The following is a 144179-nucleotide window of genomic DNA, read 5'->3' on the forward strand; positions in this document are numbered from 1 at the left end:
TTTTCAAGGAAGTTCTAAATAACACAATTTATCATTCTGGGCAGTGGAATCTCAATCTCTCTGCTTTGGCAACACTGAAGAAAAATGTGCTGTGCCACTTACCCTATTTGCTCTTTTCCTTGGGCATCTCAAAAGGGCTTAAAAATACATGTCTCAGTGCCATCCTGTGTGGCCAAGTTCTGTTCTTTCAAAGAGAAAAAAAGGAAAAGCAAAAGAGGAGAAGGACCATTTATTACCTAACTCAAGGATTATATCCAAGCTAAAGTTCCACTCCAAAAGTTGAAATCTCAAATCCAGAGTTGTCCAGGGACATCACTGACCACAGGTCAATTTTAACTATCAGGCTAAGAACACCTACAGCAGTAACATATTTTACCATGCAATCTGTACTGTATTTGTAGTCTGCAACATTTAAGAGGCCAAATTAATAAATTGAAAGTTATTTTCTATATAATTGAATGAACTTGCAACATTATGTAAAAGACTATCACAAAATTCCATGTACTTCAGCAAAATAGTCCAGGGCAGGCATAGTGTTAAATGGACCATATTTATGTCTTAATTACTAAGACATAGAAGATTGAAAAAATATGCTTAATATACAGAGAAGAGCAGCAGCAAAACCAACCAATTAAGCATAAGCTGCAATAAATAAAAAAATTTCTGAGGATTTCTCCCTAAATGAGTGAGACTGCATAAAAAGACACTATTTGCATGTCTTCTTTGTTTTAGGCATATCATAGGAAATCTTTGAAAGTTTTCCTGGACAGCCTATTCAGCTGTTTTCTGTACATCCTATTCAGAAGTGCCTTAATGTATTGTTCTGCAACTCATAAAAATCTCTGAAGCTGGGGCATAGAAATTCAGAAATTGCATAGGGAGTTTATGACCATACAAGCAACCCTTACCTATCATCTCCTCCTAGAAAGTCCCCACCCTGTGCTCTTTAGGGATTCCAGCCAACCCTTCTCTTCAATTTAAATAAATGAAAGCCCTTATTACTACCATTCCCAAAGCATTTCCATCATTGCTTTACATTGATTTAGCAAGAAAAATCCTGAAGCTATTTAATTTGGAGAGATTTCTAGGTTCCCCTGACACAAGTAGCTGCGTTTGCAATCTGACTTGGGGAATCACTGACTGTCTGGCAAAATGTTACTCTCTTGATTTACAACCCTTGGAATGTCAACAGTGTGACAGATTTTAATACAAGTTCTAGACAGAGAGGAATTAATATTTACCAATATAAAGAATTTGATTAGAACTTGATAGTATTACATTGGTTTGACAATCCATTGCAGTTCATAGCATAAGCTGTCAGTCAATAAATCCATGATGATGTATTTCAGATAGAAACTATGCTGTATAATAACAAAATTGAGACACAGACTTTGTGTAATTTTAGTAAGAAGATTAAGAAAAAAAATTTCAGAACTGAAAAATTCCTGATATAAAGACAGTAGATACTAGAAGCTTTCATCTAACCCCACTACAGCACAAAGCATCTTAGCAGAGCTGGTGAAATACTAAATTGTCGACAGTGCAAAGATCTTTGATATGGAAGGGATGAGCAAGTAATAGCTATTTGTATTTTCTGACCATTTAGAAGGGAAATGCAAAAGGACATCTGTTTGCTTTTCAGCTGGGTTAAACTAAGCTCTATTACATGAGCATTTGATTAGGAATGGAAAAATTGCTTACCCTTTTGGGCATTCCACTTGGACAGTGTTGAGTTAAAGCCATTATTAGCATGCCTTAAAATGGAGTTACCTATGCTGATAATTACAGACAGCTGAACTGGTGATAAAAAACAAAATCTCCCTAATTTTCTGCTCAGAACTTCTCTTAAATTCTGTAATATCATGCATTCTACATGAATGCCTTGATCCTTCCCTTCATGACAGTCACAAGTGACATACTTTTCATATGCTGAAATGCTGAGTCCTGTTGCCCATTTAGCTTCAAGGTGGCCCAGACCATCCTCACTCCCTTCGCATGACTGGTGTTCTCCTGCCTCCAGCGTTCACCACACGACTTCCCTATGGCTCACACCCATGGGTAGCAGTAAGTCTTATTTTCATGAGCACTCTCAACCTATTTATACCATGTTTTTCTTTTGTAATACACCCTTCAACTGAGAACCACAATGCTTGATTTCTAAATTACAAATGAAGGGACAGAAAATACTGTGAAGCATGTTTTAATTTCATTCTGTTGAGATGAGAACACTGCTCAAGTTTGGCTACCTAAAATACTTTTTGCAGTATGAATTCCTATTGCAAATACCACTGTAGAATATGAGTGTTTCTGATGCTTTATTAGGATGTATCTTCTTTTCCTTGAATTACTTTTCCCATTTAGGAGGGAGGGTTTCTGTGTTTTGAAAGGGCCGTTTAATGGAAGCTGACACTGACTAAGCACTGTGTCTCTGACACAGAGACTCTTTTGTCCTTAGACCAAATCAAAGAATGTCAGAGAACTGTTTGAGCACAAGGCAACAGACATTTTTTCCTCACAGTTGCTGTGACAAGAGGCATGCATACACAGCATTCCCCAAAATACCTTAAACTGGGTTCTTTCATTGATACAAAGGCATTCAGCCTGAAAGCTGACGTCTCTTGCAGTGGAAAATCCAAGTAGAGCAGCAATGAGATTTTATTGCTGCTTTTCCTCAGCTTTCCTTTGGTGCCTCTCTTTCTCCAGATATGTTTTACAACACCAGATCGATCTTTGCAAACAGCAAATACTGCATGCCATAAAAGATACTATATTGCTACAGCAGGAAGAAAAATGTCTGTGCGTTGGTTTTGCCTGGGGTAGAGTTGATTTCCTTGACAATGGTTAGTACATGGATGTGTGTTTGGATTTGTGCTAAACACAGGGTTGATAATTTAGAGCTGGCTTTATTTTTTTTTTATTGCTGAGCAGGGCTTAGACAGAGCCAAGGCCTTTTCTGCTTCTCATACTGCCAGGCTGGTGAGGAGACTGGGGGTGGGTGGGAGGCTGGGAGGAGACACAGCTGGGACAGGTGACCCCAAGTGACCACAGGGACATTCCAGACCACGTGATATCAGACTCAGCATATAAATCCAGGGGAAGAAGGAGGAGGTGGGGACATTTGGAGCGATGGTGTATTAATTCCTTGTCTTGCTTTGCTTGTGTGCGTGGTTTTTCCTTATCTATTAAACTGTCTCTATCTCAACCCACTCTTTTCTAACTTTTACTGTTCAGATTCTCTCCCAATCTCACTGGAGGAGGATTGAGTGGCTGCATAGTGCTTGGTTGCTAAGAGGGGTTAAAGCAAGACAGTGAAGCATATTTTGTATGATTTTTTTAACAAACCAAGAAACTAGAAGTATTTCCATTATAATCCTGACATTTTTTTATTAGGACTGGAGAAACTGGGGCTTATATTCTCAGATTTCAATTCTACCCTGGTCCATTAATTTACTGTAAATTATTTACTTCCAGGACTAATTTTACTTCTATATGAAAGAAATTTGATACTTCTCTTTGAATTCTTGTAGGGTGAAACCCCCTATGTTTAAGATAATACCTTGTATTATTTACTACAGCTTCATCACAGACTTTTGGAATACTTCAGTCGTGATCTAGCACTCTGCATTTCTGGCTGCGAAATCTTATCCTAAATATTTTCAGACATGCTGAAGCACCTTCACTACAAATTTGCCCTTGTGAAGTGAAATATCCTCATTTCGTGTGCAGTACATGCCTACATCTTCTTCTACAAACAGCAACAATTTGCAGTTAATAAATAATGAAAGAGGAGCTATTCAAACCCCAAAGAGCAAACACTAAAGATTGTACTTCATGTTGGCCTTAAAAATCCTGATAGTTCAGCTGTGGAGCCACCCCTTACATTGAGATACTTTCAAGTGAGCAATATGACAAAAACACAACACTGAAGACTACACAAAAGCAGGAACTAGGAAGAACAGTTGAGATATTAAAGGAAACCATAGATAACCTTGCACATGTACAGTGATAGAGAGGAACAGATTCTATGAAGCCTACCCAGCCAATGAATGTAAGTACATAAGCTTTCTTCCCACCTCCCTTTCCTCCTTCAGTGCCATTGCAGAGATTGCCATCTAGAATAGACTTGAGAAAAAAAAAGGGATTTTAATCTAACATCTTCTAAGTTGAGGTGATTAGCAAACAGCTAACCATTAATGATGCTTTTGACAAGAATGGATGCCAAAAGTTATTAAACCTTGCCTGGTAGATAAATGGTACCTTTCTCAGCCATCTGTCTTACAAATGATCCTATATATACAGCTATTATTTCACTCAGACACTGGCAGCTCTGCAATTGTTCATGGCCTCAGTGAAGAATAATACCTGTCAAGCAGTTTCATTGCTCTGACTTTTAACAGACCTGTTTTCAGCTTGTCTCAAATGCTGCACAACTGCACATAGGGAAGCACCAGAAAAGGTATGATAAAAGACCAAGGGCACTCACATTTCTCTCTGTATAGGTTTAAAACACCCCACAACTGTCCTGGTGAAATTTTGCTAGAACATGCTGCTAAAATTGTGAAATTTTGTGTAAGTTTGTTGTCTATCCATTTATGGAGAAACACTAAACAGTCTGCAGCTTTTTGGCTGGTGTAATTTTCTTCATAGTAGCAAGTAAGGAGCTGTGTTTTAAATCTGTGCTGGAAACAGCGCTGTTTCAGTTATTGCTGAGCAGTCCTTGCACACCATCAAGGCCTTTTCTGCTTCTTGTACCACCCTCAAAGGGGTTGAGGTCAAACAATGAACTGGGAGGGGGACACAAGCAGCACACCTGATTCCAGCTGACCAGAGGGATAATCCTGTACTGTACAGCTTTGACTCAGAACATAAAGCTGTGGGGCAAGAAGGTAGTGGGGGGAAGACACACACTGGGAGTGATGGCAGTGTCTTCCCAAGTAATAGGTACATTTCTCCTCTTCCCTGGGACTCTCTCAGAAGGTGCCCCATCACCTCCTCTGACTTGCTTACCTGGTGATGCAGACGTCTCCAATCTGCCCCCTTATCCTGCACACCCTCTCCCTCAGGTTCAGCCACTGTTGATCAGCAGCATGAACAGTGCTTACACTTCCTTATTCCTAAAAAGTAATAGTGTAATGCTTTTGACTAGTCTCTTACAATCCTCAAATGGATGCAGTAATCTACTGTTAAATCTAACAGCCTTCTCTTTTATATGTCCTTATTCTATGTCTTCTCAGAGAAACAAATAAATGTCTCCAAATGGTGTTTCTCATAAAACCTGTGAAAATTTTGGAAAGGACTCACATTAAAATCTTAATACTTCTGACAAGTAAAGGCATTCTTGCAGAAGTCCTAGTTCTAGGATCATGCCAAAGCAAAGAAAGCTTTCCTATGTCTATTCTATCTGAAATAGGGAAAAAAACCCAACTGGTTTGGCTGCAAACCAGCATGATGATTATTGTTAGTTGCACATATTGAAGAATTCCTTTTCAATACAGTATGAACCACCATCAACATTTTCTCATTTATTTTTTACTCCATTTTCTTTCTCTCCAGGAAAAAACTACTTAACACAGATGAAAACCGTTTCCCCCTCTTTAGCAGCAACAGGATTTCAACACAATATAGGCTTCAAGTCCTCTCTAAGTTATCACCCTTTTAGCTACCAGAAACCTCTGAAACAGTTTAAAATGTCAATTAGTATTTTGTTAGATATCTATTTTCTACACTTCTAAAGCCACCTGACTTGCCTAGTTAACAAGGTTATTTTTCAACTCTGGATTCTTGGCATGAACACTGAAGATCTAACATAATACTATGCCTCCACGTAACAGACCTTCACACCCAGTTAGTTTACTTTTGTTTAGTCATTGGAAAAATAAATAGTGAAATACTTTTTGGGCCTGTAACCCCTGCTAAAGCTAGCCACCATCAATAAAAAAATGTTGCCACAATTCAGATTGCATGAGGTGACAGCAGACAAAAAGACAGCAACAGCTCAAATAGGAAAAATATAAATGAAACAGACATTAAGTACCATCCTGCACTTCCAAATGATGCATAAGACAGGTTGTAATGATGTGCTACAAAGCAGAAGTCAGTGCTTTGGAATTACTGTGCAAGTTACAGTTTATATAAATTCATGTCATTACCCCAGTGGCAGCTGACCACTTCCATGAGGGACTAACTTTGAAATAGGAGAAAGCCATTTTTAATGTGAGACACTGCAATCCTTTGGGAGTACTGCTCACTTCCTGAAGTAGTGTGTATCTGTATCTTCACAGATGCCATGACCTGCAGCTGAAGAACAATATTTTCAGTCAAATATTATCATTCACTTAGCACACCTAACATACTGAATCAGCAAACATCCATGCTTGAGCTTCTTCCATGACTCAAAGGTGACAAACAAAACCCTATCATCTTTTCCTTAATTTATACACAACAACAAATAAGGTTGATGATTTATGAAAGTCGTAACATCAATAAAAAGATGACATGATTAAGTTGATCAAAAAGAATGTTCAGAAATGAACTAAACATTTTGTCCTTCTATCTTCTAGGATAAACACACATTAACAACAGAAAAGAACTGACAAATAGTTATGTCCAATCTACAACAAAACACTGTCCAGATCAAATTAGCATCTGATCCACCAGAGATCTATTTCTTTTACTAAGAGGTTCATACAGGTTGAGCACTGGAGATGTATGGCATTCAGCATCCACGGATAACATGAATTCTAGCAAAACTTACTGAGTAACTACAGTAATTGAACAGTTAACAGTATTTGCCAACATGATATTTTTGAGATTACAATCAAAGGGATCACATTTCTGCCTGAAGAGAGACAGCAGCCAAGTCAGTTCCTGTTGGATATGGTTCTTGCAACAGCACACCTCATTTGAACCTAAGGGATTGCTTCTCTCTGTGTAGAAGAATTCTACCTTTATATTTTATTCTTACAGGGTAACTAAAATTGCATGTGTTTTGATAAAAATTATCAATAAAATTAGATAGCCAAAAGAAGATATTAACAACTTGAGAATAAGCATTTCATAGGAATGGAAAGTAAATGATCAAAATTCTTTTTAACCTACATAGCCTTTAGGCAGGGTGCTAACTTCAACCTATGGTAATTATTTTCTGGAATCTGCTAAGACAGGAAATGGTTTAACCTAGTTTCCACTACTTCTCTTTTAATTACAGTACTCTAGAGAAAATTTTTACCACTATAGCAGAAAATATTTTTTATTCAGTTTTACTAGAATTCAATATAATTTTGCTAGAGTGAAATACAAAAACCTAACTCAAAAATAACTGATATTTTTAATAGAGAACTCAAATAATCCAAAGACAATTTTCATCACAGTAAAGTATTTAATGACAAAAATCAGGGATTCCAGTAGTGAGTCAAGAGAGCAGGTCCCATTCTTTTTTTTTTTTTTTCTCCCCAGAATGGCACAAAATAATTTCTACATCTTTGAGAACTTCCAAGGAATTGGTTACAATAGATATCAGCAAGTATTACAATTCTGGCAAATCATAGCAAAACCTACCTACCTTTAAGATCAGTTTTAAGAGCGCACATTTTTGTTAATACTTCACATAATACACAACTTTTGCTAGACACAAAAGTAGCCTTTTAAGACAGAGTTTGCAGTAAAGCAGTCAAGTCTAACAATACATTATTTTTATTCTGTTCAGAACTTTAAAAAGATAAAGAAACTATTAATATTGTTACAATTTACAAATACATTCTTTCATATGAAACATTAACCTGAATCATAGTATATGTTATGTACATGACTATCTAATAATACTAGGTTGTATACACTACAAGCTGTTCCAGAAGGAAACTGCAATGCTCTAAGATTTACCTTTGGATAAACATTTATACACCTTGATTTTTATTTTTTTTTTCTAAAAACTACCAAACCTTGTAGTTTAATGAACAACAAGAACAAAGTAAACAGACAAACCACTCTTCCTTCATTCAGAAGACTTAGGTTACTTAGAGTTCCCATAGTAAATGGCTTTTGATGGTTGGATTAAAGTCCTGAGTTATGACAAAAAACAATACACTTAACTTTGAAGATACAAAACAATCCAAAATGCTGAAAAATTCAGGTGGGATTAAAGCAATGTAGTACAACTCAACTCACAAGAGGTCTGGAACTTAGCAGTGCAACTATGATGTTGTCCTGTCCAGCTGACATTTTTGTAAACACTTGAAAATATACGCCTTTTTATCTAAATTTAGACAACCAATTCTTTTCATGTTTATCTGACCTGGGTTTTAGACATTTCTTCTAATTATCAGCAAACTTAGAGGACTGGCCAGATGGCAGCAGTTCAGAATCTACTTCTTTCTCTTGACAGAAAGACTTGTGAGGTTAGCAGCAGAATATAGTTTTAAAAGAGTAGAAAATATGAAACGATAGCTATGTGGTCAAAAATATACTCCCTGACTGATTTATAATCCATCTTTAAAAAACAAAAATAGCCTAACATTTTGTATCTAGCAGAAGTTTAATTTCTGTTTTAAAAATGGACACTGTTTTCCTGGTTAACTGCAGAAATACCCAGTCATTACAGTAGCATTCAGACATTTCCAGGGCAAGCATTAATTACACATAGCTCAACGGAGTGCTCAGAACTTGTGTTGCTAATGAACCTGTTCTGATTTATAACAGAAGTGGCCAACTTCCATTTCAGTAGGTGCTAGATTTGGTAACTGCTGAAGCTGGCGCTAAATAGAGCTAAATGATCATATGGTACTACACAAATGACCCATTCTCTCAATTCCCAATGTGTAATTAAATAAAAATTCATACAAAACTGTTTAAATTAAAGGAAAAAAACCAAACCGAAACAAAAAAACCCAAAACAAAACAAAACATGGACATTTTGAATGCAATCAGCTAACTAGACAAGGTCCTTAGTTCAAATGAGAATACTTTCCTAAAGACAAGCATTTTTTTACGAAATGGGCATTTCCATGAGGTTTTCAGTTATTTCAGCTTGCAGTAAGTAAAATATTCTCAATTACTACAGCAGCTTTTATCTCTCTTACAAGCACTGCTCTGAGGATTTTAGACTGTTGTGTCATTAATAATGCAAACATCACATTCTACAATGAATACAGTACATTCACATAATGCCAGCTTTTCTATGGTAAGATGAGGGCAAAAATGAAGAGCAGGCATTTTCAGAAGATGAAGGCTGTATCTCCTGCAAGGATTTCTTTTCTAGCTGACTGGTTAAAAAAAAAAAAGCAACATCTTTTTATTTTTTGGGGTTTTTTTTCATTCTTGAAGCATGAGACCATCTTAAAAATGTTAACAGCTGTGAAGGAAGAAGGTAACCTACTTATTTTTTGTAATAGAAATACTGTGCATAAATTGCATATAGTGAATACAAATGAAGTAGAGTCACCCTTCCAGTGATAACATATTGAAAGCTGAGACACAAACTAGAAGTTGATTCTAGTGTACCAAGACATGCTTTTTTGAAAGCCTCTGTATTAAAAATCAGACAACTTGCAAATCAGACAACTTGCTAACACAAAAGTCATTAAAATCAGACAAATTTCTGAAGTGTTCAAAAAAACTCATACTGTAGAATTTATGAAAAACAGATGTCTTGAAAACAGTGCACTCTCATGTCCCCAGGCCTTTGCATTCTCATTTTCATGGGCTTTTAGCCACACAATCACAGGTAAGAAGAAATGTTATTTTATTATCAAGACTGCTAAATTGTAGATTGTGCTTGAGGGACAGCTATGTGCGTACAGATGTAAAAATGACTTTTTTCCTCATTTTGAAACCTCAAGCATACATTCTCTCTAGGTTTCAGCGTACTATTCCAATAATCAGTCTGAAAGTGAAAATAGGAACATATAAAATGCTGATATGAATGAAATTCAGATACGCACTTCTGAATGCTGGTGCACATGCAGTGTGTCCTACATTAGTTACAAGAAACCATTTTTTCTGTTTCCCAGGACAAAGCAGTTTGTCCTCCACTATAGCCAGATGTTTAATTCTAACATTCATTCACATTCTGCTGATGCTACATTAAATGAAGAAAATTATACCCCTTTCTTTGGATTTTATTTCCACACATGTCCATAATTAGTTCAATCTGTTTTTTGTACAACCATGGAAGAATATTACTATTTTAATCCTGATCAGCTTGTCATTTGGTCCTTTTTCAATGTTTGCTTTCACTCCTGTAACAACTGAAATACAGGTAGAAAGTACCGCAGGACTGTGTAGCAATATTAAAAAAGAGGAACAAAATTAAGTCAGAAAAGTAGAAATGCAACACTTTTTCCTGCACAGAAACTGAAATAATGCATCTCCACTGAACGGGAAGGAAAAAGCACACAGAAGACTGAATCTCCTGTAAAAGTTGCTGATTGTAGCCTTTTCAGCTTCTCTTGAGAAGATTTCAACTTTGGGCAGTATCTCAGCATTTGTGCTTCATGGCAAGCTGAAAAAGAAAGAAAAAAATTAGAGATATCACTGAGAAAAACAACAGCTGTATGAGCCTAATGTGGCTAGTCTGGATAAGCAGAGTTTGTAAGACAGATTGTTCAAAAGATGTCTGAAATCCATGAACTTCTTTGCATACAGATATCTAGCCATTCCCTTTCCTGGGATACACAGGAAAATCCTCTCTTTGCCATTCCAAAGAGGCAGGACTTATCTGCTTTCCCAGCTCTGTTTCCAATATTTTGCTATCTGTGAGGAAGGCTAGAGCAAGACATCAGAAACAAAGACATGCTTAGGAGAACAGTAATTTTGACCCAATGATTTTGATTGTTAACTACAATCAGAAATTCTAGACAAGTAATTTGAAACACCTGTTCAGGAGCTCTGCCACTACATAATGATGAAAAATAAAAGTCTGATTGCCTTTCCACCTCTGTGATTACCAATTATTTTCATTTCAAATAATTCAAAAATGGACTTAACTTGGAATGAGAGGGAGAAGAAGGAGATGAAGTGAGTTAAAACCTGTATAAAATGTGTAGACAGACTGACTTTGCAAACCAAGCAAAGAGCTTAGGGTGAGGTTCGATACAATGAAAAATTGCTATCTGTAGCAAAGCTGAGATGAGTGAACCCTCTGGGAAATTCCCTAGAAAACAGAACTGGTATGGGCAATTAAAATTCACTCATTTGCTAGCAGTGAAATGATGACCAATAAATGACTCAAACTAAACTGACATAAACCTTTGGTACTCAAGAATATGGTTACAAATATGCTTATTAATATCTGTAGTGATATACGTGAAATGCATTTCAGCAGGAAAGAACTTAAACCAACACATTTCTTTCCTCAAACAAACAATTTTTTTAAAATGTATCTTTGGCAGGCAACTCTGAGAAGTTTTTATTATACAGAATTTATGACTTTGAAAACCTGTGCAGTCACCAACAAATGGAAGGGATTTTTTAGGGGCAAAGAGGTGAAGAAGGTGTCACAAGGATTTGATACATACCCTGAGATAAGTTCAAGCTTTATACAGCTAAGTATAGATACATACTTGCATTCCACAAACTGTGACAGCCAAATGTCTGACTTTAACCTACTGAGTCTTATCCTGCTGAAATCTTACCTTATGTGCAGTTTCTGCGAACTGCTGAGCACTGTTTTTCAGCTCCTCTGTCTTTTCTTCTGCACGACCTAGCCTTTCACCACGCTCATTCAAGGCCTGGCTTGCCTTCTGTACTGCACTTGTCACACTGTCTGCTGCTGAATGGAGTATGCTGTTTCCTGCAACACCAAAAGAAGCCATTAGAGCACTCAAGCATATATATGCATTGTATTAAATACAATTAATTTATAATGTTCTAGAGCTGTTGTGCTGTCTGGACTGGCCTCACTTCACAACAACCTCTCCTGAGGTGGTTGTAGAGAGTGATGAGATCCCACCTGATCCCCCTCAAGACTACACAAACCCAACTCCCTCAGCTGTTCCTCAAAAGACAAGTTCTCTAGACCTCTCATGGGCCTTGTTGCCCTTCACAGGATGCACCACAGTATTTCAATGCCCTCTTTAAAGTGAGGGGCCCAAAACTGAACATGGTTCTCAAGGTGTGGCCTCACCAGTGCTAAGAACAGAGGGCTGGTCACCTCCCCAGTCCTGCTGGCCACACCATTGCTGATACAGGCCAAGATGCCACTGGCCTTCTTGGCCACCCAGGCCCAGCACTGGCTCTCCCTGAGCCCGCTGCTGACCAGCACCCCCAGCCCCTTTCTGCTGGACAGCCACTCCTGCCCAGCCTGTAGCACTGCCTGGGATTGCTGTGACCCAAGGACCCGGCTCTTTGCCTTAGTGAACCTCGTGCTGCTGTCCTTAGCCCACTGATTTGTCCAGATCCCTCTGCAGAGCCCTCCTTCCCTTGAGAGATCAACACTCCCACCCATCTTAGTGTCATCTGCAAATCTGCTGAGGGTGCCCTCAATCCTCACATCCATAAAGATGTCAAACTGGATTGACCCCAAAACTGAGTCCTGGAGAACACTGCTAGCAACAGGTTGCCAACTGGATTTAGTTCCGTTCACCACATCTCTCTGGGCCTGGACATCCAGGCAGATTTTTATCCGTCAAAGAGTCCATCCATCCAAGCTGCAAGCAACCAGCTGATCCAGGAGGGTGCTGTGGGAGATGGTGTCAAGCACTTTACCGAAGTCTAGATAAATGTCCACAGCCTTCCCCTCATCTACTGAACAGGTCACTTTGTCATACAAGGACATCAGGGGAGTCAAGCAGCACCTTCCTCTCATAAATCCGTGCTGGCTGGGCTTGATCCCCTGATGTCCTGGCTGTCCTCATTTTTTGCCATAGCATTAAAACCAGAGATATAATACTCTTATAAGAATTATTCTGGTAAAGGTATGAAACAAATTCAACACAGCTAAAGCAAGCACAACAGCAAATCTGCTGTTAAAGTCTGTTGTTCTTACCGACATACAAAGAAAGTGAAAATAGACACAAACACACTGCTTTTATCATTAACCTGAGAAGCATACCTACTTCAAAAATATTCTTGGGTTAAGAAAAATCAAACACAAACATTAATTAAAAGGGCTATTTTGCTACTAGCTTGTTGTAGTTTAGCCTCAGCCAGTTACCAAGCAGCCCCTTGCTCACTCTCCCACCAGCAGGAATGGGGAGAGAACTAGAAAGGTAAAAGTTAGAAAACCAATGGGGTGAGATACAGACAGTTTAACAGGGAAAGCAAAAGCTATGCACAAAAGTAAAGTAGAACAAGGCATTAATTCACAGCTTCCTGTGGGCAGGCAGGGGTTCAGACATCTCCAGGAGAGCAGGCACCCATCACACATTAACAGCACCTCATGAAAACAAATGTCATTACACCGAATTTCCTCCCCTTCCTCCTTCTTCATCTCACTTTATGTACTGAGCATGATGTCATATGGTCTGGAATATCCCTCTGGTCCATTGTCCAAGCTGTGTCTCCTCCTACCAACCTCCCATGCAGGCACAATTTCCTTGCCAGCACGGCCAGTATGAAAAGCAGAAAAGGCCTTGGTTCTGTGCAAGCCCAGTTCAGCAATAACAAAAAGATCTTATAAAGATCATATTATCAACCCCATGTTCAGCACAGATCTATCACATTGCCCTGTACCAGCCACTGTGAAAAAAACTAACACAGCTGAAACTAGCACACAGTTTCATTAGAAAAAGAAGAACAAACAACTCTTTCAGACCCAGTTTTCAAATACTAATCCTTTCCTTAGGCCAAACAAACAATGACTAGTGAAACTAAAGGCTGCCCTGATTAGCCTGTGGAGCACAATACAAGCTGCATATGCAGGAATTCCTGAGATAAAGAAAACTGCCTCACAATTTTATTAAACTAAAACTCAATTAGTACTAAACCATGGAAGTGAGGGAGAGACTTAAGAACCTACACACAGTGACTCACAGATAATGAGTCAATATGAGAAACAGCAGTAAAAGAACACTCTGGCATCCTATATACCAATATTGTTACATTTTGCACATCAGGAGTTAAAATAAAGTAGATGTAGAACTGCTCTTTTTCTATTGTTGCATTTAGAAAAGGAATACAACAGCTAGCATTCTTGTTGAAGAGGTTAGTATCTAACAATATCGTGAGCTGGAATTTGCAGAGATAGAAATTAATTTTTTGAAGTGGTCCCCCTTCAGACAGTGAGGGGTTCGACTGTAAAAGCAAACAAATCTACGTACTGCATACTTCCTTACTTTAAAATTTTTCAGTCAATTGCTATTTTAGTCATAATTTTTAAAGCAGATTATTATTTTGGCTTCTGTTCAGGCAGCTTTTCCAATAAACACATGTACTGAGCAACCCTGCACTGGAAATAGTTTTCCTTTTTTGGTGCTGTCATCTAATGGCTTGGGCCTCCTGTATAGTGTTAGTTTTCTAGGATAAGTTTTAAAAGCTCCCAACACTGAATTAAATCTGTTTTTTACAAGATCACAAAGCCTCTGCTGAATTCAAGGAAAGCAGGCTACATGGATAACCCTATAAAACTAAGAATCTTCGGAAGTCTTAAAATATGTTGGGGGTCAAAATTTAATATATTGCTGACCTTCTGCCTGTCAATAGGAAACTACAGAACAAAAATATTTTTCATTTTCTATACTCCTAAAACTATTTGTACATTTGTGGCCAAAGATAGGTATCTATTTCTCCACATTATTTTCAGCAAAGAAGAATGAACTTGAAAGTTTGGCACAATGATAGTAACTGTTTTTCCCTCTAGCTAACAAAATATTGTGTTCTCTCCAGGTAAGATCTGCTGTATTTTCTCATGGGCAGTGACTTGCAGAGAAGCTGCTATTCTGACGACTGTTCTGAAGAACTACTTTTGGAGTATCTTTACCAATGGAATGTCAGTAAAACAATAAAAACCTGCTCTCATCTATGAGCAACTCAGAAACCCACATGTCAGTAGTCTATGGAATTTCATCAGTATATTTCTAGAGCATGTGTAGGTGGCTGCTGGTATGACTGACTATGCCTCATCCCTGTATTAGTATCACTGCAGAAATAGCAACACTTGCACTGGACATACTGGAAAATGATTCCTATGAATAAATCATCTACAACCTGCAAAACTTATAAGCTGCTCTTCAGGAGGTAACTACTCTGATTCAAAATATCCTGAGAAATGTTTTCCATGTTGATGGAATCCTTAAGGACTTCAGTAAATCTTCTCATATTGTCTTCCACAGGACCCTTCTGGACAAAATGTCCAGCACAGAGTAGGATAAACACATTATGGCAGGGTGAACAATGGATCATGGCTCAGGGAAAAAGGGTGACAGTGAATGGGGTGACATCAGACTGGGAACCTGTCTCTAGCAGGGGTTTTGCAGGACCCAATTTTCAACACCTTCAAAAAGGACTTGGATGCAGGACTCAAATGTATACTGTGTAAATTTTCAGACAATACTAAATTGGGAGAAGCTGTTGAGTCCCTGAAAGACAGAGAGGCTCTGAAGAAAGGCCTTGACAAATTAGAGGGTCACACAATCACCTACCATATGAAGTTCAGCAAAGTGCTGCATTCTGCACCTGGGATGGGGCAGCCCTGGATTTAGGTATAGACTGAGGAATAAGATGCTGGAGAGCAGTGCCATGGAAAGATCCAGGTCAATGTCAAAATGAACATGAGCCAGCAGTGCCCTGGCAGCCAGAAAGGCCAGCCCTGTCCTGGGGGACATGGGGCACAGCATCGCCAGGTGGGTGAGGGAGGGGATTGTCCTGCTCTGCTCACCTTGAGTCCTGTGTGCAGTTTTGGGCACCACAACACTCAAAGAATATAAGGCTATTTGAGAGTGTCCAAAGAAGGACCACAAAGATGGTAGAAGAAGCCGTATGAGGAGTGGTTGAGATCACCTGGCCTGTTCAGCCAGAAGGAGACTGAGGGTAGACCTCATAGGAGTCTACAACTTCCTCATGAGTGGAAGAGGAGGGGGCAGGCACTGATCTCTTCAGTTTATTTTGGATATTAGAAAAAGGTTTTTTAAGCAGAGGGTGGTTGGGCACTGGAGAGGGCTCCCCAGGACAGTGGTCACAGCACCACCCTGACAGAGTCCAATCAGCATTTAGAAAATGCCCTCAGGCACATGATGTGACTCTTGGGCTGTTCTGTGCAGAGACAGAAGCTGAACTTAGATGGTCCTTGCAGGTCCCTTCCAACCCAGAATATTCTACAATTCAAGCTGTATCAGAGGCTCTTACACCTTGTGAAGCCAACTTTAGGATTTTTATCAGGCACAATGGGAAATACATCCTTTAGCCACCATAGCCAATATCTGAAAGATACAGAAACATTGGCATAATCAAGGATGTGAAGAAACTAATTGGTCTCTAGAGATACCATTATTTAGATTGCATCACTTGTTTTATCACACATTCATAGATGGTTCATCGCATTCTCTATTAGCCATATCAAATAGATTTCAGCTCAATGCAGATTAATCTTTACATTAGTGATAACTCTACAGTGACTGATTTGCAAGCACAAGCATTCAATTTTAATTGTACATGTATTAATAAAACATTTAGCAACTACCTACTTCTGAGAAGGAAATAAATGCATTTAGCTTTGATTATTTGTTACTAGTATTCTTACTGTTAATTTTCTTATTGTTGTTTTCAGTAAGTTTTTCTTATCTCAACCCATAATCTTTGCCTTTTGTGCTTGCTGCTGGAGGAGGATGGGAAGCGAATGCTGATGCAGTTTTGGTTGGAGCACCAGAGAAGGGAATATCATACCTAAACCACAACGTTGCTATAAAAGCTACACTACATACATTTTGCACTGATCTGATTTGAATGTTCATTATGTTTCAAGAAAATGTCTGAAGATGTTAACAAAAATCAATGGACAATTATGAAAATTACAAAAATGCAAGAATCAGCAGACATTTTCAATACAGTTTTAGAGCAAAACAAATATATCATAATACTTATCCAGTATATTTTCTAAGTCTACGCCTATTTGTGGCTTTGGGGTTTTCTTGAGTCAGAGAATATCCTTGTATGCATCCTGACTAAATTATTTACATAAACTCTAAAAATTGAACTACCCCTACTTTTAGCTCAAACAGTATTCTCCCCAACAGATCAAATACATCTGGACGATTTCTACTGTTTTAACTCCTGTATTTCAATATATGCAAACCAGAAACACAGAAATGAAAGAAAAATCAACATAGCAGACAATTAGCTGACAAAAAGCTGAAAGCAGCACATGAACAGAATGATTTCTGCAGACCAGAGGAAATAAATTTTAATTAAGTCGTGAAGATGAGGTCTCAAAGAAAACAAAAGAAAAAAAAAAAAACCCACAAAACCATGAAAAAATAAATTACCTTAATAACCTTAAGGGTTCAACAGTTCAGTATTTTTATTCTTTAGCAAACACAGTGTATTCACATTTCTCAGTGTGTCTTGCAAAATCTTAGATCTAGGAACAGCTGTGTTACAAAAAGACCAACCCTTGTTACAGTATTGCAAGGCACTACAAAAATTTCTTCTATGGGCAGTTTAGTAGGACAAGTTTTCTTGGTACAGTCATAAGAAAAAAGTTTTATTTCTGATGCTAGTGTCCTTTTATTTTAAATAGTGATATTAAATAATATAGGGGCCATTAGAGTAAAACAAGAAAGATTATTTTCTTTGATGAGGTATCTTGATAACAAAAATACTTCCTGCTCCACTGAGATTTTCTTTTATTCAGTACTGCACAGCAATGATACCATGTAAATTATTCATACTTTTGAACAGCTTAACTAATTACAGAGTCAAATTTCAAGCAGCAGAATCAGAAAAAATGCTTTAGCATATTTTTGTGTCATTCTATTATAGGAATTTGTCTCTGATCATTACTCTGGTCAAAATGTTGTTAATCTTCGGGTGGGGGTGAGGGCTGTGGATTATGCTGTTACTTTTACTGCATTTTCAGCAAATTTGTTCTTTTTAAGCAAATTTCTTCTTATAGATAAATCATGACAAATTAAAATCAGAATTAAATTACATTGAGTCAAGATGGTTAATATTAAATGGGGGGATTGGGCTAGATGATCTCCAAAGGTCCCTTCCAACCCTAACAATTCTGTGATTAGTGCTTATATTAATGACAAACCATTACAGTCAAGATTATTAAATTCACATAAATTTGCACCTTTGGGAAAAACTTCATCTCTGAAAATCCAAATGGGGGAAAAAAAACCAACTTTGTAGGCAGTAACTTTGAAAACCCTGCAGGAAGAAATCGTGATTTGTTCTCTAGAAAGGGTAATTTACTTGGGGAGGATAAAACTAATAATGTCCAAAAAATCTTACTGTGCAGTGACATTTACCTATTATGACAACTTTGAGTTAAAAAGGCTTACTCTGGGAAAGTTCTGGAATTCAGCAGGATCTCAAGCAATACCACTATTACAGCCAACCTGACAAGAAGCAGAACATATAATTAAAACAAAGAACAGCAGCTATGCACCATGGCAAGCTTCTGTTTGAGAATGAGCTGACAAATTTAAATATTAATCTTAATTGCTGCTCCCCTGGGGTGACGAGTGAGAGCTATGAGACATGTGAACACTGAAAAACTTGCAAGCTTTCCTGATTTTGATTGGCTCACAGGTAAAATAACTGGAAATGGGAAAACTCCCACATCAATTTTTATTGATATTGATGCCATCCTATAAGGAAAAAGTATGATGTGTTTTTTGGTTAAATCCCTTCAGCCATTTCTGCCAGTAGCAAAATGCTGCCATTATTACATTTCTTCATGACCAGAAGCTGAAATATTCAAACAAAATCAGAATATTTTACGCTAGGGAATATTAAGAATAATGAAACAGATTTCATATAGGATAAGAAGATCTCCCAACCAGTGACTACTATGCAGAGCTATACTTAATATTTAAATGAAAAATAATCTATTTTTAATGAAAGCCTGTGGTACAAATGATACAAAAAGAATCAGTCACCACCCAACACTCACCACTGGCCTAATGCTCAGCTAGTCCCTGAACAATGTCTCCCTTGGGAAAAGGCTGTTTTCCCTCCAGTTTTATTACTGAGAATGCTGTTACACGGCATGGAGCATGTCCTTGGTCAGTTTTGGTCGGTTTCTCTGTGTCCCCTCGGAGGCCATTTGCTGGGGGCAGGCAGACAGAGGAGACCATGAAGGTGTCTTGACACTGTGTAAGCACACCTCACCTGGTGTGTTACCAACACAGTTTTGGTCACAAGTCTAAAATACAACACTGTACACTGGCTGTTATGAAGAAAAATACGCTCCATCCCAGCCAAAACCAATACAAAGCCTAATACAATTTTGCCTGTCAAGGCAGTCCAAAGTGTAAACACGTCTCCTGATGCAATTTTGTTGCTTTGTTTCAAATTAAATTCACCAAAGTACTGACATTTCTTTAATGGGTGGGAGATTTAGACAGCAACACGCCCCAAAGATGAACCACAGACGTTTCTGAAACAAAGGTATTTCTTGCAGACATTGTGCCAATACTATTGATTGAGCTTCAGCTTAAGTAGTGTTAATTATTACTAAGAAACATAAGGCATTAACCTGCTACAATGGAGGCATGGAACAAAGTGTACTTGTCAACAGATTCCTATTTCTTCACCAGGTAAATTACTTAGAAAACTCTGTGTTTGCTATTTAAGCAGCATATTCAAAATCACCAACTTCTATTACCACATAAACTGAAAATAAATTTATGGCTCACAGCTGAGAATGAACACTGAGTAAGAACTGGTCAAGGTCAGGATGAAATCAGTAAAGACCAATGGTTGGAAAACATCAGATGAAAAATGCAGCATCTGACCCAAGAATGACTGGCTGTTCCAGCCCTGTCCTCAGGATAATCCAGGAGCTATACATTTAAGGACAATATTTTAGCACCATCTCGATCACCTAAGATTGGTATGTCTGACATATGTTTATGCCTGAATAGTTTTTTCTGCTAATTATGCACCTTACTCTCATCTGCTTTAATCAGCCACTGTCAGTAAGAAACAGCTTGAATGTTGCTCTTATAGACATCATTCTACAAAAACCCCATCCCTTCTTCCACCCTCCAAACTGTACTGAATCACTGAAAACAACATTTTAGAATGAAACAAGTGACCAGAGAGAGCTCAAGAAGTAGTTACAAGTTTTGCTAATCTGAAAGTTTCTCCTAGCCTGTCAAGGTTCAGGTGACTCCCACATATTAGTTATATTCACCAATCAAAATCATACATTTTGTTGGAAGAAAGAATTATGCCACAAAAAAATAAGTTAGGAGCTGCTCATTACTGCAACATGGCACTGAAGACATGACAGCAAATCTCTTCCACTGCTAAGACTGTCATGAAACTGCTCACAATAAGGAACAACATAGTCTGGAAAGATACTTAAAGAACACCTCAATAATTATAAAGGATTAAGTGAACTAGGCATGTAACTCAGGAAGCTACAGTATTCCAAAATCAACATATTTAGACTGATGAAGTTTCAGCCGATGGTGGCACTTCACACATTCACTAGCTGCCTCTCCTTGCTGAGCACATTCCTTTTGCTGAAACCATCACCACCAGAGAGTTACATTTCCTAGACTAACATTAACCCAAGGACTTCCATCACATCTGTAACACAACAGCTCATTATAGAGGTTCACAAACATGTTCCCTCCTTCTTCATCCCTGTCATCTCCCTCCCAACTGCTACACATCCTTTCATGTATATTATATTGGTGCTGTGCTGACAGCCTGGGTTAAGAGCTCTCTTGAAAAAAAGAGGGAACAGCTACTAAAAATACCCAAACAAAAAGAAACACCTTGAGATAATACACAGAAGATTATAGAAACAGTACTTCTGTGATTGTAATCTTGTAAGATAACATGCTTACAACTTAATGAATTCCTGTATCACACAAATGAAATGTTCTCTAGATAATTTCAATATTTTAATTCTCATCCAGAAAGGACAACTAAGTGATCTGAAAGACAAAACATTCATAATAAGTTGAATCTTTACTAGATTTCCAGCTTTGAAAACATGAATCTGAACTTACATCTGAACATCAACTTCTGAATTTATCTTTCAAAGATAACTTACTTCCCAACTTACATTTGATCCATAATATCTAGAAGTCTCACAGCCTGGACAGGAGGATTGCCATGGACTTTCACCTTCTTTTTACCAATCATGCAACATTAAGTGTCATTGTACTCCCAAGGGACACAATTAATGGTTCCACCTTTATAAAATCTTATTCTGCCCTGAAAAGTAATACAGGTTTCCGAGTAAGAAGCGATCTCAAATTTAAACTGGTTACAGTACTTTCCCTGGTTCTCAGGTGGGCTAGGCAATTTCTTCTGACACATCTGGATCTTTTAATATCCATCAATACAAAAAATGGCCAGGAAAAGATGTAAATACAAAAAGGCAGACAAATATTGCACATTATGTTGATGCAAAGAGACTTCTACGTTAAAAATTCATCTAATCTGGCATTTTGTCCAAAGCACGTAAGACAGAAAAAGGAAAATACCCCAGTACATTATAACCGCTCTTCAAACCTCAATAAAACTATTCAGATTTGACCCCATACTTTTCAGTCTTCCTAATTTGCAACATATAAGCCCATAATATCAGTCATAGTAACATAGAATATTTTATATTGTAGCATGTTCTAATATAACCCTAGTTTGACACTTCATTGCTTCTGAACATTATTTACATCTGCACACAATTTTTGTGTGACTGAAATCTTGTACTTTTAAGGCCAAAAGAGGGAAAATTTATCTCAACTCTCATATGAAGAAAAAGCATATTTTGTTCCTTCTAGTAGTTAAATAATACCTATAAGCCTGGGAGTTAAACAGATGCTTGCAAGTTATTTCAACAATAACAAAGAACACCTTGTGCATCATAACATTATACTTTAAAAAAGATCCTACCAATTACAGAGGATGTAGGAGGTAAAATGATCATCCTGACTGTTCAGCATCTTCATTAGCAAGGAACAAAACAAAATAAGCAACAAAGATAAATGTCTTCCTCTGCTCTCATCAGCCATGTCAGCTCCTTAGATTTGCTAGGTACGTTATAGGATGGGAAAAAAGTAAAAATCAACCTAGTAGGTAAAACCTCAGTTCTTGTTTTAGCCTTGAGTTTAACCTATTTTCCAACAAAAAAGCTAAAAAAGAAAGGTACACACTTTTCCTGGATTGACTGACTGAAGAATGTGTGTGTATTTCAGATCCCTGCAATGATTACAGCCTATGTAGCCATTCCAGAGGTGCACTGCTGGCTATCCAGGGTCTTGCAAACAAGACTGTCACAGCTGCACCCCTAAGAGGCTGTGAAGTCTACCTGCAGACCTGAGTAAATTCTCCAGACTGTTGTAACTAGATGAAGGATAGTACTCTACTCACTAGCTGATTATGCTTGACATATTTGCATGAGCTTTACTAATCACAATTTGTGAAAATCTTCTTAGAAACTGATGGAATAAAGTTTCTTCACTTTTGCATCACTATCAAGTATGAACCTTGTAGAGCAATCACAGTATCCAGGTACTCAACTGCCAACTAACCGTGAGCTGAAGTTCATAGTGAATGAAGTCCTATGGTTCTGGAAGGGGGATAAGGGAATCTGAAAGACCTTAATTTGTCTAAAGTGAAGCTAATAAAAACCTGTCCAGGCCAGCAATGATTCTCCAAACTGGCTGCCCTAAGTCAACACTGTAGAGAACTTTACAACTTTTTTTTGAAACTTTTTTTTGCCCAAATCTATAACCAGTTTTAAAGCTTCAAATTAGCACGAGCCTTTAGAGGAGAAGGAAGGAGGGGACAAAGTAACAGAAAGAATAGTGTTTATATAGGTGTGCAAACTGAGGGTATGTACTGATAAGCAAAAACAGCACCTGACCAATGTAGCGATTTTGTATCTTTGCCAAATGTAAATAAAAGCAAACACGGAAAAAAAACATTTGGTGTTAGTGGTGTGGAAGTAGAGAGGGAACAGAAAATGTTATACAGATCCATCAACTATGTATCATTTTAATGAAGAAAAATATGCAATGCAATAAAGTCTACCATGAGTGAAGCTGATGTACATTCAATCTGTTTTGCATTTTATGAGTGAGTTTAAATACTGTGAAGAGAGAGACAGAAAATCAATAAATTACCTACTTAGAAAATTGCTGTTGTGCCACAGTGGGCATTCTGAAACAATCCTTTAATAAGTAATTCTGAAAAATCCAACACTTTGACCTAAGACATCACCAAGACTACACACTGTGTTCTATTTCTTAATATTTTATATTAAACAATAATGCTAACCCATAAATATCAAAATATCAAGTAATTGCAACTAAATTTTGAGAGTTATTTTTCAAATGGCTTAAGTAGCCTGGAAGACATTTTTATCTTTATCTGCTATCTAGACAGGTGATTTACAGTTCTGTATTTTAAATTTACCTCTTCAATATCAGAAGTCTAAAGAGCTTACAAACCTAGGTTAGGAGCAAGCTTTCATACATGTGTTCACTTAGAGACCAAATGAAAGATCCTAGATGCCTAAAAACTAGCTTTTTGTTTGAAGTCAAAGAAGAAAACTTTTTATCAATATCATTATTTTATGAGTCCAAGCAGTTGTATTTTATCTTAACTGCAAGCTGGAGGATGTGATCCCTAGCGTTCATTCTCTGCAATGCAACATGGGAGCCAGCCTACTTTTCCTTGTCGTAGGTAGGATAGGTAGGATTTTCATAGCTAAGGGTTTTTTTTGTTCTCTTTATATTTAATTTTTTTTTTTTCGGTCATGATCTGATCTTAGTGCCAATAAATGTTAAAATTAAAAAAACAAAAAACAAAAGTAAAAGCAGGCTGTTATTTATAGTTTTCCAAGCCAACTACATTCACACACTTTGGGATTCTTCTAGGGTTCAACAGCACCATAGAATTTGATGTCTCCACCTTCCTACATCAACACAATTTATAAGTTTAGTCAAAGTACTGAAATTAGGAATTAATTTTCCCTTTTACAGATTTCATTTGCCTGTCACCTAGGACTGCTTTTTTTTCTTTCTTTAAAAGAAAGAAAAAAAGCAGTTCTGTTTTACATTTCTAGCAGTTCTAGAAAATATACAGAAGAAGGATTAAGAGCTGAATGGACAGGTCACAAATGCCTTACAGAAAATCTTATCTTCTTCTCCCATTAATGTTCTTAATTACTGGCATTGATGCCAGGACAGGTTGTTACTGTATAATGTGTATTAGTTATAGATTAAGAAAATACCTAACTAGGATCAATTTCATATTAACACAACCTTTACCTGCCTTCCAAACTGAAAAATGTATTTAAACATGTAAAATTTTAAATTCTAATCGAACATATTTGTAAAATTAATGCTAACTTAAGTAAGCAATATTTTCAATAATAATTAAGATTTCATGACAGTCTAACCAACCAGAAACTTTCAGAATCAATAACTATAACAAAGCACAGAACTATAGTCTGGCTCTGTAAACATCAAAACCTAACAATTCAGTACAAAAAAAAAAAAAAAAAGAATCCCATTTCTATGGCAAACAGCAATGTTCTGCATCTTGAAGATAACACCTCGCTTAGACCTTCAATCTTCAGAAAGCCAAGCAAATACATTGCTTAATGCTTTCTACATTGCCCTGTCTCAGAGTTATACAGATCAGAAAAAGGAACCAACCTTTATAATGATGAATGCCCCTTCTCAAGCTATGTATCTCTACAGATTTTGCAAGAACATAATGTACCTTTTTTTTTTTTTACAAGGTTCCCCTTTTAGAAGTTAATTTAGAGCACTGATTATATGCCAAATTTCTATGGAAAAAGATCTCAACTATTCTTATCCATTCTAATCTCACTAATCTCAATACATGGCATTTATGTTTAAGATTACTAAAATACATATAGTTAAGTAAAACTGCAAAGCAGAATTAATCTTGACATGAATAGCAGGGCATAAAAGAAAGCACCTGAAATGGTCTTTGGCAGAAGAAAATTAGTTTCTAATATTTTAATCTCTAGAATGACAATAACAGTATTTGGTATACTCTGGCAAGAAATACCTAAATGAACTGCAAAACCTGTATGGGAACATGGCTAAATTTGATTGGTCATTTCAAATCAGCAAAACGCCACCAAAATAACAGATATTGCAGATAATTCATATTTGTTGTTGAATTTTTTGGGGATCAAATTCATTTCCATCAGAGTTAATTTACAAGCAAATGTCTGCAAGAGTAGTATATTCAAATACACACTTTTTTCAATGTCTATCAAGTAAGAACTGAAACGAACAACCAGCTACCAGGTTTTTGACAGCAGAGGGCAACAATTGCTTTTTTTCCCATCCTAATTGACAGAATCATAAAATGGCCTGGGTTAGAAGGGACAAAGATGATTTATTTCCAAACCCCCACCATGGACAGGGATGCCACCCACTAGATCAGGATGCTCAGGGCAATTCCAAACACAAATTTTCCTTCATCTCCTTTAGTCAGTCATTAATCTTGCTCAGTACAGTAAACACCGCTATGTGCTTAGCAGGTCTCAAATGTAGTAAGCCAAGATAAGTAATAGGGTATGGGAAAAGTACTCATTACCATTTTTGCACTGGCATTTTCTTCTTGGAGGAAAAAAAAAGTGATTTATTAATAACTCCTGCAGGGTGCCCTACAAAAAAGGTTACAAAGGTAAAGATGTCATCATTTTAGGTTTCCAAGAATATTTTGATTAATTCAGCAGAACAATTGTTAAATACCAATGACTATAGGTAGGACAAAGCTTAAAACCAAATGCATTTCTAATATGCATCTAAAGGTGGCAGCAAATGTTTGCTCTTTATTGCAAGCCCAGAGTTAATCTCTGAAGAACTTCAAATGCTGTATCTCAAAGTTCTATCCAGAAACGAGGCAAATGCATCCTCAATGTTAGTTTAATGGTATGAGAAGAAGAATTTCACTCTTCTAATGAACACAACCGCTGAGTGATGCAATTTCTGCACACCAGCCACCCCCAACTTTCCTTTTTATATTAACTGATGTAAAAGCAATACAATGAGACTTACATGGCCACCAAATAACGTAACACAAAGCTACTCCAAATGAGACTCATTCCAGAATCAGAACCTGTATGTTATATAGGTACATAATGGGAAAATATTTCCTACCTCAGTCAAAAAAGTCCTCTAGCCCCAAAGTCTGCCTTTCTTCTCCACCATAACATCCAGAATGCATGTAAGTTATGGAGAGGGCTCACCTAAATTCTAAACACAAGACTAACTTGAAACATTTAGTATAAGACACCAGAAGGAGGAATCTTGCTACAGTCTGCCTAAAATTGAATTTGTTCTCTGAATTAGCACCCACACCTTCACAGTCAGTTCTTATACTGCTGCATGTACTGATGTCATTGATCAAGTTACAGAAAACAGTCTAGACTATTTAACTCTGCAGACTATACTTTCACAAAACATGAATAAAAATAAGGCAAAAAATGATTCTGAAGAAGGAGACTCAGTGGCAGGGCTGTGGTCTTTAGGGGGTAACTGTGTGTGTGTGTGTGTGTGTGTGTGTGTGTGTGTCTGTGTGTGTGTGTGTGTGTCTGTGTGTGTGTCTGTGTGAGAAAGAAAGGAGGTAAAAGGAGGAAGGCCATGAAGAGGGTCTGGAGTTCCACAGGAACACCCTTATTTATTTGAAGCTAAGCTCCTAAGCACTTCCTGCAGAAACAGGAGCAGCATGAATTTTACTTTCTTCACTCTTATCCTTTAGGAAGGAATAAGGTGTAGTAAGATAAGTAGGCTTCTAAACAAGCCCTTCAAGTTCTTTCATCTTCAGTTTCACTTAGGAAAAAGTGCTCTTTGATGGCAATTTATTTTATTTTTGAAAATATGCATGAGCTACAAGATATACATTACATATCTGTATACGGGCATATCTGTATAATGACTTAAAAAACCATATGGACCATAGTATGCTTTTAAAAATTTTTGTAGAGTGTTAGAAGTTAAACTGGCTAACCATCCAAAAGAAAAAGTATTACTTTTCACATCCCCAGAAAGTTCACAAGAACATCACTTAAAATGTTATGTTACCTTGGTTGAGGGGATGAAGTGGCAAGCCCCATCTTAAAATGTGACCACACTAAGATTTAAGTATGATTTGAATATACTGCTTTGACTAGTTAGCAAAATACTCTAACCTAACAGTAACAACAAAAAAAATCCAAGTTGTAAATTATCAATTGGATATAATGCATTTCAATCTATATTCTCAGGTGTATGTTCTTTGGTTTGCTTAGCTACATCTTACTTTCTGTAGTCAGAATGAATTTGAGCTTGACAACACATTTCAACATATTTTCCAGAAAATACCTCTTGATATTTCAGGTTTTGGACTAAACGGGTTTTGATACAAACAGCTGTCTCAGTGATGCTGATACAGCAAGTCACTTAAATTTAGGGTCAACTATTACTTGGCTTACAGTTCTTGCAGTTCCTGTCAAATTTAAACCTACCCACAGGGAGTGTATCACACAGTGTGAGGAAAAGGTTGATAGTGTGAAGAACAGCAGAAGCACTGTACCCATGAGGAGATTTTTTAGTTCCTATACAATGTCTCGATGCAGCACTGCATGTGTATGCACAGACACAGACTGGACCTGTGCCCACTCAGAATGACATGCAAGGAATATGGAAATGGTCACCAGCTGCTATCAGAGGATTACAGAATATTCCCACTTTATCTACAAAGTTGTCACAAGGAGAATGTGGGTGTGATTCATGGGACATGGTAGGGTCTAGTGCTTGTTGAAAAAGTAGAAGTTAAGCATATATTTATGAATCTCAGTGGCAATTTTTTTTCCACTGTGACAACACTTATTTAGGATAAAGTAAATAACTGGGACAATTGAACCAGGAGCTAAATTTTGGACAGGTCAAGCTTAGGAGAACAATACAAGTTCAAAGGCAAAATGTATTGTATCTTGTTAATAACAACTTACTTGCAGGAAGGATTGAAGTGAGAAACATTAGCAAACAGATAACCAACATGAGACTTCACATATGAAATAGAAAAATTGTAGAGTGTATCTTCACACATTAATGCAGTTCCCTCCTCACCACCACACCAAAAAGAAAACTAAGGAAATCTTATAAATGTGGAAAAGGAAAGAATAACAGAAGACAAGGAATTCTGCACATTTTTTCTTAGTTTGTGAAGACACTAAGAGAAAACGATTGACTGGCAAAGCTATCAGTTTCACTATCTGTTATAGGTTTCAGTAGCTAAAATGAAATGAATGAAAAGGTAACAGAAGACTGAGAAGTGGTGCTTGTTGGAGAAATGCTGAAAAGCCTAGAAGTTTACTGCTAAGTTAGCACATTCAGACCCATGATTTCAAGATATTGTTAGGCTGCAAGCCTATCTGAACACTGAATAAATCACATGCAAATCATTTAATGTCCAACTGCAAAGTATTAAGCTTTGATTCACTTACCTCCCATAATTTTAGATTGGCAGTTAATAAATTCTGGCTTCTTGTCTGTAAGGTATCTCTGACAAGTGTGATGTAGAATCTGAAAGAATGTGCATTTTTCTGAAGCTGTGTTTGCTACCCATTGGTCAAATGCATTTTCAAACAGTAAATCAAATTCTGGGGAATCCTAGAAGAAAAAAGAACAAAAACCAGACTGTTATTCAAGTTCTAAAAATGATTTGGAGAAAGGTATTTTTTAAAATGCATTGTGTTGCAAAAAGCAGAAAGTTTATGCAACTAATAACCATCCTGGTATTACTGCATATTTTTGAATGAAAAAGACCAAACAGGCAGGAAGTTTTTTTTCCTATTGTTATTTTTAATGAGGAATAGTCAGCTATAACAAAAATATCTGAAAACAAAAAATTTATATCAAAACATTAAAAGTCAAATTCTCCTAAGAAACCCTATCTTCAGATATATATTTGTGTCTTCCATATTATGCAAGCATTCATGCCTCTCAACACAAAATCTATGGACACATTATGTTATAGAAGATGTTGCTCTGCTCTCCATGCTCAACCAAACAAATAAGCAAAGTCCTAAGTAAATAACAAATCTTAGTTATTGCATTTAGGGCATTTTCACAAAGTGTTGCAAAAGACACAGGATAATGTGAACAAAAGGCCACTCCCAGAACAAATCACAGTGCAGCTTTATAGCAGATTTGGCTGTCAAAATAAAAGGATTTTATACAAGAAGTTGTGCTATATATTTAGTATTTTTGAAACACTGTTTTTCACTCTAATCTGGTAAATGTTCTTCTCTAACTGATGACACTAGGAATTCACAGAGAGATGAGTTTAAAAGAAACATTTCTAAGCTTAAGAGCTTGGTAGGACTTTCAATCTGTTAGGTATACATAGCTGCATAGCAGATGCTGTTAAAGGGTCTAAAACTCTTATGCCTTACCTGTTTGTCATTTTGCTTGTTTTCATAGCTCCTTTACCCACAGAAAATATAATTCCACTCCTCGCATTTCACAGGGCAGTGGCCAAGGGCTTCTTTTTTGTACCAAGTCTTTAGGTAGTAACTAGACTTGGCACTTGGGTGCTAACCAAGACTTGGGTAGTGACAGAATTTGGTGCACCATAGTTAAGACACTTAGGTCAGAGCACAACTTTGAAGGAACCAAGGAAGTTATTCACAAAAATATTTTGCTATAAAAAGAACACTAAATCACTTTGTGAGCACATAGTATGAGCCACATTTTCAACTTCTAATTATGCTGTTTTAGTTCTGGAGAACTGTATTCATAAGCCTAACACATTTTGGTACAACTTTATCTTGAGATAGCATAAGGTGGGCTGTATTGTCCAAATTAAAGGAATAATTCCACTGGTATTTAATATAGGGTTGATCTGTTTTATTTTAGGTAGTTTTTTGTTTAAATCCATGTTCACTCGCCATTTGAAGATAAAAGACTATATTTTCTAGCATAAGATGAGAAATGCTGAAATATCTGAGGAGAGGACTGTCCTAGAAAAAATGCAGGATTCACAAGATTTCACAAACTTGAATCTCAGCAACCTCTTCTGTACTTGCTTCTACCTATTGCTCTATCTCACAGCACAGCTGCATGCCAAAGTAGACCCCAAGAGGCTTAAAGCTGAAGCAAACAAGGCTCATACTTTGCTCTTTACAAAGAAAAGAGAAAAAAGTAAGAGAAGTATGGAAAGACAAGAAGAAAAAACCCATATGAATGAGTTTTAGCCTCCTCCCATTAAAACTTACTTCACATATTCCACTTAGTTATTTTTTGAGAATTTGAACTTAAACCTGTATCTTAGATTTTCAGATGCCTTTTGAATAGAAGGAACACCTGGTTCACAAATCAATGACCTAAGAGCTCAATTTTCACCTTCTAGAAAACTGTTCAAACTCACCCGATTAGGGTCTATACCATTGACCTGGCGAAGCTGCTCGAGCATCCACTGTGTTCTCCTGACAAATGACGTGGAGCCTTCAAATTGCTTCACCTTCGTAATAGATGCTTGAGCTGGTTTCTTGTTCGTCACTGAACATACAGAAAAACATATAACTGAAATGGGCTTTGTGATTCAGGAACATGCTGTTTACTTCACTTAGCAGTAGCTGTTTTGTTGGTGTATTTTCTACAGTGTCCCACGAAGCAAATACATGTCACCGATTCTGACAGCAGAATGCTTTCTCTTTCCAGGACAACCTACACTGAAAAGCATATTCCCTATTGTCAGAATGGTGGTAAGATGCCAAACAAGCTGTCCAAATTGGATATACTTCAGCCATTATCAACTTAAGTTACCAACATCCTGTAAAAAAACCCAGAATGACAACAAACGTCTTTCCATTCCATTCTTACAATCACAGAATCACAGAACACCCTGGGTTTGAAGGGACCTTAAAGATCATCCAGTTCCTATCTCCCTGCCATGGTCAGGGTCACCTGTCACTAGACCAGGTTGCTCCATCCAGTCTGTCCTAAACACCTCCAGTGACAGGGCATCAGCCACCTCTCCAGGCAATCTGCCCCACCACCCTCCCAGTAAAGATTTTTTTTTCTAATATCTAACCTAAATCTACTTTCTTCCACTGTGAAGCCATTTCCCTTTGTCCTATCACTACATGCTCTTGTAAAAAGTCCCCCTCCAGATCTCTTGTAGGCTCTCAGGTACTGGAAGGCTGCAATTAGGTCATTCCAAAGCATTCTCTTCTTCAGGCTGAACAAACCCAGTTCTCTCAGACTTTCCTCACAGGAGAGGTGCGCCATCAATTCCCCTACTGTTCTTTTTTCCCCATTTTCCTCCATAAGCAAATTTCACTATTTTGCTTGTGTTTCTCATATTCAGCACTGAGTATTAATAATTTCTTTCTCATCATCTCAATTTAGGAAACAGAAGGGAAAAAAAACCCAAACATATGACCATGTAAGTATAATCACATTATTAAATAAACCTGTTACTTTAGACTGAATTTCATCTTGCTTATTGAAAAAAATAAAATGTTTTTCCAGTCTTTTCACAACATGGCACATCTAGGTCATGCTTGTGTAACACCAACATTTGTGACATTTGGTTGCCAGTCAAGAGACACAGGTCTCATATACAGGTAGTATATGCACCTACTCCACTGTAAATCCATCAATCCATCCATCAGACAATAATAGTCTGTGAAAAACACAGGTATAAGAATTAAGGAAAAGAGTTTGCTTGACACCACCCCTTCCAAATATTAAGGTATCACAAACAACAACCATGGATAAGAATGATATTACTTATTAGAAACAAAAGGTATGTTAAAAACCACAAAGAAGATGACTTCTCTGATTTTGGAAAAAATTAAAAAAGGCAATATAATGCTCAAATTAGTGTATCATTAAGTCCAAATTGGGTTTTCAAAGAGTACTTAATAAGGGAAACTTTTCAACAGCAGGAAAACTGACTTTGTGCACTACATGTTTCCTCTAATATTCTTTTAATCAGTATAACTCCATGGAAGTTCGATAAGCACCTTTTACACTTCCTGTAGTCAAATGTGTATTTTATTTACATGTTACTTATCTGTTGCTGCACGTTAAGTCACTCCCAAACACATTTCCACTTTCTGTGAAGAAATAATTTGTATAATCATTGTATTGCATAATCTACTAAAGCTGATGTGTCATCTTTTTCTTTTTTTTTTTTCTACTTAAACTCTTTCCAAAAATAATTTTACCCATATGGTTTGCCAAATAAGAGTATTATTGGAAAAGTTGCTTTTCTCTGCTTTTACATGCTGGCAGTTAAAGAAAGCTTCTAAAATAATCAAGACTTAAACAGCAAGCTTGCTTATTTTTGTGCACTTCATTTGCCCAAATAACTAGGAAAAGTAAGAGGCTTCCCATTCTGAAAATGCATGCTGCGTGCACTTCTGTGCCCAGGGACTCAGTTAAACTGTAAGTAAATACTGATGTAATACCTTATCATTCCATGAAGTTATAAAGTTAATATTGGTTATCTGGATGAAAATTTAAAAATGCACAGATCAGTGTCTTGATGTTAAAGGTACTTTAGAATAGATTAACAAAAGCAGATTAATATGAAAAGCTCTTTTCAATATCTCAGATTTAGATGTTTTCAGTTCTGTGAAAGTCCAAATACCCTTATGAGAACTAAACTTAATAAACAGAAAATTAATTCCAAGGAAATTTTAGTAGGGGAAAAAAAGAAAAAAAAGAGATACTAGCATTCCACAAGGCAGATAATTGTTTTTAAGAAGCTGTCTTGGAATGGAAAGCACAGATGGACTCAGTATATTGATCAGCCTATTGACAAGAATGTAGGAAACAGATTGCCAGAAATCTCACTGACCATGGAAGCACTGAGAGCCAAACTGGTGCAGGTGAAGTAATGATTTAGAATCTTACATCAAATGGTACAGAACACAGAAGATCAATGTAGTATCAGAAAGGCAGCAGCAAAATTAGACCTAAATGACTACTGAAATGCAAAGGCTGCTATTACTAAGAAGTGAGATTAGTATTAAATATTCATTGCTTACTCCATGGCCTAGGCATGCAAATGTAACACTCCCAATAAGCAGGGGTGTCACAAACCCCAGCTATACCTAAAGGGTATACCAGGTTCTGCTTCTACTTCAAATCCACACAGTACTGAGTGAGAAACAAACTCAAAAGCTGTACAGGTTTATGTGCCTATCTTCTCTAAATTTAATCTTTGTATGTATTCATGTCTTTTTTGTCAACTCCAGTGATCGCTTTGAAACTATTTACAGCAATCTACTAGACCAAGTTTCATATCTTCTACAAAGCAGTACTAATCAAAAGCTATTCAACAGTGGCTCAACTTTTATGGCCTGTGGATTATTCTCTTTCCATGCAAAATGGGCAATGATCTGCTAAATGAGTTATGCATTAAAAAGAAAAAATTGTGCATACTATATGTAAGTCACACATAAAAATAACACTAGTGGCTCTGCAAAACAAAGGGTTTGACACCAGGAAGCACTAGACAGATTGTGTGATCGAACACTTGTTTTCCCCCTCCGAGTCTCATGGATAACCAATCACGAAATTTATAGTCTTAAACTTTAATACAGCAAGCTTCTTATTGTTCTGAACACTTCTACATGACATACATTCAAGTGCTCCTGAAAACAGGGGGCATTACATCTGTCAAGGTGAGAACACAAATTTTACAGATGATCCTTACACACTAAATGTCTAATCTCAGCATCTCCATAAACTGGGTCATTTGACATAACCAAAATCTACTTCTCCTAATTTCTCCATCCAGCACTTTTAATAATCAATGAACAGCAGCTTTGTCTTCATTTGGAACCATTAGTGCTCTGCACTACAGTGAAAGGTTCACATTACATTTCCAAACTTCATCAACTCCTGAAAATGCCTATTAGTGATGAACTATAAAAGGCATCTTGATTAGATGACTGTTCCTGTATCATCAACCACATAATTCTGGGAGAGGCCAAGAGGGCTACTCTTCTATGAAGGAACCTACAAGGATCTTTGGTATGTCATCACCTTAGGCAGAAATTCAGTCTTAAGCTAAATGATGCAATTCTCTTGGGAAAACAGCAGTTCCTCCTTTACATCACACACTCATGATTACTGTGCACAGCCAAAGAGATCTTAGTTGCATTTCACCTTTTGTGTCTCAGTATTTTAGGAAACAGCTAACATTTCTATAGCATTCAAAAACCCAGCCACTCATGAACCCACCAAACACGCTTTAAAAGCATCACTTATCCATGACAGCTCGACAGTGATATGGCAGCCACCGCAACTCTGAGAAATCCTTTGGCAGCCCAGAAAACCATCCTCGCTAGCTGCTCATTATGTTGCTTAAAAAGCTAAAGCACTTCCCCAGCCACTGAGTGGGAGTTATCTTGCAAACATGTAAAAAGTGTTTTCTAAAAAAATGTGAAAGCAATTGCATACATCTAGAGACACTTCCTCATTGACAAATCATTTATGTATTTTTGCTAAGATCTTACATAATCATTATCTATCTTAATAAAAGCCAATGTAAGTTATACCTCAATTTTAAGTGGGTTTTTTGCTTGCTTTGCATTTTTTTAAAACTGTAACACCGTGCCTTCAAAATAAGAAGCTGTAGCAGTGTGGACAAAATACGTGAGATAAATGATGACAAAATGATTTTTAATTTAAAATGATACATGAGATAAAAGATGATCTATTTCTATTCCTCCAACATAATAAGCTTTTCACATTTCAAAATCTTACCCTCCCTGTTTTTTTCCCAAAGGAAATGAAGACTAGGCAGAGGAAAGGACACTAAATAACACATCCCCATAACCCTTATGATAGTAGAAGTTTGTATTACTCTATTCTACAAGGTTGCAAGGTAGTTCAAGCTACTACTGGTCAGGTGACATGGTCCTCAAACATGGTCCTGGCAGGCAACTTCCAGATTTTCCTACAGTAACTTTCCTACAACCAGAAAAATTGTAGAAGCTGAGAACTAAGATGGAACAAACAGGTGCATTCTGACTTAGGAGGAATAAGACCCAGATACATGAAACTCAGCATATCATATGAATTTTAGGAATCTGAGCTTTGAGTTTGAGCACCAAAACTTGTAGTGTTTCATGTTTTCTCGGAACAGTTTCAACTAATACTGATTTAATGTGAAGCCTGAATTAATTCTAGAACTTTGAGCCTTCCCACTGCGATTGTCCAACTATTACCTCCTGCACACCTGCCACACTTCTTAGACCTCTATTTTCTATATTACAAAGGATGCTCTGAAAAGACGGTGGTAAAGCAAACTCAAGACTTATGTTGCCACTTGCAGGATTAATTTTTTTTTAGGTACAGAGAGAAGAAAGGATACATTTGCAGAGAAAGACAGCTAGCTTCACTGAAAATATACAAGACCAGCTAAAACTGGGGCAGGTTTAAATTCCCGCTTGCTGGTCAAGTCTTGCCGGGTGTCAAAATGTTCATAAGTCGAGGCCTGACTTCTCAGAATGACATCTCCTATTTTTTGCCCATATTTCCTCTTTCCTTCATTTGACAGTGCTGCTTTCTCACCATCTGGAATGTAAAGAGCTGAAAGCGGGGACAAGCAGCACAGTCCCACCTTCTTCACTTGCCAAATAGGACATGAGGATGTAAGTGGCCCTAAATACACAGCAGTGTAACCAAACATTAATTCCTTCTGTTTCTTTAGGCACAGCATAATGTTTTGACATCAATTTGGAAAAAAGAGAAGCTTTCAGATACAAAAGAGGCAAACTACTCCTAAGTCTAAACACATAGTGGTTTTCCCACAGCCCTTCCCAACAGTTCAGATAACAATATGCATCATCTCTCTGCTTAAATCAGCTCCACTCCATCACTGCCCATAACAAATTGCCAGCCTCATGCTTCAGGACAAAAATGTATGGAAATGCTGCTCTCTTAGTTAACATATATTCATACAATGTTCAAAATGTAGTTTTATACAAGTAATAAATTTTCTTTCTACATGCAAGTTATCTTTATCTGTTGAACAGTAAAAGCAAAATCAAGTATTAAAAAAATTGGTTAACCTGGAAATTCAGGTTGAGATATGTATTGTATCTTCCCAAGATAAAGGACTAGACAAAAAAGTGTTCTGGTGACTTTAAATGTGACAAAACAACACAACCAGACAAAAAAACAAACAAAAAAATTAATAGTGCTTTGAGTTGCAATGAAAAAGTACATTTTTTTTATTCATGCGTATGACACCATATGAAGTGTTACATGCCTGAAGTGAGCGCCTGTTTGCCTTCCAACATAACTGTATTAACAAAAAAATGCTACTTAGAAGCAGAATATCTTGCTTTGTTTTTTTCCCCAGAGATATTTCTTTTTCACAGAACCATGTAAATATTTATCCTCAAAACCAGATTTTGGCTATTCAAGCACCTGAAGCCCACATCATCCACATCCATTACAGAAGCCTCATCTTTCTTTTCTATCAAAATTTTAAAGATAGAAATATATAAAATTTTCAGTTTTAAATTGATATCTTGCTTAAATTATTCTTCAAATACAACAGCCATATAGTTTAAGTTACTGATATCAAGCCAACTGCTTTTCCTAGTGGCAGTTATATACACAAATGTAGGCAACAGTGGCAAGAATGGCAGACTTCATTTTGTCACCAGAGAGAGAGCTTCTGCTTAACTGCAAATATCTGGAAAGGAATCTTATTAAACACATTTTCACTTCCAGAATGATGACTGAACTTCCAGGTTTTGTTTGAATTGCCTTTTACTACTTTATACTGCAACGCAGCCAACTTTCAAAACTTTTCCCACCTCCTTTTTCCTGCACACAGTCACATTTGAGGACACAAGATCTTTCTAGTCAAAACCAGCAGATCTATTGTGTGTATGTTTTTAGTTAAAACCTAGTTGAGAGAACAGGATGGTGCTCAGGCAGATCTGCTGAGGCAGGGTTACTGTAAGGAAAGGTAACAGATATTCCAGCCAGGTCCCAGGGAAGAATGACAAATTTCTCACAACCCAGACACCAAAATCTTCATTAGGGACCTCTCAATTAGAATAGAGCTCGTGCTGATCCTGACCTAGAGCATTTTATATTAGTAGTTCACCTTGTCCTGGCACAATAGAGGTTTGTCTCTTAATTGGAGAATATTTAGTGATTGAGAATTTCAATTCACTCTATTTGTCTGGATCATTCATACCTTCAATCTTTTTTGCTCTCTTTTCCTTAAAAGGAAGGCAGCATCCTACAGAGACTTTGCTGAACATGATACTTCAAAATCACCTTGTAAGCATTTATGCTCACTGCAGAAAATCTCACTTCAATTTAGCTTAAAAATCCAGGCTCAAGATACAGACCATAGTGAATATGTGTGTGGGTTGTCCTTTTATCACATTCTGGTCACTTCAGCACCTGAAACTGTGAGGAACCAATTAAAATCAGTTCCACAAAAGTACTTGTGAACTTAAGTGGAATTTGGCATAATTCCCATACAAGTTAACAGATGTGCATCTGCAGCAGAGAGTACACTAGGAATTACCTCACCAGCCTGAAAACAATGTTTGAACTTCACAGCAAGTGTCCTGAGAGGCAGGAAGAGGCTCTGGAAAATGAAAGACTGAATTTGTTACTCAGTAACTCATACAAAGAACATGGTATTTAACAAATAGTGCTCCATTTCTATGCTTGCTGAGGTAACTTGAGAGGCTTCAGGTTCTGAAACAAACTGGTCAGTGACTTTTAAGATCCTATATTGTAAGAGAATCCTCTTGTGACAGGGTAGAGGGTTTACTGAAGCTTTTGAAGTTACTTAGCAAAATGTGTTTTTCTTGGTTTTGCACTGAATCAATGATGACCTAAAATACAGCAGATGAGACTGCTACTAAAAAATAATATTTTCTATGAGCAGATGCAAGAAAGAACTATTACAGCTATTCAAGACAAAATCTCCAGCATTTGCTATACAATGGCCTAAGTCTGAACAGCAGTGGGCAAATTATTCCATACACTTACAACTCAGATTGCTGGAGTGAGTTCTAGAGAACCCTTCACATACACATGTGGTATGAAAACACTTAAATCTCAATATAAACAACTAAAAAAGTCTGTCAAGACTTCGACCACTTAAGGCTATGAAGAAATTGAAATGCACACAAAGACACAGCCTCAAGCCAATAAATACCCCAGAAATATATCAGTATTTATATATCAGTATTTTATATCAGTACCTAAAGGTACGGCTGAAATGTGGTATGAAGCCAAAAGAGAAAATAAATTCCAGTTTGGAACAATTTTAAAGTTTTAGTTTGGGTTCCAGGTCAATACTGAAGCGTTATTTAACAAGTCTGTGCAGACTAAACTAATTTTGTCCACTATCAGATGGCAGCAATAGAGGCTACTACTACAGATGTACATTCCAATTTCACTTTACCAAGTACCAATTATCAAAAAAAAAGAAACAATCTGAAACAAAAAACTTCCAGAAAGCCAGAAATAAACCCATGCCTGTTTTTTTGTTTTAAAGTACTCAAACAATAGAATTTTATCTGCACGAGTACGTATTTGAAATTACGAATTATTTGAAAGTGTGTATTTTGCCTGACTGTATTGGACCAATTTCCTACCAGAAAACAGCCAGTGAAAGTATAAATGAGTTGACAGTACACAAAGGATAATGTAAAGGAAACTTACACGGAGGGAAGAATACTTTTTTTAAAGCAATATCCATAGTGTTCCTAGACACAGTACACTAATAACAGCCCTTCAGAGGCAAAAAACCACTTAATTTCTTTTGCAAATTTTGTGTATTAGTAATACATTTATATTTATAGCCAAATTAAAACCAGGTGGAAGTAAAAAAAAAAAAAAAAAAAAAAAAAAGAGCTGTTCCTCAGATCCGGATTTCTCCTACATTCGAAAGGTTAAGACTAAAGATATTCTGAAGCAGACAAATGCAACAGTCTGAAAGACTGTGAAAGGAGAAAAAACCCACCCAGAGTACAGGCATAAAATATATAGCAAGTCTGGATCAGAGAGATCTATAATCTCAAATACTTAAAGCAGTTTCACTGTCTAGGACACCCAGCAGTTTGAACCTGAGACACCAGACTTGCCCCTTAGCTTCCAGCCATGATGTGAATGCTGGTACAAGATCTATAGTGGATGGAGCTGCCTGCTGTCGTGGTGGGCAGTTCCACAGGGAACATTAGTACTACTGCAGTCAAATTTAAAAAAAGCTCTTCCATATATCCGGAGAGGAAAAATACAATGTTGCAATAGTGAAAAAAAATAAAAATCCCTAAACCATATTAGCATCTGGAGAACAGATAATCCTCCAAACTGGGAGAAATACAGCAGAATCACTTTAAAGGGGGGAGGGGTGAAAAAAAATAAAAAAAGGCCCTAAGAACAGTCTGGGTACAAAGAAATGCTGAAAAATTGCCAACAATCTGAGCACAGAGAGAACTGATACTACAAGCAGCACTGTAACACCTTGAAGGTTTGTTCCTACTACTGTCACTATGTACTCATTGCAAAATGCAATCAGAGGGGTGAATTTTACACTGGATGAACTGATCATTACATCTGTACTTAACCCTTCTAACTAATTTTCAGCTTTCCTCCAGTAGAAACTGAGGTGCAGACCAGCATACAATAAGGCAAATTCACTATCTGGCAAGACACTTAAAATGTGAAAAAGCCCACCAAAAATATCAACAGGTTTTCTAAAACTATATATTTAAATTAATGAACTCTAAACACAAGCAGATCTAAAGGCATGCACGACCTGAAAAATGAAATCTGACATTGCAGCTTTTTTGTCTCATGACAATGTACTGTTTTGTGACTGACTTTTCTCAGTCCTTTGCAGTGCATTGGAGGTAACAGGGTGGATAACATATACCATGCAACATGTTTTACAAGAAATTCTGGAAACACACTTGATATGGAAAATGCATTTGATTTCTTCCAGCCAGACACTAGAAGGTTTAAACAAGACCAGATGAAAATAATTATTCTGATTTGTTTAAAATGGAAGACCTTAAACAGCTTCTTGTATCTACCTAAGGTTGCTTCTTGTATGTACCACAATCTCTTGAGAAGGCTCAGCATACTTGCTGCCTAAATCATGAGAAAAAAGAGGTAATTTGTGTTCACTTTCATATGTCTGTTGCCACATTTAACCTAAAGCAGAACACATCAGGTCCACCCATTCTACAGCAGGATACAGAAACTAGCCAAATAAAACCATGTCCATCCAACTGTTCCAGAACTAATGTGTGACATCCACCACTGAAAAGTGAAGTAATATTCAAATACCAAGTTTAATAATTAAGACTTGACTGTGAGATTTCCTCATGGAAATTACTCTGGAAAGTTAAAATCAAATGCAATTTCTCTCACAGCATAATAGTGTTCCAATCTTGCCATACTACACTGCTAAATTTTGGAAAAGATAACCAACTAATTTATGATTGAGCAGAGATACTTTTGGCAATACTTATCTGGAGCAAGTATAAAACCAAGTTAGTTTTTTTTTGGGTTTTTTTTTGATAGAACCTTTCATCTCTCAGTAAATGCCTTGCATTTGTCAGCATCCTAGTTCTTATGTATTGTACTTGTCATTCAGAGCAAAGTCAATTCAGGACTAAGAGAGATATCCAAACTCAATCTTCAGGAAAAAAATGTCCACTAGTATTTGTGACAGTCTTTGAAAGCACCCAGCTTGTTGACAGAGATTTAATCTGAATCTAATATTCTGCTCTTTCTCTAGGAAAGGTTTTGCTGCTTGTACCAATTCCATCATGAAGCTTTAAAGAAGCCTGTGCACAGTACTCAGATAACCAAAACATTCCCGATTTCATGACAGACTGGAATTACTTTGTCAAAACATGCCAGAGTTCTTCCATAGCTGCCTGCTCATTTATACAATTCAGAATCACAGAAGTGAATCTGACCTCTAGAGGTCACCTAGTCAAACCCCTGCTCAAAGTGGGGCAAACATTATCATTCAGTCAGGTTGCTTAATTGCAAAAGATAGTAAACCAAATTAAGAACTTCACTTTTCTGTGGTGATTTTTTTCCCTGTCCTCTCCAGACTCGACAGGCAGCTCTCCACCCCAAGCAGTGGATTAGTCCAGCCCAGATGCAAGATTTCACACAGGTTGTCTTGGCCAAACAACATAAAGTCCCTTCCTGTTGCCCCATTCCCACATCTAGAGCCATCTTATTAAAATCCTACATCCCTCCCCACCAATTTGGTCACCAATCACTCGCAAACCCGAGGGACACAGCACATTCTGCTATCCTAGTAATGATAAGGGACATGAACTGGACTGGCTCCAGAATCAGCAGCTATCCCATTAAGACAATGAGCAGACACAAAATCACACCTTTGAGCCCTGTGCTCCTCTCAGCTCCTCCCCTCACCTCGTAGTCCACCTGTCCTATACAAATTACCCCATCTGCCTACAAGGACAGTGAAAGCAGTGCTACACGACTCTCTTCCCATGCAAGTGAGTGATATTAGAACTACTCAGGTATTCATAAATTCTTTTACAAGCCAATTTACTGCTGTAATGCAGAATAGTGAGCTACAGACATTCTGTCTTTTAGTGTTTTACATAATTTTTACCATTGCCAATTTTTACTTCAGCATTACTTAATTATTGAAAGCTCATGGTCTAACACTTAAAATCACACCAATTATGTAATGCCAAACATAGTGTTTAAGGGCCTAGCACTGAGCAGATTTTCAAATTAAATTTGATTTACAATTTTCAATTTAAGTAATTTTTCCATAAGCTTATAATGAGAGCTTGAATGGACTCTAAAAATACATAGAAATTACATGCTACTCAGAAATAATTCTGTTACTCAACTTAACTGCACTTTTACTTGGTGTCAGCATTTACTTCTGATCAAATTCTATTTCCTTAACATTTATGCCCGTCATTTTTACTGTGCTGACCACTCTGTAAAAACTGCAAACGCATTAAGGTACATGAATAAAGTAAAAAAAAACCCAGTATTTCTACCAGAATGTGCATTTTTTCTCTTCCCCCAATTCAATATTAAGCTTTATATAAAGAAACAGAAGAATCTCCAAACACTAGGACTAACAACTGGATTTTCAACGTATACAAAACAATTGCTATTTTTCTTGTATGAAATTTATTACTATGCAAGTTACATGCATTTTTGTATTTGCAGTTGCCTTTGTAAACAGTGGGTTTTTGTCAGCTGGTTATGACTTCTTGGGAGTATTTTTCTTATTCTCTGCTTTATATACCTCTAATACAGAAAATGCCCATTCTGAAAGAAAAGTTCCTCCGTCTCTTTTGATGTTTTATGTATAGTAGAGAATTTGCTTGATTTTTCTGTCCTTTAATACACAGTATTAATAAAATCTATTACTCTAAGCCTCCTAGCTTGTAAATTTGCTGCTAATAGCTTTCTCCCACTGCACAGTTACAGCCAAGAATCACCATGACTGTTGGCTTGTCTGCTGCCTAGTCCATGAAGGCTGTCCTGTAATTAACCTGTTAAGAGTAATCCATAAATACTCATTGATAAAACCAGATAAATGGCACAGCCAAGAAGAAAATCTGTCATCTTGACTGTAAATTGCTTAGTTTAAATATAACAGTGTGTTTTTCAAGGACTTGGATCTACATTAAAATTTGCTGCTTAAGACCTGAACAGAAAGGCTTTAACTTGAGCTACAGTAGTGGCAGTAATACCTCCATAGGATTTTCAGTTTCCTTAAGCCTTTACCCTTTGTGAAATAAAAGTCTTTAAGCTTGCCAAAAGTCTTGAACAAATAAAACCTTTATAGTGGTAGCTACAGAGATAAGCAGGTAGCCACGCTCTCCTCAAAAGAGAGTAACTGGCCTTTTCAAAATAAATAAATAAATTAATGAAAATACAGTTGCATTACTTAAATTATTAATAGCTGCAGACAAAAAAAATGTTACAGTGTCCTGAGTAATACCTTTTCAAAATCAGTATCACTGCAACACATGCACTCATACTCAGCTATGGCAATTCATAAAGTAAATTCTGAACACTGATCAGAACTTACATCAAAGCACTTCCCCTAAGATATTCCATTAACTATTTCTGCATATTCTACATGAATTAAGGATATATTTTAGAAGATACTTACAGATTTTACCACATTATATGCCTCTTTGCTGTCAATCTCTATACTAGAGCAATATTTTCAAGTGTACAAATGTATGAAGTTAATTATTGCCACAGATTTTTATATTCTTTCAATAGCCTAAAAATAGCCTTTCCAATGACACCATCATAAAGTAAACTGACACTACTTTCTTCACCTCCCATTAGTAATGCTATGGATTGCCACTGCAGATTAGTAAATTCCTGGTAAATCAATTAATGATACAGATGTTAAGTCGATGTAAGAAAAAAAGTTTACTGACTAACATCCTCTGAAATTACATTTGCCATGTGATCAAACAATGAACTAAGAACTGAAGTCATAAAATTCAGAATGTAATTAACATATATTGACTTCTGAGCTCAAAAGCATTATGAAAGAAAAAGGTATACTTATAGATCAATGGCACACATAGCTACTGTTTTAACTTAACATTCAAAAATCATGGGATGAGAGCTGACCAACAAATAAGCGTCAAAACTTCTTGAAGAAAATACCTTTCCTTGAAAGTTGCAGGTTTTGTCAATTAGGTTAATCTTCAACAACTTTGTCCAGTGATTTCCACTACAAAATTAATCCCTCAAAACCCATTTTAGTGAATAACACTTTTATAATTCCACAGAGAAAATATGACTCAGATTTTAAAAAAAAATTAAATACAGTGAAATTTTATGTTTCAGAAGTATCACTATTAATAGATGAAAAGCAAAACTGACTTAAGTGAAGATATCCTATTTTACTGAGACCTCTCCCATTTATTGAAGATAGAAGACATGAAGTCCCTCTCCACAGACTATGATATATTTTGCAATCTGTCCAGCCTGGCTGACAGGCTGTCAAGAGGTGTAAGTCCCAGCCCAATCTGAATTTACACATATGGCCTTTATACCCACTTTATACTCATCAACTGATGCAATCAACACCAAGCCTTTTATGACTGTCTATACTGAGGACTTAAGATTGGATGTTTTATGGGTTTAAGAAGCAAAAGGACAACAAAGTTCAGCCAAAGCATGAAGAGAAGTAACTTCAGCATCATTAGCAGTTCCAGTAAATGTTAAGATTCATTAAGAATCCTCAAATTTATAAAAAAATAAGTCCTGGAGAGCAGTGTAACAGGACAGTTAGTAAATAAATGTAAGCATTATAAGTAATCTTTTTCTAGTTTTTAATGCCTAAATGCCACTTGAAGAGGTGAACCGGGACTTCACAGAATAGTGACTTATGTAGAAGCCAAAGAATGGCTATTTCTAGTAAGGAGTTTGATTATTTTGCATTTTTAACCAGGATATTTATTTTTGAAGTTATGCCTAAAATTAGGAAAAATGCATGTCTTATCTTAAAACACATCATCTTCTATATTCTAACACCCTTTTACATTCATTCTCAATATAGAGAATTTAACACTGAATTATCTGTGCTTCCTTCGCCCCCTGCTCCTCTCCTCCCCTTGCCATGGTTAAAGAACTTACAGGACTGCATAGCCACAATCAGAGGATTCTTTTCTCAGTGCAATCCTATTAAGACCACTCCCATCTAGAGAAGAAAAAAACCCCTTTAACCAATATTCTTGTGTAATACCTTTTTCTCATGCAGAGAATTTGACAGACTCAAGAGTGACTATTCTAGCCTGGAAGGTAACTATACTGCTGAATCTTTTATGAACAAGGCATTATTGGTACCACAGCAACAAATCCGTACAGCTCTGCTTAAAAAGTTCAAGCTTAGAAGCAAAACCAGAAATACTAAACCAAATAAATTAATCAAAAGGTTTGTGAAGATTGTGCTATCATCAATTTTAAAAGGAATCACTGACCATTTCAACAGAATATATTATGCAATACTAAAAAGGAAAGAAACCTGAAATTGAGAGATTAAATAATCATTATTTGACAAAGATTGACTCAACGTGGCTAAAGGAAAATGCTGAGCAGTGAAAAGAACACTGTACAAGTCTAAAGCACAACTGGTAAGAGCAAGTGGAAGTCTCATTTCAAATCAAAGGTTATTTACTGTACTAAGTTCAGCTCTACGAGGTTTCAGGAAGTGGGGCTGGGAGATGCAGGGCTGCAGCCCATCTATCACCGTTTCTCCATGCTTAGAGCCGCACATTTGTATTACACACCACACACCGCTACTGTCTGCACCGCTCAGATGTGTAACATTTCCCTTTCCTATCAGAGCACTGAGACAACGGTATGACAATCTTCTTAAGTCAAGATAAAACGAGAACAGACAAGGAGCTTTGTCACAATCTATTTTCTCCTAATAGTTCTCTTCCGCACCATTTCCCAGCCGGCCAGGCCCGACATCAAGAGATAACTGGATCAGAGCTTCATGTCTCTGCCCAATGTTGCAGGAGAAAGCAGCTCCAGGCCACTGTCTTATCCACATGGCCTAAGGCTAATATTTTTTGTTTGTATAAATTGAGGACAATTTCATCCATGCAGTATCAAGCTGTGTCCTGCTTCAGTAATAAATAGCTGCTTTGATTTGTTCAGACTGGCAGAGCTAACCATGTTGCATCAAGACCTATTTTATTATTAAGTTTTATATTTTGTGGTTGGCTCTCTCAATGCTAGGAATCAATTTTTCATACAAATAAGCTATAAACAATGAATCATTTAATGTTTTCTTTCAGATAAGCATACATCTTTAGGAGACACAGGTAATTCAAAGCAAGCCAAATGTGGTGCTTTTATAGCCAGTTTCTCTGTTCTCTACCCACCAAGAAAATACAGTGCACTTCCAGACATTTTCCTTCTAGAAAACACATACTATTTACTGAATTCCTTAGAAACAAAAAAATTTAACCAGAACGGTTGCTGAAGAATTTCTGTTAGAGAGGAGGAAAAGCATTTTTTCTTTTTCCATAGGAGCAAAAAAAAAAATTTCAAAAAAATCAAAAATTAGTCCCTGCAAAGACAAACCTATTCAACAACCCTTTATTTTGCTTCCTTTTGCATCCTAGAACCTTACTGAATAAATAAATTTCAGATTAGAGTTATAAGCTGGGAACACAATCAAAATTTTTAATTGCTTGAAACAAAAATGCTAAAATCTGTGTGCTTAAAAAAAACACACAGGATTTGCTTCACACTCTGAAGACTTGCTTTCACAGCTTTGAAGAATTTACAATAAGAGCATATTGTCGACAGCTATAATAATTTCTGCAGGTCTAACCCTGTCTCCCAATGAAGGTCGGAAAATCAGTTGGATATTTCCAAATCCCAAGACTGTTGCAATAAAACTATCACATCACATAAGTCGGTCTTACATGAGTGAAATTTAAGAGAAATTTCCTAGAAACACACATTTAAAAAAATTATGTGTAAAATATTCTTGAGCTTACTTATTTAAGTATACATTAATAACAGCAGTTAGACCTTAAAAAGAGGGGGTGGGGGAAGGGAGAAAAAAAACCCCCACAGCCAACCCTACAGGCTAATTCTCCTAATGAGAAACCTTCACTGTTTCAAAAATACTGATTTCCACTACCTTCTCCATCTGGTAGCTATTCCCAGTTAGTGACCCATGGCAAATACAGCCGTTTCAGCTTACACTCACTCAGACCAGCATGCTGCTGCTAGGTAAGATGCCCTACTAAAACCAAAGTTGTTGTGCTTCACCCCGAAATACACAAATAAAAGATGAAGAATAGGACCCCTTGCTTTAAGAGGTTTAATTCTTCATTCCATCTTTTCACACAATCATTTGGGAATTCAAAAAAATTAATTAAAATTACATACTGAAATCATTACACCATCCTTCTTGAGTTCTTCCTTATTTGGCATTTTTTCTGTCACTTGTTTTTCAAGAAGCAACAACTTATCTTTCAAAACTTAAGTCCCTGTTAAGGAAACAGCAAATGGGACATGAGATTACCTGAGAACCACTGGGACACAGTAATGAGTACCTATCATTTGGTTTGTCTATTGCAAGAGCTGTTCATAATGCTTCCTGCAAAATCTCCTGTGGCATCAGCAAGAGATGCTCACTGAACCCTCCTGTCCTCCCAAGCTTGAGAAAATTGAAATGGTTTTCTCTTACATGAACTAAAATCTTAAATCCACAAGATTACCTACGAACCTAAAAAAGGTTTTGTCTGTTAGAGACAGCTATGTACAAGCAGTACATTGCAGCATCAGCTGGTTTAACAGTTCTTAAGCAAACCCATCTGCATCCCAGTTCTTGTTTTCCACAAACTGACTCTATCACAGCTATATAGATTATGCTATTTGATATTAAAAGAAATGAGCACTACTCTAGAAAATTTAGATGCTATAGGGACAGGTATTCAAGTACTTAATAATTTGGCAGTGCTAGAAGTGAAGGGGTGTGTCCCTATTAGCATGTCAGGACAAAAAATAATGGTAATGAGGCCTTCAAAAGGCTCTTTAGAAGTCAATTTAGCCTTTTCAGAGATTTACTGAATGTGGTATAATTGCAAAGACACAAGAAGTTGAATGTGATCCAGAATATAGCTATAGAAACTACATCATGGAAAGAAAGCAAAGGCTTTTGGACTAAAAGGATACAAGGACTAAAATTACAGGGGAAGGGAGCAGAGCAGCCTTATCCCATTTGAAGGTTTTCGTCTTAATGTCTTGCTCTCCCTAGTCAAACTCAGCAGCATGATGCACAAGAAATACAGTAATGATGAACAGACTTTTAAAAGAAGCATCTCAGTAGTTTACAAATGCTCTAAGATTACTGGACAATACCATAGAAATAGTAAGGTCTCCAGGTTTTAATTATATTTTAAAGGGATGTCTGCTTCAGATGTATTTTATGTGCCAAGTTAGTCTGGAACATTCTCTGATTAACAGGTATTGAATATGACTACCAAATATATAATAATACAACCATGATCAGATTACTTTAAAGCAAATAATTAAACCACATCCATTTCTCTTAAGGAGAGCTGAAATGCATCATCAGTCTAATGATGTTTCACAGCTACAACACTCCTACATACCAGGCATTTAAGAAAGGATCTTAAAAAGAGGCAGAAACATTTCCAGACATCTGTGTTGGTCAAATTATCCAGATATAAGAGTTATTAATTTCATTTTAAAAAGATCTTGCAGGAAGGTCACCTGTGCATCTTCCCACCCACGGGAACACACATATTAGTATCATACTTCCATGAAAAAGGATGCTACCTGAGGCAGTACTTCTGCTCTAGGAAGAAGCAGTCCTTTACCATAAGATACTCACAAGGATTAGAATATGATAACAAAAAAAAAAATGATTCCGTATGTTCTCCCCAACTCACTTGTTGCTGCCAATCAGAAACAACATTTCCCCTTAGAAAGACAAGCATATATTATACATCTATTTTTGCAATACGTGACATATGTTAATTGCAACACATATAAAAATGAAGATTTGGGACTATCAGCAATGTTGATACTTAGTAAGTCTTTGTTCATTGGTAAATAAAATACAATAGTTTGAGGAAATAAATCACACATTTTACATAAATCTGGTATAAATAAATGCCTTAAGTCAGATATCCTCTTTACAATGGGCTAGCCATCTCCGTGGCTTGGGTGACTGAACTAGAACATTTATTTGGGTTGCAAGCTGTTAATTATGCTGCTGAGAGCACTGTGCTGCTTGTGAACATATCCTTCATGTAATGGGCTGTGACGGCACTCAGCTTCCTCTGAGAGTATATCCTAGTATATGTAACTGATTCATCAAGGGGAGCCTATGGAAATTACTATTTTGGTATAAGGGGGGAAGCACATTTGAAGCAGTAAGTTAACACCAGTAGTTGCTGCTCAGGAAAGCGCTTGCACAGTACATCAGCCTCACGAATTTCACTTTGTTCCTGTTTTGATTATTAACACACAGTATTTTCTTTTACTTTTAATAAATGCATAATTTCTTTATAAAGACACCATTTGGTGTCAATAAATTTAAATACAGCTTTGCATGGAATCAATTTGTTCAGGATTTGTACAGGATTTGTACAAGCAGCAAACAAGAATGACAGTGCAGAGGCAGCAGAGGTCATGGTCAGAAGTTTGGTACCTCTATGGCATAAATCAGATACTGCTGTCAGGTGCCTCTTCCCATTGCCTTGGCTTTCACTCCGTCCCATGCCATGGCTTTCACAGGCAGAACAAGACTTCAGAGTGAGCAGGATGAAAATGAACACAGGAAAAGAAAAATATTTTTCAGCTGAATCAGTTCCTGACTAGGGTCAGTAATATGACTGCACAAACTGTAGTGCCATTGGAGAGGGAGAGAATGTCAACTCCCTAAAGAGCCACCGAAGAAATAAAAGTAGACTTATGCTGAAGAACTTGCTTTGCAGATTCCTTCCAAACCTGTATTTCTTGTTTTTACTTTGTGTTGCTTTTGTTTCTGCTTTGTTCTGTTTATTTTTTCATTCTGACACATTCCTTAGTACATTACTGAGCTAATTCCTTGTCCTTCATGACTTGGACTATGTCAGTCCCCACTATTCCAGGTAAGAGCTGACTAAATACCAGTTGAACATGCATTTGGTGGACAGACTTTCTTCTAATCTAATGCTTTGTAAATTCTGGTTCAATCTGTGGTCTACCTGTTGATTTAACATTCACCTAGAACTATTCCAAGAAAGAAAAAGCTGTAAAAACAACTTTTTCTTTTACAACCAAAGTTTTTGGTTGTAAAAACAACCAATACTTAGCAACTTAAGTGAAAAGCTAGGAACTTGTCAAAAGTTATACCACAGTAATAAAGAAAACAGACCATACTACTTTAAAACAGTTTCTTGGCCTGTGCTTCTTGTAATACTTTTCAACATACTATATATGACTTAAACTCTATCTTCTGACATTTAATTAATTTAACTATTTTACCAAATGACTTTTACTGAAATTATGACAGGTTAATATACGAGATTAAAAGAAGGGGTCTGTAACTTTCAGCAAACAGTTAAATATGAAGCTATCATCAAGCAACTCAATTCCTTAATTTTCATAAATGCAATTGCAGAACAACTCTCCTTGCCTCAGGACCCTATCCACTTTCCAATTCACCAAAAAATGTAGCACAATGTGATACCATTAAAATAAACAGCATGTCAATGTTCATGTTTTACATCTAACCTATCTTTTACTGCTGGATTAGCCAGACACTTCTCTCCTTAACAAAACCACTGACGGTAGAGCGCTAAGTATACTTTCCCATAGCAGCACCGCCAATTAGAACTTGGCTGAAACAGTTACCAAAAAAGTGCACAAAATAGATAATTGAAACCTTACAACTACTAGTACAGTAAGCACCACTGGATATATTACTAAATTCACCCAATGTACCTATATTAATGCTGAGGCAAGTTGTCTGGGTTATTGTTAGAGATACTGCTGTTTAGATAGGAACGTGAACACATGGCTTTATAAGGCTAGTTAAGATACTGTATTTCCTATATGCCTAAAGGGGATCCAGCAGATGCATTTAATTACAAATCAGGATAAGAAGATAAAGCATTCTAATCTGGAAAATCAAATTAAAACACAAATCCATTCACACTTAGTTAACAGAATTTTAGAATGGCTTGGATCGTAAGAGACCATGAAGATCATCTAGTTCCATCTCCCTCTGCTATGGGCAGGCTAGATCAGATCGCCCAAAGTCCCATCCAGCCTGATCTAGGAACACTTCCAGGGATGGGGCATCCACAACTTCTCGGAATACCCGAATCCTAACACACAATATATGAGTATACTTTAAAAAAATTCAACTTAAGTATCTGTGATCCATTGCAGATCAATTTTAACATTATCAAATAAGACTATGATTTCAGGATTTTCTTCATAAACCAAGTCAATTGCCAGAAAGATGAAAATAAATCTAAGCAACAGACCTGCCTGTGTTCAGGTTTCCTCAGATACATCCTTCCCTTTTTCCCACCTGGATGTCTTTCCTACTCATAAGATCAAGACTTTTAACACTTGCAGGTCCCCCCACAGCATTTGTTGCACTGGTAAGACTAGGAATTTCAGCTACATAGCAGGATCCTGAGAAACACCAATGTGTGCTCTTTCACAGGTATCGGTCTAGAAATTTCCATGTATAAACACACAAATTCTGTTTAAGAATGCCTGGAGTCCTCCTCAATACTACAAAAATCTCACTCAAGTACTACTTCACTGAGAAAGATAAAGAGCTATCAGAGTTGCATGTACTTCTCTCAATGAAGCAAGTAAACATGGATTCAAAAGCCCATGGCCTGGAATAACAACATTAGCTAGTTCAAGTACTCGAAGTAGCAACATACTGAGACTTGGCTGAGTTATTTTCCATCCCTGCTTGTAGCTGTTTGAGAAAAATCAGCCATCTCAACATCTACTTCAAGTTCCTGTAATTCCTTATCCCTCCACATACACAGTTCAGACCAACTTATGTGTTGAACAAGTCGCAGAAGGGGTTGTATCTTGAGAAACTATAAAATGTACAGTATTTTAGGCGGTGTTTTGCAGGAGGGGTAGCTCTTGTATTTTTAACATCTTCCATGAACAAGCAAGAAATCCTTAAACCCTAAGTATTAAAGATAATTAAATTTTTTAACATATTATTTTCAAACCAGAATCTTAGACTGTATATACTACCACTCCTCTCAGATTAGTATCTCTTTCAGGGCTTTCCTTTACCAATACAGTATACTAATCAGTTAGGAATCCCAGACTTCACTCATTCTTTCATCCTATGAAGGCCAGCGATAAATTTAATTTAATAAACTATACAGCAATTTCATAGCAGATTCTTGGTGTATTAATGATTATGAGCTTTAGAACTGAACACAAAATGAAGCACAAAACTATACAAATTGCATCTGTAATATCCCAGACTGCAGTAGATTTCTCTTACCATTGTCATTAAACCTATTTTTATTTATCTTTCTGTAATGAATATATAATGAAAAGGATTCAATAACATAAGCAGCAGCTGCATCTTGAAAGGTTACACAAATGCTACCCCACAGAGATCCTATAGAATATATAATATAAACAAGACACAGCCAAGACTGATTACCATATGAATGACCCTGTAGAGTTAAAAAACCACCAACAATGCATAAACAGAAAACCATTAAACTTTATTACTGCATTATGACAATGCCAATCCATAGACTGAGGTTTTGCAAATTACACAAGTATAATAAGTTGTACATCCAGCTTTTGCTGCTACAACCCAAAAGACGGGGAAGACAAAGTAATTTTGAAACATTCTCTGCACTTTAGAGCAACAAAACAATCCCAAAGGTGCACACATGAAAAGGGCTAACACAACATCACTCTGCGTTTCCTTTCAAAGTACACACAATTCTTTAGAGATGTCCATAAGAAAAACCTTTTCCCACTCAAATATTATGACCCCTTCCACATTCTATGCCTTACCAACACATGGTTTGCATCTATTGATAAACATCAGTTTAGTACATCAACCTCCTTTTTTACATGCCTCAATTTGCTTGTTCAATTCATTAGTGTCAGCATTGAAAGGAACACAAGCTCATTTATTACTGCCACTATTTCTACTGTTCATTCTTTTCATACTGTATTATGCTGGTGAAGAAACTCCTGAGGATCCTCATGGCATTTGAAATATCCAGAAATAGTATCTTGACACCTTGCTTAATCACATTTTGGATGTCTGCAGTCATCATCATTTCCAGTGAATGATTTTCTTTGTGGCACATATTAATTTACACTGGTTAGTCCTTTAATCCAGATTCCATTTCAATACAATGACTACCAAAAGCTAAAATACCTAATCTATGAACATGTGCCCCAGAGGTTCTGAGCCTCACTCACCTGTGGCTGATGATTCTATGCTTAAAAATATGTGGCCAGAGAGGAGGTGTGAGCAGAGAGAATTACACAGCTGCCCCCTTATGATGCAGGCTGCACACTGTACTGAGCACACCTTGCACAGTATGGCATCAGCTGTCCCTGACACTTCCAGACATCTGTACCTCATAAAGATCCTGCTTCCACTTGCTTTAAAAAATAAAATTAAGCACTAGCCTACATTTAGGGCAATAAGGAAGTACCACACCTTGTGGAAGGGCAACCCTACAATCAACTACATTGTGACTTGAGGCTTTTTGTAACCTATCTTTTGGTACTCACAATTCAGCAAGATAAAACTAAATTCTGTACAAATCACAGCCACATTGGTGTCAAAGAATGAACTTGAGAAGTTAGACAAGAATTCTTAGATTTATACTGGAAACGTCACAAGTGGGCAGCCTACCACCCCCTTTTCTTTATAATACTAATTATACCTTATGCAAGCTTATAGACACTTAGCAACTTGGTGGTAACTGTCTTTGTTTCAAGAATATTGATAACTAGATTATGAAACTACTGGTTCAGTAAAAATAACACCTTAAAATAAAGGACATGTCAGTCAAGTTATTCCTATTCTAGGAAATTCTATGTGTACTCTGAGTCAGATTGCTTTGACAGATAAAGCACATAGTCACGAAATAGCTTGACAAAGCTGCATGTGCCTATATTAAGTTCTCAGAATTTTCTGAATATCCATTCCATCCAATTCTTGAGATGTTTGTAATGTGCTCAAAATGAAATAAACCCCATGCTTTAAAAAAACATTTCTATAGTTAGTAAAACAATTTTAATATCAAGCCACAAACTGATTTATACCTGTTATGATTTAAATTATATTGTCTGCTTAGGCAGCATTTTACAGCTCAAAGGATTTTCATTTCTTCTATTGTATTTTCTATATACATACAGATGTTTGACAAACTGTGTTATTAACATGTCACACTACTCGGGCTAAAGTATCATGAAAAAAAATGAAGTCACCATATTACTGAATTTTTAACTGTATTGTCAAGAAATGCTGTGAGAAAACTTACAGCAAATAGAAAAACTAGATCCAAAGCTAATTTCAAAACATATGAAGGTATATGTGTTGAAATCAATTGTATTCCTCCCCCCCATGTTTACTTAAGTCTCAACACATGGACAATGTAATAGATTATTTGTTTTATGTGACAGTATTTGTGGAGAACAAAAAAAGCTGAAGAGGCTGTAAATTCTCTTTTCATTGAGATTAATAGGCAAAAAAGAATGAAGCATGAACAGTAAAGCCAAAAAACTTTCCTAGAGGGAAGGAGTAAAACACTTGAGCAGGTGGAAAGGAAGCAGAGCACAATTAGCTATCACAGGAGTTTACCGATGAATACCAAACATTTTAAAGAAGGGAACACAGTTTTTTCCAGTGTTCCATCCCTACAAATGTGTCCTAATGAACATTCATTAACAGACAAAAATACAGCTCTACAAGGCTGCTCTAGTAATCATTATTTCTTCACTATTCTGTGAGCTTCTTACTTTTTTCAAACAGCTCTAAAACCTAGTTCTGTGGCCAAAAAAAAATCTAACTATTTTTTAGGAACAGTTCCTCTGCCCTTCTGTTAGATGTGGAAGCTTCCTGCACAGAGATACAAGCAACCCCTAGGACTGCTTTAATCAATTATTACACAAATCAACTGAATACCTTTTGATCTCCTATTAGAGAATGACTAACAAAGCATGGAGTTCACAAAACCTGCCAGAAACATCAAACATCCAACTGAAGTGCAGACAAAGTGTTCAGGGAAAATAAGAAATAGGAATTATGTACTCCAAGTGATTCCTCCTAAACCTGGAATGAAGCCAAGTGATAGCATATCAAATTTTCACGGAAATGGCAGAGCGGAAGCCTGGGTTTACAGCTGCAGCAGGATTCTAGAAACAAAAGGAAAAACAAAGAAAAACAAAAATATGGTCTGAAAGAGCAGATGAGGTATTGAAAATTAAGAGCTTGACTGCAAGATGGAAAAGCCAGAAAGTGGATTCTTTAAAAAGAGCAGGAAGATAAAAGGGGATGAATTAATCACGTGCGGCGAACAATCAGCAACATTACTAGTGTGTGTTAGGAACTGAAGAAGTTGGCATAAGCAAAGGAGGATTAGTGTTATGTTTTGCTTCAATAAAGGATAGATTCTTGCACAGAGCTGGACAGCTGGAGATTGAGTTAAGCAGAAATAGTGCCAAGTGGACAATGGCTTGTTACTAGCGAATATTCACATTCAGGAAGGAAGTGCGCAAAATTAAAACAAGAATTAACTTGAAGTGAAGCAACTATGTTTAGTGACTGAAACTTCTCCAAGAAGCAATAGCCATAGTTAAATAATACAATTAATTAATCATAAAGAAAAGGGAATATTAGAAGTAGAAGCAACAAACAGAAACCTGGCCAAAGTAAAACTTCCACAAATCCGAAGACTAAAATAAGTTGTCCACAACTGATTTGTTTTATAATAGGAGCTACTCACAGAAAAAGGGTATTTCAAACATTTTTCCCATCTTATAAAGACATTACAGATATGCAAAAAGGGGAAAGACATCATAAAACCAAGCTGATTGCCCTAAATTATACAGGTGTTTTTTTAAAGAGAGAAAAAAAGCAAATGGATAAAAAGAAATACTGTTTGATCAGGTCCATATTAAGCAGAACCTGAGAACCATATGAAATCCTTTAAGGAAGTGACTGAGCTGAAACAGTGAGAAACCATGGGTTATGGATAAACAAAATAGAAAAAGCAGAGCAGTAGCTTGTCACAGATATATGTAATTTTTACAAGATCTTCTACACATCATTAAATTTTGAATCCAAAGCAGTAGTACACCTCTGGTCATTCACTCTGAGACTGTGCTACCTACCAAAATGAATGGTTAAAACTATTATACTATAACTATACTTGACACCATTTCTACTTGTTTGGGCTGCTGCTCTGGATAATTCCAGCAGACTGTCTAAACAACACCAATGCCTCACTACAGACTGGGGGTTTTTTTAGTTTATTATTTAACATATAAAGCTGCACCAGATGATTATTTTAAGGCTCCTTTCAACTTGGGCTGTTCTGCCATTCTCTGATTAGTGTAACATAAGGACTGAAATACAATTAAACAAGGAAACATTTTTATTATATTTAAAAGGCAATTGGAGCCTTTAATGAAACGTTGTTTCTCATCACATGGATCACAAACGCTCATAACCATTACGTATTTTAGTCCTCACAGTATCTCAGTACAGACTGAAAGCCCTAACTTGCAAAATGGCAACATCATGCTCCAATATGTCATTAGAGGCAAGAGGAGTGTATGGTTCAACCAGCTTGTGTAGTTGCACATGCTGATTCTTTGTGTTCTGCTCTTCCCCTCCTGACCCTTCTCCCTGGCCAGAACAAAAGCTATTTGAACTATGAACAAAATTATTTTAGGCTACATCAGGTTCTATCTAGAACACAAACCTCACTTTTGGTTAAAAATGATACGAACACAGATGACAGAACATATCCCTGGGGGTGTGAAAAAATGACTGGACATGGTACTTAGTACTACAGTTTAGCTACGAGGTGATGACTGGACAAAGTGGGACTCAATGATCTTAGAGATCTTTTCCAGCCTGAATGATTATGTGATTCAATACTTCCAAGTACAACACAGGGGTCAGGGGAAAACGGGAGATGACAGGAAAACATATTTTAAAATTTAAATTTTTTAAAAAAAATTGATTTAGGAGTCAAAATGAATAAAACATGAATGGTTTTATCAGTCAATACATACAGTGGTTTATCAATTTAGACTCTTCCTAATGCCACTGTAAAAACACTCCCTTTTCTCAGTTCCTAAAAAATTTCAAAGCATCTCCTCAACCCATTTTATGTTCCCTACAGTTAAAGACAATTTTTGTTCTTTTGTTTCCCAACTACCTTTTATTACAGATTGAACACTGGGCAAAAAAGCAGCATTCCCTCAAATGGTACAGCAAATTGGATGGCAAACTTATGTGTGCTAAACCTAACAAAACTATTCTTAAAAAAAATCATGATATGTCTGTCAGTACAAAAATAAAGCAGAAGAGAAATTATTCCAGAACTTAGAAGAGTTCTCTACCTGGATGTTTTCTTTTGAAGCAAATTCAAGAAATTTCAGCTGCCTAAAATCTTTCCAGACAGTATTTTAGACAACTTTAGATATTCCCAGATACTTAAAAGCCAAGTTTTCTTTAGCAATCATAGCAATTGTCATTAATGCAATTGAATAAATATAATGATTGGAGGTTGAAAGCTTCAATTTTTTTGCCTCACTAAATGCATATTTGTGTAAATGCTTTAAATACATGTTGTAAACACTTCTCTTGCTAGAAGTCAGAGAATGTTCTTTTAACAGTTCTGTTTTCTTCCAAGTCATTGATCCACTCACAGAAAACTGCTCTTGCCATTACTACTGTGTTTCACAGTGACATAAGGCACAGATTTAAGAAAACTAACACAGCAGGGGCTGATATATTATCCACGAAAAGCATTTACTAGTTATTTCATCCAGCAAGACGTTTATGTTGCAGCTTCCCTTCCAGCTGAGCCTGTCCTCTGAAGACAGGTCTAAGTAGACAATATGAAAGGAGAAGGAAATGCTCAAAGTAATTTTCCAATAACTATTTAGAATTAGGGGCTAAAGATGCTTCACTGCCTGACAAGTATGTTCCACAATGTTATAAAGTTTTCTCAGACTCAGCCCCTCAAAGTTTCACCCAAATGAAGTTTTCTTTAAAACAGTAACATTAGAGAATTTGTAGGGTTTTAACTTTGTCATTCCCTGAGGCTACTGAGAGTTACTGTGTGCTGCTGAGCTCCAATGAACAGAAAAGCAGCTGACTGGGTGTGCCAGACTTTCTCTATGAAGTTGTTCCAGCTAAACAGTTACTAGAGATTGTTTTAACTTGGGCTAATGGGTAGGCTCCTCCCTGATACAAGGCCAACAAAACTTTGCAGAGTTTATATTCTCTCAGCCTCCCCACCCTTCGTATGTTGTTTTTTCCTTCTTGTTAGGATATGCATAATCAGAGTACAAAAGCAAGTTACTAAAAATCTAAATGTAAGTAGGCTGAAGGAAAAACAATGCCTGCTGTAAATGCAGAGCACTTGTTCATAGTAGCACACATACACACATACATGAGAATATGAGCTTGTTTTTATTGCAATAGCCTGAAACGTTCAGATACTGCACCGGTGATGGAAGACCAGACTGACTTTATTAATTAATTCCCTCCCTGCTGTGTTTTTCAGGTGTATCTTGCTACTTGATTGGCATATGAGCTCCTGTGGCAGCAGTTTGCATAAACTGAGGGAAATACAGGCAAAACACACCAGAAAATCAAGCATCAGTTCTGATCTGTCGTTTTTCAATTTAACTTGCTTTAAAAGGATTATTTACAGATTAAAGCCCCAAACAGAAAACATTTAGAAATCAGAACAGCATTATTCATCTTTTTCTTTGTCAAGGCAACAATAAAATCTACGTAATGATAGAGAAGCTTGATGTAGTATTCTAATCAGCTTAGCAGTTCCTTTGCTAAGTACTTCTTATGTGCTTCTCTGCAGTGAAAATTATTTGATAGTACAGTATTTAAAGGCCAGATATATGGTGAAAACTTACAGGATTTGACTCATACAGCTTGGAGTACTATAAAAGGATAAGATTTTAATCTGATGTTTATCTACTAAAGGAGTTTGTAATACAGTAAGCACTGGTCAGGGAGAAAGAGAACCTCTGGTTTTGTTCACAAGATGATATTACTTCTAAGAGCAGAACTATACAGCAATCAGTAGAAATGCTTTCTGAAATGTAATGTCAAGGGAACATTCCAGATGTTTTCTGCCCAGTACGATTCAAGTTCAACAATGCATAATGCAGTGAGTCAGGGTATTATACATACTATGCTCAAGCAATAGAAAAACTGAGAAAACTGTTCAGATTGAATCCTGCTGCAAAGCAAGGCACAGCAGTTTTATCTGTTTTGGTACCACAAGAATAGCTTCTGCCAGAGCTAGAAATTAGGGGATATTCACATACGTCTTATGTGCATGGTACTCCAACCTAAAGGGAGAGCTACCATGGAATTTTGTTAAGTAGAGCCTTACTTCACAGTTCTGCATTTTTATCACATACAAGATAGCAACAAACCCTGCCAAAAGCCTCACTTGGACAAAGAATGAACAAACTGTTTCCAAAGACATCATGACATTCAAACATTTTAACCTGGCACTAAACTTGATGCAAGCATCTGCCATGTTCTGGGCAAAACATGGCACTGAAATACATCATTGCCACTGAAGTAAGGTACTGCCAGCTCCTGAGGAATATAAATCTATCCAGCACAAGTAATTACAATAAACGGATAAAGCTCTACAGAGCCCCTGTTCTCTTCTGAACATGGAGGGGAGTGAGGGGGTCTGCAACATAACTACTTTGTGTAGTAATTTTTGCATGCCCCCATGAAAAAGACCACTAAATCCAACTACTAATCTCCTTGAGCTGCCTTTATGAATGGGGCAACAAGCAGCTCCCAGTGTCAGTGTACAACTTCCAGTCTACAGTTTTACAACCAATTTGCTTCATGCATAGAAACTTGCTGCATCAAACCTGGCTTTGTATTTATGAATACTGAATTTATTCCTTTAATTACTGCAAATTTACATATGACTGAATAAACAGATCTTATGCCTCACATTTCCCCTAAGTTTTCAATGTCTTTGTTTTGCTCATGTTTTTTCCTTTCTCATTTTTCCAAGATATCTCATTTGACATTTTGGAAATCTTTCCAAGCAGTTTGTGCCTGGTTGAGGTGGAAGGAAAAGCAATTTCAAGAGATCAAGTCTGAATAGAATTGAAAGCAACATCAGTAACAGAAACTCTGTGTACTGACGCATCATTTTAAAAAGCTGGAAGTGCTCACAGAGTCACAGAATCATTTAGTCTGGAGAGCACCCCATATCATTAAGTCCAGCCTTTGACTGAACATCACCATGTCAGCTATGTCATGGCACTAAGCACCACATCCAGTCATTTCTCTTGAACACCACCAGGGATGGTAACTCCACCACCACCCTGAGCAGTCCATTCCAGTGTTTAAGAACCCACTCTGTGAAGATGTTCCTCCTGATGTCCAGCCTGAACCTCCCTGGCACAGCTTGAGGTCATTTTCTTGTCTTACCACTGGTTGTCTGGGAGAAGTGGCTGACCCCCCCCTTGTAACCACCTCCTTTCAGGCAGTTGTAGACAGCGGTAACAACTGCCCTCAGTATCCTTTTCTCCCAGTTAAAAACACCAATTCCCTCAGCTGCTTCTCGTAGGAATTACCCTCTAGAGCTTTCACCAGCTTTGCTACCCTCCTCTGGACATGGTCCAGCATGGTCCTCAGTGTCTTACTGGCAGTGACGGGCCCAGAACTGAACACAGGACTTGAGGTGCGACCTCACCAATGTGGAGTACAGGGGACAGTCACTGCCCTGGTCCTGCTGCCCACACTATTGCTGATACAGACCTGGATGGCACTGATCATCTTGGCCACCTGGGCATACACTGGAACATGCTCATCCAGCTGTTGGCCAGCACTCCTAGATCCTTCTCCACCCAGCATCTTCCCAGCGCGCTGTCTCCAGCCTCTAGTGCTGCCTGGGGTTCCTGTGCTCCAAGTGCAGGACCTAGCACTTTGTTGAATCTCGTACCACTGGCCTTGGCCCATCGATCCAGTCTGCTCAGATCCCTCTGCAGAGCCTTCCAGCCCTCTAGATGATCAACATTCCCACCCAACCTGGTGCTGCTGTAATCTGTCTGAGGATGCACCTGATCCCCTCATCCAGATCTTAAATAAAGATATTAATCAGGACTGGGTGCAATGCTGAGCTCTGGGGAACACCACTGATGCACAGTAAACTGTTATGCTTTATCAATCTGCTACAATTCTATTCTGAAGGATTTGAAAAAAAAAGAGAAAGAAAAAAGCGCTGAACAGCAGACGTAACTGCACATCTTCAGCTTGCAATTTGGAAAATACTTCCTGCACGTGAATAAGATCAAGTAGGGTACTGGGAGGATGCACAGAAGCACACACATTCCTCCTCCACCCAAAGAAGAGGGAAAAAAACCCAAAACCAAAACAAAAAACAAAAAAAAAACCCAACCAAAACACACCAATCTTAAGACTAAATGCTTTCAAATACATAATTCTGTAGCTTTGCTGTAACAAGATGCCCTCCTACACAAAATTCTTGTGGAAAAGGACTGGTTACATTATGTTGGACAACTCAAAATCAGGAGAGATCAGAGCACCAAGATATATTAAGAATACAATCAATGCATGCATCCTACCCTCCAAAGCAGCTCATCATTTTCCCTCTTCCATTTCAATAAATACAGAAAGATCAATAATGAAGAAGAAAAGGTTAATCTCACTTCCACTCAAAATGCACCAGTTTTGTTTTTCAAAGACCCTTAACATAAGATTTTAAAATTTCTTCTATAAAATGGAATTTGAAATTTATTATCATTATAAGCAACTGATATTTGACCTTGTAAAACTCCATATGGGAACCCTGGAGTTAAAATACCAGAAGTATGTTCTGACAAAGAAATGGGAAAGAGTCTTGGTTAAGAACTACATTCAGTATCACAGTAATTTATTTTAAGTAGATGAAGGCAATTTTGACAGCTTAACATTAGCACTAGAAGCTATATGCAGTATGTGTACATTTAATAAATATTTATTTAGACACATAATACAGTACATGAATGCAACCATGCTGTGCGTCAATTTGAAAAACATCAGTGCTTTCCATTATCCAACTTATGGCCAGTTTAAAGCAGTAAATATAGGTCATTGAGCACACAGCAAGACAAGCTAGACATTATTTGCCCTACAGATACATGAATGATTAAACCTTCACCTTAAAGATGCCATTACCAAGGTAAGATAGTGAAGAAAGAAAAGCAGCATGAGATATAGGTCATTCCTGGGCAACATTCTATTCCATAAGCAGCCACTACAGAAGGAACAACAAATTTGTATTTGGAAAAACAATTTCATGACACCATGGCCTTACAGCTGAGATATCCAAGTACAAAAGCTCATGCTGCAAGTGTAACTAAGGGGTGTGGTTAGGTATTAGCTGCAAGGGTACAAACGAGAATATCCAGAGAACTATTTCATCACATAAACCAAGTCTCTGTCTGTGCACTTAGAAACAGAAGTTAAAAAAAAAAAACAAACCAAAAGCCAAGAGTTTATTGTGGTAAATGCAAAAAGCTTTGCATGTTATTGACTCCCTATCTTTTGATATGGTCAATAAGGTTAACTTTTAAAGAAGGGAAAAAGCACAACATGCTCTCCCTCTGCATGTGTACCTCATTTTTGTATATTATTTCTTATGATTTCTTTGCATTTCCTTTTGGTGTTTCTAGCACCATTCTTGATAAATTGTACTTCTGCATCAAAGCTGTTCAAAAAGAACCCTGAACTGACAGTGTTAATTTCATTTGGAGATGGCAAAGGAAGAACACTATTAAAAGTCACAACCACAGAGGGAAAATGGTTCACTCTTGCTTTTAAAGAACTTTAGCTTTACACTCTCATCTCAAGATGAGAAACATTGGTGCAACTAAACTGAGTGCTATGACACACAAGAATTCAGGTTCAAAAGGAACTACCTGCTTCATTCAGTTCACCTCAACTGCAATAGATATTTAATCCTGAAAGGTCAACACAACATCCATCCATACAAACTAGAATATTTCCAATTCACTATGACATTAAAAGTCTTTCAAAATAACATAAATTATTTTAAAAATGTCATGATAGTGTCAAAGAAATAACACACACAGAACTCTGCACAAGCAAGCAGGCCAGTGACCTATATTTCTGAAGTGACAGTTTAAGTATTTTACACTTAATTCAGAATTCTAAATAAGGCTAAGAACTATTTAAAACCACTATGTTTCAATTACATAAGACAATGGTGACGAAATTAAAACTTAGACCTGATCCAATAACTCTCACTAGGTCTGCTAGTGTGGAGGAGGTGATAAATATCCACTTTCAGCTTTGAATTTCTTGTCTTTTCTCCATGTTAAATCCTCTTATACATTACAAAAAATCCCAGTGTTCATTTTCTCTGCTCTGCCTACAGCCACCCCACCTCTGTGTTTCCCATCTGTCTACTCCTTCCTAGCTGTTCTTCAACTAAATAACTCCTTGAAGATCTGTCTTGGCTCCGTTTGCCAGTTTAACTTGGCTAGCTCCAACACTAGGCTAGAAAGCTGCAGGTAACCCAGATGCTTGGTTTCCACTAGGCTGCCATGCAGTCTTGCTACCGCTCTCTTAATTTAATCTGTCTCTAGGTTCAGATTAAAGGCTTTAGGTATACCTCTTTAAAGCATTAATGTTTATTTCTAACCAACTCAGTATTCAATGTTGTAAAATAAAAAAACCCAGTACATACTTCAAATATCAGTATTAAGGAAGAATCTCCCTTACTCTCTCATCTTGCTCTGCTCAATATTTGATTCTTTTAATGGTTCACTGTCCCATCTCTGAGGCCTAAGGGCATTGTTCCTGCTCAGCATCTCCTATCCATGCTTTCAGAAACTCAAACAAGAACTATGATGGGATGCATTTTCAACACCAAACTTCAGTTCATGCTGAAAGGAACATATTTAACTCTCATATAACAATTTGTGTAATTTCTCAGTTACAGTGTAAGCAGGAAACAGAAGTAGCTATCACAACGATTGATGTTTCATTTTCTGTACTGTATCTTTGATGAAACTACAAGATGCTTTACATTCCCAAATATTTGTATTCCTTGAGGATATGAGGAGTCAGTTTCTATTCTTTCAACTGACAAATTCTGTTCTAAAGAGTAAATTATCAAATTCCTTTCAGCAAAGGTCAAACTGATTTAGTCCAAGAAAACTATGAACGCAGAGATAGATATTCCAGTCACTTTACCTAATACATAACAAACCTGGCAAAAATGGGACAAGAATCAAAGGCTGGTAAAGGCATTTCCAGGGAAGAGGTTGTAACACAGCACTAAAGCATGTGTTGCTTGAAATGTAAATACAAATCCAGAGCTAGCCACCATTGTGTCTGCTTCACTGTACACATTACATCAAAAAAGGAAGGTAATTAAGTATATTCTGTTGTCCCAAGAGACAGTCCATCTTGGACTGTTGGGGGCACAGCTAAATTGCTACACTCACATTAACTTAGCTTTACTAAACAGAAACTTTTTCTATAACAACTTCTTGCTGCAACTAAAACCATTATTGCTTCACAGCCATCAAGAATAAGCGAAAATTACAGTTTATCCTCGTCACAATTTCTTTCAAACAGAGTGGCAGAAACACTTGCTCTCCAATGCCTAGTTTTGTGCCTTTGATGATTCCAAATTAAATAACCAATTGCACTTGACCCTACTGAATTGCATAATCTTTCTGATCAGACTGGAATGTGAAATCAAACATAGCCAGGCAGTCACCCCCCTCCTTGTTGCCTACTGATATTACCAATCAATCATACTGTATTCTCATAATATAAACTATAAATGTATGTGATTAAAACCTTGTCTCAGATCTGTGCAAAGCCACATCAATAGTGAGCCACATGTGAGAGTTCTTGCAATACCAATACACAGCTTTTCAGTGTGTGCCTCTAAGTAATTTTATTTAGATCCTGAATGCTTCTCCTTATCATAAGTGACAAACTCTGCTTAAGTCAGGACATACACTATTTCTTCTTTACTCATAATATGCTGTGACAGCAAAACAATAAACACATTCAAGACCATTCACTGTCTTAAAATCCATGTTGACTGATACATATGAATATAGGATGGGGGAGTTGAAGGAAGGCTAAGTTATACAGAAGGGCAATTTAAAAAAAAACAACCCAAAAAAACCCCTACCTACTGAATAATTAGGCTTCAGAAAAATGTAAGCATAGATGACATCTCTAACCTTTAATCATGAACAGGGGTACCAAACACCTGTGTATCCCAAAACTTATGGCACACACCTAGAACATGGTTGTTCTTTACAAGACTTAGAAAAAAATCTCGACTGACATTTGAAAAATATGACTGCCAAAAGAAGAATTTAGCTTTGCTTAAAAGCATCAGTGATTTGAACATTTCTTTAAGAATTGAGAGGCCTAGATTAGTTTTCTCTACATCTTGAAAAGACTGAGGCATGCAATTATTACATCCAAATATGGTATCCCAACCACAAGTCTACGGAACAGCCGAAGGGAATCGATTTTTAAATCCTTCCTTGAAGCTCTGTATGTGGGGAGAATGGCTGAGGTCACTTGGCTTGCTCAGCCTAGAAAATGGGAGACTGAGGAAAGACCCCATTGTGGTCAACAGCTTCCTCAGGAGGGGAAGCAGAGCATCATACATTGATCTCTTCACTCTCATGACCACTGACAGGGCCTGAGGGAACAGCATGAAACTGTACGAGAAGGCTTAGGCTGGATATCAGAAAATGGTTCTTTATTCAGAGGGTGCTCAAACCCTTGAACAGGCCCCACCAGGGAACTGGTCACAGCACCTAGCTTGGCAGAGTTCACAAAGCATTTGGAAATGCTTTCAGACGTATGGTGCCATTTTTGGGTTTACCAAAATGCAGGGCCAGGAGCTGGCCATGTTGATCCTTGTGGGTCACCTCCAACTCAGGATATTCTATGATCCTATAATGACAAGCAAAATATTCAGCTGTAAATGAAAAGTCTTCTGTTTTGTCTCACTGACCTCAGTATGCATGTGCATTTCCTCTGCAGCTTCTATTTTAACTAAGTATTTGTACATATGTATCTAAATAACATCTCATCCAATAACTTTCAGTAAATGTACAGTTTTTGGGCAGATGCATGATGTGCTAGAACAGTAGCAGAGTCACTGAGTTTTACCTCCTATGCTTTGAAAGTTTTAGCATTATTTTTAAAAAAAAACACCACAATTTGAAAGTGTCCACAAAACTCTCCCATTTAGTCCAAAAATAACTGTACTTTTCTGAGAGTCATAGAACATTACTTCTGGCCACTACTTGTACTTCCAGCAAGATGCAAAGGGAACAACTGATATGCCTAAAAATGTATGTGACTAAATCACCCTAAAATACCAAAGATATTCACACACACTCAGTTGGCAGACATTGAAACATTACATAGAAAAACTATATTGTGCATCACTTTAATGTCTTGAAAAGTTCATCCTTCTAAGAAGTATCTCAATCTAAGGAAAGACCGTTACCATCTATTCTATTTGCCCATACTCTGCAGCTGTGCTGTGAGAGAACAAACACCTAGAGGTTTTTAAAAAATGAAACCACCTGTTCAATTTATTATAGGATATAAATAGCCTAGAGCACATGGTTCCTCAAGACAAAAGGTATAAGTGCTATAATTCTCTCATTGCATTATGAAGACTGGAATCACCCAGCTCCTTACAGCTACAGACAACAGCTAATCAGTTAATCAATGATAAACCTAAACAAATAACTGGATGTCAAAAGTCATTAAACTTACCTGACAGGCAGATGTATGTTAAATATTCACCCTGACCCCCAGTAGCTAGAAAAGGAATCTTCTTTTTTGTTCTTCTTTTCACTTGAACAGCTCCCAGCATCCTTTCATCATGTGGGGCAAAAATCTCTTTGCTTATTGCAGATTTGGCATTCATTGTAGATCACAGGTATAGCAGACTGATGTTCTCTAAAAATAAAATCATAAATACAAAACACTATTAGAAATCCTTAAGTTGTATCCAAGTCCACTTAACTTACTTGGACATTAAAAACTCTGACCTTCAAAGAGAGTTTTTAATGCCTCAAAGAATTTAGAAAATAAGTCCATATTCTTAAAGGCAGAACTGTCAAAGCATTTAAGTGTCTTCACTGAAGTTGCTCTCCACACTTCTTAAATTTACTTATACTAGCTTAGCTTATTTTGAGCAGAAGCACTAGCACTTCAGTATGTTGCAACATCTTCTCAGAAAACACTAACTTCATGCAGCATAAAAGCTTCATTAATTCCCCCTCTGATAACTGAGGGAAACTCAGATCTGTGTCCCACATACTACAGTGGAAAGCACTGCAAGGGCACAGGGAAGGAGCACTGTGGTTGTGCTGGCATGCTAGAAGTCACGTTCACAGAAGACAGAGAAAGCTTCAGACTTGGTGAGACTGTTCCTTCAGGAGCACTGCTCCTGGTTGACAGCACTTGACTGCACAGCTCTTGCACCTCTTGCAGCTTTAGCACCTCGTCCCCTCAACTCTGAAATTACTGACTGGGCAACTGCACAGGAAACTGTGTCAGAGACACCATCGGGGTCAACACCGACAAAACCACACCTCTGCTTTTGCGCTATGCAATTTTGACCCAGGTCAGTTCCTCAACGTGTTTCGTAACCAAACAGCACAGTTGACTTAGGAGAGACATTTGTCTCAGGAGAGACATTCGTAGAGGAAAAAATTATTGTAGAGAACAGGGAGGGAGGAGGGAAGCTGCTTAGTCATGCACATCCCAAAAAACAAACCTCACCACAGCTTCCAGAAAAGCCTGAAGGAGGGAGAACTCAGAGGGGACATTAACAGGTTCTTTGTGTAAGCTGTAACTCCAATTAGTTCTGCACTGACATCCTGTAATAAATACACAGGCCCCATTCATGGAAACTGCTGAATGACACCTTTAATTGCTCCAATATAATGACACTCCGATGCACATAAATTTACACATTTCTGTATTACTAAGACTTTCAAGCTGACAGATCTTTTTGACATCCTTAGCTTTCTTAGTATGAAGATGATTATACTCAGGCCTGAACTACCTGACAATTCTGCCGGTGGGATCATTTGACATTTGCCATAGCTTAAAATAAATGTAAACAAACTACAGTAAAATTAGATTATGAAACTAAGAGAGTCATGGATCCATTATTTTTTGTGTGCATACTACCAGCTAACTAATTGTCTTAACACTTTCAGTCTCAGTGTTTTGTTGTCACTATTTATGACATTCCCTTATCTTAAAAAAATGGGAAAATTAAAAAAAAAGTGCATGTGAGACAGCATAACTTAGTGCAAACTGAATTCACCATCTGCTAAATTTGGGATGCAAACAGAATCCTGTGCCAAAATAACCTGTAACAGTATACCTCAGTTAACCAACACAGAGGTATTGAAATCCTGATTTGTTTTAACATCAGGTCATTTTACATGAACCTTTACAGAAGCGAACTGCATTTAAAAATTGTCTCCATCAAAAGAAAAATCCAGACCAGTTTCAAAGGGACAAAGAATATATAGCTCTTGACGAGGTGCGATCTCATAACTCTCAACATTTTAGTTACCTATCTTTAAGAATGATCAACATGAAAACAGAATCAAAAGAATGAACTTACATGCTAGCTACTTAAAAAAAGTTGTGAAAGAACGTGTTGTTTTCACATTCATTACATACTTCTCTCTTCTCCTGCGTTACAGAAATATTTGCAGAGTACATCATACCAGAGTTTAAACTGTTGGGACATTGCAACTAGCTTTTGGGTTAAATTTATTTTTTTTCTTTTTTTTTAAATTCAAGGCCATTGTTAACGACTATGGATTTAAACACACAGACCTCCTCCTGACTGAGACAGATCTCTTCATGTGCCTAGAGAATTTTCAATGAATAGCTTTCTGGGAAAACACACAGAAACACTGTCAGGTTAAAATACACTCAAGTGACATTCAACTGAAAAAGTGCTTTCCAGATTACAGTGATCTGATGCAGTTAATTTTGCAACTGAGTTATTGAACAGATGTTTTCAGACATTTTCTTAATGGTCACGGACTGTAAAACAGAATATGACTTCAAAGATCACTCAGGGATGCAAAGGCTTCCTGGATTAGAGAAGATGCAAGTTTTTCTTACCTACAGTACCATAAAACGTTAGTAGTTTATTGCTGCATGCTGCTACTGGCTTTGGCATTAAGCTGGTTTTGTATACATCTGCCAGAAGCTGTACACAGACACAGTAGATACCTGGACTGTGACTGAACCTCCCAGTACAGTGTGGACTCCTGGCTTCAGTGATTGGGATCCTTCTGTTCCCAGAACTTGGGCTGGTAACAGCTTCAGAGGCCATATTCAAACAATTAATCTAACACAGTGTGTACTTGACACAGCTGCCAAATCTGATGCGAAAAATGACACTAACTGAAACCACAGAAGCCTATTTATTTAAAGAAGAAAGTAACTAACTGTGCCTGTATACAAATAGACCTCTGAGACTGAGATGTCAACAGAGTTTAGATGAAGTTGTTTTTCACAGGTCAAAAAATCAGCAGCTGAATTCAAATAAGCAGCCTTGTCCCTATGTACTAGTAAATGTATGCAAAAGACCTTTAAGTAAGTAAAGCCTTCCAATGCTCCTTGTTTTCACAAGTGGAGATAATGCAATCTCTAGCAGATTTACTTTAAAAAAACAATTAAAAAAAAAAGAAGACTCAAAGGAACATTTTTCATTAAAAATAAAAAACCAAACCCACTGTCTGTACATGCCAAACTTCATGTTCTATATGCATATTTCTTTGCAGAATAATGTTTTCTCTTGGTGTACATTCCAGGACAAATTCAAATCATCAGCAGTTTCCACTCAAGGCCCATATGAACTCATGCACTGGAACACAAACTTCTTCCTCCCATTTGTACTCAAATACAAAATAAAATACCTTAAAGAAACTATCGGAGGATCTGTGAGTACTCTGAGACAGTGCATTACTGCTTGTAATGTTAACCCCTCTGAGGTAAGGGAAGAATAAATGTTTCAGTAAATCTCAGAGTCCAGAAAGAGACCACATTTCCTACCTCACATGCTTTGTTCCACGTATTTACTTCAATTCAAATTATTATAATGATGCTTTTGGTTAAACAAAGACCCCATTTTTCTTCTGCAATTTTTCACTCCATCTATTATAGCATTATGGAACAGGATGTCAGCATTTACACTGTGCCCCCAGCACACAAAAGAAACACAGAGGGAAGATTCCTGTGTGGATTTGAAAAAGTGCCTGCAATGCGCTGCTCATTTGCATCTCACATCTTGCTCTACTACAGTTCTTCTCCCTTATATTTCTGTCATTACAAACTCCCCCTATCAACAGCTGACTATTCCTTTACAAGTAGGTGAGGGGACAGCAATTAAAGGCAATTTCTTAGAAAGAAGATTAAATAAAACGAAGATAATTAAGATTAATCCTTAATGGACCCCACATGTTCAATAACAAAAAAGAACTGGACAGTTTTCTGGTCATCCAGAACCTCAGACTGTTTTCAGGCACATAGCCAGAAAATGGCTGATTTATCTTTACACCCACATGATTCATAGGACTCTATGCAAATAAGTGGGGAAAAAGAGATTTACAGTATTTGTTAAGGGTAGAGGTATGCAGAAAGAACTGGGAAACCAATCCTCAGAATGCAAAATTCAAATAGAAGTACGTTACAATACAAAGCAAGAGATGGAAAAGGACATAACAATTTCCAAGAAAAGGAAAAAATGTACAGTATGCTAAAACTTGCTGTTTTGAAGGTTCTTTAGTTTAATCACGAACAGGGATGGGCTCACAGGACAGGCTAACCACTGAAATGCTGCCTGCAGTGTGAAATCATCTGAGCAACCAACTATTCTTGGAATAATAACTCTAGCAAGCACTCAAATCTGCTTTTAATAAAGCCACTATCCTCAAAGATGACATCTACTTTAGGAAATCATTGCAAGCCACTGTTGCCAAAAGAAGAGCTTTTGCAATTGTGATAGTTGCATGGTGTTAACTTGCTGGAAGAGTTTAAACTACTTTGAATATTACAGGTCATCAAAATCCTGTATTTGCTGTCATCTCAAACAAATAGCTAGTACAAGTCTGGAAAAAGCAAAAAATAATTTAAAACACAAGGCAACCAATTTTTAAATGTTTAAAGAACAAATATTAGAACATACAAGTACTAAAAGTTGGTTTGCCAAACATTTATTAAGCGCAACTATATCCTAGAGGAATAAAACCAAGTTTAATTAGCTCTGCAAACAAGGATCAAATCAGTAGATCAACCTTATTCTGAAACAGTTGAGGTAAAATCTTTAAAATGCTTGAACATAAAAATAAATCAGATAATCTTCTGTCAACCTAACTTTGCTTGAAAGATATTTATTTAAATTAGGACAACAGCAGCAGCCACTGCAGCAGCCTGAAAAATTCTATTATTTCCTACTAATATGAGTTTAGGACTTTTAGAAGTATTTACTGGGAAAAAAATCATTCTCCAGAGTTATTTGTAGGCTGTCAAATTTCCAATTTATTTTTCCAAATAACCTCTCAGCTAAGACGGGTTCATTTGAATAATGTATTACTTCCAAAATCTGAAAATTATAAAATTGGAAGTCTATTTGTAGTAGTTCAAACTAGAATCAAGAAATGTGTTTTCACTTCCATATGTAATTACAAAATAAACTGCCCACTTGAGCTGAACAGAACATAAGCAGACTTCAGAGAGAAGCAGGTCCTAATTACAAAACTTGAATCTTACATGCCAAGAAGTAATTTCTTTCTGTCTTTTAAGTGAAGCTTTATATTGTAGCCAACCTAATCCAAGATCAACACGTGGCAGAATTTACTGTATATGTGAAATACAAGTCTTAACTTTGTTTTTAATCAAGACATTGTTTGATTAAGGGAATTTAGCAGCATTGTTTACTGAAATCTTGAAGAAGCCTTGTTTGAATCACTGAATCTCTCAAAAGCTCCTAGAATAAGCAAAAGAAACAGGAAAGACTGTACTGGCTACCATACTGGGTGGACTGTATGTGAGAACACGTGACCTTTTTTGGTCAAGGAAAAGAAAAATAGGAGAGGAGAAGTGCACAGGAATAGGATCTTACAGTCAGACAGAAGCAGTGAATACTTTAATGCTTGACGCATCTCTTGACCTGAGGCCCTGAGCAGTTCCTATAACCTTTCATTACAAGGGAAGGTGATTTGAATTTTGTGCAAGTTGCATGGACCTACAGATTTAAAGAGAAAAAGAGCTCTGAACGGAACATGTATTTATAAAGAAGCAGTAAAAAAGGATGCAAAAAAAGGAAGGTACCTTTATTTCATCTGTAACACAATTCCTTAGAAAAAGGTTTTGCACACCTTCCTCCATCACCCTGCAAAATACCCAAATGTCTCCTTACAAAGACAGATTATTAGGGACATCACAGAAATCCCACAAATGGGCAAGTGAGAACCAGTCCCACTTTCATCTGGAAGAGAGAGCAGCTGATTTCCTTCCCGCACTCTGCTGAGTGAAATACATACATAGAGCAACATGGTAAGTAATACCTGTACTTCCTCAAGGCAGATGCAGCAAAAGCAGAAGATGGAGTCTCACTCGGCTCTTTTGAAACTGTGCCCCTAAACTGTCTCCAAACTGTACAGAAAATTAAGTAGGAGATGGCATAAGAAGGCACTAGAGACATATTAAGAAGATGGGCTACTATCTATTCCAGGTCATAAAGCTTTTTCTTGTTCTGAAAAAAAACCAGCAATTCCAGATCTAGAAGCCAATATCCTAGTAAACAGTATCACTGATCCCAGCTCACAATACAGATGTAATACTGAAGTGAACCGAGAGTACTGCAATCTGGGAATATCCAACTCAAATATAACACATAACATTTCTGTACTGTGATTCTGTGTGTGAATATCTGCAGACTGTTAGTACATTATTTTAAATAGGTGTGCAAGAAAACTTGCACATTCAAGAACTGCAGCAAATTAGAATTAATTTCTGCTTATGTTTTCATAGCATTCTGGATCAAGACTATATTAATAAGAAATTCATAAAATAATAATGCAAGAATCAGCGGACACTGTTTTTTCCAGCATTTTCTTAACTGCCAAAAGCAGCAGTGTTCCCTAAATGTGCCCTCCTGTGGAACTGATATGAAAAGCTGGAAGTGTTTCTGGGAGTTGCCCTAGGGAGGCCAAGGCATCTTCGTAGAGGTGGCACAGCCCTCTTCAGGTTTTCCTGGGTGAAGAGCAACAGCTGGAGACCCACACAGGTTCTCCTTGTAAGGAAATCTGAAAGTCATTATTATTTTCAGAATGCAAGAATTTGAAAATAAAGATGGATAACACATTAAATAGCACCACCCAATCTACAAAACTGTTTACTTAAAGTCAGTCAAGAACTTCTTGGGAAGACTGTCCTGGAGTCACCCTTTCCAATGAGGAACATTTTGGATCACTCAGATTTCACCAAGAAATTTAGAAACTGCTAGATACTTTAACAAAGCCACAGAGAGACCAGATTTGCATTTGCAGAAATTTGCCCTCAGGACATTGGGACAATCACAGCAGTAAGAACTACTACTTTTGCATAACAACATTGCAAATCATAGTCTTAAGAGGTAAGCTTAATTCTTATGACCTTTCAGAAATGTTTAGATCTTCTGACCAGTTATTACACTCCACCTTAGACTTTCTTTTGCAGGAGGGACTATCACAGTTTCTTCTGCCATTCCTCGCAGACTTCTTTCTCCTAACACCTCACCTCTCTAGACTTTTCCCCATTAGCCTACATCTTTCCTGAAATGCAATCCCCAAGTCTGGACTCATGGCTCCATTGATGGCACCAGAGTCAACTGAAAGGACTATTTGTCTGGTCTTTGAAACAGGCTCCCCATGTAAGTGGTCACCTCACCAAGCCTGTCAGACTTCGAGGAGCATCTGGACAATGCCCTCATCATATGGTTTAGTTTCAGGTAGTCCTATGAGGAGCAAGGAGTTGACCTTAGTGAGCCTTATGGGCTCCTTCCAACTAAGACCTAGAGATTCCTTTAAGGAGTGAATACTACTTACACAGCTACAGAGTCAGCAAAACACAAGAGCTTCAGTTCAACATCTACCACGCCCTTCAATCTTTCTGTGGGAAAAAAAAACAAAACACATTTGACATCTGAATAACTAATTATTCCATCTTAACAGAGGATTTTTGTACTTGCTGCTTTAAGTACACTCCTACTGTACAATAGTTTTACAGTCCAATTCTGTCTTTTAACACTTGCAGTTCTCTAGATAGACACCCACCAGAAGTCAGGAGGTACATTCTATGTGCCATCACTTTGGACAGTTAAAATTGCTTGAGACCTAACACAGCCTCTGTCAGAATACACTTCTAAATAATTTCTGTGTTTCTGTATCTTATGCTACTTTCAAGTGAATCTACTTTCCTTAGTTAACCCAATGTGACTATCACATGAGACTGCATCAGAGGCATCATTAAAGCAGTTCCAACCTTCTTCATGAGGCCTAATACTTTATCACAAACCCAAATAACTGGTTTAAAGTTGCATTTGAGCTATTGCTGCTTGTTCAATCATTTGTCCATATTTTGGCAAAGAAAAATCCCTAAAAATATGAAATTAAAGGATACTGGTGAGAAGGAGCAGCCATGTTCCTCAAGGAAAGGGAAATTAGTTGGAAGGGCTGTAGCTTAGAGCATGCACAATTTCTTTCAGCATTTTGTGTTGTTTCTCTTTTAATTTATGACGATCCTGAGCATTTGTACTGGGAGAAATTATTGATTTCTTTTTGTGCTTCTCTTCCTTATGACAGCTTAAACACTTCTGTGGTAGTGCAGAGAACTAGATGAGAATTAATCCAGTTTTAGGCTATCTTTAAAAAAATAGTGATTAGTTTTGGTTTTACTCAGATCAAGCTCCCTGATACAGTACACTCCACAGCTGTGTGTCAGCACATGGGAATGAAGTGCAGGTGATAAGATTAGGGCTGCCATGGGCTCCCAGCAGTGTTACTTTACAAGGATCATGAAATTGCACTTTAAAGAGAAAACCCAAAATGTTATGTACTTTCATCAAATATTGAAATTACTGACTGGACACATGGCATGGAGCCAAGCTAGAGAGAATTTTCCAAAATCAAAACTTGCTGCAAAGAACCAAACTTACTAAAAAGTGCTAAAACAGGAGTTCAGATGGGGATTCTCCTTGATAAGAAACAATGGGGTTCAAGACAGTATAAAATTTCTTGATATTCTGACTCCATTATTGGTTGGATTAAACAGAGGGGTAGCAAAATGTCAGGTTAAGTCAGGCTCTGTTACATTGCTATCAGAACTGTTGCCTATAGGAATATATAAAACATATGATACAATGCTATTACCCCAGTATAGCACCCATAACTTCAACACACTAACTTGCATCACCTGCTCTGTCAAGACATCTCACAGGAACCCAATTCTGACTTAGTAAGTACTGTAAATTGAAAAAGCACATTAATTTGAGTCATAATTTAGTGTACAGGTTGCCAGAGAGACAGGTTATTCCTACAGTGTCAGCTGAAGGTGTTTTAAAGAAAGAAAAAATAAAAACCCACGAAACTGTTTGAGCTAACAGCTGGCACGTAGTACCCTTGACACTTACATTCTCCAACTAGTATAATTCAGTATGCTCTAAAATCAGGTTTTACAAATCCTCCCAGTTCCATTTCCATTCCTCCTCACATAACTGATATTGGTACAAATTGCAAATTTCTGCACTGTACAGTCATCCATTAAATTAAATACCCCAAAAGAGAAGGAGGGAACAAAGTCAGGTCCCGCAGGCTAAATATTTTCAATTTTCTAAACTGTAACCTGCAACACCCACATCAGAAAAGAAAAAAAAAAAAAGATTCCTTTATATTACTTTAATGCTGGGGAAAAGTACAGAAGCATAGTAATACAATGGGAGAAGACAATAAAACATAACATCAAGGTATTAAAGCATTGTATTTCATCCACCCATGGTGAATCAACATTCCCCGATATATAGTGGGGTTTTTTTCAATTACTCCAAATGCCTAATAAGAATAACTTACTAGCAGAATGCATAATGAAATTTTAAAGAATGAAATATATGCAGTTCTGGGATATTAAATATCTTTAAGAGCAGACACACCTCTATGAACTACTACATGAATGTTTTTCTTGATGGAAAACAAGCACTATGTAAAAGTAGTAAACCATCTGTTGGCAGTGTCCTGATACTCTGCAGCAGATAAATAAATACAGTTTTCTTTTTTGGCAAATAACACAAGCTGAACACATTTCTGACATGCTGCATACTTATTTCCAAGAATCTTCCAGCAGTTACAAGCATCACTCATTTCAAAATGGGCAAGTTCAACAAAGCTTCCAAAATTGCAGAGTGTTCTGCAAACTTAAGAAATTACAAACAAAAATAAAATGGTCTGATCCAGTGTTTTGTTCAAGGGATGTTACCACCTCAGAAATGATTAAAAATGTCATCCACAGCTACTAGCCCCCACTATGTTGAATAGCTTAGCTCTGCTCTCTGGACAGAATCCAGTTAAGAAAACCATGACTGCAAACACACCCCCTATGTTAGAAATTTATGGGGTTTTGTGGGAGTGTTTTGTTTTTTGAGGGGGTTTTTGGTTTTGGTTGGCTGGTTATTTTTTTAATGACTGACCTGTTCAGTCTCAGAGAAAGCTGAGAAAAACCTAGAAAGGAAACTATTGGCTTCTCTCCTCTCAAGTAAGTCCTCCTTATTTATCTTCATAGTAATTTGCAGCCAGTGATCTGTGGGACAGAATTGTTCTATTTCAATAGCTAGAAAGTTTCCATCAAACATGGAGATGGTAATGCAGAAATTTTGCCAAGTGATAGCCTGTTTGGAACAAGGCAGTCTTCTTTCAAAATAAAAATAAAAAAATAAATTCCACTTTCCCCTCTGCAGTCCTTTCAGGGAACAAGTAGTAGCTTCTTGAGGATGGGGAAGATTCCATAAGGTTTATGGATCCAGACAAACCAATAGGTTTTAGATTATGTTTAGATTATGTGTCTTCTACAGATCAGTGTGGTATAAAACAATGTATGGGATACCTGTAAAACAGTGACATTTTGCACTTCTACATTAAATTCTGAGAACAACAGTGTAACTAAGCACAGTGAAGGATGAAAGAATTATGGTAATCTAGATAGCCCAAGCAAACAAAAAACATCCTTCTCTATTTCACAGAATCACTAGGTTGGAAGAGCCCTTCAAGAGCGAGTCCAGCCGATGCCCTAATACCTCAACTAAATCATGGCACTGAGTGCCATATCTAGTCTTTTTTTAAACACATCCAGGGGTGATGACTCCACCACCTCCCCAGGCAGACCGTTCCAGTATATTTCTATTATGTGTTTTTATATTTTGCCAAGAATGAGAGACTGGAATACCTTTATTTGAAGTGAAAACATTTGGAGAATCACATCTGTTTTGCATGCCTGAAACTGTGACAATACAGTAGGAGAGCACAAGAAGATGGAGCAAGGAGTAACACCCACATTTGTGTAAGAAGCAACCTGTCCAGGGAACAAGGGACATGGCAGGACAATACAACACAAACCCCCTATATCATTCATTTTATATATCTGAGAGTGGTTCCTTGCTTACTGCACACAGAACTTAGATTTATAGCCCATTTCACATGTCAAAGTAAGAGGGCTGTTTAAAATCCCAAAACAAACAATAAACAAAAAACATGACAAAATATACAATGTATGTCTTCCTTCAGACAAATCCCAGAAGACCCCAGCTCAGTATATCAGACACCCTTCCAACTTTTAATGTCAACCAAAACTTCTACAACGAATAATTTATGCTGTCTCTGAAGAGGAGGCACCGCTATGGACCCTGAAATAAAATCATCTCTCATTATATCTTCACAGGCATATGAACAGGTCATTTTAGCACCAAATACACACTTGACTGATAAATACGCATTTTTAAATTGAGTGGCATTTTTAATTTTCCCCTATCAAATTCGTATGTATAGTAACTGACAACAAGAACAGCAACAAATCCTCTGCAACAATTCTGTGCCAAAATCAACTTCACACAACCCACATATTTTACATGGCCACACCCCTAGATAAAATGGCATCCAACCAAAAGAACAAGCACATATTCCATACAGAATTATGATCTTTATTCCACAAATACATTCTGCACTAACAACAGGAAGAAATCTATTCCATCTTTAACTAAAGACATCTGAATACAACATACGGGAAAACAACTGACAGCCACACAGCCCTGGTTGTGGCGTGCAGCTTAGAAAACAAATTCATGTAGATACAGATGTGTTTATCTCAAATGTATCATTAACAGCCTTATGAAAATCCTCCACTTGTGCAAAACCTAACCACCACTACACAATAGTAGCAATTCGTACATTTGTTCAAGGACAGAAATTTCCAGTTACAGCCAGAAATACTGTTTCACAGAGAAATAAATCTAGTCCTGTCTTCAACCAAAGGAAGCTTTTCAGTAGCGGCTTATTCCAGATAAATTGTGGGATGTTACCAGCATACCAACATGTTACCAATGAAGGTATCAACATCCTTCATCTCCCAGTATTTTCCTGATTCATTAGAACACTCAGCCTATCCTAAAATTTGCAGCTGCACATTAATATCAACACAGTGAGACTGTGGGAGGAATATGCACTGCTCTTGGCAGTAATCTACAGTTCACTGGGTTAATTCATTCTTCAAACCTTCCCCTCATCTCTGCTCATTCCTTTAGAACCAAGCCCTAAAATTACATTCTTAAACATTATTATTTCTGAATCCTAAACTCATCTCAGAGACAATGATATGCCCTGTTACAATGAACTTATAGACTCCTCTGCACAGTTTTTATCTTCTGATTTTCTTTACTCAACAGGACCCCAAACCTCTACTAATCCTAACACCATACTTTATTAAAAACTATTAAACTACTTTGCTGTTGCAATCCAACTATCAACATAAGTAGTTAAAAGTGATTCCATAATTCAGTAATTAACTGCTTACATACAGCACCCAGAAAATTTTATAAGCACATCTCACATTAAATCAAGTGGTCTTTTAGCTATAGGTTTCTCCTTTCATTTATTTTGCAGACACAGTAACATCAAAAAGCATAAAATTCATAAAAGGTATCAGTAGCATTATCTCCAGACTTGTAACTCCTCAAAATAACCAATCTAGATATCATCTAGATTAAAGGAGAACAGTAAATCTAATAACATGAATGATTCAATCAAGCTTCACTTTAACCTTTACTTTTCATTTCACACTGTCAGTAGGTAAATAAATATGACTTTATAACCTGATACTTCGCCATTCATTAGGCTTAATCACTCTAACAATTTACTTCAAACATACTCATTTCATAACAGCTAATAGAACAAGCAAAGAAGCTTAAAAACTTACATAGGTGGCTTTAAATTCACAATACACATTTACAACTTCCAACATCTAAAATATGCTTGCATGTTTAAGGTATATAAGAAGTTAAGACAAACAACATACTTTGAGAAACTGACAATTAAGGCTCATTTCTGTGGCTTGTTGATCCACAGCACTTGTTGTGGCTTGTTGAAAACAGCACTTTGCCAACATGAAGTCCATAATAATCAAAAAGCTCACTACATCTGCCTTAAAGGACTAGCTATGCAGATAGGCAGCATGAGCACAGGTACAAGAAAGGCAAGATGCAGGTGAAACAAATACATGTTTGTCAAAACAGTATGGGTACACTGAAGAAACTTGAGAGGAATCCCAGCTTCCAGTGAAGAAGAGATGGGACACAGAGAAGACCTACTGAAATACCAGTAAAAATAAAGTACAACTACAAGCACACGAGGCCCTTGATTTAGAAGCATTTGGCAAGTGACACAGTAATGAACTATTTTTACCGCAAGCGATGAACAAAGATGTCTCCGCATTCCAGACAAAACACAGCCATCTCCTATCAGAGCATAAAGAACCCAAACTCTCCCAGAAGAAACAGAGTATAAATGATGGTAAAAAGTGGAGGGACAAAGCCCCACTTCTCAAAATGCTATGATGACACCAGAAGATAAATACATTGCACTGGAAGTATATATCTTGTCATTTTGGTCAGCCTCCACAAGTCTCCCCTCTTGAACTGAGGAAGATGTTTCATCAGGGAAGGCAGATTTGTCAAGCATTATTTACCACCTTGGCTCGTACTACTCATCTTCTTGTCCTTCATGTGCCTAGAAATGGCTTCCACTGACAAAATGCAAGAGCTTGCTATGACATCTTACAACCAAAATGGGAGAGGGGGAAATACAGGGTGTGTAGGCTGTCTCTCATTACTTATCCTGTTACCTTCACACCGTATCTCAATTGTGATGCCCTGCAGGCCCTACCAGCATCTCACTGGTGACTTCAGTTTTCTACACTCTTCGGCAGGGAGACTCAGCCCAACAATGAAAAAGACAACAGTAGAAAATAGCAGTAAAGAAGGCTGAATCTTTAGACTACCCAGGGGAGATGAGGAAGATTAGAATTACTTGCTGCAGCATTACAGACATGGTCAAGGATATGTAGGGGTATGCATTATATGCTTCGGTCTGATGCTTTTTAACTGCACTTTAAAATGAGAAGACTTTCTACAGAACACTTGAGCAACTCTACTTCTATCACAAACTGACACAATATGTTGCAATTCCTGTAACTGGCATTTATTGTCAGAGTTTATTCTGTGAACAAGAAGTGAAACAGTGGTAGTGGACAGTTCAGTGAATAAGTCTGTGTACAGTTATTATAATATTTTGTTTAATAAATAACTTGCCCTTTCCAAGAAAAGGAATTGCGAAGTGGAGAATTCACTGAATGTTATCCTCACTTAGTGATATCCAAGTAAGAGAAGTAAACCCATTGTTCAAAGCTATTGACATAAAATGAATTCTACTCCAAAACGTCTCTTTTGGGCAGGTAAAAAGGATACATATCTCCCCACTTCCATGTTTTTCATACAGGTACAAGAATATAAAAATAATTCTTAGTTCTCCTTCAAACTGACCTCTAGGCTGAGACTGTGAGAAAAGGTACAGTTCTCCCATCTGAGTGCACTCATAGATGCTTGCAGCCAGGAAAATTAGGTTTGTCCTAAGGACATGAGCAAAACACACCAGCCACAAAAGATCCAAACCCAGACAGGAAAGAGAGACACTTCATTCTTCTCTAGCAATGGACATGAAATTGAGTAGTGGAAGAAGGCAGCAGAATACCTGACTAGTTTTCAGAGATTCTCCAGAATACCTGCATAAAAGCTGTTCCCTGTTTCCTCTCCAACACTGAACTTAATTTACAGAATGCCAAACCTTGACTTTCACCTAAGATTTTTTTTACTGGTTTTTTTTTTTTAGACATGCAGTGTCGAAACAAAACAAAGCTGTTGCTTCAGAACCCAAATTGCTTGTTTATTTTACTGCAGAAACTCATGTGCTAGTGGAAGCCAAGCCCCTCCACTCAGAAGCACTGAAGGTGGTCCCCCCAGGTCCTACTATGGAGAGTGAGTGCGTGTGGTGAAATTTAGGACTGGGCTTTACCACACTGGACTACAGCTATGCCAGGGGCTGTCTAGAAAAGGGAATGACAGAAAGACATGGGAAGCAGTTCATTCTTGTGCCCTAATAGCCTTGCCAAGGACAAACGTAATTGTTCATGCTCCAAAAGTCTTAGGATAAGTCTTCTTCCTCAATATCTATGCATCTAAGACACCTTCATGTATATAAAAGAAACTTTGAAAAATTAGAACTCCCATAGAAATCACACCCTAAAGTGGAAATAAAAACTATGCAAGGGACTATTACTAGTAAATGGAGGAGCCCACTGCTTAATGAGATTGTCAGATAGAGAATCTCCGAGTGAGAATGTATGCCAGAGACATGGAGACAGCACCACCATGGAAACAAAAAATTCAGAAATGTGGGATCCAGCAGCTAAGGTACAAATATTAGATTCTTCTAAGGGACTGCAACTGGATCAATTTCCATACAAATCAAATTCAGAGAATTTTATGAAATGTCAGGAAGAAAAGCTCAAGTGCAAAGTGACTGTGCTAACACGACTGCATGCATTTCTGCCAACAAAATTACTGACTGTTCTCACTTTAAGAACTACAGCACCAAATCTAGAGAATACAGATACAATAGCCTTGCTAGATAGTATTAAAAAACCTGCTACAACTCCTACAAAAGTTCGAAAGAATTAAGACTGAGAAGCAGTCAAAGCACTGAGTCACTTCAATTTCTTCTTGTAAATAAATCATAACTGAGCTAGATAAATAAACTAACATTTCATAAATAAAACCTCAGAAAAGGCAAGTACAGAAAACACAGCCTCATTTTCAATGCCTATTTTCCAACTCCTAGTGCCACAATACTGCTTTTCAAGTAATTTACAGTTAAAATCTGATTTTCTTTGAAACATTTCTGGACTAATTTTAGTCAGACAACTCAGTGTTTTTCCCTCAGTGATGTTACTTACCCATATAAAAATTCAGGCCAAAACTGAATTGGCAACAACATACTACTCCTCACCACTCCTGACATTCTTCATCCTCCCGCATCACATTCTGATTGTTAACTTTTACTAGTATAGAAAGTTTTGTCCAATTCCCCTCAATTTTTTTATTGGAGAATAAAAGGAAACTGCTGTCCTGGAGTAGAGTTCCTAGTATCATAAAGGCATAAAAATAGGTGGCCATGTCCAAGCGTAAAAGGACAGTAAGTTTTACTAACTTCACAATGTATTTTTTTTCTTTCTGGAAAGCACAGTGAAAACCCTTAAGTCTTCTGCTGATCTCACTGCGCTGAGACCAGCACAGTTTCCAAACCCATGACTCATTCCAATCCCAGCAAAAAAACTGCTGGAGAGACAGATGTTTTGTTTATGAATTAATTCCTCCAGTACGTCCTGCTCCTAATAAAAAATAATCAGGCTTTACTTTGTATGCAAAAGATAAAGCATGACAGTCATCTTCCTGCATTACTCTTTTCTAAATACTGTTTTGTGAAAACTGAAATGGCATTGGATGTTGGTCACACTTGAATACCTTATTTAGGAAAAAGAACTCTGTCTTGCCAATAAAGATTTAATTTCCTGGTTGTGAACAGTAAAAATGTGTAACTTCTAAATATTCAGGTTTCTGGCTTTGAAGTTTGCACACAGCTCACTGTTTTCTAACATTCTTCTTATCCATTTGCTTCTGTAACACTGATCTAAAGTGTATCTAATTTGCATTCCAGTGAAGAAAATCTGGCACTTCAAACATTTATGGCAGCTAAGTACCCATACCTTAGTGCAATCCATGGAAATGGAAGCCAACTCCAAATTCACTGTCAAACTCCTCACATCAAACTTATTTACGCTCAAATATGTTACATTTCACTTGCATTTGAGGGGATATCTGCTCTTTATTCAATAACCTACATGTTATTCAATACTACAGAAGACTGACCTTTTTCACAACTTTTATAACCAAATGCAAGATAAGACATTAGCTTAAGATAAGCTGCAAGGACATCCATGCAGCTGAAATTTTAAGGGTCTGGAAAAATCCTACTGACCAACAAATGTTGGTCATTCACTCATTTGAGTAAAGATGTAGCCAAACTGAAGTTAATAACCCTGAGAAACAGACCAAAATTGAGACTGAGTTCCTTAGTTAATGGTATGCTTATTTTGATATGAAAAATACTTCTTCTGGTATGAAAAATAATAATTACAAAGCTATATTCACCACCTCCATCAAACCAAGCTCAATACATCAACAGTCATCAGCTGGCAACTGCTGGATTCAGAGAAGTGATCCTGTCCCAGTCCCACTGCATTCTCCACAAGCAGTTTGAGATCAATCTAGTCTCAGAGCTATGAGAAAATATTAGAATGACCTGACTTTGTGTCTACCTTCTACCTTAAATTACGTAAATCAGCAAGCAAACCTTTCCCAAATGGAGCAAGTGGTTGATAATGGTATATCAGAGCAAGTATTTTCACAAAACTATTTGATTTATATAATGCTCATAATAAGATTAATATATAGCACTAACTTTATTCCTTTATCTATAGCCAAGAAGAAAAACCAGGTCTCATTATGCCACATAAAGTAAAAACAACGTGGAAAAAGTCTCAGACTTTTTGTTGTTGCTGTAAGCCATATATGATCTTTGGCACATGAACTAAATGAACAAAGTTCTTCATTTAGTAATTCCTATTAAGCATAAAGGAGAAAGAGAAGACAGATGGAGGAGAAGGGAATAGTGGAAGTAATATATTTTTCTCAGCCAAGTTTCAAATGTAGGCTACAATTCAGCAAGAAGACATCTGCAAACAAGTGATGACAAGCCATTATTTCCATAACACTCAATCTGACCAAAAAGGAAAATTATATGTTAGAAGTATCAGCAGGGATACACAACAAGAAATATTAAAATTGCACACCATATCACTGTTATAGCAAAGAAAGTTTACAATAAGCATGTCCAAGAAATAGCTAGTCATATTTTTTCAAAGTTACATTTTATGGTGTCAAAAAAGGTTGCCAATACCTACATGATCTTTCTGTACTATAAAATATCCTCAGCCGTGTCTTCTCTACACCTGACAGCCACTTGATATAGGCGTTTTAAAATCTTCTACGAGGCACTTTAATTTTACAGCTCAAATCTTGTGTAGGTTTTGTCATGACCCTGGCAGCCTCTCTGGCCCTGTACAGTCTCCCTGGGGCTCCCCCACCCTGCCCAGGACCCCATGTCACCCCTGCAGGTGTCAGCCCAGCAGGGCCCATCTCCAGCTCCCCCCAGGTGGCCACGGGCCCAGCAAGCAGTCCCACCTGTGGGCCAACATCCCAGCCTGGCCTCAGGCCACCCCTCCAGCCCTGTCTGAGCACAGTTTCCCTGGCAGGCCTGGTCCAGCCCCCACCTGCTGATGTGCTGAAACCCCAGCCTGGGCTTGTCCTCATCCCCAGGGAGGTAGGTGTCCCATGCCCCAGGCTGAGGCCACCCAATGCCCCACACGCTAGGGAGCCCTCACCACCCCTGGTGCCACAGCCACAGGGAGCCTCCAGCTCACAGGGCACCCGGGCAGGTTTAACAAGTGTGAGAAACAAAAGATCAGCTTAAAACCACCAGCAGCTGTTTGCACAGGGAACGCCAACAACACCTTGAGTAAATGCACTAAGAGGCTAACAGGATCCAACACCTGTGCTGACTCAAGCCTTTTGCTATCACCCAGTTATTCCAAGTCTCATAAAGACAGGCAAATGGAAAACAGGAATCAGGCAAACAAAACTGATTTTTACTTGCTTTTAGAAGGTTTTAAGTAATGGGTGGCAAATCATGAGAGAGACTACTGCAGAAAGTACCAGCAAAGGACAGACGAAGTGGTGAGAGTAGACAAGCACAAGGAAGGAAAGTCAGAACACCTAATCACTGCTTGTGCACAGTAATTCAGCAGCAGTAGCCAGCTGGAGCTATTTCTTCTTAAAATAAAAGGTAATTACGCAACAGACTGCCCAGCTCAGCAGTGGGAAAGAAGACAACATGCATCTGAAAAGCTACAGCACTGAATCAAAAACTTTCTGCTTATATGTGGTTAGCACGGGCAGCAAGGACTTCAAAACTGCAGATGGAGATCTTCAGAGGGAGGGCTGCAAAACTTCTGCAGAATGACAGCTGCAGCCTGATTTGACGATGACCTAGAAAAGCTGCAGCAACTCCCTCAGCCACCACACCTCCAGTAGGCAAGCCTCAATGCACAGAGCCAAAGTGACTAAGGACATTCTTTGAAACACCAGCAATGCAAGAACATACTTAGTCCTGCTGACAAACTCTGGGCTGAGACTTAGAAGAAAAGAAAAATGATACAAGCAATTCTAGTCTAATAAGAACACATTAAAATTTGCTTTACTGACACTGGCAGGAAACCTAAATTTGATAGGAAGCAAAGAAGCTGTCAAGCCTTACCAGTTTTTCCACTCTAAGTCAAGATAACTACTTCAACCAACAGTATGATAATGAGAGAGCAAAACATATCGTATGTGTCAATAAAAAGTCCTGATTATTCAAATACAACAGTTCACGCATAATACAAGTAAGTGCTCAGAATACAACTCGTCAACATTTATCAACATGCTGGGAGCATAATCACATTCTTGTAAGATGATAAAGAGAGCAGGCCAAAAAGGAGAATTATGCACAAAATGGTCTTGCTCACAGTTAAGAATGGTTCTCTTTTCCCTGTGGGCCACCAGTAGGCAGTCACCTGAATTTCAGTGAGATTCTAATCGGCAAACTTAAAATTAAAACAGAAAGAAAATCCATGAATCTCCAAGCACATTTGAACAGAAAGAAAAAAACAAGTTCAAATAGTTAGCATTGCTATTGTGTATGCAAAGCAGTGGAATTAACACTTAAAATCAGATTTTTGAGCAATTTGTGCAGTGGTTCAGAAAAAGTTAAAGCAGTTTCACAGATGCTAGGACATGTAACTATCAATAAGACACTAGGCTACAAGCCTCAGTAGTTTAATTCCAACTTTCAAAATGTTAGGTATGTAAAAAATAAGACTGCAACTTCTCCCCGAACAGTTATGAGAAAGTTTGAGGTAATATTTCAAAATATACCTTATGAATTTCAAAGGTTTCATTATTTTCCACATTTGGTCAGTGAATATATAAAATTACAAGCACAACTACCCACTGTAAACAAGCACTCTTATACCTGCTTATAGATAAAAGAGATTCTTTTCAGCTTTCTCTGTTGCAAAAAGAGGCAACATTTTGAAATTCAAAGTAGAAAATATCAATATAACCTAAATAAACTGCTATCACCGACAGGCAAAATTTCAGTTAAGACTTCCAGTAGAACACCAAAACAATGGATCAACTTATTTCTGATGACAGGAGAATGAGGAAGTTTTTGTTCAGAAAGAAGTTCAACTCTACTGAAACTCAATAGATTTTGAAAGCATTTCAAAGGATCCAGGCCCTACTGGGGGTACCTCAAACACACATTATTTACAACTGGTATTTCTCTATGCAGTTAACACCAACTCAAAAGTTACTGCCTTCTAAAGGTATTATTTTGGCCCAGTACATGAAATCAGGAAATGTCATTGCTACTACATCTGTCGAAACCAAAGGAAACTCACTTTAGGCATACAAGATATGAATGAATAAATAAATAAAGGGAACAAGCAATTGCTTGGCTTGTTTTAATATCCTTTAGTCTAACTTACTACTAATGTCATTTATATGATTTATACCTCAGCTGCATCTGCATAATACTTCAAACTCACAAACACTGCCAAAGTGCATAAATACATTAAACAGTAGTAATGAAACTAGTAATCTGACATTTCAAAATCAGAAACTAATGTCCTTGTCTTGATGTATAAAATTCATTTGAACAGCATTAGAATAGAGATCTAAATCTTCAAAATTCAAATTTAAAATTGAAAAAAGTAAGAGCTTTCTATTTAGCATAATAATATGATAATCCTGTCATTTAACATTTGACAGATCAAAAATGCTAAATATCTGTCCGTCCAAAGGATGGGCACTCACTTGTACATGGTGGTTGCAGAATATACAGCTCATGCTTTACAGACAGACATGTCCTGTTTTGTGCCATGCTTAATTACATTGCTCCGCCAAGCATTCCTCTCTTCCTTGAGCATTCCTGATTACACACCAGGTTCATACCTGTGCTTGTGACACATAAGCATGAGGTAACTGCAGGGCTCATGCACAGGATAAAGGTATGCAACAGACTCCTAAGTCACACGTATCCATGCTGGGATAGCTCAGCACTTTTGCACCAAGCCACAGACAGTACAATGGGCAAAGGATATGGTGATACTGACAAGTGTTTAAAGACAGACTTCTTGCCAGCTAAAGAGATCCCACAGACCTATTAAAAGCATTACAAGGAGAAGGAATTTGGAAAATGTATTTAAAAGTTAAAAGTGGATTTGAAAATTCACTTATACTCCAGTTGCCATTTTCACTCAAATAAAAATCCACAGTGACAGGCATCAAGCATTCTCAAAGGAGAAGGAATTCAGAAACACAGAGCACAGCCATAAAAGGAGGTCAGGTAAAGCTATAAATGAAACCAGTCAAGTCTTCAGTGACAGTTGAAATCAAGTGAAAAACCTAAGATGCCAATTCCTACCGATTTTCCCCTTACAGTTATTAATTTTTTCAAACACAAACTACAAATCTTTAGGCAGAAAGTTTAATTGCTTGTTTTGTATCAAGCAAGTTCCAGACGGATACACAGTTTTCCTTCTATTCCAAAATTAGGTTTTGACTGAACAGAATTTCTGGGATCATAAAACATGCTTACTAAGTACTGCCAAATAGAAATTCCATGTGACTTCTTTTCAGTTTTCTTTGAATTACTGCATGTGTGAATTAGTTACCCTGAAGAACAGCAAATGGTATTAATCACAAGGCATCCTTAAATAGTATGAAAAAGCAAGGTTCCAGTTACCACCTTCTAGCACAATCATGCAAAACAAAGAGGTTATGAATTAGCTGAGAGCACACCTCCTCCTTCAAGCCAAAACAGCAAAGAATATTACCAACTTCACTGACAAACAGTTACATTTTAGGTAGTCTAATACAAAATGCTCCAAAATACAAAATAATAGTAATAAAATATGATTGAATGGTCATTCCTAAAGATATGAGTGATAATTCTGTCCCACTAGATTTGAAAACTCACATTCATAAATTGTATCCAACTGTCCCACATAAGGTTCCCTCTTCCCATTTTAGTTCTGAGACAGCACTCCACATACCACAACAGAGGGGTTAACAGGGGTTTATCGCTAGTATACCCACTTTATTAAACAAACAAGAAAAAGGAAAAAACAAAGAAGCAAACCCACAGGCAAAGGTCAGATTTCCATTCTCACCTGAGTACAGGGACAGTAGCCACAGGGGAAGATTCCCTTTCTCTTCCTGCTCTATTTCAAGAATGACCTCTCTTTGATTACCTTCATAAACTTGTTCTGCTAAATTGGAACATTGCTATGAACATTGCTGTGCCCACTTGTGGAAATTATAGGAAAAAGGACCTTCCTCAGTCATTCTGAATCTTGAACATGGAAAATAATGCAGAAAAGAGCAAATATATGCAAATAATGCAGAAGAGCATCCATTTCTGTTTCCAGAAAATGATGTACAGTATCTGCACTACCAGTGAAGTCTAGAATTCAGAACATATAGAAATAATATGTATTAGGCAGCCACCACTGACTTATGCAAGCTTCAGTGTGACATCAATGTTCTTCTTATAAAACTCAACTAAACAGGATTGATGCCTCCTGACTTGTGGATTAAAAGAAGCCGCTTGCAATGAAGCATTTGGTTGACTGAAGAGATTGCATTTTTAGAGAACCATTTTCTGGCAGTCTCACTGTTGCACACATTAACAGAATATCTAAGAAATCATATTCTAAGAGAGGAATTGCCACCTCCACCTTACAAAGGGGAAAAAAAAAATCATCCCAACTAACTTTATCAGTATAGCTATAATTCTAGTGTCTGGCAGGAACCTTCTGTCTGTCTCTCACTGCAATGTTTCCTCTCATTATGCAGTTTAAGAAAAAAAGGTTCGTCTCTATGCTAAATCAGCCCAAACATCCTTTAAAATTAGTATGACAATCCAGGCACAAAATTATTTTTTCACCAAAGTACTACATTCTGTTCAACACCTCTATTTCAACTCCATCAAGCTGTAACTCCTGTCCTGTGCTTAGTGTTTTGATATACTTTTGAGGAATGTCTTGAGCAATTCAAATCTGCAAATTTCATACCACAACCTGAATACACAGAAGTGATAATGAACTTAGCTGGTTACAGGAGATAAAATCCTTTCCAAGTTTATGGATCTCCATTATCTATTTTTTGGGGGGAGAAGGAGTGGGCAGTACTATGCAGTTGATACAGAAAAAAAGGAATCAGGAGCAAAGTGTTGGATCTGAATGCCATAACTGTGGAATACTACCAGTTCTGATCCACACAAGTCTGCTTTTATTGGCCTTTTGGGTGTGTTCCCCAGAGAAGATGCAAAAAGAAATTACCTACTACCACTTTTTACATAAGTGTAAGTGCTTACACTACTTTATGCCTGATCTTTGAGCCTATGTCCTCTAGCTCACATATATTGGTAGACTACATTTTGGAGTATTTTTTTGTTTGAAGAACAACATTTTAGTGAGACAGAGATCTAGTACAGCTTTACAGTTTTAATAAAATGCCTGAATTGTTATTACTCAACAATACATTTTCAATGAGAATAGGAATTATCTCATTTTTCTTATCCTTATTTAAGGAGAGGCAGAAACCTACAACACTGAAATCAAACATGATTGAAATTGGTGGTATGATCCCAATATAATTTCAAAATGTGAACAGAGGGCCATAGTTGAAAGGGAGAACAACATTCACAACTTGTTTCAACTTATCCAAGTTTTATGAACAAATGTGGTTCTATGTATTTAGGGCTTTTAAATCTACCCTGAACAGTTTACTTGAAATTATGTTATTCTGGCTATTTCTACTGTAATTGAAAATGAAAGAAGATTCATTTCATCTTCCCTTCAAGCCCATGTAATCTTTTTTCATTTGCAATTTGTCAGCCCCTAAAAGATATTAAGGGTAGTCTTCAGTCCTATTCCCAGGCTGTACTATTGATGGGACAGAAAACTATAGGACTTTTTCATCCAGTGCTTTCAAAGCCAGTCAGTGTGGCCTCTGAAGCTCTCAAGAAGCCTCATTCTCTCTTCCTTTGTGCTGCAAAGGCGATGCTAACTACAGTTCACACACAGAAAGAACTAGGTCCTTCAAACATCACCAGGTTTTCTCTGCCTTCTGTCAGAAGAACTCACCCTGCCCAAGATCTTACCTCCCAGTAGTCAGGAGGCTAGGACAGCTGTATTCACACTGAGATGTGTTTTCAATGTACCAGCACATTTGGTGACTTTTAAGTTTACTCTAAGACCTGTGAGATTTCCTAAAATAATGTACAAATGTTTGCTGAGCATTCAAATGTGCACAGTATTCCTTCTAACTTTTGCAGATATGTTAACTGCTCCAAGGTGTGTGACACCCAGTAAGCCCAAGGTGCAAACACCAGAGGCAGGCATAAATGGAAACTCAAATTGCTACTCACCTTATTACCAGAAGTTCTTGCTCTTCTACAATCAAAGCAGACAGCCTTGTTAAATAAACTATGTAAATTTGATTCAAGATCAAATGCAAATGTTTACTGTCCTTTATTTGCCTTTCCTTCTATACAACAGCATTATTTACCGCTCTGATACCTTTTAACAATTGTAATAAGAACAATTCAGATCTAGTATTTCCTTGTACATAGCTCTGTCTTCACCAGAAACACAATTCCCTCCTCTATTCATTTCTGAAAGGAATCAAAAATGACTTTACTCAGGGGGTGTACACCCTGTTACAATACAGTAGCAAGGCTAGAGAAGTGTGAGAATGTACACTGAAGTCGGAAGGAAAATATTTTTAAGCAAATTTGCATCAACTATGATCTTGCTCTAGATTTGTTAAAATCTTATCCAGATTATTGTTATTAATACACTTCTGTGATCAATATTCTTTACTGCAATATGCATGGCATTCTACAGCTTATTAAATATCAAGGTTTTGTACATTTCTGCTGGTAGCTTAACACTTTTCTTTGAAATCTTCTTGTTTCAATATTAGGCTTTCATAATAATCATGCTGTAACCTGAGTAGGAAACCTGCTGCAACTATAGTTTTTTTAACCACTCATACCTGTCTGAAATTTGGTGAAGGGATGGAACAGAAGGTAAAAGAAAGGCAATCCAAGTATATAACAGCAGAACAATGAGAAAGAAAAGGAAGGGAATCCCAACTAATTTTTATATGAAGACGAACATTCAACAGTGACAGGACAGACTCCAAAGAAAGTAGAAATGTCTTCCTCCAAGAGGAAGAAAATCTGTAAGTGTCACATTCAACAGAGAGTCAGAATCCTGTGAGGTACACAAGTGCCTTTAAAATTAATGATGATCTGTGTTCATTATGTTCAACAACTGGAGAAATCCCTGAGAGATCTCTTCAGGACAGGTAGGTAAAGCCTCACAGATAATTACTGATATTTCAACAGCTCTTTCAGTAGCTCTGCCATTATGCAAGGATTCAGACATGCATATTATCATCGATTTTATCACTAATAAAATACATTAAACACAGTATAAACAAAAGACAAAAGCAAAAAAAAAATCCAAACAAACAAAAAATTTCCCATACCCCACAGAAATAAGGCAGACCTGTTTGATTTTTGCACACATTTACTTTGAAAATAACATTTTCATCCATACCCAGTAAGTATCAGCTATCATGTTACCATCACAACAGTTTTTCAGGGTTGAATATGGCAAGTTCCAGTCTTTAAACAAAACAAAACAACCCACCCAGAAACTCAAAGGTCTGAATCCAAACCCTGGTAGACATAATACTAAAAAGTTGCTTGGGGTTTTTTAATAGTGAGTTTACACGCAATGCAGAAGTACAGTATGCATTTCAGGGGTGATGCCGAGTCAGAATATAAACTAACAGCCTTTACTCAGCCTGACAAGTACAGCGAGGCCACCAATGAAACACAGTGCATACTGATAGGCAGAGAAGTTGCAGAAAAAGAGACCCACTAAACAATATCCTTACTAGGGTCATAGTGCACCCTAAATGGAATATACATATGCTTTCTTCTGGTCATTCATCACTCAGGTAGCTGAACTTAGTCTTCCACAAATTCATATGCTTTTAAGAATCCAACAGAACGAACCACTTTTTAAAAAGTGGGATACTACCAGGGTTGCAGTAATCAGTAATTTTTACTATTCCTGTCTACATGTTAGAACTCTTTCAAATATGAAAAGATGAGTCAACTACATTTTTAAAGTCAATATCCCAATATACTTGAGGCAAGGGGAAAAGGAAGGAAGGGGAAGCTTAGGGTTTTGGTTTTTTCTTCAAAAAAGTTTTCACATTATTCCATTTGCTGAAAAAAGAAAGAAGCATTTCATTTGCAATGTACATACGTGTTATAGACTACAAGATCTATTAGTATTTGAGAATCTTCTGTCTCTCCAAGAAAATTTCTTACAGAAAGGTTTGCAAGGACAGGCAACTCCATAAAAACCGGCATCTATAATAAAGCAGCCATGAGTGTAGGCACATAGCACATGGTACAAATATTGTTCTTACAACTTCTTAAAAGGCTTTCATCTAGCTTTTACAAGGATACTAATTTCTCAAAAGCTACATCATTAGAAGAGCTGCTGCTAAATCCTCATGAGAAAGATTCTGAAATTAAGAAAGAGTTAAGTGCATTTTGTGCTTTTAGCTACTATGCCTACTGATGTTCCATTCTTTCTTCAAAGAGCAATCTTTTGTATGGCCATCTGCACAGCAAGTAAAGAAAGCAAGAGATGTTTTCCCAAATAAAGACATCACAAAACTGTGGGTATAGCCCTAATAGCCAGATGCATACTTGGAATTCTTAGCAACTCGTTAGTTTTAGTTGCTCGCTCAGCTTGACAATTCTAGCATCATTTATACTTGAGGGACTATTTTATTACTGTAGAAGGAAACAATTTCATAAGACCCCCATGAAAACTTAAAGATTTCCATCTGGAATCAAGCAAAGGATCTACTGCTAATAAACCTTCCAAAAATCTTTTTGCCTCACATGTCCATTCAGGCCAAAGACCAAAACAAAGAAAACCAAAACATTGTGGTTACGCAGAGATGCAAATTCACCTCTTAAAAAGCAGAGATCTCACATATACATAAATATGTAATTAATTTACAAATTATATATACTAAAGATAACTTTTAATCAATAATTTTAAAGAAATACCATAGAAAATGGTACATACTGAAAGTACAGTAGAGATATTACCCGGACTTAAAGTGCTCAGACATTTTGGAGTAATGAAAAATGCTAACCAGAACCGGAAGCAGCTCTTCAGTGTCCTGTACCTTGTAATACAGATAATCCTACATAGAAATCAATTGCTCCATTCAATAAAAGATTAAAAGTTAACGGATGCATTTCTCTTGCCTTTGAATGTACATTACTCAAATTTTAAGCTTAATGAAATACAGAATACTCTGTACATCATAAAATATGTTAGACTTGCCAGCACCATACTGAGGCAAACGACCACACATCACTTGAAGTTTTTTCTTTTCTTTGACCCTTTAGCGCTGGCAAAGCACTGGCTTCTTTTGTTCCACTATAGAATAAGAAGCAACCATTCAATGAGCTATCTGATATAATTCCAGGTCCTTCCTTATTCTATCAATATTTCTTCCAGCTTTTCATTTTACGATGTTCAGAAACAAGTTATCCAGCTCTGCTAATTTAAAAGCATTTATTCATAACAGCTATTATTTACTCATTGTATGTTGAATATTTCACATCCTGTCACAGAGAGCAATAACGTATCTGGAAAGATCCAGAACATACTACTGTGGCATTTATAGAACACTTACCTTTCATCCCTTGTCATCAATAACTTTATTGTTTCATTTAAAGTGTGCAACACACAAGAAACCTCATGAAAGGGGAGTAGAACTGAATGTAGAGGGAAATGGAAACACAAAGCAAGTCACAGAACTGCAGAACTACTGAATGGTTTGGGCTGGAAGTGACCTTAAAGATTATCCAGCTCCAGCACACACTGCTGGGTCATGCCCAGCCTCTCACCCAGCAGCACCCCAAGTCCTTCTGGGCAGGGCTGCTCTCCATCTCTCCATCCCCAGCCTGTGTTGATATGATACCAGGGGTTGTCCCAACCAGGTGCAGCACCAGCACTTGGTCTTGTTAAAATTCCTAAGATTCCCATGGGCACACTTCTTGAGTTTGTCCAGGTCCCTCTGGATGGCATCCCATCCTTCAGGTGTGTGAACCACACCACTCAGTTTGGTGTCATCTGCAAAGCTGCTGAGGGCGCACTCAATCCCTCTGTGTATGTCAATGATGAAGATACTAAATAACACAGTTTACAGATCCCTAAGGGACACCACCTGTCACTGACCTCCATGAAGACTCTGAGCCACTACTTGACCACTACCCTCAGAATGTGACTATCTAACCAATTTATTTTTCATTTAACAGTCCACCCAGCAAATCCTTTTCTCTCCAATTTAAAGAGGATGTTGGGGAGGACCATGTCAAAGGTGATGACATCTAAATGTCATCTAAACTAAATGACATTGGTAGCTTCTTTTGTCCACTGCTGGAGTCACTCCAACATAGAAGGCCACTTGATCAGGCAGGACCTGCCCTGGGTGAAGCTGTGCTGGCCGTCTCAGGTCACCTTCCTGTCCTCCATGTGTCCTAGAACAGCTTCTAGGAGAATCTGTTCCATGACCTTCCCAGCCAGAGCTGAGGTTGACAGGTTGGTAGCTTCCAGGATCCTCCTTTCTATCCTTTTACAAGATGGGCACAATGCTTCCCCTTTTCCAGTCATCTGGGTCACATCTTGCTCTTCCAAAAAGTTACCTTGCTTCTAAGATAAGCTAGAAAAGTATAATATTTGAATGAGGAAATAAGAACATGAAGAAAGGTGAGAACTCACCTATCAATAGAGGAAATCAATCTCTAGTCAACATTTTTGACCAAAGATGCCAAAATTAATAACTGACACGTGACAGGGAAATACACACCTTTAAAGTCCCTTAAGAAGTCTCTGAGGACTGCTAAATGATGTTTGAAAGAGAACAGCCTCATGATTAAAATCACATACAAGGGTTGCTAAGATAAGAAACAGTGAGAAATGAAGAAGAAACAGACAAAATTATAAAGCCAGCAAACAAAGAGTGAGATTAGAAGGAAATTAGACACAGCTGAGACCATGTTACCAGAATAATCCTTGTCCAAGGAAGACAGCTGAACCAGAGCTACTGGTTCATTAATCAGATAAATACCTCCCATAGCTCCCACACCTCAGCAAACAACTCATTGCACCTCTCCATGTTTCAGTGGTACTGAACCCTCATTTCCTCCCATCTCAGGCATGTTTCTAGGGCGAGTGCTTCATTTCCTGGGAGTCCTATAGTATCTCTTTCCTATTTTCAGAAAAATTTATTCAGCATAACATACTACAATACATTATATCACAGTCTGGATTCTACTTTTCTGATCCCTATTATCCCTTCCACAGCATAACTCACTGAGCGAAATGAAAAGCATTTTCCTCTTACTGCAAGCTGAAATATGTATTTACCCCTCTATCAGAAAAGCAAGGTTCCCTTTCAGTCATAACAGACATCAATTGCCAACCCCACCTCTTACCACCCTTTTGAAAATGGAGGAAGGAGAAATGTTTGAATGAAAAGGCAAAAGTAAATATGAGCACTCATGTCAAAGCTGGGAACATCCTGAACTTCAGGATAAGCCTGTGCTGTAAGAACATGAAATAAATCCACAAATTGGGGGGAACACACAGAAAAATAACCTGGGATTTACTGCTTTGTCACCAGCAGGAAGTGAGAAAATGCTCATGGCCACCAAACCAGCTCCCTACGAAACACCCAGACTGCACCTTCACAAGGGTGGCTTTTATTGCTCCACCTGTGAAAATTCATTTCCTTCTGTGCAGAGACATGCACAGACTATGTCAGACACAACAGATGCACAATGAAAGACAGAAGAACAGTCCATATACATCACTGCCTGTTTTACTGTAGAAACCTAAGTAACAGGTTTGTTATCAACTGGAAAGATTTTTGTATTATACATTGGGCAAGATTCTCCATGGGATAAATTCAGAAATTTTAATACCAAGAAGACTTCAAATGCACACTGAAACTTGATTACAAGTTTCTTCTTGAATTGCTTAAAAGATAAAAAATAAAGTCTGATACACTGATAATCTATAAAAACAGAACTAGAAAGATGTATTATCACAGTTTTACCACAGATACCACCTTGAACAACTCATTTAAGATCATTTCCTTCTGCTGCAAATGAGGGGTAACCACACCCAGCTCAGGAATGTATGGGAGAGTTCAGCATCTGCTAAGTACTGGTGGGACCACCAGGTCAGTGTTTCAGGGCAGCACAAATGCATTCTTCAGCTTGATCACTGCTCAGAGAGAGTTGTAACTTAGCACCCAAAGTGGTACATGGGTTACTGTCAAAGACAACCCATTCCTGCACTTTCCGCTGTAACCAAACAGAATACCACAAACCAAAACAATATCACAAATCTAGCTTTTGAATTAATAACAAGCCTACTTTCACACACAAAACCAGTCAATATTCGAAAGTTAAGATTTGAAGACATCAGCTATTACTGTTTGAAAAAGGCAACTAATGACAAGCTATGTCAGCATCTTTACTATATCCTGCTTCACAAGTTTCCATAGGGGACAAACATGAACAAACAAGTGTCTGATACTACTGGAAAATTCCCAGTATTCTTAACAGAATACCAAATCAGCTCCCTAATAACCTAGTGGAGAGGAACAGAAAGCAGAATTTTGAACACAGTCTTATCACCCCCTTAACAGGAATGCAGAAGGACAACGGGATCAAGCCTTGCCTCACCCCAGGCCTGCCCACTTTCACAAATAAGCAGTCATTTCTACAAGAATAAATGAGAAGATTTATACAGAAGTAACTAGGAGTAGAATTGGACCCACAGGCATCTGGAACCATCATAAACCCTCATACTTCCACTCCAAAACACTGCCATCTCTTTCACAATAAGAAAAAGAAATGCAGTTTAATGCAGTGTTGTTTTAAATGACATGACTAAATCCAGTCTATTTCTTAGCTGACAGAGCTTATCTTTGAAGTTGTAGGAGGTTAAAATGCATGTTTACAAAAAAAAAAAAATACAAAGTTACTGAAGGCTAATATTTTTTAATTGCATACTTCTTGTCCCCTAAAATGAAACACTGTCTAGCAACCAAATAGAGCCTGAAACTAGTCTTTTATGTAATTCTTATGAGGATCTGAAGGTGCCCTATACATGGCTCCTATCTACTGAATTCCTTAATCGAGGTATAGGCACACTGGTTTCTTAATCCCTTAAAGGCTGTCACATTAGCCTTTGGTCAGATAAGGGCTCTGAGTTAAAATATCATATTGGACACAAAGAATTTACTCTTAAGATACTAAATGTCATATTGCAGATTCCATAAAATCATTGAAGTAAGTTAGAGGTCCTAGCTTTCTCCTGAAAAATTTCACAGATAATCAATTAGCTTACCTTCCCAAAGCTTTCTCAAGAGACACTCTCACGAAACTGATTTCCTGGGCTGGGGACAAGAGCCATCCACAATTCTGTATGACCTTGGCAAACCGGGGCATGCAGGGACAGTGGCATGTCAAGATGTGTAAGTGAGGTGGAAGCCAACAGACACAGCTACCTTCAGCCAACACAGTAGTCACAAAACCATACTGCCTTACTCCCAACTCACATAAAAGCTATTTCTGCTCATGCTTTTTAACACTGCTTACTGAATTACTACTGCTTACTGCATTACTATTTTGTGAAACACTACAATGCTGTGATTCATGCCCCCAAGGCTTTCAACTCCTTCCACTGACTAGACAGGAAATGTGGACACCTCAGGTCAGAAGATAATCAGGTGCCTAAGCAGACAGCGTGAACTCACAAGTCAATGCAGAACTGACATAGAAGACTCTAGTTTTTAGCTCAGACTGAATCACAGATGCAATCTAAGTGCAGGTTAATTAACAACTCTGCAACACTGATCACCTAAGGCAAATCCTTAGTTTTGTATTTGGATATTTAAACGATAGATTATATTCTGTAACTGTGTCTCAGCATCTTAGAAACACGTTACCCAGTCCTATAGTTACATACTAAAGGAACATCTGAAGCCTTTCTAAATACATAGGAGACAGAAACCTAAAGCAACACTATGGGGAAAAAACATGCTTACCTGCTCTGTTCAAGTCCCAGTGAAGTCAGCTACAGCCTTTAGTTTCCACAAGAGTTAAATTAAATCAGAATCTCCAAAACAAACACTTCCATCATGAATTTCTGTATGTGTATTTCAGGCCCTGGTAAACTAAAAGTGATCCAAATACCCTAACGCAGAGCAAACTCAGTCTGATATTATAGTCAAATTATAGTCAGTCATCCAGGAAAAAAAAAAAAAAATTAAACATGTAAATATTCCGTCTTGGTTATATTTTTCAAATACAGATCATACATTACCAATAATGTGGGATGTATCCAGCACTTCATATGCTGTTGAATCACTTTTTGCTCCTCTGACAGTCACTTCTGAACAGCTGCAAATGCACACAGGCTACAGTAAAACCAATGTTTTAAATAAACAATTGACATGTTAACTTCCTTAAGTTGTGAGCTGCACTAAAATCAGTAAAGAATAATGCTTCTGCAAGGAACATGTTTAAAGAGTGTTTATACTGAAACTGAAATTCTGTACTGATCAAGACAAAAATTAATAGCTTGGGCACAATGCAAGATGATTCTGAAAAGGTCCCCATTTAAGCCTCAAAAAAATGTAAGTTCGGAAAATTTCAGTTTCAGTAACCAAGAACTCCCTTCCATCTGTGAATGTGCCTCTGACTTCACTCAGCTGTCTCCTTACAAAACAAAGTCTTCTTTGTTTGATATCCCCTCATATCAGTGAACCTCTGTATTTACAAGCTGCAACTTTCTTTCTACATCTCCCAAAACAAATCATAGAACATCCTGCGTTGGAATGGACCCTCAAAAATCATGAAGTCAAACTCCTGGCCTTGCACAGACAAGCCCAAGAATCACACCATGGGCCTGAGAGCACTGTCCAAAAAAAGCTAAGCTCAACACAGCTTTTCTCCTAAAGAGAATGGTACAATAAAACTGTAAAAAGGAACTTTCAGAGGTCCCATCCAAACTCAGCTGTTCTTCAGTTCTGTGATCTTCTGGGGTTTTTGTATTTTTAAGTCAGACTGCTTCCTTCAGGCAATCCCTTCAGCATAGATCTAGACTTTAAAATGACAAAACTAAGTTGTCAATTTGGAGTTTTAATGCCTACCTTTAAATCTGTCCTTGAGACTCTAAGGGCAGCTGAATACAAGTTTTTTGTTGGCCCTTTCCTGTGGAAAGACACCTGACACTTTTTTGTCCCTGAATCTTGTAACTTTCAATGAAAAACACGGCAAGGGCCCAGGCACAGAGCCCACCTGCAATGGATGCCTACCAGCAAGAACTAATGGCCACCAGGGAGCCAGAAAGAAACCCCTTTGCATTGTTACACCTGAGCAGAGAGATCTCTCAGCACCCATTCTTTCTCCAAGCTGGCTGAAAGCGTAAGGCCCCAGCCCAGAGTCCTACAGACTGCCAAGTGTTTGCTGCTAGAGGGTAGAGTTGATTGTTGACCTACACTGAACAAATTGCCACTTCAAAAAATGATTTGCCATGTCTATATTAAAGTCACAGAGGTGCTAACAGACTAGTCACTAATCTCTGGGCATACCAGAGCACTTGAACACTTTATTACACTGTCAAGTTATGAAGTCTCATACTTCTTGTTTTCTCTCTTCACTCCACTGCTGTTTATGCTTTTGGTCCTGAAACTTTCAACAACTGTCCTTGGTATCAAGCTAGAAAAGCAATTGCTTTGTCTACCTCCTCTCTGAAGCGAGCTCACTTAATATGAAGCTCAAAACTACACACCTAGCAGCAGAGAAAATGAAAAATATGAAAGCTAAAACTTAAGGCATCACAGGAGCCTGGCATACAAGCTCAAGGAAATAAAAGAACTAACAGGAACTCACTCTTAGCTGCCTAATTCCAATCTGTCAATAACAAACCATATTCTTTCCTTCCATATACTATTAACAATGTTGAACTGAGCACTGTGCCCCTTTACATGAATACAGAAAGTTAATATGCTCAGATAATGGCCCATTAAAGGCAAACAGTCCAAGAGGAAGCTCATACACGTCCTAGAATTTCTATTAATTACCAAGAGGGAGTTTTCCAAGTGTATACTGCATATGGCCAGTTGTTTGCTCTTCCCCTCCTCCTAAATACACTAGCAAGTGGAAAGGTAGAAACAAAATTAGATTACATTTCAATTTTGCACCTCAACAATCCTGAAAACACCTGTAAGTAAAGTTAAGGAAGTTACTGTTTTGGTTCTCCAAGCAAGTATTTGCAAGATACAAAGAGTGTTTTCTAAATTAGCCTGCAAGCATAGGACAGAACGGGTTGTGAAAAGGAGACCCAAAATCAAAATGTATAAATAACAAACTTGTTGGCCAGCAGTTAGCAAGAAGAAATTATAAGTATTTATTTTTTTGCAGATGAATTGCAAGCAAGCACCAAATTTTACAGAAGTTACATTTCCAGTTTTATCTTACGGTGATACATCAAGGAAAAGCAATTGCTTCCACAGCAGCAGAATATTAATAATTTAACCATGGCTCAGTTTAAACTCAAGTAGGAGTATGTTAATTTCTCATATTGAAATCTAATACAAAACAAGTTTATTATTTATTACTGTTATGAATTTAATTGTACTGTTTTATGCACAGACAAGAAAAACTCAACCTAGCCAGAAACCTGTTTTCTAAAGTCTCTCCATCCCAAGTGTTTCATACAGATATACATAATCATGGGATTTCCCCTATTATTAATGCATCTGTCTGCAATTACACAAGGTGTTTTACACTACTTAAAAACTTCACATATATAAAGAACATGTGCAATCTCTAGGAAGAGATAATGATGTGAAAGTATTTGAAGTTCAAAACCACACAAGATAGTAAAGGCAGAAGAAAAAAAACCAAAAAGATTCCTGGAGCTGGCACTATTCTATGTCTATAGCAAGATTAGAACCAAGTTTAAAGGACAAAAAAAAAAAAAAAAAAAAAGTTCAGCTTTTAGTGCTGGACTTTAATCCGCAGTTCATGTCAGTAAAACTTTTAATAACTTCTATTCATAGCCACTGGTAAGAATTCTGCACCACTGAGAAACATTGAACTCCCACAATGCTCCTGTTTTATTAAGGAAATCAAAATGCTACAGAACAGAAATGTCTGCTTTTTTTCCCTTAGGCTGGTGACAGTAGATTACCACTGTTATCTACATATAAAAGTCTCAAACTGACAACACACACATATAGAAACCTGTGCCTTCCAAGCATCAGAAATTCAATACAAGTGCTGTCTTGTAAAGAGCACAGCCCATCCTTCCAAGAACATTTCAGTCCAAACTGCTCCCAGACCTGCAGCACTTTGGCACAGCAGGAATCCTTTCCCAAAACTACCTGCAAAGAAAAATTATGAAAGGGAAAGTAGGACTATGCAATATACCAAGCTAACTCACAGTCATGCAATCTCATTTACAAAGGAATCTTTTATACTTATGACAAAGAAGCTCCACAGCACTGTCTGTGTCAAAAAGCTCAGGTGAAGAGGATGTCTGCCTAAGCTTAAGATGGATAAAAGGCAGCTTAATGTTCAACTATGAGTTCCAGTGCATCACAATGAACAACACATGCCAAAAGTCAACTGGGCCTCTGAAAAATGCACAGTGGAAAAAGAAAATGGACTACTGGAAAAAGGGATTTCAGAATGGAAGAGGATACTGCCAGTTTTGGAAGAGTTTGAATACAATGACTTTGTTAAATAGTCTGATCTCTTTTGGACCCTCAGTTACCCAGTGAATACATTTTATGTGATTATTTCTGCTATATAGCTTCAGAAATGCATTTGATTTTGAGAAATCATCATTCATTTCTATGATAGGTTACCCAGAGGAGGAAAAAAAAAAGAACAAGTAGTAAGAGGCAATGTCCTTCCTCCCACTCCCCCAAAATCAGAATTCCTCCTTGAACACCACAGCCTAAATGTTCTATGACATCATTTAGGCAGGAAAACCAACAGTCCCTTCTCTTGTTAACTTAGTTCTTGTTTGAAATTATTACTATTTTCCTCTCCTTTTCTCCACGATTAAGAAATTTGCTGGGGATAAAATTAAAGATCTGCATAACCAAGGAATGCTACGCAACAAGAAACCGTAAACAATCAGACACTGTTTATCAGCACTGCTAAAATATAAGATAGATACTAGTTTGCATGTCTTGACTCAGAACAACAAGAAACAGGCAAACCAAAAGCCTAAATTTAAACAAGCTTCTATACAGTTAAACCAGCACTAACTGCTGCAGTCATATGCAAAAGTGTATTACTGAATGTCTGGATACAAAATAAATTAATGTCAAGGCTTTTTAGCTCACCCATTTTTCAAATCCCCAACATCACTAGAGACCACCAATCCAAGACTAGAAAAATTAAGTGCTCCCTTAAAGGACTTCATTTCCTCTGCACACATTAGCTACAGAATTCCTCCATGGTTAAAAACAGGGGATGAGTTTGCCTTACAATCATATTATTTGAACACTTGTGATTAAAACACTTCTGTACAACCTTGGCAATGTTAGCTTACCAGCTGGACACTGGAAATAGACATGAACTGACAAGGAAAGAAGAAAGAAAGAACAAATGCACTATTACTTAGACAGTATGCTTCTCCCCATAGGAAACTAACAGCTACTATTTTACAGAGCTGGCATTTCATAGAATTTTACTCATAATAAAACAGAAGACGTCTTAACTGTATAGTCCTATAAGCTGCATATTTTAAAAAAGGTATTTGTAAGTTTTTTAAAATGCATGTTTTAATCTAATAACACTACAAACACAAGAATTACCTATTGATGAGTTAGTCTCACTTAAGAAGTGAACTTCTGGTATAAGTAGCCTTAAGTAGCACAAAATAAAAATATTCAACTCGGATGAAAAAAAAATCCTTCATATTGAGGACTTAATAAACGGCTTCTATTACCTTCACTGTCTAAACATCCCACATGCACACAGGACTGAGATGATCTGAACATAAATCTGGAAGAAAAAGAAATGTAATAATGTACTTCTCTTTGGCCCTTCTGTAGCTCACAACACCATGTTATCATCACACTTCCCTGACTTTATGTGTTCCTATCCAGACCATCTCTAGGAGGCATTCAGAAACCTCAAGATAAATTAAATAGAGATGAGAAATCAACATGTACTAGTTAACAGAAATCTCAGTCACCACAGCCAACACTCGTTCTCAAGGGTAAAATGCTCCTTACTTTCCATTGCACAATTCTTCACAAGCTTTTTTTTTCCACCTGGAAATTCCTTCACCTGAGGAAGCTATAACAAAATGGTGATTGGGCTAACTTCCAAAATGGTGCTTTCACTCTACACTCAAAATGTTACAGTACTTTTTATTTTCATTGTTTTACATTTTTAAATTTTTAAATGTGCCATGCAACTTTTAAGGCATAGTCCTGAATAAAATCAGTAGTAATAGAAGGGAAATTAGGGTGGCATGACTACCATCTAACGTCATTCCCTCAAGCAGAAAGGCCTTAAACATTTTCCTGAGAGTGACTTTTTCAAGTATTTGACAAGTAGACAAACATCAGCCTCATGGGGAACATTCTTCCTAGGGGCAAGAAGCTGTAAATTCCTATTTACAGAGCATGGGGAGAAAAAAATGCCCAACTCCCCATTATGATTACCCGCACTCAAACTACTATAAGCATTCTGTGCTCATTATGTTTTGAGTTCTTAGGGCCTCATTAAAATAACTTATTAGAATTACAGAAAAAATCAGAGGTGAAGTGTGCTTGGAAACTTCAGATGTGAAAAAGAAACCCCTGAGTTGCTAATGCATCACCAAAAAGATACAACTTCCCTGCCCTCTGCTTACTTCTCCCTCACAAGACAGGGCAGGCCACAGACCTCCCCTACAGTTAGTTAGTCACTGCAGCATTGATTAGATGCCATTATCAAAAGGGAATCAAGATACCTTATTGTCATCTTCCAGTATTTCAGGCAGGAAGAGGTCCTGTCTGCCTCAGTAACGTTAAGCAGAGTTGCCAGATGATCCCCATCACATGAGCAACAACTCTTAAAACTCTTAAGAGAGGTGTCATGGGCCTGTGGAGCCTGTTCAAGCAATGAAAAGCAGTAACACTAGCTCTGACTCACTAAAGGAAAACAGCCAAGTCGAAGACATCCTAAAAGACAATTCATATTTAGAGAAAGATAGAGGGATTTGCAAAGTGATGTAATTTCTTAAACATAGGCTCTTCTGTTTGACAGGGGGCAAAATATGATGAAAAAAGAGTAACACGTTTCTCTAAATAATGGTAAATATTCCCTTGAAATTCAGATTCCGTCAACATCAGCACAAGACAAGTAGATACTGACGAGAACTACTGAAGATTTTACTTTTCCATTAGCAAAGCTGGCTCAAACAGAAAGCAGGGAAGGTGGTGGTGGTTTCACTGGACTGTCAAGGTTACTCCCAAAACACCGTGTTGGAAGGGGACCAGTACCTCTGCTTAACGTTTACTGGCCGCTTCTGTGCTGCTCGTCACACCCACAGGACCACCCGGGATGGTCGGCCGGCACCGACCACCGCCGGGCTGCACCAGCGGCTCCCGGCAGCGCACACTTCGGGGCTTTGTCAGAGCAAAGCCTCCTGTGCCGGGGGGCGGCTGCAGGGCCGGGGCCCCCCCTCCCACAGCCTCCGACGGCGAGGGCTGAAGGGCTGCGCTGCCGGACGCACCGCCCGCCTCGCCCCAGCCGCGCCGCAGACGGCGCTCGGCGGAGCTCCGCGGCTCCGGCCGCCCCGGCCGCGGGAACGGCCGCCTCCCCCCGGGGTGCAGACCCGGCTGCCTCGGCCCGGCACTCCCGCGGCGCCCGGGAGCTCCCGGCGCCGTGCCGGGGCGGAGGACGCCGCCGCGGAGTTGATCGCTAACTCCCTGTCCCGCTCCCTCCGAGAGCTCCGCCCGCGGGCGCCGTGCCGCCGGCAGCCCCAACGGGGCGGGCGCGGCGCGCCACCGAGGGAGCCGATGGGCACATCGCCCCCGCCCGCCCCACGGCCACTGCGACCCCCGGCACGGCGCCTGCCGCCCCCACGCCCACCTTTCCGCAGGCTCGCTCGACTCCGCTCTCTCGCGTCCTCGCCGCAGCGCCGCGTGCGGTGCGCGGACAGAGCCGCGCGGAGCGGAGCACGCTGAGCTCCCCTGCCGTGCCCCGCGGCGGCGGCCGCGCTGCCAGCGCCGAGGCGTGAGGGCGGCCCCACGTGCGCCGGCTGCGCCAATCGGGGCCGCCCGCGGGCCGCCCACCGTCCCGGGCCGCCCACCGCCCCCGCCGCCACCGTCCCGGGCCGCCCGCAGCAGCGGCGCGGCGCGGCGCGGCGCGGAGCAGCGGCGCGGCGCGGCGCGGCGCGGAGCAGCGGCGCGGCGCGGCGCGGCGCGGAGCAGCGGCGCGGCGCGGCGCGGCGCGGAGCAGCGGCGCGGCGCGGCGCGGCGCGGAGCAGCGGCGCGGCGCGGCGCGGCGCGGAGCAGCGGCGCGGCGCGGCGCGGCGCGGAGCAGCGGCGCGGCGCGGCGCGGCGCGGAGCAGCGGCGCGGCGCGGCGCGGCGCGGAGCAGCGGCGCGGCGCGGCGCGGCGCGGAGCAGCGGCGCGGCGCGGCGCGGCGCGGAGCAGCGGCGCGGCGCGGCGCGGCGCGGAGCAGCGGCGCGGCGCGGCGCGGCGCGGAGCAGCGGCGCGGCGCGGCGCGGCGCGGAGCAGCGGCGCGGCGCGGCGCGGCGCGGAGCAGCGGCGCGGCGCGGCGCGGCGCGGAGCAGCGGCGCGGCGCGGCGCGGCGCGGAGCAGCGGCGCGGCGCGGCGCGGCGCGGAGCAGCGGCGCGGCGCGGCGCGGCGCGGAGCAGCGGCGCGGCGCGGCGCGGCGCGGAGCAGCGGCGCGGCGCGGCGCGGCGCGGAGCAGCGGCGCGGCGCGGCGCGGCGCGGAGCAGCGGCGCGGCGCGGCGCGGCGCGGAGCAGCGGCGCGGCGCGGCGCGGCGCGGAGCAGCGGCGCGGCGCGGCGCGGCGCGGAGCAGCGGCGCGGCGCGGCGCGGCGCGGAGCAGCGGCGCGGCGCGGCGCGGCGCGGAGCAGCGGCGCGGCGCGGCGCGGCGCGGAGCAGCGGCGCGGCGCGGCGCGGCGCGGAGCAGCGGCGCGGCGCGGCGCGGAGCAGCGGCGCGGCGCGGCGCGGAGCAGCGGCGCGGCGCGGCGCGGAGCAGCGGCGCGGCGCGGCGCGGCGCGGAGCAGCGGCGCGGCGCGGCGCGGCGCGGAGCAGCGGCGCGGCGCGGCGCGGCGCGGAGCAGCGGCGCGGCGCGGCGCGGCGCGGAGCAGCGGCGCGGCGCGGCGCGGCGCGGAGCAGCGGCGCGGCGCGGCGCGGCGCGGAGCAGCGGCGCGGCGCGGCGCGGCGCGGAGCAGCGGCGCGGCGCGGCGCGGCGCGGAGCAGCGGCGCGGCGCGGCGCGGCGCGGAGCAGCGGCGCGGCGCGGCGCGGCGCGGAGCAGCGGCGCGGCGCGGCGCGGCGCGGAGCAGCGGCGCGGCGCGGCGCGGCGCGGAGCAGCGGCGCGGCGCGGCGCGGCGCGGAGCAGCGGCGCGGCGCGGCGCGGCGCGGAGCAGCGGCGCGGCGCGGCGCGGCGCGGAGCAGCGGCGCGGCGCGGCGCGGAGCAGCGGCGCGGCGCGGCGCGGCGCGGAGCAGCGGCGCGGCGCCGCGGCGCGGCGCGGCGCGGAGCCGCGGCGCGGCGCGGCGCGGAGCCGCGGCGCGGCGCGGAGCCGCGGCGCGGAGCCGCGGCGCGGCGCGGAGCCGCGGCGCGGCGCGGAGCCGCGGCGCGGCGCGCGGGATGCCGCGGAGCAGCGGCGGCAGCGCGGGCAGGAAGCTGGCTTGGGAGGCAGGAGGAAATAAGCGCGTTGGAACGGAGTTTGGGATGGCTGAAGGGAGGGAACCCCAAGCGCTGCTGCTCGGGGGGTGCGCGCCCGCGGGGCCGCCGCGGAGCCGGGCTGGCGGCAGCGCCGCTCGGCCAGAGCGCTCCGCAGGAGAGGAGCGCGCTCGCCGCGGCCGGGGAGCCTCCCGCGGGCCGGGTTCCGCCGCGGCCGGAGTCCCGCCCGAGCCGGCGCCGGGATTGAGAGTTTGGACGGGCAAACCTCCAAAATTAACGTACAAAGCGCCCTTTTAGCTCTCTGACGAGTTTTGCAGCGCTGAAAGTGCTGGGAACGCGCTCTCACCTGGTCACAGAAAGCCCGCGGGGCGGGAGCAGGGCTTGGCTGTTGCCAGCGGCCCGCGGGTCACGGCAAAGCGCGGAGAGCCTGGGATGGGCCAGGTGTGCCGCGGCTGCTCAGGCTCCCAGCCAGGTTCCTGAAAGGCATTGTCTCCTGCTCAAGCGTCACACAAATAACAGAGGGCTGCTGCTCCGCACTCAGAGGATAAGGCTGGAAACAAATTCTGCTATTGTGTTTTCTACACACTGGGTGTCAGTGACGTGTCCAGATCCTGGGCCACGTTGCTGTGTCCGCTGTGGCAATGCTGGGAATAATTGCTTGGAAATAATTAAGCTGGTTGGTTAGAAAATAAACATTTGCAACATAGGAAAATATTTTTCTTCTTTACGGTGTTTAACTTATAACACCGAGTTTTTGTATGATGGTCGACGTGAATTGTAGTTCATAGAACTTCCAATAGTTAATAGGAATATAAATTGATTGTTTGCTCAGGGTGTGTGTATTTTGATCCTGTCGTTTAATGTAATGATTGTTGATATTACATAGTGGCAGTTTGCTACTACAGTTTCAGTTTTTAGACCATTACACTCAATTGTATTGCTGTTCATTTAGATCTCTCTTAGAAATGCTGTGAAATCCATTCAGTGACTCATGTTAATTCCAATAGATTTTGCATGGATATCATGGAAATAGGCCAATCTACTTTTGTTGTGGGCACCAGCCTCCTACAAATGCCTTCCCATCTTATATATATCTTCAACCCCCAGTGGCCTTCAGCCGTCCCTCTATATTAAAAGCAGTTTTACAAAAGATAGATCCTTTCTTTTCTGTGAATATGATTGCCAGTAGAGTTCAGTGTCTCCAGCATCCCTTGACTTCAGGCCAGATGCGCAGCCATGAACAGAAAACAGGGAGAACAGGCCTCAGTTAAGAAAGGGAAAGTTGGAAACAAGGTTATTTTTTTTTTTCTTTTTTTGATGAATCTGAGCAATGAGACCTTCAAAGAGTTCATTATGACCTTTTTACAAAGATAAACTTGAGAATATCCAGATAAATGACCCATTTTTATCTACTACCTAAATACCAAATCATTTAAAATGTTATTTTCTAATTTTTCTGCAGCCATACAGACTAGTAGTGCTGATGTTGTGATGTTATTTAATTGCCTTACGTTACAGATTACAGAAACGAAAAAGATAAAAGCTGAATATGCATTCGCAAATACTGACACTTTTCAGCCCTTCAACCTTTCACCCCTTTTTCCTTCTCTTCTTAGTATATTTTTGTGAGCTTTGGGTTTTGAAAATTATTTCTGTTTAGTTGTTTTTTTGGTTTTTTTTTGTTTTTTTTTTTTCTCTTCTTTTGTTTTCTGTGTTTTTTGTTTTTTGGTTTCTTTTTTCCTCTGGTAGGTTCTTGCAGACAATGTGTTTTAGGTAAGAGTAGAAATTGAAGTCCAGCTTTTATTTTTGCAGCAGCTACTCAGACTTTTAAATTTTTCTCATTTTTCTTCCATTGTCTTTTGAACTGATAGTATTTAATCTGGGCTACTGGATTGGTCCTGGTAACTTGTATTGATGGTCTTGAGTTTATATTTAAGCATATAGCCTGTCATTTCCAGTGACATGTACTGTTGTTAAACGTCTTTGTCAGTGTCCTTGGGCTTCTCGGGCTGAGTGGCATGCTTGGGCTCAGCTATTGTTCTTCTCCTGCAGCTGGATAAATTTATTAGTTCGACAGATTTAACATGCAAAAACCGTCCAGCAGATTTCAGCCTTCATGCCAAACCCACAAAGTGGGTTTGCACATGGAAGTAGCTGTAAACAACACAAAAAAAATGTGTCAGTCAACCATGTAAAATCATTTGAGTACCTAAGGGGTCCAGTTAGATGAATAAATTTGAAAGGTTAATGCCCTCTGCAGTATGCCAGACTTCTTCACAGAGCTTACCATCTTCCTAGTGGAACAGGACATTTGTTTCTCTCCTACCCCAATGCATAGCCTATTATCTCTGTGGAAACAAACCTCACCTCTAACCTAAACAGTCCTTGCAGCAGTCTCTGGCCAGGAGGCAGAGCTTAAACCAAGGAAGTGATAGTGGTTTAAATAATTTTAAATGATTGTACCAAAGCACGTGTCTGAGAACCATAGTGTTTGCAGGAGTGAGATCTGAGAAACAAGCTTGGAGCTTGCCTGTATGTCCTGTAATCTGTGGGATCAGGAGAGAGGTCCAGATTTAGAAAGTTCCACCGGAATAGAGATGAAATAGGGATATTGGTGGTTATCTGGGTGTAAGACTCATCTGAGTATTCAAAAGCAAACCTTACCCTTTGCTCCAGGAACACATGAGGCTATTGAAATGGTTTGTGTGCAAGATACTTAAAATTACATTTAGATAATAAATCTAAGAAACATGACCTCAAAATTGAGACTAAAGGAACATTTTGCAGGCCTGGAGAGCAGAAGTCTGACTGTTACAGTTATGCAGTTGAACCACCAGAATGCCACTGATAAGCAGCTTGATAAAGGGCTAACAAGCAAGATAACTACAATTCCTCACAGTACTAACAGTGCAGGACACCTGAAGTACTTATTATGAGGACTTATTATATAGGACATTTTCCTATATAAAAACTACATAGGAGATAATTTTTAAACATAGTATTTAAAGATAAGTATTTAAAGCAAGGCCGCTAATGACAAGTGCTGGACCTTAGTGCATAGCTAAAGTCATTAAGCAATTTAAGTGTTTTACAGTTGCAAGACAGAGAAAATGAATCATAAGAAAGTGTGTGATACAATTTACTGATGAGCTATATAGAGAGGGGAGCTGTGTCCTGGACTTCTGGATTTCTCAGGCTCCGGTGCTGTAGAGCCAGCACTGGGTTCTGAGTCACCTGCATACACCCCCCTCTTAGCTCACTGTTCTAGTCCTCAGATCATAGAACCCCTCATGGGAAATCCACCAAGTCTGTGGCTAAAAGTCAAGAGACTCAGGGACCGGGTGGTGGCAGGGGCAGTCTCTAGAGCAGCCACTGTTCCTGTTGCCTAGTGGGAAAGCAGCCAGAAGAGTCAAGAGGTGGGCTCTTTGAAGAGCTGATGGCAGGAGGGGTAAAGCCTTGTTCAGTGTAGGTAAAGTAGAAGCTATGCATCTGTGACAAATGCATAGGGACTGCAGAGCTACAGCACACCCCCAGTGTGTCATCTGAAGGACCACCACTGTTTTTCTTTTTGCTTCAGATCATCTTCAAATGATGAAAGAATGCATCCATATGTACAAAAGTAATGGACAGATTTGCTTCTGTATTTTTGTAAATGGTACAAATAAAATTTTAATGTAAAAGGATACTTCCCATGATCCTTGCTGAGTCATATTTTCTTGTGGAATTCCTCAATATTAGCAAGTGTTGCTTAAAAAAAAGAAATTCAGTACAGCCCAATCCATAGAATTAATTTGATTTACTACTGTTTACTAAAAGAGCATTATGTATCTATGCACTGCAAAATCAATGTCTATATTAATAGATACAGACTTTTTGGTGATAGTAAGGTCATTTGACAAATTGCTTCTAGCCCTTTCTTACCTGTGGAGGGAGCATTCAGGAATTCTGGACTTCTTTTAGCAGCAGAATGCATTGGCAGGTAGCAAAGGAGACATTCCTTCTCTCTTATCTTCAAGACTGCTCCTTTCACATATAAAAAAACATATCTCCCCTCAAATACCTTCCTGAAAATATTCCTCCTATGCAGCTGAAAGAACAGCCACAAGGATTGAGCGTAGGAAACAAGATAGGCTGAGCAAAAAACCATGTCAGGATATGGGACTTGTAAACCACCCCAGGGTCTATGGGACACGTAAAGCCAGGGAGGTTCATTGTAGACCTCTCATCCTATGGCACCATAAAACAAGAGCAGGAAGTTTCACTACTCCAGTATGTCAATAAAAGAACAGTATGTGGACAATGCTGTCCTACATTCAAAAGATGGTTTTATCTTTCTTTAACACAGACAAAATAAAGCAAGAAAAAAACCCCAATATTTCTCCATTTTTCTGTTCACTCTTCATTCACTGATATTTTCTAATGTGTATTCATTTCCTGTTTACACTAAAAGCAGTATCTCTAACTGCAAACTCAGATCTCCTCTAAGCCTGCCAATTGAAAAGTAAAATGTTTAATTAAGTATGAGCACTGTCCAAAATAAATAGCCCTTAGTTCAAATCTAATTAAGATAACATCAAGGTATGCAGAGACATAAATATATATGTGTGTATCTATATGTGGAAAATCCAAATCCCTAATTACTGGGATACATTAAAATTGTTCTAGTTCCTACAATGAAGGTACTGGATCTTGTTGTCAGAACATACACAGACCAGTTTAAAAATAACTGTGTGAAAATTAGATGAGCAATTGCTTTCATTGACCAGTGATATCTCAGAAAACTTGCAGGCACAGCAAGGCACAGGAGGGTGAAGGGACACAAGTGAGCCTCAGACATCTTAGAAACATTTGTGATATTTTCCTAAAATTTTTTTAGGGCATACACTTTTCTGAAAAGACAGTGTGTTAGGCAGCAGCGGGAGCTTGTAAGGTATTTGATTGGTTCATGCTTATAGGACTGGAATGACCCTGTCACTTTATTAGAGCTGGTTGGCTTAGTCACTAATTACAGGTTTCTTTTGACCAGTAGATAAAATCTGTGCATAATGCTTATGATTATCAGGGGAGTGACATCATGTGCTGCCTGGCCTAGCACAGTATATGACCTGACCACAGAAATTCTAGTGTGATTTGTAATAGGGTATGGGGAATGCAACATAAAATTATCTATCATTTGCATGCCTTACTCTTTATCATCACTTAATAGTTAGTATCATAGCCCCGTGAGCAGTGGTGTTAAATATCATGGGTCCGAGTATGACATCCAAGGACTTTAGAAAGGTTAGAAATATGCTTTCATGACAGTTAATTTGAAGACTTTTACATTTTACTATTTGCTTTGGAGTCAAGAGTTCTTAGAAACTTTACTGCAATTATTTGAAAAAATGTCCTTCATGGTAAAGAGGAGAAAAAGCAAGCAGCACTGCATAATTTACTGTGATGCCTGTACAAAGCACTTGGGTAATGTTTTATCAGCTCCATAGTATTCTTTCCTAAATTATGTCCCAGACTAGATAATACAAATGGAAAAAACAAGTTTATTTTTTCTATTCAACTTGCAGCTGTAATAATAAAAAGAGAAAAATCTGATTGCTTTGAGAAAGTTTTGTTCTTCCAGAAAACCATTATTTTTTGTTATTTCAGTGATTATGAATGCTAATTTTGTTTAATGTATAAACCATTATATGGTTTTATATTTGAAGTATAAAATGGACATGAAATATATTTTCCTCAAATAGGTATTGTTTTTGAAATACTGTATTTGAAATAGCTTGATGATAATGAGAGGTAGCTTTAAAGACCATATACAAAAATAACTGAAGATATGTGCTACTATGTGCTAGAGAAGGCATTGAAAATAGATTTCTGGAAACTGTAGTCTTTTTATCAATATCATATTGTTGGTTTCCCAATTGTTTATGAAGATGCAAAGTTTTCAAAGCCTCCTCAATCTGACTTTTATTTTTAATTTTAAAATTAAGGTCAAATCACCTTGCCTGAAAGCTATCTGAATGATTTTGTTTGTGTGTGCAACTGCCTGTATTCATAGCTAATACGTACATATATATATATATATATATATATATATATATATACAAACACTCTGAATTCCAATGAAAAGAAAAATGTTAGGCAGAATCTTACATTCCATTTAAAGTGTAATTCTATGAGACAGTCAAAGCTGTAAACACAAATATTTACAGAAAATGGGCAATACAAAAGAATCCATATTTAATAATATATTGTACCTAAAAACAAACATCTTCTATTTCATGCCTGATTACAACTCAGAATTAGAAGACTACCCTGTATTTCCTAATTGTGTGATTAACAGACTTGCTGATAAAAGTGGAGCCATGGAAGAGAGCTGTGGATAACATGTACTCCAGAGTAGCTGTAAATATTTTGATGATGAAAAGAGTGCTTTTAGTGAAAATCCACAGGTAATGACAGGTTAAATTCACCATTCTAAACAAAAAAATAAGAAACAGAGTTACTCCAATTTTTGACAAATTGAATGCATGATAGTTTATAAAGTATATTTTACCTTTTCAAGTAAAGAAGTAAAGGCCAGATATGCAAAAAACGCATCTTAGACTTGAACCATTTTAAATGCATAAAGTAAATACAAGAACAAGAAATGTAAAGTTAGAAGTATATTTTAAAAGTGTGGCCATGATTTCAAGGCAGCTGGTAGGTTTGAAACGGGATACATTTTGTTCTGTCACTTTAGGGTTGAGGGGCTTGTTTTCTTAATGAGATTCGCTGATGTAACTCTAATAATTTTGCCTCAGCTATGGTATTGTACATAGACACATCTGTAACTAAATTCTTGGGCATGAGAGTAATGATAAACTCTCATAAGAAAGGGAAAGGTTATCAGGGGAGCAGTGGAATAGCCATCACTAGAATGGGCAAATCTGTCTTTCAAGTAAGCTCTGCTTTGAGTTTGGGCAAAATTACCTCTGAAGGTCTCAACCTAATAATATTTTCCTTTCATTCCATGACTGAGTTAGTTTCAAGTGTACACCTGAAGAGCTGGGAGTAGGATCTGTCTCAGATATTCAAAACCTGCCTGAGAAGGTTTTATCCTGACACAGGACTGGAGGGGACACGAGGAGATGAATCTGGACTGCAGTAAATTCTGCAAAGCTGTGCTCTGTCATCATGGTGGTCAGATATCTGGTGAGACTGAGAAAGTTTCTTATATTTCTTGTAACATCCCATATAAAATGCTTCAAGGAACTTTCTAAACTCTGTATTTCTGAATCTTCAAAGCAGGAGTAAGGCATAAGAAAAATTTCAAGGATTCAATTGTAAAAAAAAAGTGAAACCTCTGCTTATAAATACTCATCATAAGCAGAACACAATGATAAGGTATGCTTTTGAATTACACACTGAACTATAAAAATTTTCACTCACCAATATTGCCCTTTATAGTTTATTTTTTTTTTAAGAATCATCAAATAAAACCATAAGAAATCAGAAAATCCATATCTGCAGAGCAGTTGATTCAGCATTGGTCAAAAAGTGGAATAACATAAGTCTTTCAGAAGCTTCAAGATCTTGCCAGGCTTTATTCTCTGGAGCTCAGATTTGTTGTTCTAATGAGTTTGTTTACTGCAACCAGTCTGAATATGACACAAGAAGTCAGATACAAAAACTTGTTCCAGAAATAATTGTGCATCGTTGCACACGTTGAATTGTTTTGACAAGTTTTTTTCTAATACACATTTACAACATTGAAATAGATTTCCTGTGGGGTTTTATCTTTGTTTTTCTATGACTGACCTGCTGTCTGCCTTTTGTGAGGACATATCAAATTGAAAATAGTTTCAAAGTTGTTATAGATTTAATGTATGAAAGAGTGTTAAATTCAGGGCTAGATTTGAGTCTAATTGTCGTAAAATCTGCCGCAGGCTCTGTTAAGGCATTTAACACTGAAAGACATTCACTGTTTGCCAGTTCCAGAGGTTATACTGAAATTACATTATAAATTAATTTGTGTGGATATGTTGCTTGGATAAGGATTTATGAAAGTAGGAGAATGTCAGAGAGTGTTTTTTAGAATAGGAAGGATTATTATGTAGAAACCCACTTACAACCTGAAAGCTGTAAGATACATTACCAAATTATTGACAGTAAATTAAATCTTCTCTTCAGAGGCAGAGTCAAATCAGAGGTCTTAAGAAAGAGATTAGTAAGTTTTTTAATAAACTTTTTTAATATTTAAATGTATATCTATATACATATATATATCTATATACATCTACATATGCATATGTTTCTATGGGGATACTGTTTAGGATTGTCACCTTCCTGGAATAATCACAGTTCTCAAAGATGAAGTACAAGTGCCCTGAGACTTTCTGTAACAGGGGTGAAAAAGCCATTCGCAGTGCAAAGCCAGTGCCTACTCCCTGTGTCCCACCAACACTGGGAGGAGCAATAGGGATCACAATCCTTACTTCAGAGAGAAGAGCCTTGGAATTCAGTCAGCTCCATCTCCAACTTTTAAAAGGTTTCACTGCATAGAAAAAAAAGTAAAGCAGCAACTGTGCATGCTCAATAACTTTTGAGCTTCCCTTTGTGTTTAAGATAATCAGTTTTCAGCCCATACGTAGCATAGTGCTCATCTTATAACCATTAAAAAACTCAGTTAGGTAAAATGGCTTTGTGTACTCTGACAATTAATTAAATGCCCAATGGATACTTTTGCACTCATAATTAGCAGATTAATAGCACTGTTTCCTCTGGGGACAAATAAAACCATGTTTGTCAAAATAAACGGCTATGTATGTATGCAGACACACACATTTACATGTACAGAAGGGTAAAGCAGTATGTGTTCAGTTTGTTTATTTCTTTCAAAGATGGAGCCTGAGCAATACTGTGGTTTTAACCCTAAATCACTTACCAAATAATACAATTGATAATACCATCGTTTTTCTTTAAATACTAAAAATGTCAGTTCAATATCTGCAGCAAATACAGAGAGACAATCAGTTTGGCGAGGGAGAAGTTACTGTATTGACAATATTGCATTTGAAGAATTTAGGCACATGTAATGGATAGGTACTTTAAAAATTTATAGTCTTGAGGATCTAAAAAAGAATGCTTTTCCTTAATATTAGAAAATTAGTTTAATTGCACACCAATATATGGCCAGTAATGTTAACTTCCCAGGAGGGATCATTAACTCTCCAATTACTTGAAATTTGGCTTTCTAGGTATTCAGATAACTTCAAAGTGTGGTTTATTCTGAAAAGTTTTTATTCTCTGTATAGTAGTAGCAATAGTCTACTATTGTAGACTAATTTCCTTTCAATTAATTTAATTAATTGAATTTAATTAATAATAATTTAATTATTGATGTTCATTGTAAACATTTATTAGCATAAGTTAGGAAGAACCTCTTTGCACTTTAAACTTTGTCTTGATTAGGCTTTATGTTTAATGTTTCTAATAATGACGTAATTTTTTAAAAAATGGATTCTAAATTGTATATTTTCCCTAAATTTACTTTCTGCAAACTAAGAGAAGAAAAAATAGTAACTCTTCTATAAACGAAAAAGGTAACTTAATCTGAAAACCACCCAAACTCTTGAATAAATTCAGTTCTCAAAGCACACTGAGTATTGTTATCAGAAGTATTTCCTGTGAGGTATTTACACTAATGGTATACAAAATATTAGAATTGCCTTTTGTTTGATAATTTGTTAACAAATTCTGTTTTTTTATTAACAAATACTGTTATTTAACAGAAATAATGATGAAGACAGTTAATGAATAAAATCTAGAATTTGTTTCCTACAAAACAATCCCTCCCACCTCCCCAAACACCAAGATGTAGTAGCATATTTCTAACTTGTAGTTAGCACTTCGTTTTGTTACCTATTCTGCTTTTGAGTCATGCTATAGCACAGGGTAACTGAGAAAAGAAAATCTGCTTAGAAAATAAGAGCACTTGAGAAAAACTTACTGTATATAGAATTAATTTATTTTCCATTGCTAGGCTATTTTTTTGTCATCTGGCACAGTGTCATCATGTGTTTTGCTTCACTTCCATGCTATTTTTAACCTGTGTATCTCTTGCAAACAGTTAGGATAAATTCTCTTTTTTTGTGGGCACTTTAGTGTCTAAAAAGCAGCTCTAAAATAAGCTTTCATTGTCACCATCTTATCTAAGTGAAAAAAGTGTTGATATTTGTTGTAATTTTTTTTTATTTTGTATCTAAAGGTAAACTTTCAGTTTTTAAGGTGAAAGAAAATTAAATAAAATATCCATGTTGTGCAACTTCTGCCTCCTGAGGCTTGATTCCTTTTAAAGGGAAGAAAGTAGTCAGGCCAAAAATTTCTAAAATTAAAAGGATAGTTGAGGAAGAGAAAACCATGGAATGATGCACTCTTGTTAACATCCAAATGCTGTTTTTCAGTGTTCTGTAAACGAGAATGTTGCTGCAGCAAACTTGTGTTTTTCCATTGCATATCAATGTTGATAATCAGGATGTGCTGGCCCTACTCTGAAATCTGCACTTTGACTTTGCTCTGTTCTTGTAGCTGCCTAATTTCAATAGAGTTACTTCTTGTTTTCATCTTGTAATCTTTTCAAATATTTTTTATCCTTTTTCCTTTCATGAAATCAAATGCTTTGTTTGTGTACCCATAAAGCATCTATGAGTGAAAAAACCATTTTTGCAGCTGTAGTTTTTCATATATATTTGTGTGTGTGTGTGTGTGTGACTAAAACCCCTAACACTCTTCCACTGCTTACAGTCAGTAAACCAAGTACAAAAGACATTTTTTTCTTTTCAGCTGTAATCTTTTATTCACATGTGTTTAGTATTCCTCTGTGTAACAGTGCAGATACAAGTACTTAAAAGGGCAAAGCCTTCTCCCCAAGATAACAGAGTACACTGCAGTAATACACAGAATGATATACAGATAATTACACTGTGTCCTTTAAGAGGTTAATGAAGTTTAAACTAAATAAACTGAAAACGTCATGGATCTCTTGACAGTTTTCAGAACACATTTGGTTTCAAAATACTGATCTGTGATTTTGTTCTCAGGTGTTAATACTGAGAACTCTGAGTCAGGGAACTTTAGCTAGATGGAGGGTTTAACACAACTGAAAAAATCTAAATGAAGCTAGGGAAAAACTTTTAGGAGAGAAAGGATTCTCTTAGTACCTAGGGCTATACATTCATGTTCATTTAAAAGGGATCCCTATGCCCTCAGATCATTAAGTAGTGCAGATTTGAATAGGGATAGGTATGAGTGTAGAAATGCCATACAATGCCATTTACATCTGCATGCTCTGTGGGCATGTGGGAGCCATTCCAGATTGCCTGGTGTTTTTCTTCTGCTTATCTGCATGGCACATTGAGGAGGCTTTTGGCATCTGGTTCCTAGGCTCTCCTGTTTCTTAGCTCAGCCCTGCAAAAATAGCTCCTGACAGTGATGTGTTCATTGCTATCAGGACATCACTATCAGGACACCATTACCTTTTAGCCTGGTAGTTTTGAGTGTACTCTAGAAGCCTTCCTGGTCTGCAACCTGAGAGCAGCTGGGCTTTGGGAATGAAGCTGTGCAGCCATGGAACAGCTTCCAGCTCTCCAGAAACTGCAGAGTGGTAGGCAGGGAATGGAGCTGGCAGAGCAGCTGATGCATCTGACTGCCAGATGTCTCCCTCGTAAACATCCAGACACCAGCACCAAGTAGTGTCTGGAGCCTGGGGACAGTACAGACTGAGCACTGTAGTGTGGCCATCAGTGAAGGGACAGCTTCCAGATGAGGGAGTTGATGCCCATGCACAGAAATCTCTGCCGAGTTCCCCTTTGGCTGATGTGGTAGACAGCTGACATTTCTGGCAATCAGAAGCCTACTGTTGACCATCATCTGACAGAGTAACTCAGGAGGTGGCATTCACCAGCTCAAAAGCTCTTGTCCATCATCTTTGTGAGTGACAGATATAGAAGGGATCATCTTTGTGCTTTCTCACCCCAGCTGTGGCTGGGTTATGTACATTATTGCTGCCCGTTGTGTCCGTTCTTTTTAATTCTCAATGCTTCACCAAGCAGCACCCAGAAGAAGAGGAATCACTTACTCAAAGCCTAACAATTTACTCAGACTATAACTGGTCTAACACAGATGTTCTGGCGTTTCTTTATAGATCTCTAAAGCTCTTGTGAAGAAATTCTTTTAAAGAGCTAGTCATCCTGACAGTCCAAAGCAAAGCAACATTAAAATCAGTCAGTATTTATTGCACTTTCTATTTTCAAGATGTTAGTTAAGGTGATCCAGTAAATTTTTCTATCACTCTGTAAATAAAATAAAAGTTTTTATTTAATATTTATTCAGATTTCAGGATGAGTAAAGAGATTGTCAATACATAAGGATTGGTTAAAAAATTCCAATATGTCCTACAGCTCTGAGACTGTAATTAGATTTTTCAAAAACCACAACTGATCAACTTATTGTTGAAAATTCAAAGCAAGTTGAACATAGAGTCTGTTTTGAATTGACCTTTTAGCTATTAAATATTAGAATGAGCTTGTTCCCTTAAGTTAAAATTATTGAAATACTTCACATAAATGATGCAGATACTAATGTCAATGCTTTTGGCTAATTGCTAGAAGAAATAAGAAAAAAACCCAAATCACCTTATTGAGTTTTATGTAATTTTTATTTACGTATCTTTGCAAACAGGATATAGCAACAAAGAACCATAGGTGTATTTCCTTAAAAATATACTGTCACTTTGTAGTATACACAAAATATTTAAAATAGACAGAGTGAAGAGTGTGAAGCTATCAAGGCAGGTAGATATTTTTAGGTGAAAGCCCTGCAGAAGAAACACGTAATATTGAAAAACACTGAAAACTACTCCTGAAAATATATTTTTAGCAATGTCATTTCAAGGGGAAACAAAATACAAACAAAGAATTCATATTTTTAACTGTTTGGAATTGGCATTATGCATTGCAACAACTTGTCTAGGAATAAAAATTGTATGTAGGCAATAAATATTAATATGTAATGTGATTTTTAATTTAAAAAACTTATCAAAATCATATTTAAAATTATGCTTCTGCTTCTTAAGATGCCACATTTCCAGCACTTGCTTCTCATGTGAGGGATAATTAATTCCATTAGAACTTAATTTTGCTGACTGGGCTGAAAAAAAACACTTCTTGACGTTATATCATGTGTGAAAACTCTTTCTCAGATATTTAAAATATGGTTTGTTTAATGTGCATACAAGATTACTAAGCCCATGCTTTTATTTTTTTTTCCAGAAATGTAGAAATCTGCAAATAAGATGCAATTGCCTTAAAAACACACTATGTCTATAATAGAGAATGTACTCTCTTGATCAAGTGGAGGATGTGACACAGACTCAGTTTCCAGTGTGAAATAAGTCTAAAAATCTAATGTTTTACATGATACTAAAATCACAAAACAAAAAGTTCAAATTCCATACTCAGGTAATGAAGAGCACTCTGAACCAGAAGTATTTTTAAAACATCTTCATAGGCTATTGTGTCTGACACAAAAGTAATTTCAGTATGTGGTCATACTTTGAAAATGTTTCTTATATTTTCTTAGATGATGATAGGGGACTGGGGGGGTTTATTTTTATTTCCAGAAGAAAGTTTAGATGCTGGTCTTTCAGGTAGCTGAACTCCATACTGGAGATTCATTTTTGAGAAGGAGAGAGCATGGTTATGATAGATATTCCATTATTAGGAATAATTAGGAATTATGAAGAATAAATTAGGAATAATTAGGAATTATTAGGAATAAATATTATATTTTTCCATTAGGTAGGAAAGGCTGAGAAATGTAAATATGGGGAAAGAGGAAAGGAAGTGCCTTCATTTTCTATTCTTGGTCTGAGAAGGTGTGCTAATTTGTTGTGTTTGTCCTAGTGAGAATGGGTAGTGAGCTCTTCACGAGCTCCTTGCTCTCTTGCCATCATGGAAACCAGCACAGACATCTGGCATCGGTGTCCCATGTCCCTACCTGAAACAGGTGCTTTGAGTGCTTCAGTTCCTTAGGCCAGCTGATCCATCACATGTATGACCTACTACACTCGAGAATTTCTCAGTTGTTATGCATTTTTTTCATGCTGCCTCCCATGTGAAATCCCTCACCATATTCTTTCAGAATATCCCCGCACACTGTGCTGCATTTGGAGAAAAATATGGATGGATTCTTTCCTTAGGGGATTGCTGCCAAATTCGGAGTTGTGTTTTGGCCAATCTGAAAGTGGGAAAGAGAGAAGAGAGATCTTGGGAAAAACATGTAAAAGCTTGTGGGACTGACAAGGGGACAGAGAAGCAACAGCAAGCTCTCTAGAACGTGTTCTGGCAGCAGCCTAGGCACATCTTTGTCAAACATCAGAGTCCCTGGATGCCTTTCTATCCACAGTCTACGCAGAACAGGTTGCTATTGTGTACAGTTCCAGGCTGGGGAAGAAATGTGGTGGTGATCAAGGCATCTGTGGGGACTGCCTAAAAACTTATTACATGCCAAATATTCCCATGTAGGTATATGATGGAGGCATTCATATCCTGAGGAACCAAAAGGCCTGTGCATGTCACTGGATACCAGAAACACCTTCAAAAGGGAGAGGATTGTTTTTCGTTCAGCTCCTGTGTGGCTTTCTTGGGGCTTGTAAGGACATCTGGGACTGAAATAGAAAGAGAAGGGAGGGTCATGAGGAGGTCATGAGCCTTTGGGGAAACTTCTACAGAAAGCAGGTACTGTTGTCAGGTGGATGCTACTGACATTGGGCAGATGGACTGATAAGCACATACGAGCCTCAGATAGTTTGGTAGAATAAGACATAGCTATGGAAGAAAAAAAACTAGCACTGATTTCTCTGAAACAAATTTCTTCTTAATGCTCCAGGCTATGAACAAGTGGACATGCTTTTGCAGAAATAATCTAAGCAGTCTCTTCACCAGCCTCTCCCAAACCGAGTGTCTGTAGAATGGCACGGGTGGAGAGTCTGTTCACAGAAATTATCTCTGCTTCAGCAACGAGAACCACAATTCCTCACACTCACTCTAAGTGCTATAATTATCTCTCAATACTTGGTGACTAATTCAAAGGCAAGCACTGTTAGAGGCTGCCCAAGTAATATTTTAAGTATATTTTTAGAATGCCTGTTTTTTTGGTTGGAAACAAAATTAATGAAACTCTGGTAGTTCTTACTACCTAACTCTAATGCACATCCTGGATTCAAATGCAGCAGAATTTGATTCCATCTTAAGGCAATGAAAAAAGCTGTATTCTGGCAATATAAGCTGTATTTTCTGTAATCAGTAAGGGCACTTTGCATTTCAGTCATATATTAATCTGAAGAATTCAGACGTATGTTGCTAATAAATTTCTGCCTAGAGCCTCTGTGAGAATAGATAATATGTCTGTTTCCTAAAGAGCTTAGATTAAGGCATAGAGATAAAAAATGAGAAATTAGAATTCTTTGAATCAATGAGTAAATAATCCTTATTTTCTGCATACTTTGCAGGCAGTAGAGGTGTGAAATACTAGCCTACAAGGTAGTTTTTCTTTCTAAATCCAACTAAAGCAAAAATAACATCTTGTAAGAAAAACCTGAAGAATTTATGGTGTACAAGACAGCATCACAGGTCACAAATATCCTTCCATAGTTTATAAAAGCATCAGTGTAATTCTTTCCTGTGGCAGATATGAGACCTTCATTTTCCCAGCAGATATATATATATATATTCCCCAGAGGATATCTAGTAGTCTGATATCCCTCAGTGAATGCAAAGGAGACGGAGTTCTTTCTGAATGCAGACTGCAGGCATGCAGCCTTTAGCAGTTTACACTCCACTGAGAGCAAAATCATGAATCTCATATTCCTTGAGAGCACTTGCTCTGCTCTGACCCAGATGTGGGCCTTCTGTGGTCAGAAAAAGTTTGTATCCAGATTTTGAAGCCCTGACAATAACAATAATCAGACTACAGAAATAGCTTTTTAGGTATCAGTTTTTCCTAGGTGCTTTGATATCTTTTGATGGATTCACAGATTTTGGGGCTGTTCTTTTAGGGGAAGGTAGTGTCATCTTGATTCAGGCTCTACTATAAAGGCTGGAGAGTAAAGCACTGTAAGTGAAAAATAAATACAATTTTTTTCTTATATTAAAAGACAATAGGGGAAGATAACTTTTGGAAGATGGTTCCACTTATAGCTGTTAAACATAAACTTTTTCATTTAAACCTCTAGTTTTACTGATCTTCCAGAATCCAAAAGACAAAGGATCATATAGATACCCTGATTCTTGTACTCTTCTGTATGTACTCTCAGCCACTGCAAGGATTAGATAAACATTTGTACTGACTCTATGGAATATTCGTTTTTATTTCAATTTTCAGCTCCTGCATGAGAAGTCAAGTGAAACCCAAAATAAGAACACTCACAGTAATAAAATTAAAAATAAATACATTATTTCAAGAATAATGGTATACAAAACCTGGAAAAAGAATAAAAATTTTTAAAAGGAAACCAGATTTATTTTTTAAATTTAATATTAATAGTGTAATACAAAAGTGAGAGGCTGAGAGAAAGTAAGTTTTCTTTCTTAATATCTTGAAATAATTCTGCAAAAGCATATGTTATTGTGTAGAATTAAGTTGCTTAATTCTTATAATCATATTCTGAACATATTTAATTTTTTTAATGAAATTATCATTCATATCTGGATCATAATTGATATGAAAGACTTTCTGTGAGTTACTTGTAGTGTTAGTCTTTAAACACTCTAAAGTTCTGGAGTGCTCACCACAGTGACATACAGCTATTTATTTTACATACATACAGCGTTTATTTTACCTCCCTGTGCTCTGGAGGTACTTACAAGCCAGCTAAAGGCTCTATCATGACACAGTAATCTGGAAGTATGTATATGTATATGTATATTGATATTGATATTGATATTATTTATATTTAATAGTTTATATCTTATCTTGACCTGCTACTGCCAATAGTTTTGCATACCTGCTTAGCTTGGATTTGCAGAGACCAATCAGATATCCACATACTTATTCACACTGATAAAGAAAATTTGTGTTTCAGTCTTATATATTTCATATCACATGTTAATTAGTTTTCCCCGTGCTCTTTCCTTACCTTTTACTTTTCAAATATATTGGGGAAATATAGAAATTTAGTGCCTTGTGGTTTAAACCTTCGCTTTTAAGCTTTCAAACTGACTTCCATTGCCTGCAATATCTGCAAATGTGCAAAATGGCAAGTATGATTCCATATAAACTAACTGCTCTATTTATTTAAGTCTGGTTCATTTCAAATAAGCAGCACAGTCAGATATGAAGCAAGCCAGCAAATAAGTAGTGACCTGAAGCTAGAGAAGTGCCTGGTTAGCCACCTGTGCAGTGCAGTTTAATACACATATTTGGAAAATTACAGCCTCATGCTTGCAAGGTCACAAAGGAACCCAGCATATTAACTTGTGTAAAATTTCAAGAAATACCTAATAGCACAAGTCTTAATGCAAAGTAATCTGTTCATGGACAAGGATCTCAGTAATCATCTGGCATATTTCCAATTGCAGATTATCTGGGTGTCACTTTCAAGCATTTTTGAATTATTAACCCCTCAGATGCTGCTATACTTGGGAAGAGTACAATTTACAACCCCATTTTATCTAATATTCATTTCCTCAATAATTTCTAGACAGATTTTTGTAATTTCCCAAGTATGAAAATTTTTCTTTCCAACTCATTTCTCTTCTTCACCTGTCAGATTTACAAACTCCATCTGGAATCTGAAAAAAGCAATCTGTTCATTCCTTCCACTCCCCTTTCTAATGAGGAGTCTGCAGACAGAGCTAAGCTGACATCGTGGGTGATGTAGAAGGAAAGCTCCAGGCCAGCTCAGATCATTCTTCCATAACTGTATTGATACTATAACACAGAAGTGAAAATAAAAAGTCTTTGTCATTAATGGAAATACATGTGACTCCACAGCAACCAAGGGTGTAGATACAGAGTAATAGACAATAACATTACAATGTTGGTTTTCCTGACCATAGGCTCTGCAGATTGGTTTATTATTGTATCTCATTTTATCACATTCTCAAGATGCCAACAAGTAATGAACCCTGAATGAATGTATTTCTTTATCTGCATCAAGAAGAAAATGTCTTTGTACAGCTTCAATAATAATATAAGAAACACCACTGTAGGAGATTAGAATCCTGGAGAAGGATACCCTTTTCCATTGCCTGTAGAGTATTGTTAGACCTGACTGCCCACAAAGCATCATTAGACTCGATCTGATTATTGAGTTCTACTGTGAGTAGAAATATGCATTCAGTATCTAACTGTGAAAAAAAAACAAGAAACCAAAATTTCTGATTTGTGAAATTGCAAAATAAATAGGAAAGAAAAGATGTCTGTCATCCTAAATGACAAGCTCATACAGCTAGCCTTTTTTGGTAACGTGCCAGTTACCTCCCACATACGTGACTGCTGTTCTCACATTAAAAAACACCAGACATTAAAATCATGTAAATATAACCAACTTCCTGAGATACAACAAGTATTAAACAGTTTCATATTCATTCATTTGAAAGCATATTGGAAAAATAAATCCAATCTGCACTGACATCTGTTATTTTACAGTTTTTCAGTTAACGCATTACAGCTAGAAAGTGGATTTTTTTTCCTTTCTGAAAACTGTAAATATTCTTTTCTTTACTAAAGAAAAAAAATATAATTTACATGGATGACTTAAGAGGTAATCAGGGCCTACTGTCTTTACAATGTTTGGTGCATACTTGTGGGTAGAATGAATATAATAGACCATATAAAAAATGTCAGACGATGAGAAAAACAATTAAGAAAAGATATTAATAATGGAATTCTGTAGTCTGTAATTCTGCCGTGTGAACAGGAATTATTTACATACTATAAGCACAGAGAGGCAGGTAAGAGACATAATTGGAATTGTAACAGGCTATTACTTGACTCATATCAGTGAGTAATAAGAAAAGTGTTAACGTACATTTTATTTTCCCATTTTCTTGACATATGCGCTAATGGACGGGGAAGGAATTCATATAACTTCATTAAATGACAGCTGTTCCCGGTTCCAATATTCCACACAAGCATTTAAACTCAACAGGGAGAACAGTGCCACCTTCTGAGCCACCGCGGAGTGAACCACACGTACTGGGTGGTTTTGTAAAAAAAAAAATTAAAAAAGAAAGGAATGTAATTTTTTTCTCATGACCTGGCAATATTTGTCTATAAAATGGAAGCTTTTTCCACTTCAAGTTGAGAAATATTCCTATCAAAATGACATCATATAGGAAAAAAGCTCTTTTTCCCTAGGAAAATGGATACATTAAAAAAAACAAAACCAAACTAAAACTAAACCAAACCAAACCAAACCAAACCAAACAAAAAAACCCCTCCAGATAAAACAGGAAAAAAAAAAAAAAAATCAACGTTTAGTTTTTCCAGCACCAGAAGATTTTTTCATTATGTATTTTTGTTTATTTTCCTCTTTTTTGTTGGGGAAAAGGTACATTTGTGAATTTAGCTATTTATTTTTTTTAACACCCCCACGCCCTCAAAATGTTGCCTGTAGATTTTCATTTTTAAGCCTATTTTCTCAGTCTAGTTTGTATACAGAACAGATGAGGCTTCAAACGGAAATTTTGGAAAATTTGGCTACTGTCTAAAAATGCTGCTTTGTATTTTTAACTTTGTCAATAATATATAATGTATGGATCACAGGTATGTGAACTCTATAGACTCTGTGTCCTCTAATATCATATCAACTCCCTGTATCAGTGCATATAAACAGCTTTCAGCTACATGTGATTCAGCATCTTCTATGAACAGGGATTAATGCAGTATTAGCTAACTTCTAATAGCCATTAAGTTGTAATTTAGTAATGAAGCAATTGTAAATTTCTGGTGCTTGGTAATAGTTCTCTGCAGATTTCTTCTATAGCATTTCGCCTATTATACAGACAAAAATAGTTCATAAAAAGAACATTTTAGGAAATTATTTGCCATTAGTTTCAGTACAAGAGATTAAAAGACATTCAGGTTCTAAAGATATTTCCTTTGGCTTTATTTAATGTCTAGAAAATCAGCCCTCTTGGGGGGATTAAACTTGATTTGTTCAGATAAAAAATGATTCTAATATTCCATGTAATTTAAGGGCTTAATTCACCAGCTGAACAGCTTTGTCATACTCCAAATGACCTTTTTCAGCTCACAGCTTATTATGATAGGTATTAAGAGAGGATAAAAACCAAGGGAAACAACTATTTGCAAGCTCTCATGTTAGATATTTATTATAAATGAACATTTTTATTTAATCATTTGGATTCCATTATCCAAGGAAATAGTTTTACTTCAGAAGTATTCAAATAAAATCTGACTTGTTACAGAAATTAATAATATAATTCATAAATATTTATACTTTAATTCCAAGAGACATTATAAATTTAAATGTAGTCAGCACAATTTTAAAAATAGTTTTCTAACTAATCTACCTTCCTCATATACACAAAAACGCCCTTCATCCAGTGTAATATAAAGCTTATTCAAAAATCTTTATTTTGAAATATTTTTCTTACAACTCATATTTTTACTGATTTAAAAAGTCAGGCCATATTTTCTCAAGTTACGGCTCATCTATCACTCACTGTAAGATCAGCCCAAAGTTACCTGTTTTTAGCAAAAGCCTTTGACAAATGGTTAGAATTCTGCAAATATGCGCAATTCTTCCATTCTGAGCCCACTTTTTTGTTTTTAAAGAACACCAGAAGTTTAGTCAGTTCAAGGAATACTGTAATTTCACTTACTGTTGTCTAACTGCCAAGGGAACAAGTTTTCATTACTCTCACCAAAAGTAACTGCAAGCCTTGATATAAAATTTCAAGGCTCTTTTTTTTTTTTTTTTTTTTTTTTTTTTTTTTTTTTTTTGTGAGAGAAGGCTGATCTAGCAAAGGGCCAATACATCCAATTTCCTCTCTATGCATTCAACCACCTTTTTATCTGATCCTCGCAGGCAGGACGGGCACAGCTGGTGCTGGCAGGGCTGCCTCCCGCAGGGTGGCTGTGTGGCTGAAGAGTGGGAGCATCAGAAAGATCTGGGTTTACCCAGCCTGGAGGAGAGAAAGCCTCTGGGGAGACCTCACTGCTGCCTACAAACCCCTGATGGGATGACAGCAAGAAGAAGCAGTCAGACTCTCTTTAGTGGTGGGATGAGAGGCAATGAGCGCTGGCTGGAACATGAAAAACGCCATTTAGATATAAATGGAAATAAAATATATTTAGATATAAAAAGGTAAATCCTTTTTACCAAGAGGATCAGGTTGGTCCCAGGTGTTGAGGACTCCGCTGCTTGCAAAGTGTTCAGGGCTGCACCTGGCCTGGAGAAGCCTGGTAAAATTAGACCTGCTCTGAGAAGGGGGTTGGGATAAGTGCTAATGCAGGTGCCTTTCAACAGAAGGCTGATGTGGTGTGAGAAATGGCCAAGTGACAGTAGTCAGAAGAATTAGGTGGAGGGTTCCTGCCCTCCTGGAAGGCAAACAACTGTTAGTTGTTCTGGTATCAGTGTCAGTACCCATTCCAGCAGCTACCCATTGCTCGTAAAAAATATAAGCATTTTTCAGCCCTGGAAGAACTAAAATATACATGAACCAGACACAGTTTCATGAAGCTATCATTATTTCTTTCTATTAAAATGTGATTAATGAAAAATTATTAGGTCTTTAATTTTCCACAACATGAAATGAAATTCCTGTGATAGACTGGAAATCTAGTTTGCACACCCTATATACGTTTTCTGTTACTTGGGTTTTTTTTTTCTAATTGCAAGCACCAAATTTTCTGTTTAGCACCTTGAAAACTACTCCTGCTCTGCTTTAAAACATCTATGCCCCAGCACTTTTATTTTCTATATATTTAAGCTTCAAACCAGTAAAATTTACGTTGCAGCTGATATAGCTGTCTCTAAGACCAACGGATAGTTAATCTCCAGAGCTCCTGGGGGGCCAAGCTGCAGCTGTCCTTGTGTGGATGTTACAGCAAAGGACACAAAACCACTCCTCACCTACTCACTTGCAGGCTTACATACTATGCATACTCAGTTGGAGGCATGATAGACTTGAAATATGACAGTATTAAAACATGGCGCTTTACTGCCAAAAGGAACAGATATAATTCTTTCTCCCAGCTTCATATATTATCAGAGAACAAACTGTACAGGGAGAAGTTCACCACTCTTCTTAAAGGGCTACGATGCATCTTTAAATATATGCATGGATATTTTTTTATATGAGGAGGCCTTGTGCTTCAGATAAAAGGTAATTCTATTTTTAGCCTAAGCCTGAAAGATTGAAGGGAGGCTCCAACAGTATGGAAGCGTTGTATATTTTCAAATATTTTGAAAATGGCTTTATGTCTCTTAAAACACAGCCTCTATAAAAAGTAGAATAATATGTCCTCTGTGACTTCTTCAGAATGGGAAAGTGAAACCAAGTTTTTATTTGTAATCCTCTTTTAAATTCTCCTTAAAAGTCTCAGCCATTCTACCAGTAGCAAAATTAGACTTAAAGACCTACTTCAGCTCTGGGAAGCCCCACAGCAAATATCATTCCTCGTATAGCAGAATGAATTATAATGAGTCTGGACTAACCCACACCTCAGTATAAATGGCCTAAGATAACATCTTACTTCTTTCTCTGTATGACCAGGTGTATATCCTAAGATGGGAGTATCATTGAATAGATGAAAATCATTGAACCCAGGCTAAAGAAGGAAACCTGTAGCATAGCAGAAAAGAAATCTAACTGTAAGAAAAAAAGGTAAGATTATTGGAGCTTGTTCATTCTGATCTTTACTGCATATTTGTCTGATTTACTTGCCAATATAATCCTGCAACAAATAAATGCTGCTAATAAAATTTCAATCTGTCATTATAGAAAATATTTGAACCAGCACAGTAAGCTTATACCACAATCTGATTCTGGCACTTCTCACGTGGGAATTTCTCAGCAGCCCTTTCAGCAGATCCAGGTCACCACTTCCACCAGAGAAGTCCTTCTCACTCCTTACCTCTATGCCCTCTGCTCTCAAGGCTCAGTTGTGTCCAGTAATTGTTCATGTATCAAAGAAACTGGATGCAGGATCTGATCTGACAGGAGAGGATTCCTTTGCCTCTTCTCCTTCTTTCCATTTTTATCTGTGCAGCTCTCTTGCTGTACACTGCATAAGCACACCCAATTATTTGTGCTGGGATAAGGACGAATGAGAGTAGGAGCATGTTTTCAGTGGTGGTAAGGATTTTTCCAATGTCTGTGCCAGCTTATGTTTGCTGAAAGTGCTTACTGAACAACCTAGCTGAATCTTCAGTGAATTTGATCTAAAATTTAACTAGTGCTTTGACTCTATTCTTAGATACATTTTCAGCAATATTTTGGTCAAAAAACTTATGAATTATAGAAGTCAACAAACTGATGAAACATTACTGATATATTGCAACTACATATATACAGTGTGTTTTAATATACAGTAAGATTCAGAGAAAATAGATGATGCATAATTTGCCCTATTTTGCAGTAATTGCCAATTTCTCTGGAATTCTAGGGGTTTAATTGTCTTCTTTGGAAAAAAAAAATGCTTGTTTTCTGTCTGACGTTACCTGCTGAACCTCCTCAAGGAATAACTGTTCCAGAGATAAATCTCTTACTCCTGTTTTCAAGCCTTCAACTTTCTCAATTTCTGCTCTGTCAGCATCATTATTTCAGAGAGCTATTATTTTAGAGTTTTGAACAGTTATTCAAGTTTCAGAAGTGTTCTTTTCTATGTAATATATCTTAAATCAGAAGAAATAACATGTTCTTCCCCAAACAAAAAAAAAAAGAAAAAGAAACAAACAGAGAAAAAAAAAATTAAAAAACCAAAACAGCTGTACTGTGGAAGCTTACATCTAGCATTGCCAGTCCCCAAAGCTTTCTAAAGCTGCTAAATTGTCTTACAAATTAGTTTAGGCTCCAGATGGGGTTCTCTTTGTCTAGTTTTTTAATTTACCTTTCATCGATTTTACTCCAAAGTTTTTCCCTGAATTAATGAGGAAAAGATCCTTACTTTTTATGCTATGAAACATGAGGCTCCAAGATAACACAGATGTTAAGTGCTAGAGAGTTAAAAAATCCAAAACCTGCTAGGTAATGTAATCAAATTTAATCAAATCAAATCAAAAAACTGCCATTTTATTACATATAGCTGTTATTATATCCAGAAAAAAACCCTTTAAAATTGCTGGCAACCAGCACAATGAATACAGAATTTCAGATAGCATCTGTCTGTGACAGTTCTGCTTTCTATTTACAGTGCTACAAATGGTGTCCATTTACTGCAGTTTCAGTTACGCACTTATGTTTCAAAGTTCACTTTAAATTAAGAAACTCTTTAAAGTTTGATCAAATCTGGGAAAACATCACCCTGGAATGGGGAAAAAAATAGATTTATTCTTTAGAGTACTGATTATCTTATAGCATAAACTATCACAGAGAGAAATGAGGTTCAAGAAGTGTTTGGACGATGCTTTCAGTCACATTCTTTAGGTTCTTCTGTGCAGGGCCAAGAGCTGGACTTGATGCTCCTTGTAGGTCCCTTCCACATCAGCTTATCCTATGAATCTGTGATTCTGTCAAGGCCATGTGATAGAGACTGGATTTCTAGAAGGTGTGTAAGAAACAAGGTAAGTTATTAGCATTCTTTCATTGAACTGAGTTGTTTTAATTTTTCCAGAACTCATATGCAGAATGAAGGTGTGAAGTTGAACATAGACAAGTGGGGAGAAACAGTATATTTTAATATTTGTCTTTGTTTCCTGCTATTTGAATCTGTTCTAATGGGCAATACATTAAATTAATTTTCCCCAAGTCAGTCATTGGTAGGTGATGTCCCTGTCTTTATCTTGTTACAGTCTTACCCTATTTTTTCTTCATCCTGCTGAGTAGGAGGAGGGAATGAGCAGCCAACTGGGAGTTTGGCCTTTAGCCAAAGTTAACTCACCATGTTAAAACCAGTTGAACATAGTTTTCAACTTTTCTAACAGTTCTGCTTGTGGAGACCATCTGACTCATCACAGCTCCTTACAAAACCTTTGAATAAATGCATCACAGCAGTAGAAATAAATCTCCAGGTTGTTGCACAACTACATTAAAATTTTCCCTAGAGTATTTATTGACACACTAAATATGTTGATTAATAAACTCCAGTTAGAACCAAAAATAAAGATTCAAAGATTGTTATCCTGAAATTTGCATCACTGTATATTTCCACAGAGAATTTCTTTTGTAGACATGTACAATGGAAAGCTAGATTTATGCATATGTATGTCATGGTGATAATTCATAGTGTTATTGCACATACTTTTGATGCATTTGTCCTCCATGCTCAAATAAATGTTTTAGTTGAGAGGACTAAGTTCAGTGCTGTGAAGAAACTGCTTGAAGAGGAAGCTGAGTCAAAGAAGATTAGATTCTGTTTTGGTTTCTGAGCACAGACAATTCTTGAGAAAGAATTTTTCTGTAGGCATGGAATACTAAAACTGATCTATTAGAGGAAAATATTTATTTTCTGCTTGATCAGATAGCTTGGAACTGTGGTTGGTGCATGCAAACAAATTTGCATGAGATTATATTTGAAATGAATTATTAAAATTTGGGTACTTAGTTTCTAAAAAGCATTTTATTAGCTGCAGATATGGCCAATAAGGGAAGCATTGATTTGCTTTTCAGAATAAGAAGTGAAGAAGAAAATGATATTTACATTTCCAGAGAAAATGCTTTTGTCTATAAAGTAAGCGGATTTCTCTTTCTTTTGTACTTAAAATAGGAAAGCATGTTGCAAAAGATGGGACTGGACATAGCTGTTGTATGACGCTGGCCAAGTCACTTTATGTCACCTCTGTGCTCCACTGCACAGTGGGATAAAAAATGTTTTGACATTTATTTCCAAAAATATATATATTAATTGATTGATGTTATTAAACTTCTTTTGTGTGAAAATTGAACTAAAGACGGACTACAAATCTGCGAGCAGATAATGAAATTAAGATCTACCTTGTTCATGGACAGAATTGCTGTTTATTTGCATAATTTAAATACAGCAAGGAGCATACCTACAGAAAGCAATCAAGGAAACCTTTTCTTCAGCATGTTGGAAGTGTGCTGCATGATCAGTTCTGCTCCAAGCCTCATAGTTAGCAATGAGACGTTGAATTGTCTGAAGTAGCGATGAACCAATAAACACCTTGCGAGTAAAAGATCAAAGGGAAACCACATTGCTTAGAAATCAGAAGAGCAGCTCCAGGCACTGGGCTGGCTTATGCAGGTGTGGCAGTGGGGTCCTGCAGGGGCACACTGTGGGCTCTAGGGAGCCCACCCCCTTAACAGGTACAGCTTCACACTGAACATGGATCGGGGAGGAATTCACAGACACGGACAGGACGGGTTACACACGTAACTTCCCCTGAAGTCTAATCACAAGCTCTCATGCAGGTGAAGAAATTGCTGCATGAGAACCTCATAAGTGTCACAGCTGTCCAGTTCGAGTAATAGAACTCATTAGGACGATAAAGGTTTCATCAAAGTTCAAAAGACTTCCTTGATTTCTCCTAAAATATTTATTCCACTGCTTTTTTAACTTATTTAACTATCCTGATTTAACTAATACTATTGGTTCATAGACCTTATGAAAATGAGAGAATGAATACAGAATTCTACATGAACTGCCTTAGCATCTTTCTTTGTCATCCAACTGCAGCATTTTAATTTTAATTTTAATATCTAAAATATTGCTGCATTCTTGTCATCTAGAGGCAGAGGTAGCAGCTACTGCCAAGTTGGGTGTTCCCTGATGTGAGGTGTGACTGTAGGTCTGGTAACTCAGTAGGAAACAGCTTGAGGAAGTAAGAGCAATTTAAAAAGTAATTTAATTTTTTTTTTCTCCCACAGTAGGTCTTTAAAAGAAACAATTTTATCTGCACCAGTTAATCCTGTTTATTGACTTACAAGAGAGTGATGCTTTATTTCCTGCAAGTTTGGTTCAGCTATGTAGTAGAAGTAGTCTAGTGTGAGAAACACCATTTCTTTGGTGATGATTTTTGAAGAAAGTATTATTGTAGAAAATCTATTACGTCAAATAGAAACATTTCCAGTCTGGGTTACTTTTTTTGATAGAAGAGACATATTATTATCCAATAAAATTATTTTTAATATTCAGCAAGATACTAAAAGCAATGCACAGGAAAATCATTAGGTTCCATGCTTTTAAAAACTCATTGAAGTAAGTCTTTAATGTTTTCATCCTCTAAAATTAACTTCTGCAATCAAGTCAAGCAAATCCATTTATGGTCATTAGTTTCACTTATCACCATTAAAATTTGGGGAATGCTGAATGTATTTAGTATATGAGATGTGTAGTGAAGCTATCACTACTATTTTTCAAAAAGAAATTAGGAAGCTTCTGCTCCAGGACAGCGTCTAAAAATGGCTTTTAGATAAATCTCTACTTGAGGAAATGTACGAGGAATGGAAAGAAAATCTATTGTCTGAGTTGCTACTTTCAACTACTGCTGCTGAGTGTGGGGCTTTTGCTAACACTGCAGCTTCTCAATATAAGATCTTTAGAAAGAGATCAGGTCTGTATTTTTCTGACAGAGAATAAGGCAAAGCCTTATGTTGTGTCTCCAACTGATTTCCTCTCTCATTTTTCCAAAATGTTAGGTTCGAAGATGCCTTGCAAATCCCTAAAAGAAACTCCACTGCAAGGAAATCTGTAACCACATTTGCAATTCCTCAAATTCTATAATTTTCTCACACTATTCTCTAATTTTCTTTATCCACAGAAGTCCCTCCTTCTGATATAAGTAAAAATAATGCACTTACTGTGGAAGCATTAGGTTGATTTGAAGGATAAGGATCAGGTCCTTGGACACGTGTGACTGCAGCCTTGAGAAGCACAGCTGCTTTGAGGACAGCAGATTTCTGTTGTGGGGCCTGTCACTTTGGCAGGTTTTCATGCACTGCCAGCAAAACAGGACTGTGATGTCTCTGTGGTGTTTCTAAGGAAAAACAATAAAAAGCCAGTGCTCAGAAGGTGCCTAAAGTGACATTTAAAGGTTTAGCTGTTTCAACACTCAGGCTGCCATTATGCTTGTTCTTGTCTACAGATCCTGAGAATAAATTTCCCAGTTTTTCAGTTTTTCACTATAAAACAGTTCAGAGTGAAAGAGAATATTGCCTCACCTCAGAGCTCAAAGAGACTCACAGAAAAGTAAAAACTTAACGCCTATTATATCCTTCTGTCTCCCAGAACATTTTCTCCACTTCTTACACCAAAATATAACTCCAGACACCAGTGAAATCACAAGTCCCTCACATTTTCCTCACTGTCTCTCCCACTCTGTAGGTTTACTTTTCCTTGACAGGATGTTTGGAGAGAGAGGTATTGAATTTTTGTGTAAAATTTAAACTAACGAAGTAGTTTTGTTAATTATTTTAAATTACATCTAGCAATTATCAAAAAGTCTAGAGAGGTCAAAGCTTTAACTATGGAATTTTACTGGGGAATAATGACACATCAAGGAAGATAAAATTGATATTTAAACACTTGCGGTATGCAAGGTTGACTTTAAGGAGAAATGTTTCACAGATCTTTTACATAACAAAATTATGTGAAGCTATGGTTCCTTCTACTGCAAATTTGTTTGAAATACAAATTGTTCTTTTACCCTGAGAACAGCTAATAATTTGCAGAAGATATGTTCCCAAGTATAGAAACACGGAATATAGAATTTGCACCATACGGACATTCTGGAAGCAAAGAATCACCAGATTTTGAGTCAACCTTGGCTTATATTTTAGTGGCTGAGACTTTTGAAAATGGAAAATAGGCAAGATTTCTCTTGAAGCATGTTCATGTTAAGGTAGTACCAACACCATTTAAGTGTTTGAATGAATATGATATGCCTACTAACTTGAAGAAAACATTCAAGTGTTGATAAATATTACCTTCTTCCATTCTTTTTATCTTCCCTTAGTGTTGTACTCACTAGAGATGAAAGTGTAAGATTCCTGTCTTATAGAAACATTAACTGTGGAGAAGAAACCAGCACCGAGTCCATATATCTGAAAACTGAAAATGAAACTGATGTTTAAGAATATTTGCAGGATGAAAGCTTATGTAATTTTTGATTCTCTGCATGTTCCTGTGTGCTTGACAATGTGTTGCCATTTTATTAACACTTTTTTGAAATCACAAGGGGTTTTAGTGTCAGATGTAGTACGTTTGTGACTTACAGGCACACTGCAGTGCTGGCCCAAGCCCTGATAAAATTCAGTGGGATTTGTGTGGTGGTTTTGTCCAATTTAAGGCTCCCACTGAAACACATCCACCACTCACTCCCCTGTTGTTCCCTCCCCCCTTCCTTGGGCTCCAGAGGAGAACTGGAGGTACAGAAGGCAAAGATCACAGGTTGAGATAAAGACAATTTGCTGAAAACAGCAATGAGATAAGAAAAGAAAGAATAACAGCAACAGTACTAATGAGAAAGAGTGCAGAAAGGAACGACGCACACAAAAATCCCCCTAAAATAAACAACACCAACAACTACCTCAGCTGTATTTTATTGACTGGAAAGAATCCCTTCTCGCTGGAAGAGACTTTCTTCTCCCCACCCCTGGAAATGATGTGAGATGTTATAAAATAACCTCCATCTCCTGGCCATGCCCTCTCCCAGTACTGCAAAAATTAACCTGCTGTGTCTGGAACCAGGACAATTTGTTTCTGAATTGTTTAAGGACATATATTCTCTTAGTCACATTTAAAAGTAATAACAATATTGTAGAATCACTTAAGTTGGAGAAGACATATAAGATCATTGAGTCCAACCATAAGCCTGGCACCAATGTGTTTAGCACTAAACCATGTCCCTAAGTGCCACACTGATGGCACAGAATGGTCTACAAAAGCATGAATTTACACCTCATGTCTTAAAAGTGTTTTCACATACCTTTATATTTAGAAGGATGGAACCATATTCTACCTTACAACACTACAGTATTAACAGTAGCACAACAGTATTAACTGGTATGGAGGATCATGTCTGCCTTTGAATTGTAATAAATCTATGGTGACTGCAGGACTGTAAGTTATTTTCTGTTGATTGGAATAGGAAACATGTGGCATGTTTCTGACATTTTCTGAGATGCTTTTGCATAAAATGTGACATAAGTGATATTCTAAATGATTATCTGGAATTCTGGGAAGTTTTTACATTACTTTATTTCAGTCCATTTTATTAAGAAATCATTCAAACGCATCCATACAAATTCACAACCAAGAAAGTTTTGTCAAACCCCAAAAGTTTATTAAAACATTGTTGTCTTGTCTTAAAATTTTCAACATAAAGGTTGAAATTCCCGCTATCCTGCTGAGATACTTTTTGATACTTGATGGTAATAGATCACCCTTTGCCTAGAGGAATATAGATGAGAACTTTGACTCTGGTCAAGTATTTTAGATGAGATTTAGACGTGTAACCTAAAGACTGCTGGGATACCGGTAAAATTACCTGGAGCTGAGAGGCTGCAGCTGAAAATCTGACTTTACAAGGGGAAAGCCAGACACCCCTGTACTGAAAATCACGCTATGGAAAGCCAGCATGCATAAAGGAAGGAGGCAGGGGAGTCCTGCAGCTTTATTCGAATAAAGGGAGAGAGTCCATTGCAGCATACACCCGCCAGGTTTTCTCTCTCGACATTTTAGAGGGAGCAGCCTCCTTTTATCCTTTTTTTATCTTTTATGAATTCCCAGCCACACGTTGCCCTCTTCCTTTCCATACTGCTGAGGGGTTAGGAAGGTACAGCTTTCCTGAACCTCCTACCACATATTCCTCTCTTATTCCTCCCTTGAACTTGTCGTTTTACTCCAAAGTTCAGGAACTCAAGCTTGTGCAGACCCGCTTAGTTTCAAGGGTGAAGCTGTCCGGGCTCTGTGACAAACTTGCTGCATGAAGTTAGCCAAGACATTAAGACCCATTTCAAAGATGTTAACATGCACACCTTCACCCACAGAATTGTTTGCAAAGACATTAGCACACATTCCCTATCCCCCCATGCAGAAAAAACCCCTTTGTCAAGAAGGCAGTTCCATGATGTTGACTACAATCTCACACATGTAGTGAACTCAGAGGTCCAGGTGCCTCAGGCATCCAAAACATTCCAAGGAGGCCTTTCTCCTAAGAGTTCATGTGAAGACCACCCATTGGTTCCAAAGCACATGTTTCCTGGGAGTTCCAAACTTCAGCATCCCAGTTCATTGCATGGCAAATTCAGAGTCTTAGGCATTGCTGAAACCGGGTATCAGAAAGTGGGCAGACATTTTTGGAATGTGACTGCAAGGCTTAGCTGCAGAAAGACAAGACTCATGTGGATCTCACCCAGCTATAGAAATTTACATTATAAGTATGAACATCTCTAGTACTCACACTGTCTCATTGCTCCTGGCACATTCTTTGATGAAGGATATCTAGTATTCACTTGATTGTTTAACATGGGAGACTTTCTTCCCCAAATAACATTAAATCAGGTTATGATTCCTATTATCTAGCTTTAGTAATCTAGAAAATACCTTGATGACTAAGATGCTTACCAGAACAGTTTATAATCAATGAAGAGAGTTGGGTGACCCCAGTGATAGTTTATTACATCTGTCTTCACCACTTTCAGTCTGAAATAAATGTTGGAAATGCTCCCCCTCCAACAATTAAAATGAAACACATAAAATATAATTTCCACAGAAAATGGACCATATTATTGATTTGTGATCCTGGATGACACACTGAATAAACAAATAAATGCATTTGAGCCTAATATCATAGACTCACAGAATGGCTGAGGTTGGAAGGGATGTCTGGGTATCATTTGGTCCTAATCCTACCTTGCTCAAGCAGTCTCACCTACAGCAGATTGCCCAGGACTATGTCCAAACAGCTTTTACATTTTTCCAAGGACGGAAAGCATGGAGCTATTCAAGGATGGATTTCAATAAGTATGTTACATGTGCTAGTTTCAATTTAAATGGCAGTTCTAAGAGATACTAGATTTATTTGCTCTTTGGAGAGTGAGGTTTGGACACATTCACCAACCATATTAACACATAGTTCTTTTCAGATGAACACATATATTTTGAATTGCTCTTAGGCACAAAGACATTGCCCTTAATAGAAGAAAACCCCTGTAAAATAATGACGGTGACTTGTTATATTCATTGAATTAAATTAAAAAGAGAAAAGAAGTAAAAAAAGAAAAAGAGATAAAGGAGTTCATGGTAATTCAATTGCTTTTTCCTTCTTTTATACTTTTTTCTGCTATACACTTCTGGTAAGTTTTCTACTTAAGAATTATGTAACACTGGGACTCTTTGTCAACAAAAGAATGCTCTTTAAAAAAACCCAGTGCTTTAGTCTCGTCTAATAAAAATGAACCATGAGAACTAATTGGGATGAAAGAACATTCATGCTAAAATTTGGAGAAAGCTTTCCAATAACCTCTTTAAACAGTTGCTCAGTTAGAGATTAAAAGCATTGCACTTATAAACTAGTTATGACTGAAGATCTCTGTGACTATCATAGGTTGTTTATATTTCTGTGATTTTTTTTCCCATGTAATTTCATGAAACGTTTTGATATCATCAGATAAAATAATATAGTTCACCTGACAAAGTACAATATTACTACATTTTTGAAAAAATCATCTTTTCTTAGCCTGAACTTCTGTTCTTTTTAATAGGTTAAAAAACAGATTATTTTGCTTCCGTGAAAATAAGTTATTGTACTTAGTATTTAGATAGCAGTTTGAATATTAGGCCTTAATACCTGGGTAATCACTTTCCTCATTCAAATTCTTCCTGATAGACAATTTGTCAAGAAAATTACCTACCATTCTGGAGTGGAAAAGTCTTGCTAATGGTACAGAACAGTAGCTTGAATGCTGGTTTGTGTTTTGCATATAAAAAGAGAAGTAAGATGTTGGATAAAGAACTTGTCCAAGACGGCTTATCTTTGATTATTAGAATTTAAGTTGGGAGACTACTTCATTATGTATTATTTATTGACCTGTTTGAGGAACTAATTCTTTCAGAAGCAGTTAAATACTTGCAAATATAAGGAGACAGTGTCAGTACAGAGTCATTAATGATTAAGCCTCACCATTAAGTGAAAGCCCAGCATTACTTTCCCAGCAAGCACCTGGTCAAGATAGAGCTTGATGTTTGAAGTTTCCCAAAGCATAAAGAAGCAAAGTAGTAGAAAATATTAAAACAGCATTAGAATTTGCATACTTTTGTCGTAGCCCACAGGACAGATTATAATTTTCACTGAACTGCTTCACGGAACTATTTAGTAAATCAGCTAATACTTAGTCTGAGAATAGGATCTTAATGCCAGTGGCTATTTTGTGCTGCTGGGAAAAAAATAGACAGTATAAGACAAAAATGTGAAGATGTGGAGAAGTAGAAGTGTATGCAAAAAAAGCTTACTCAAAAGTCCTTCCCTTGACCTTGTCTTATTCATGATGCACCCTTCTGTCAACACATCAATTTTCAGTCCCAGCACCGTCACCTGTTTCATGGGAGTTTTATTACAGACTTGGGAAAATAGAATAATTTAAAACTCATTACTACAGTACCATTTTATCTTGGAGAAGGATGAATCCCTTTGGGATTCTGACTTTTGTTCTGTTTCTGGTGCTGTTAGTTCCAACAGAGCCTCACTCCTCACTCAGGTTCACAGCGAGGCTCTCTGTGCCTGGCTGCCCTGTGAGCCCAGAGCAGCTGGCAAGCCTGGAAGTGAATGCTTTGGACCCCAGAGACTGTGTTTGCCCACATTAACAGATCCTTCTCCCAGCAAAGATACGAGTTCAGTCACTTAATTCTTCATAATCACCCTGTATCCTCCCACAGTTTCTTCCCACCCTCTGACTTATTCAGGAGACCTCTCTTACTCTTCTCACCTCAATGCATTGGGAATGCACATCAAAGTTTCCAGTAGACAGCTTTCTGCTCACATTTGGAGGGGCCAGTCAGAGCAAATGAAGAGCTGGCAAGAATAAATAGATCCCAGCATCTTCACACCCCTCTGAAGGCATTGTTTTAATCACAGTAGCTGAATTATGAACAGCACAGCAATATACTTATTTCAAAATTCTTACAGTGAAGCAGACTTATTACTTGAGGTTCAGGCAAGCCTAAGGCTGAGGAGGAAAGATAATAGCCAGCAATAGCAATTCTTTTTGCTCTTTTGTTGTGTGTTTTGGTTTGTTTTGTTTCAGCAAGTGCATCTAATACAAAGTTATGAGAATTTAAAGATGTATGGTTATGGCCATGAATTCTTTTCCCATTTTGATCTTAGAATTTTTACTACAGATGTTCTAAAAGCCTCACATAGATCAGCATCACATCTCACACAGAGACAAACATATGAAAAATGAAGTCTTTAAAAAGAGAAGGATATTCAATACTCTGTAGATAGTAATAGCACAATTTTTATTTCCTACACGAACCAAAATAGAAAATTAGGAGTCATTATGTCCCATTACTTATTAGTGAAGAATTAATTATGCAATTGAAATAGATTGTTATTTTGAATTCATTCTTGTATCCTGTGGTACCCTAAAATGTTAGGGATCTTTGACGTTTGATACTAAACAACATTACTGTCTTACAGTAGGTTCTGCACATTTCTAGAAGCCTGCTCTTTCAAACTGTGGACCAACATTTGTGGTGTTGATTATAGAGAACATATACTTTAAATGCATGAAATTTGATTTCTTTCTATCTGACAGGAGTAATTACTAAAAAAATAGCTCCTGAGAAATTGTTTTGTGACTATTCTGATCTGTTTTTGTGACTATTCTGATTCTTATTCTGAGGAGTGAGTGACATACTTCCAAAAGAAAGTTCTTTGCTACATCTGCATTTTTTTTTCATTCTCAAATATCTGCAATTAAGTTTAAAAGCATCTGTAAGCTTTTGCTTTTATCAATTATATTTACTCCAAGGTTCAGAAGATCAAAATTTGGAGCATCACTCAGAATAGTTATCAGTATTATCAGCTGGTAAAAGAACAGAGCATGAAACTGGTTAATACAAGACAGCTAAGTTGATGAAAATGGAATTATCATCAATACTTTTTTTCATGATAAACAAACAGCACAGTCCACAAGAGGAAAATGTAGCCTGACATTACAGAGTTTAATCATGTGGACTGTACCTCTGCTGAGATAATATATAGGGCACAGAAGTGTATGGAAAATTGACATTTTTGTACTTAAAGACAAAAGACATTTTTTACCCTTAAGGGAAAATACCCCAGCTGCTTAGCATCAGAGAGGTCAAGCTGGCTACAGAACAGGAGATTTGAGCATGTGGGACCAAGAATTCCTCAGGGGGGTTAACAGAAACCTCCAACTTTGGTGCAAAATACCCTCTTCTAGAAAGTGCATCAAAATGCTCCACTGGAGAGAAAAGACAGAATGAAATATATTAAGTCTTCTGTAAAGACCAGAATATTTTTTCTGATAGTTTTGAGAGGAAATGAAGGCAGGAATGTCAATAATTATATACACCCTGAGAAAGCCTATAATTTTGCTGAAATTGCCAGCCCTGCATAAATGCTTTGCACAGTTGACCAGGAAATAAATTTTGACTCTCTCCAATCAATATAAACGATTTATTTTGGATTCATAGAGGAAGAGAGATTAAAGTATTTTTACCCCAAAAAAGAAAAAGTCTAAAAACAAACCTGATTTTCAAATACAGTTTTGCAAGTTCCAGAGGACAAGGGACCAAACTAGGCATCAGAAACCTCTGCAGAGCTGTTTCTGTCATGCCTCCCTGTAGGTGGGGAGCAGATCCCCAGCTCCTTTGGTGTGGTCCTACTGTTTGTGGGGCTGGATGTGCCCCCTGGGACCAGGGCTGCCCTGTAGCTTGGAACCACAGGGATGAAGCCTCTGGCAGGTTTTTGAAGCCCCTTCATCATGGCTTGCCTTGCCCAGCATGTCCATTATCTACAAGTTAATATCATTGACTGCAGTTTCTGAACCAGGAG

At 38.0% G+C, this 144179-nt stretch overlaps 1 protein-coding gene across 11 annotated transcripts; it reads right to left on the reverse strand.

The window, feature by feature from the left end:
• Nucleotides 1–7358: 7358 nt before the first annotated feature.
• STXBP6 (syntaxin binding protein 6) lies at nucleotides 7359–108571 on the reverse strand. Of its 11 annotated transcripts, XM_086895964.1 has the most exons (8): nucleotides 106188–106345; nucleotides 104050–104105; nucleotides 74124–74187; nucleotides 66769–66954; nucleotides 30520–30650; nucleotides 28595–28760; nucleotides 11628–11785; nucleotides 7359–10495 (listed from the first exon to the last, which is right to left on the reverse strand). In XM_086895964.1, exons 4-8 carry the CDS (start codon nucleotides 66920–66922, stop codon nucleotides 10472–10474), a joined length of 633 nt encoding a protein of 210 aa, XP_086752090.1. In that variant the 5' UTR covers nucleotides 66923–66954; nucleotides 74124–74187; nucleotides 104050–104105; nucleotides 106188–106345; the 3' UTR covers nucleotides 7359–10471. The 11 variants fall into 11 exon arrangements, with proteins under 11 accessions (XP_086752090.1, XP_086752089.1, XP_086752093.1 ...); XM_086895963.1 differs by lacking the exon at nucleotides 104050–104105 and having other exon boundaries at nucleotides 106188–106367; XM_086895967.1 differs by lacking the exon at nucleotides 74124–74187 and having other exon boundaries at nucleotides 106188–106346.
• Nucleotides 108572–144179: the final 35608 nt, after the last annotated feature.

Source organism: Cyanistes caeruleus, chromosome 6, assembly GCF_971803275.1.
Source record: "Cyanistes caeruleus chromosome 6, bCyaCae1.hap1.1, whole genome shotgun sequence".
NCBI lineage: Eukaryota > Metazoa > Chordata > Aves > Passeriformes > Paridae > Cyanistes > Cyanistes caeruleus.

Bases quoted from the DNA above. Each gene is read 5' to 3' on its own strand.
- STXBP6 (XM_086895968.1), bottom strand. From the start codon at position 66,922: ATGAATGCCAAATCTGCAATAAGCAAAGAGATTTTTGCCCCACATGAT. The intron at 30,651-66,768 runs GTAAGTTTAATG...CTGTATGTTCAG, and splicing joins AACATACATCTGCCTGTCAG to TGACGAACAAGAAACCAGCT. The intron at 10,496-11,627 runs GTAAGATTTCAG...TTTCTTTTTCAG, and splicing joins TCGCAGAAACTGCACATAAG to CTTGCCATGAAGCACAAATG.